The sequence below is a fragment of the Passer montanus genome, unplaced genomic scaffold (assembly GCF_014805655.1).
Source record: "Passer montanus isolate IOZ18808 unplaced genomic scaffold, ASM1480565v1 scaffold8, whole genome shotgun sequence".
NCBI classification, from domain to species: Eukaryota; Metazoa; Chordata; class Aves; order Passeriformes; family Passeridae; genus Passer; species Passer montanus.
Window position 1 is genome coordinate 278550 of NW_024373256.1, and position 141471 is coordinate 420020.

The 141471-nt window shown below is 54.4% G+C and overlaps 2 protein-coding genes across 2 annotated transcripts in view; one reads left to right on the plus strand and one right to left on the minus strand.

The window, feature by feature from the left end:
• Positions 1 to 22819: 22819 nt before the first annotated feature.
• On the minus strand, positions 22820 to 74006 carry HS3ST4 (heparan sulfate-glucosamine 3-sulfotransferase 4). The gene is given in 3 exon segments (XM_039732674.1): positions 22820 to 23979; positions 73281 to 73647; positions 73650 to 74006. Coding segments are annotated over 3 exon segments (1269 nt in total). The 5' UTR covers positions 73915 to 74006; the 3' UTR covers positions 22820 to 23342.
• A 59615-nt stretch (positions 74007 to 133621) lies between these two features.
• Positions 133622 to 141471, plus strand: part of HS3ST2 (heparan sulfate-glucosamine 3-sulfotransferase 2) — a 10328-nt gene continuing 2478 nt past the window's right edge. Inside the window, exon 1 of the mRNA XM_039732430.1 lies at positions 133622 to 134017. Within this exon, the coding sequence (XP_039588364.1) occupies positions 133656 to 134017 (362 nt within the window). The 5' untranslated portion in view covers positions 133622 to 133655. The remainder of the gene's footprint in view (positions 134018 to 141471) is intronic.

The following is a 141471-nucleotide window of genomic DNA, read 5'->3' on the forward strand; positions in this document are numbered from 1 at the left end:
AACACCTTCTGCAGGAGGTGAGGGTTTGCAGAGGGCTCCTGGCAGCAGCAGAGGGTCCCAGGGGTGGCTTCCCCACTGTCTTTCTCTGCTGAAGGATCCCTCTGCCCAGCCAGCCCTGGTGCCACATTCTGCCCTGAGCTGGGTGTGTCTCGTTTTGTGAAGGGGAGAGCAAGAGCAGGAAAGGGAAAGGGTGAGGAGGGAGGGCTCCACCAGGCATCAGGTGGTTAAAGCAAGTGGGGTCCCAGCAGTGTGACCAGGACAGTGGCTGTGAGCAGGAGGGCTCAGTGAGCCAGCTCAGCGTGGGACAGGCACGGGGTGAGCTGCACATCCCTGCCGTGCTTCTGCATCAGGATCAGCAGGGCACTCACCACCCCAACAGCTCCAATTCCTTCTCCCATTTAAAGACTTAATTATGAGATATTTTCTCGACTTTTATTTCCAGGTGTCACTATTGTGAAGCCAGACTCGTCCACTGAGTGAAGGTATTTGGCTGGGGGTCCTGGGAACAGCAGGGAGCACAAAGCAAAGGAAGCATTTCAGCTCAATGCGTGCTATAAATTTTCAATGTGTTTTTGTTTTATGCTCCAGGTAAAGGCTACAGAAGCCATCAATCCTCTTCCTGGTGGATCCTGAGCTGCTGGTGTGCAGGCAGCATCTGTCTGGGACACCCCTGATGGGGTGAAGGCGAGGAGGTGTCCTGGACCATTTTGGTTTGCCTTTAAAATTTTTCAGAAAATACAGAAAATACGAGCTACCGAGGGATATTTGGATCTTCTTGATCTGATGCCTGAGATGCCTCGCTGTCAGCCTGCAGAGAGCTCTGGCACAGGAGCCAGTGTGATGCCAGCACAGCTGCCCTCTCCTCCCCCTGCCATGTGATTCATGAGCTTTCACATCTCTGCCATTAGCCTGTTAATCCAGCACCTTGCTCCAGCCACACCACGGGGGAGGATTTATGGTTCTTACAGATCAATTTCGTTGTCCCAGGAGGAAAATCAGCATCTTGTTATGGGTAAAATGACAATAAATGAAACGACCATTAATTTACGATCTTGCCACACAGTGGCACTCAAACAGATTCCCATTAATGGCTTGTTATTATCACCTCCCATACTGAGCTAATAACAGTTCCTGGGAAAAGCCATACTGAGCACCGGGAAGGGGCTGCTGCTGGATGTGAGGGATCCCAGCCCTGTCCCACAGTGGAGGGCAGCCCCCAGCCCCGCTGCCCTGTCCTGCCCGGCCAGGGAGGAGGCAGCAGCCAGCCCTGGATTCTGGAGGGAGATGCTGCTGCTGCCCCTCCACGGGATTTGGGATTAAGAGCCTTTTGCAAAGGCACCGAGAAAAGCAAGGCTGGGCTGGTTGCATCCTCTGGGGACACAGGACCAGGGCTACATCTCTACAGGGACGTGCTGGGCACTGGGGAGCCTCATCCCCTGCTCCTCTCCATCCCCTTGCACCGAGGATGACCCCAGGAGATCAGTGGAGCTCCACCAGGCAGCAGCTTAATTTTGGATGCAGGTTGATCCCACTGATGGCAAGTGAGTTTGCGGACTGCTGCAGGGCAAGGGCAGTGTGATCCTTGCCTGGCTGGAGGCTGCAGGCTCCCCACCTGCATGGCCCTGTGTCAGGCACAGCAGCAAGCTGCAGTGCAGCTGTGCTGGGCGAGATGGGCAGATGGGATGGATGGAATGGATGGAGGGGAGGAGGAGCTGCCCGGTGGGAAAGAGCTTCCTGGGCAAGTAAAAACCTGATTTACTTCCTGGGAAGTAAAAGCCTGATTTTTCTATTTGCTTGCAGCTCAAAAAGCCCAGAAACATTAGCTTGACATTAAATGACTTTTCAAAACTTCTACAAAGCACAGAGTACCATAAAACACAGAACAAAGGGCAGCCTTTTTTATGTGGAAGTGCTTAATTTGGCCCAAAATGAAGAACTTAACATCCTTACTGGATTTGTTCTTTTTAAGAACATTAAGGGCATCAGGTGGACAAGCACCAAAAGTCCTTAAAAAGCTGTCCTTTTGAAAGCCAAATAAATTGACATACCAAAGTCACTGTCAGCAAATGTCCTTCTTTGCCACAAAATGTTCCATTTCAGTAGCTGCTCCTGGCAGCTGTCCCATGCCTGCGTGTGCCTGCCCTGAGCCTGGGTCAGTGTGTGCTGGCCTGGGCAGGGAGAGCAGCCCCGAGTGCCCCAGGGCACAGCAGCTCAGTGCCCAGCCTGGGCAGTGCCCAGCTCGGAGCTGCCACGTCTGCTGGGCACCAGCTGTGTCAGGTGCATTTTGCTCAACACGTTTTTTGCATGACAAGTAAGCATGTGAGGAGCTGATCTCACAGTTTTACAGTAATACAACAGTACAAATAAATACTCCAGCATATCTCCCAGTGTCACTTTTATTTACAGTTAAGTGACCTGTTATTACTGACCCTTCTGCCACAAAGGCCTAATTGAGAGGAGGCCACGGAGCAAGCAGGGCTGGTGTGAGAGTGCATCATGCTAAATAATTCATAACCAGCACTGTGGTTCTTGCAGTGATATATGTAAATAGGAGCTCCGCAGTTTGTAGCTTTCAGTCTGGGTTGTTTTATGAATTTTAAAAGGAGAAAGTCTTCATTCTCTGGTGCAGAGCTGAGAGGAGTTTCTGTTCCCTGAAGTCCCGTCCCCAGGAGCCAGCTTCCCAGGGCTGGCTGAGGCAGGAAGAGCCTGCCCATGGCCTCGTCCTGCAGGAGCACTTCTTCCATCTGTTTGCTCCTGAGTTTTACCTGTGGCTTCATGAGAGCCCCTGCAGGAGCAGCTGCAGGTCCAGAGGATGGAGGCTGGCACCCCAGGGTGGGAGTGCAGCACTGGCAGAGTGTCCTTCCACACTGCAGGGACCTCAGCCCGAAAACCCCAACTCTGAGTTTCTCATCAGCTCAGGGAGATGCCTCAGCTGCAGGAGGGAGCCAGTTTGCCCTCTGGACCAAAGCCACCAGCAGATCCCAGGCTTTCTCTGCATCCCAGAGCCGAAGCTTGTGAGGCAGAGCTGAGCTCCCTGGGAGAGTCTGGGACCATGCACTTGTTACAGCTCACATGAGGAAAGTGTTTACCTTTTATTCCACCTTTTAATTCAACATCATATTTCCTGTTTTATGAGAGTGGGATAAGAGGAGCTCCCAGACTGTCTCTTGAAGACCATTTATTATTTATTCATTCTGTTTCTACCTTGTTTTTTTGTCTCTCCTTACTTAAGAAATGTTCCAGTCCTTGATATTACTCCTGTCCCTCTCTAGTTCTTACCTATTCCTACAATACCCTCCAGAGATAGGGTAATCACTCCAAGAAAATTGACTTACATTCAATGGCAAAAAGCTTCATTAAAACACAGGTAAGGCTCCCAAAGGTACCTTCTGCTCCTCAGAAATATTCATCCTTCCAACAAGACGTGCTGAGGGCTTCCAGTGCTGCCCAGGCAGGGCTGTGTGGGCTCCTCTGTGCTCTCCTGAGGGTGAGGGCTAGCTCAGCCATGCAGCCCTGCCTGGGCAGCTCTCCCTCCCTCACACGGGTGTTGCTTCCCCAGAGTCCAGGGAGCTGCCTCCAAGCCTGGCACCTTTCCTCTGGGCACCCCTGGGAGCCCTTGGACCCTCCAGCAGCTCTCCAGACCATCCAGAGGGGCAGTCCCACCTTCTCCAGCAAAGCCTTGCTGACCTGGGCACGGCTCTGAGTCACAGCTTGCAGTCCTGTGTGTCACCTGCCCTGTCCCAGCAGGGCACACTGCCCTGAGCCAGCTCACCCCCGGGGCCAGGGCAGCTTCTCCAGAGAGCTGAGGGGTGCCCAGGCCACGCTGCCCTCTGTGGCTGTGCTCCTGTGGTGCCCATGCGTGTCCTGCTCAGGGGCTGTGGCCCGTGGCACCTCCTGCTCTGCTCCTGCACGCCCAAGCTGGTGTCAGCAGCAGGTTTTGTAAGCCAAAATCACTGCTCACCCTCCCTGCCCTCCCCAGCCCACCGTGCCTTTGTGAGACAGACAGAGGGATGCTGCCTCTGCTCTAGCTTTTCTTAATGGCACGTGGAGCTTCTTCTGAACCTCAGGTAATACTAAAGCAGGTCTCTGTGTGCCCTGCAAGCACAGCGTGGAGCTGTGGTGCTGGTCAGGGCATTGCTAGGTACACAAAAGCCTTAGAAGTGTCATTAATGGGAGGGCTGAGGAGCAGGGCTGCCCCAGCTGGGCTGCAGCTCTGGCCCATGGCATCTGCTGGGGGCAGCTGGGCTGGGCTGATAAAGGGGGACACGAAGGGCCAGCCCACCGTGCCTTTGTGAGACAGACAGAGGGATGCTGCCTCTGCTCTAGCTTTTCTTAATGGCACGTGGAGCTTCTTCTGAACCTCAGGTAATACTAAAGCAGGTCTCTGTGTGCCCTGCAAGCACAGCGTGGAGCTGTGGTGCTGGTCAGGGCATTGCTAGGTACACAAAAGCCTTAGAAGTGTCATTAATGGGAGGGCTGAGGAGCAGGGCTGCCCCAGCTGGGCTGCAGCTCTGGCCCATCTGCTGGGGGCAGCTGGGCTGGGCTGGGCTGATAAAGGGGGACACAAAGGGGGACACAAAGGGGGACACGAAGGGGGACACGAAGGGGGACACAAAGGGGGACGCGAAGGGGGACACAAAGGGGGACACGAGGGGAGCCCTCTCCCCGTGCTGCTGGGCTGCTCCTGGCTGGTTCTGGGCACCCACAGAGAGCTGCTGTGTGTGCTCAGAGGGATGCTGGCTGCTGCTGCTGGCACAAAACCAGAGCTGGTGGTGTGGGCTTTGCCCCTGAGGCATGCCACACCTGGACATTCCTTGAAGGGAATCCTTCAGGAAGAGTAAATGATGCTTGTGTAGTATTGTCTGGGAATGGCAAGACTGGTAAACTTGCCTAAAAATAACTTAGAAAGTCAATCTCTCCTCCTCCTGCAGCAAAGGAGTAATTACTGCTTTGTAAAGCTTTTAATTTTTTTAACATTGCATATAAATACTGCTGCTTCAGAGTTCAGAGGCAGGGATTTTAAATCTAATCCACATTTAACAAGGCTATTAAAGAAAATGTTTAAGCTGCCAGAATTTAACTGATTAAAATATTTAATAAATCTTACCCCAAAAAAGGGGGGGGGAAGGGAAAAAAGACAGTAAGGAGCCAAGATCACATGGCTTTTATATGTGCACTACTGAGAGTGCTTTAATGGGAAATGGAAACCCAAAAGATTGCAATAATCCTGCCAAAAAGACCCAAATGTATTATAAAAATGTTTAAAGCTCCATTTGAGTTTTTCTAATTAACTTGGTAATGACACTGGCATTCTCACTCGATCAGACTCCTGGAAGATCAGATGCCTCTCGATTGCTGGAGCAACCTGAGAGAGGTGGGGAAAGCAAGGGGCTTCTCTCCTCCCCAGGGAACCAGGGCATTGCTTTCCAGGCTCCCTGCCTGGGGGGGACTCGGGGGTCTGTCTTGGCTCTTCTCTCCCCCTGGGTGGTGAAAGGTGCCAGTTTCCTGGCACAGGGGAGCATCCCGTGGGATGCAGTTTGCCTCCCAGCTGGCAGTGCCTGGGAGCTGTGTGCCAGCCCTCCTGAGCCCAGTCCCTGCACAGGGTTCTCTCAGTGGGTTCTCTGTGCCTCCTGCTCTGCGGCACACCACATCAGGGAATTTTTAGTTTTGAGATTAATATCTCTTAAATCCTCTGGAAGAAGTTGGGCAAATAAAAGAGTTTGGATCCTTGCAGGTGGTGCCTGTTTCTGCAGGCACAGGGGGAGGAAGAGACACATATTTAGCTGGAGGGACACTGGTGTGAACTGGGAGCAAGTGCAGTTGAGCTGTGGGATCAGCCTCCACTGGAGCCATCTGGTGCATGGTCAGCATGCTGTCTGCAGCATCCCCGGTGGCCTGAGGTGCTGAGGGCAGCTCCTGGCCTTGTGCTGAGGCTGCTCTGCAACCTGGGCAGGCATCCTAGTGAGTCAGCAGAGATCCACACTTTTGAGGCTGTATTTTTTTGTTGGCTGATTCAAGAAATGCCCCCAAGCTGCAGAGTGTATTCTGCAGGAGATGGTCACTGTGGAAACCTAAGGTCAAGGCAGAGCCATATAATTTCATGGTTGAAGGCTCTGGCAGACACCTGGTGATGAGGTGTTCAGTGTTGATGGGGAAACGACACAGGAGTGTGGAATGCATGTGAGCAGAGGCTCAGCCCCAAGCACCAGGTGTGTGTCCTGAGCTCTGTCGTGGTGGAGCTGGACCTGCTGCCCCTCCAGGCACCCCATCTGGAGAGATGCTCATCTGGCTTGCAGCTCTCTGGTCCTGGCTGGCAGATGTGGGCTGCCCCCTCTCCTGACACTGACACCCCTGGGGTCTGCTCTGGCTCCAGGCCTGGGCTCAAAAGAGCAGACCTGAAGCAGCACTGAGTCTCCAAATGTCCACCAGAACTGACCTGAGATCATGATTTTGTCTGCTGCTGAGCTCAGCACAGCTCTTGCTTCCCTCCCATCTCACAGGCACCTGCATTTCCAGTTGCTCGCTCTGCTTTGCCTGGAGACAGCAGAAACCTTGCATCCAAAGTTGTGTTTTTCTTCCTTGCCAGCAGCCAGAGCACAGCTGGGGCAGGGCTGTGGAGGGGCAGGAATGCACACGGGGCACAGAGACCAGCTGTCCTCGCTGTGCAGGTGGCAGCAGCACATCCCTTGGGTGCACCGTGATTTCCATGTGCAAGGTGATGGATGCACCTGTAGCAGATGCAGGGCATGCCCAGTGTGTGGCCACAGCTCCCTGTACAAGTCTGCAGTGACAAGTGTTCAGACACATTCTTGTGCTGTACAAATTGTCTAACACTTGAAGCTGTCAGACATGAATCCTTTAGCCAGGTATATTTTGAAGATATAATCTCCACAACCCAGCAGTGCTGCCTGCAGTCTGACAGTGGTGACAGCAGCTCCTTGGGACTCCCTTGTGCCATCACCCTGTGCCTGCTGCCCCTCCTGGGGCTCCCTGCAGCCACAGCCCCCAGCCCAGTGCTGTGCCTAGTGATGGGGTTTGACTTCTCTATGTTCTCCTCCAGCCCAGAGAAATTTTATTTTTTTAGCCACATATCTTGGCAGTGTTAATCTGCATTATTAAAAATGAGATTTACTACTACTTAAATTTTTCACTCAGGAGCTTTTTCTCAGGCTGTAGATCTGTTTCCTTGCCATGTTTCAGCATTTCAACTCTCCAGCAGGGTGTTCCTGGCTCAGGTCTGCTGGCAGGACACTGCAGGGCCATGCACTCACATCTGAGGCAGATTTGGCCCTAATCCAGCTCTCCTTGCTGGGCTCTTGCTTCCCTGGAGAGCAGCAGTGTGGTGCTGGCTCAGCTGGGGCACTCAGGGGCTGGGCACTGGGCGTTCAGGTCAGGAAGGACATCTGTGTGAAAGGTGCTCTGGAAGAGAGTCCAGGAGAGGGCTCTGGCCGGCAGGACGTGCTGCTGTGGGCTCTGGGGCAGATGTGCAGGGCTGGCACCAAAGCTGTGGAGGATGTGCAGCCTGCTGAGCAGCAGCTGAGCTGGCCCTGGCCTCGCAGGCAGAGCAGCTCTGGCAGCGAGGGGCTGAACAGCCACCGAGGTGTCTGCCGAATGCAGCAGCTCCTCAGCTCCAGTGGAATTCATAAAATCTGCCTCAGCACATGCTCTGAATCCTTGTAGCAGGAAGCTGAACCCCCTTGGAGACCAGGAGCACAGCCCTTCCCCTCACTGTAATAATTGTGCTCCAGAGCATCTCTCCTGCTGCTGCACGGGGTCCGGCTGGGCTGGGGCACAGGCAGGAGGGCTGGGGGCACAGGCAGGAGGGCTGGGGGCACAGGCAGGAGGGCTGGGGCACAGGCAGGAGGGCTGGGGAGGTATGAAGGGCTGGGGGCATCCTGCACTCCCTCCGCGCCCCAGCTCCGCCAGGATCAGCTGGGCACTGCAGGACACATCCAGGGTTTGCTGGGGGCCAGCATGTGATGGTGTTCCCTTCCCAGGGATGAGCTGCCACTGGCCCTGCTGCCACTGCTGGGGGACAAACACCCAGCAGAAGAACCATGTGGCTCCCAGACAAGGATTTGACTTGTGCTGAAACACAAGAAAAGCCCAAAGGAGGAAAGCTTAGTGGGCAAACTGGGCAAAGAGGGATGTGGGTGATTTTGCATTTTAAAACACAAACTCTTTGAATTCTGACACCTGTCTATGGAAACGGCTGTGGAGCAGCTGGAGGAGGCCAAGGAGCTGTTTTCTTGGTCTGAATTTTGCCTTGAATAACATCAACAAATAGTGCAAGGAGACTGAAAATAATATTTCCTAAAAAGCATCATTTCCAACCGTGCTGTGCCCTGCAGTGCTGCCTCTGACCCAGGGCTGGCAGGAGCTCTGCTCCCTGGGCTCAGGTGCCAGGCTCAGGTGCCAGGCTGTGCTCAGCCGGGCTGGCAGGGAGCTGCTGCCACCTGCCCCTCATCCACGGCCTCGGCATCGCCTCCCTGGGGCTCCACACCTCCCTTGCGTGCGGTAAAGAGGTTTCACTATCAAACAGGTGTAGATTCTCTGAAAAACAAGATACTGATGCAAGTGTTAAGCCACTTTATTGGCTCGTTCACGTATTAGCAGCTGTGGCTCCCTTCCTGCTGCTTGTACTCTGAATAGATTTTTATTGCTTAATTCTCTGTAAGTGAAGTGCTAGCAAATTGTAAAATCCTATTGCTTAACATGTAGCATTAAGTATTGAACTAGCAAAAGAATCAATTACAGGTTTGGTCACTGATTAGCTTGACTTTTTATGGAATTTAACGTCAAGTCTCATTATAATTCTGCTCTTTAATTCAGGAAATAAAGCACATGTGGGGAGCTAATAGCTGAGAGCAGCTCTGCTCCAGCTCTCCTGCTGGGGGGATGCTCAGTGCTGTGCTGCAGGAGGTTTCATCTGCTCCCACCTCTCCATCAGGGCAGAGCCAGTCCCGAGGCTCCATCGGGCCCCCAAATCCTGCAGGGGATACAGCTGAGCTGAGCCTGTTCTCTGCCCTCCTTTCCTCACCCGTGGAAGTTCCAGGGGCTAGCTGGGCTTTGCCATCAGCCTTGGCCTCTGTCCTTTCTGCCAAGCCCTGCGTGCAAAGTCGGGGACATTTGGCATCTGAAATCCCGACCCCTCTCTGGGCAGGGGCAGGATGGGGAGCTGGGAGCTGCAGGAGCCCTGTGCCAGGGCCACATGCCCTCATTTGGGTCACTGGGTCCACCCAGGGGTTTAAAAACTGTCTGGCTTCTGGTAAAAATCAGTGTAATGACCTCGGGCAAACGAAATGTGAGGAGGAATCTGAGCCCAAGTTGAGCTCTAGCACAAGATGTTAAATCAGTTGTAATGGGTGTCTGGTGTCTCCTGAAACACCTGCAAGGGAGGGAGGTGCAGGGGAAGCCGTGCTGGCCCTGGGGATGGGGAGGGATGAGCCGGGATGGGGGTGCTGCTCCCTTGCTCCGTCTCCCGGGATGGAGGGTGAGGGTGGGAGAGCTCGAGCTGCCTCCCTCCTGCCTCTCTCCACTCACAGCAGCGTGTCCTGCGGGGCTGCAGGGCTGCCTGCAAGCCTGGGAGGGGCAGGGGGCTGTGCCAGGGGTTGGGGGCCCTGGGGTCCTGTGGGGCTAAGCCCTCCCAGGTCTGGTCCTCCACCCCTCACCAGTGGCTGCCTTTGCTGACGGACAACTGCAATTGGATTTCCAAATTACACCGTCTCAGATTAGATTCAAAATCCCTTTCCTCAGACCAGACAGCCCCTTAATTCCTTTTCTTTCGATTGCGTGGGGACCCTCTGTGCAGCTCAGACCCTTCAGCAGAAAATCTTTGCTGCACCAAGGCTGTCGTGTGCTATTGCAATAAACTGGAGACACAGAGCTCCAGCACAAACAGCAGGAGAGCAGCGAGTTTTCCCTTCCAGCACTGAGATTTCTGGAGGCTCCTTCTTGTCTGGCTGAGCTTATCCTCCTTCCAGCAGCAGCTCTGCTGGCATACTAATTTATGGCGTGCTTGAGCAGTCCCCCTGCATCCTGAGCGAGGAGGGTTTGGGAAATTAAAGTTTGTAGAAAATGCATCAAAAATCTGATGTCCTCAAGCAAGACAGCTGTTTTTCCAGACACCAAAAGGGAGGCTGTGCCTTACTGCAGCATCTGGAGGCCAGTGTGGGGCCGAGGACAGGCTGGGCACGGGGCAGGCTCTGGTGTCCTGGAGGAACAGGAGCCTGGTGGGTGCCCAGGTCTGTGGGCACTGGGAGCACAGTGCTGCCCAGCAGCCGTGTTCCATCTGCCCTGTGCTGGGCCGGGCACGTTCCTGGTGCTGGCAAATAATAAATAACAATAATGATTATGGAAGCGCTATGCATGTGCCCCATGGGCTCTGCAAAAAAACCTTCTACATCAAAATCCAACTGCAGCGTTTTCCCCCTTGTCTAATTCACAATATATGCCCATAAAAACAATAATTTATTTGTACATGGGCAATTCCCGAGGTATTTAGTGAAGATTGGTAGCTGCTGACTGTATCCTATCCTAGCAGAGTAGACCCAGTGGGATTTCTGGGACGTTGTGCAAGTGCAGAAGTGTCTTGGGGGTGTATATTAAAAAGTTATTAAATGACATTATATTGTCGACTTGGGATTAAGCTCTGGGCTAGGTCTGGTCCCACCCCCAGTCATGTCTCCTAACTTGCTGTCAGTGTCCCTGGGCTCTGAGCCTGGCTCATCTCCTGTTGTTCAGGACAGACGCTGAAAGCAAATGCTGCTTCCCGTTTCCAGTGTTGACTTTCATATCATGGCTCTTCAATGTACTGAAATCTGTGTGGTGTTTAAAATTCAGCTATGTTTGTCAGAATTCAATTACCCCTGAAGATTACACAAAGATTATCAAAGTTGTAAACAGCAGAATATGCTCAGAGATCAATGAAGCGCAACAAAGACCATATTTAACAGGAGAAATAAAAGTAGGAGCATGCTGGCAAACCCTGGCAGTAGAGCATAATGTCGCATCATCACACTGAAGGTTGGGAAGTAATTGAAATCTATGTTAAAGCACAATATATCCCTGTGCAGATTTGCAGGCACAGAACCCAGTTCCACTTCTGATATCCGAGCAATTCATTTGGTTTAAGCAGACCAGGCTCTGGGGGGCTCGGCAGCTGCCAGCTCAGAGCACTCTGCAGGGTCTGCACTGCTGCCCCCTGTGCCCCTGGCAGCCTGCAGGCAGCAGAAGCCCTTCAGGGAGGGGTGGGAGCATTAGGGGTCAGGAGGATTGTCCTTAACACAAGTGAAGCACCTTTTCATTGTTGTTTGGGTGGGCTTGGTGTGAAGCTGCTTTCAGCTCGGTAGCTGTGCCCCTGGGCAGCACTGGGGCAGGCCTGTGGTCAGTGGTCAGTGATTGCCCCCCTTGTGGGCATGGCTGATCCTGGTGCCAGTGCAGTGCCCTGCTCTGGGTAGTGCCCTGCCCTGGGGGTGATGCCCTGCCCTGGGGGTGATGCCCTGTCCTGGGGTGATTCCCTGTCCTGGGGTGATTCCCTGTCCTGGGGTGATGCCCTGTCCTGGGAGGGTGCCCTGCCCTGGCAGAGGAGCTGCTGTGCTGCCTGCAGAGCCTGGGATGGCTGAGGAGCAGCAGGAGTGGGGTGCTGCTGCCTGCCTGCCCGTCCCCAAGCGTGGCCATCCCTGCTGCTCTGGAGGAGTCTGTCCCACTCTGCCCACGGGACTGGGAGGCACTTCTTCCCCATAAGCACCTTCCTGGTGCCCCAGTGCCCGCAGAGCCCTGGCAGATCCCCTCCGGGCAGCTGCAGCTCCAGCGTGTTTGTGGTTTCCATTGTCATTCTGGAGGCAGCAGCCAGCTGATTTTTCTTCTCTGTAATATATTGCCACTATAATACCAAGTCTAGCAGAACAATGAACTCTAGAGGATGGAGGTACCTTCCTCCTGTTTTGCAAACTAAACATAATTTTTATTTGTGCTCAGGTTTCTGGATGGTGCAGGGAGAGTGAGGAGGGGGAGGCAGTGCTGGGCGGGAGGAACTCCACCCCCAGTCCTGCCCTGGCTCTCAGTGCTCCCACCCTCCCTGTGGCCCCGCAGCATTGGGATGCAAGGAAGGAAATCTCCTTTTGTCAAGTACTGCGAGGTTTCAGAAGAAACCCTAAAACCCAGATTAATTACTGCTATCTGGTCCCACCGGGGCTGGTCCACCTGCTGCAGCCAAAATGGGCTGAAATTCTCATTCCCTTTTTGCCTTCCTTTCTCTCTCTGTCTCTCTTTTTTTTCCCTATTTACTTCTGGTTTAATCTGCATATTATCATCAGTGCAAAGACCTCTGAAATAACATCTGACAAATGACGCCTATTAAAAAAACCCTCTGCACTGTCCTCTTTCACCGCCTTCCAATTTGGACTAGCACTATAACTATGCATCAATAGACAAGCAATATTATGTTAAGAACATGATAAAATACCAGCAGCTTCATAATGGCAGCAGCCAAATGGTAATTTCTGCTTCAGAAATTGGTCATTTATTTTGCTGGTCTGTTCTTACGTTCAAATTAGATGAAGTTTAATATACTGTAAAATTGAATGTATTCTATCCTTTTCAACAAATATGGCATGTATGAAATGATTTATGGGTCTTACAAACCTTAAAATGTTAAATAATCTCCTTTTTCCTGTGCCTTAACTCAGTGATGCCAAATAGTTTAAGTACAGAGAAGCAAAACTTTATTAGCTCCTATCCTGATCATCACTTTATTTCACTGCATTTACAGAGATAGGAACAGTATTTAACATATTAGACCAAGTTTAGAAGCAGCCATATTAATTGGTACATTAATTTTACCCTATTAACTGTAATTGGTAGGAAAGCGATTCTTCCCAATAAATGTTGTACTTTGTGTTTTAAATGTTTAATAAAGCCGTGGTGCCTAAATGAGGCTGCTCCTCCCGCTCGAGCCTCCAGCCCCGCTGGGCTCCCCCAGCCCCTCTGGGGCAGCACCCAGGGGCACCAGCCCCGGGCTGTGCCCTGGCACGTCCCTGCCTGCCCCTGCTCGTGCCAGCTCAGCCGCGCCCGATGCCGCCGTGTCCCCTCCGGGGCACTCCCCAGGGATGTCTCAGGTGTGCATCCCTGCTCTGCTGCTCCTGGGACGGTGAGTGTGCAGGCACAGCCAGCTGGGAGGGCTGCTCTCTGCTCTGTCTCTGCTCCGTGTTGGAGCTGGCAGCACAGTGTCCCCCCATCCCAAGGGGCCAGAACACCCCGGGCTGTGACCCTACACCTGAGCTGCTCTTCTTGGGACATGCAGAGTCAGGATCAGCATTCTGAATGGCTTTGCTGAAGATTACTGGCAACGTGCAAGCCCCACCTCGATTTGAAAATAGGCATTTTAACCTGTACAGTTCAAGGGTTTTATGTATCTGGTAGCAGAGGCTTGGGGTGTGTTCAGGTCCCACAAGGCTGGTGCCAGCAGCTCCTCTAAGCAGGGGGAGGTGGGTCCAATGGGGCTGCCCTCCCTTCCCCAGCTGATCACACATTGTCCCCTCTCCAAAGGTCTGGCTCCAGATCCTGGGAAACCCCTGGGGGTCTGCCTTGGCTGTGGGGCGAGGTGATGGTGACAGAGAATCAGCCAAGAAGCGGAACAGGGGTGACTTCCTCCTGGCTTGCAGTTTTTTAGTACAAATTGACTCCTTGCCCTTCGCCTTTCCTCCGTCTCCCGATCAGCAGCTTGTCCCTGAGGATAAGCCTCAGAGCAGCACAATCTCCTGCAGTCCCCTGGAGCTGCAGCCCTCTGCACCAGGATAAGTGAGAAGCCTTTTATTCTGTTTATTTGCTCTATATAATTTTTTCTGCTCTTGCTGACCCTTCTGGGAAGCGTTCCACCCTTCAGGCTCTCTGCTGGGTGCCAGAATTACTGAGCTTAGGCTATATTTGCATTTCATATCCTAGTTAAACCAACATCATCAAGGTCAGGACACTCTGCTGGGTTGGAGGAGGCTACGAGACAGCAGCCCCTGCTCGGCAGAGGGGCAGTGTGAAACCCAGCTCCCTCCTGGCCAAGGGAAGGGGCTTCTGCTGGGGCTGTGCCCTGCTTCCCTGGGGAGATTATTCTGTGTCTGTGTCCTCATGGTGAAACATTTTCCTCTTGCATCCAGACAGACTCACCCTGGGAGGGACTGGAACCTATTTCCCCTTATTTCCCCTTGGCTTTTCCGTGTGACTCCGTGTACAAAGGTGTCCTTTTGGTTATGCCCCTTTGAGGGGCACAGCCTTGATACCCCCAGGGATACTGATGGGCATCTCCATGTATGCCTGTGTTCTACAAACAGGCTGTAACAGGCAGCAGCTGCAGAGAGCTGTGCTGTAATGATTTTTACATCCGTGAACACTGTCTGGTTTTCCTTTCATTAAGGAACATTCCTTATGAAAAAGAAGCTGGATTTCTGATGTGAAAAAACAATTCTGCTCAAGACTGAGAGCTGTTTAGAATAAATGCCAGACACTGTGTGATGGAGACGTTGCATGGAGACTTAATGCTGGTCACATCCCTTCTCTGCCAGTAAGTCAAGGATGTGTCTTTGCTATTGTATTTGGTGACTCATCTTTCAAATAATCATCTCTGGAAGAATTCTGTGCCAAGATGAAAAAATGCCTGGGTCCCAGAAGCATGTGTGTGTCTTTCTGTGAGCACAGCCCAGCCGGGAGCTGTGGGGGAGCTCTGCTCATCCTCCTCTGGGGGCCAGGGCAGTGGGACACGGGCTGGCATGGTCCCCTTGATGGGGCAGCACAAGCCCTGGGCAGGGGACGGAGGTTTGGCAGGAGGCAGCACTGCCTCGTGCAGGTCCCATTTGCTGTGGTTTGGCTGGAGAACACGGTGAGCCAGGGCCCCTGGGCCACTGTCAGAGCATGGCATGGGGCAGCCACAGCACTCTGCCCCACACCTGCCTTGGGCCGAGCCCCAGGCACCTGAGCTGCTTGCCAGCACCTGGAGGTTTTCCTCACCCTTGGAGAAAAATATGTAAATTAGGTGAGTAAGTGAAGTGCTGTATGCTAATGAATTCAACAGAGCCACTGTTCCATAACATCCAACCTACACACAGAGGATGTGCTGGAAGTGGCTTCCCTGGAAAACATTTCCTCGCTGCTTAACAAAAAGTTACATGAACTCATTAAACATAAACCAAGATGGTGAATGGCAGAGAGGCTGTAGGTGCTGTGTGGACTGAGTCCCAGCAGCTGTGCCCACGGAGAGTGCCAGATCCCTGGGTGGCATGGGGAGGCTCCAGCAGCTGGTGTGTGCCTGGTGATGGTGGAAGGTGGCAACATAGATCTCAGGGGCATTAGAATATTTCTAGCATATGTCTTTGGGAGCACTGACTTGGTTTTGTTTGTTTTTTTTTCCTTTCTGAGAGTAATTCTTATACCGGAAATCTTACAAATCAACTTTTCCACATAAGTTGTTGTATCTGGAAGGAAAACACCACACTTATGACTTTATTATCAAATCTTGCTAGAAAAAAAATATTAGTGAAACTGTTTTTCTATATTACAGAGATGCAGAGATGGCCCTGGACCAAATGGATGAGCCAAGTGCTTGCTGCTGTGCCTGCTCTCCAGCCTGGGAGCTGCAGTTCTCCAGGAGCTGTGAAGCCCCTCTCAGCAGGACTCTCCTGTGCTGTGAACTTGGCAGGATGTGTGAACTGGAACATGCTCCAACTGCAGCCTCTTTGCACAGTCACTGATGGAGTGTCTGGCCAGCCTGCTCTCATGTCAGGCAGGGCTGTGCTGGTGCCAGTGCTTAGGACTAAGGAACGGCACGAGTGTCTCAGGGGATGCAGTGGTGTTTTAAGACAAAGCAAACTTCTGAGCAGTAAACCTTTGCTAGGCAGTAAATACCTGCTGGACAAACAGGCCAGCCCACAGGGCAGTCAAAACCATCAGCACTTGGGCAAAGCACCGTAAATCACTTGCCCTACTCCAAGGAGATCACTGCTGTGAGCAGCTCACATCATCCACTGGGCTGGAGACTTCTTGCTCCAGCAGCACCCACCGTGCCTCTGAAACGTGGGACAGGGGGAGCAGACAGCCACAGTGTTGAGAAATTAGATTAAATTAGCATTAATTAACTGTGATGAGACACTTCTTCACAGGTAAGTCTGGAACACTGAGGAAATGCAGCACTTCTCCATCCTCTACCACAGCACTGGACAGGGAGAGGTTTCTGACGCAGGCACAACATCCAGGCCTCCAGCTTCACACATCCTGTGAATGCCAAGTTTCCCTGGAAAAAGCTGGATTTGACAAAGGACTTGCTCTCAGCTGCTGATTCAATCAGAAAAAAATCCTTCAAGAGGTGAGTGAGGTCACCCCCATGACCTGGCTATTCCTCACTCTTTTCATTAGCTGCAATTTATCCTGCAGTAGCTTTCTTAGATCAAGGCAAAACCCTGCCATTCGCTTTCCCTAGCTGAATCAGGGCTGCAACACAGCCAGGTCTGCCTGCTCATCACTGCTGGGTGCAACAGAGGCTCCCCTGGGAGAGGGATCCACGTCAGCCCCTGGGGTGGGACACGAGCGCCTGTTGACCTGCCAGGGCTGAGCTGGCAGTGACCACAGCAGCTGGGAGAGCATGGCTCAGCTGGCACCCAGCAAGATGGTGCTGCTGCCCTGGCAGTGCTGCGAGGTGCTCTCATGGCTTCCCACGTTCTTCTGCTCCTGGAAAGTGCCTCCCTTTGCCACTGCCAGCCTTTGTTTTGCCTCTGCTGTGAGGGGCTTCAGGCCTGGTGGCTCTGCTGTCATCCCTGGTGGCTCTGCTGCCATCCCTGGTGGCTCTGCCATCCCTGGTGGCTCTGCCATCCCTGCTGCTCAGGTCCCTACCTGCAGCACCAGCCCTTGCCACACGCTGGCCCCACGGCCTCTCCACAAAAGCTTTGAAAGGATGCTTACACTATTAATGGGGTATATTTATACCTGTTTATCTCTGTCAGTTGGGTGGAAAATTGCCAGATGCACCACTTGCCTTACACAGACATCTCCTGCATCATCTGGATGAGTGTCACTGCCAGGGAAAACCTCAGTGCTCCTCCGTGGTCCTGTGTCTGTGGGATGTGCCTTGCTGACCACAGAGAGCCTGGAGGCAGGTCCCCGTGTGAGCCAGCTCTCTGCCCCACACTGCTCTGGATTTAGCCTGTGGGAGGCAAAAGGAGCAGGGGAGCTGGGAGCTGCTCACTGAGCAGCCAGGGCACCACAGCGTGGAGAGCAGTGCTGCTGCTTTGGAGGCACCAGGAGAACCCCCAGGCCCTGTTCCTGCCCTGAGGAGTGCCCAGGAGCAGCAAGGGCATCCCTGCTGGGGATGAGGAGAGGCGGCTCGGAGCCAGCAAGTATCCTTTCCAACATGGAACAAGGCAGAAAGATAAGAATGGCTTAAAAAGAAAGAAATTGCCTCCAAATGAAATGTTTTTCCTCATTTCCCATGATACAGTGAAATTTCTTCATGGGCAGATAGTCAGAGTAGAGTCCATTACACTCCACACTTTTTGCCTTGAAACATAAATAGCTGCATCTCATATAAGTGTTTGTTATGAGGAAAAGCATGTGCCTAGAAAAGTTAGACATTAAACCATTATTTCATGCAGAAAGATATGCTAAAGGGAGAGGATTACTTACTATATTAATTCTGTCTTTCAGCTACCCGTGCGTCTCTCTGCACATAATGACTTCAGTCACAAATGAGGTGCTGCAACAAACCCAGTTCCCTCCATTCCCATTTCCTTGAAGCCTGTGCACACAGTGACCCTCCCCTCTGGGCCCTGTGGGGGCAATGGGACAGCAGAGGGGAGAGCAGAAATCTGTTAGTCTGTGGGTACCTCTGTCAGCCTCTGTCCTTGCACTAAGTACTTATGGGCAAGCACTGAGATTTGTTATTAGTCCTTATATTGCAGCTAAATACTTCAAAACATCCCTGTTGGTGGCATAAAGTAACTGTGATGTGACCCTCAAGTATTTCTTCCTGTACTAGAAGTTAGAAGAGCATCTTAAAAGGCACCAAAATTTTTCTAATCATAAATTTCTCCCAGCAAGTGACTCATAGAGGGAGAGTTTCTGAGGTTAGCAAAACCAAAAAAACGCCAAGCACAGGGCTCCAGGAAATCTGGGATGTGAAGGATTGTTTAGCTCTTTCTGCCGAGGATGTCATGGCCTGTTGGCACAGGGTGCCAAAGCACTGCAGGTGCAGGGTCATGGGCATGGGCACGGTGCCAGGGAGGCACGGCCAAGGGCAGGGTGATTCCTGCTGACCAAGCTGTAACAGGTCACTGCAGGGATAAATAACCCTGCCATCGCCCTGGGCTCGGGTGCAGAGACAGAGCCCTGTCCCACGTATGACAGCTGGTGCAGGATCTCTCACCTGACACTCCGGGCCCTGGTTGCTGCTGCAGAGAATGCTCCGAGCAGCGAGCAGCAGGGCCTGATATCACCATCTGCTCAGAGCCCATCTTGGGCACAGAGAACCCAAAATGATGGTATTTGGGTTCTTGGAGGAGTAAGGAGGGACCAACAGAACTGCCTTCTTGTGTGGCCAGAGGGCAGGCTGAGCTGAGGAGCCTGGCTGACAGATTTCCTTGGGAGTCTTGAAGGGCACAGAATTCCTCCAGGGAACTACAGGCCTGTCAGTCTGGCCTTGGTGTTGAGGAAGCTTAAGGACCAGATCACCCTGAGTACCATCACACAGCACCTACAAGACAACCAAGGGATCAGGCCCAGTTTAGACTGGATATTAGGAAAAAATTTCTCCATGGAAAGGGCTTCCAGCCCTGGCACAGGCTGCCCAGCAAAGTGATGAAATCACTGTCCCTGGAGGGATTTAAAAGCCATGTAGGTGTGGCACTTGGGGATATTGCTCAGTGGTGGCCTCTGCAGTGCTGGGGGAATGGTTGGACTTAAAAGTCTTGGAGACCTTTTCCAACCTAAACAATTCCATGGTTCTGTGATGCTATGTAGTAAGTCATCCTTATTCAAAGGGCTCTGTTTGAAATCTGGCATCAGCAATACAGAACATGTTGCATCTTTGCTGGTACCTCTTCAATCTGGTTTGCAAGACATCCTGGAGGACGTGACCTTGGAGGCAGGCAGCATATCGAACCTGCATAATCCCAGCATCTCTGCATCAGTGGCAGCCTGTTGGGTACCGGGCAGTTAATAAATAATGAGGATGTCAAAGATGACAGCAGGAAAGTGGGAGCAGGTAGCAGCTTTGCAGCCAGCTCTCTGACAGCCGCTTGGCAACCTCCAATTAGGAGGCGAGCGCGGGCGCTGATCCCGGCGCGGTGTCCGGCACCGGGGGCTCGGGGCACGGCTGCGGGCACTGCGGAGAGCAGGGCCAACGAGAAATCCCTGTTTGTGATTTAATGGCAGGGCAGATCCCACCCGGGAGGCAGCGGCACGGCGGAGAGCGGCACAGGGCGCGCCGGGCTGTGAGCGGTGTGCCCAGGGGATAATCCTGCTGGGAGGGTGTGCCCAGGGGATAACCCTGCTGGGAGCAGGGATGGAGGCGTTGGCTGGGTCAGCTGAGTGTGAGAGTCACTGCCCCAGGACAGCAGGACAGCAGGACAGCAGCCCTGTGCTGCACCGGGCACTGCTGGGGCAGCTCCCAGGACATCAGCTCCTGCTCACAGCTGTTTCCTTCAAGGGTTGAATTGCATCACACCAACGCTCAAAGATGAGGAACCTGAGGTGTAATTGATCTTCTGATGGCTTTTTAAACGTCTGGTGAGAGGGGGCTGCTTTCCAAACAGCAGAACCTACACCAAAATGATCTTGATTTGAATAAGTATTCCATCCTTGTTTGGTAAATATACCCAGTGTTAATGGTGCTTAATGGTGCCTGTAATTGGTGTCTAAAGTTATTTAAAAGTAAATTTACTAGAAAATAATTAGCAATTTTATAGTTCACTACTTCCTAATTTTGTCGATAAAAGTTTTTCTGTGGTTTTTATCAGATGACACAATAGGACCATGCTGTGAAATAACCTTTTTTCAAACAAGCAGGAAATTGTGCGCACAAAATAAGATTAAAAAATTTTCCTCCAAATTTCTTACCCTGGCAGCCAGCCCTCCTTCATCCCTCTCTTTTTATTAACCACTGATTTATCCTCAATCAGCAGCAGGTGAAATCTCCCAGGTACTGCTCGGGGATTTGTTCTTTGTGACCCTGGGAGGTGCACCCCAAACTCAGAGGTGAGTGAGGAACGCTCTCCCCCACACCAGGACTTGCAGGCTGGCCCAGCTGGTTCTGGCCCTGGTCCCCTCTCTGGTCCTGGCTGCAGCAGTGCCTTGCCCAGCCCTTTTGGCTGCGGGGCCATGGCCCGTGGGCAAGTCACAGCAGCCAGCAGGGCTGGCAGGTCACGGCCAGCGCTGTCCTGTCCTGGCTCCTGCTCATGGGGTGTTGGAGCTGCTGGGGGGCCAAGAGAAACGGAGCGGAGAAACGCAGCTGCTACAATGATTTATTGTTTAGTGCTGGGGGTTCCAGGGTTCAGTTCAGGACAGTCACATCGTTCAGGTACAGAGACACTGACGGACAGAGACGCACTGGGGGGGCAGTGACAGCACAGCAAGTAAGATTCAGAACAGACCCACTCTCCATTTCCAGTCTCTGAACCAGAAAGTACCAGCTTTTCCAGAACAATGAATCACTCAGTCTGTGTATAAAATTAAATATAATTTATGCTTTGCTAATTGAAACCAAATACAAAATTCAATTTCCTGTGTATTCTAATGCTGACATTTGAATAGTTTTTCTTAAAAAAGTGCTATTAACCTGACTCTCATTTGGCAGGCCTCTCTCTGGCCAGATAGAAAATAATTCCCCCATCCAGCCCTAGCTGCAGTGGGGCATAAATGGGGCGCATTTCCAAAGAGCAAAACAAAATAACACGAGCCCCCACCGCAGTCCCCATGCCCCAGCCCAGGGTGAGTGGTGTGCCCCTGCTCCCTCCCAGCACTGCAGCGCTGGCAGCACCTCAGCTGCACCTGGGACAGGGTTGTGGGGCTGCAGTGTGCTGTCCCACCCTGCTGAGGGGCTGGAGACCATGGAGCAGGCGCTCGGGGCAGAGGAGCAGGGTCTCCCCTCCCAGTGGGCACCCATCAGCTCCTGCCGAGCTGGAGATAGCGTCTGGTATAAAAAATAAACCTCTGAATCTATGGCAGCAATGAGGGAGGGAGTGTGGGGGGCAGGCGGAGGGGCGCAGGGGGCAGTGTGTCCCCAGCCCACCCAGGAGCCCCCAGCCCCAGCTGAGCCCCTCTGCCAGGCAGCCAGAGCCAGGCCCAGCCCCCAGCCCAGCCCCATGCCACGCTGGGTGCAGTGCTCCAGAGACAGGCAGAGACTCCCAGACATCCCTCTGGAGCCCCTTGTCCTCCATTCAGCATCTTGCACCAAATTATGCAGCAGCAGGTTTCATGTAGGACCTGTTCTGATATTTCAATAACGTGTGAAACACCATAAGATTATTCTTATTATATACTTCCAATTTTCCTGTAGTAATTTGGGAGTTTGTGGGTTGGTGAAAACTGTGCTATGTCAGGAGCTGTTTTTAAATCTGACCAGGCTGATGGGAACTGACTGATGTCACCAGGGACCTCGCAGTGTCCCTCCAGCACGGGCCACGCAGCAAATGGTCCAAATGGCTTCAGCTCTTCTCATCCAGTGCAAGGCACCGCACCAGTCACGGCGTAGTGAGCCACACGACAGGCCTGGAACCCTGAGCAGGGCCAGCTTGTCACCCAGGGAATGCAACAGTGGTTTCATCTGGTTAGCTGCAGCTGGAGGGAGTTCTTTCAGCTCAACCAGAACCGAGTCCTGGTCCTCCCGCAGCAACCCCTTCCTGCACCTCTTCTGGAGACCTGCCCCACGTGAGGGGGCTCTCATGAGGATACACCTCAACTGGAGGTAGCCTTAGCCCTCATCAGAGCAAAGAGAGCTGCCAGCAGTATCTGAGTGCCCTGAGAAATCACCATGCACGGGACCATTTCAGCAGCTCTGCATTTCACCTCTGCTCCCCCTCTGCCTGGTTTCCCGCAGCAGTGGAGGTGGAACTGTGCAGTTGTGTAAGCTCTGCTCCTGTCTGCTGGGCCCAGCAAACAGCTGATGACACTGGGTGATCGACTGGGGATGTAGGTTTATTCTATAATTTCTGCCAGGATCTGCAAATGTAGGTGACCTGGTCATTCCACTAGAAAGCACAGGTTTTGTGCGCTGAGCAGTGCTTGCCCTGGGAATTAATTGCTCTTTTGTAATTCTGAAGTAAGATGAAGGCTGCTTCCCTGTTCTGCGACCCCAGCTGTCCACAGCCAGCAGCAGGGATTGCATTTTCAAGGTGCAAACGAATGGCAGTGCCAGGGGTCCTGACTGTCAGACCCCGTGCTGGGGCTGTCCCAGGCCTCCACCCTGCAGCCACCCCCTCGGTCCCCACTGGCCACACTGGCTCCAAACCTGGAGCAGGGCATGGCACAGCCTGGCCAGGAGGTGCTGTGTGGGCACGGGTGGCATCACACTGTGCCTTGGCAGCCTGGCTGGGCAGTGGGAGCCTGGCTCACTCCTGGGCAGCCTGGAGTGTTCTTTCAGCTTCCAGGAGGGTGGAGACCTGGGGAGACCCCAATTCTGATCTCACTGAGTATCTCAGCAAAGAAAGAACAACTCTCTTCCAACAGTGGAGGTGCACCCATCAGTCAGAGGAGAATTGAGACCAGGTGTCTGTGGCACTTGGTAAATTCTAGTTTTAGTGCAAGAAGTAATTGAATCGTTTGGTGCAAATGAAGTTCCTGTACATAGTTCCTTTGCAGCATAACTGGCTTTATTCCTTCCACACACAAAGACCAGTGTGCATGTGAGTGCACAAGGCCTGAATTGACCAGATCTGATGCTGCTGTTTGGGCAAAACTAAAGTGCAGGGCAGGAGAAATCAAATCTATGGGTTTGTCCCAGTGCTGGGTTTTGGGAGCCACCCTCTTGCCAGCTTGCCATGGCAGGAGGTCTGGACCTGCCTGCCTGGCTGCAAGGGGGACACCAGCAGCGAAACGCCGACACGAAGTGCCCCATCACCCTGAGGAGCCGTGCTCCCCTGCCTCCTCCTCCTCCCACCTGCCCCTGACCCCCGGCGCCGTGGTGGGGACAGCCCAAGGTGACAGGCCACTACAGTTCCAGAACTGCACATGTGGGGCGGCTTCTGCTGCAGCCCTGACAACACAAGAGCCTGTTACACACAGGGCTGAGCCTCTGGCCCCAAGAGAGTTTTGGGTCTCAAATGATGATTCACATCCCAAAAACAAAAAAAAATTTTCCTGATTTTGTGGTTCTACTTATCACTTTCTTCCTGCTCCCACTGGAAATCTTGGCCTGTCATTTGGTAAAACATGACATTGAAGGGTTTGTAAAACTTCCGCAGTCTGTGGATGACGTCTGGGTCTATTTTGGGGTGAGTTCGACCCTTGGACTTGCCCAAACACCGGGGAGCACTGCTGTCCTCTGGCTTCTTCAGACAGGGAAACCCCTTCGTTTTATTAAAATAAAAATGCTTCTCTGTCACAATCCTCTTGAGGCCTAAGAAGTCCTGGACCTTGGCCATTTCCCCAGCTGGGTCAGTGATGAGCCTCTCACCACTGACAAACAGGATCTGGGAGAGGGGGAAGTACTGGAGCCAGTTTTCCAAGTGCAGGGCATAAATCCCGATGCGGATAGCACTCCAGGAGGCATCAATCAGCCCCAGAGTCCGGTTCTTGAAGGCCAGCACCTCAAAGGTGGGGATCTCTGGCTTCTTGGAGAGGGTCTGCGTGTAGTCCGAGATGGCGCGGGTGACGGGGTTGCGCACCACCACGATCAGCTTGGTGTCCTTGGCCATGGAGTGGATGCGCCGCGGCGCCTCGTTGGTCACGAAGTAGCTGGGGGTCTTCTCCATGGTGATCTGGCCCTCCAGCGTCTTGGGCATCACGTTCCTGTGCAAAAGCAGAGGAGGGGGTTAGCGAGGGGCCGGGCAGGCTGGGCACCTTGTGCAGGTGTTGGTGGGACATGCAGGAGGGGAGATGCTGTCTGTGACCCCCAGACCCAAGTCCTTCTGGCTTTGTTTCTTCTCAGCCCCTGGCCAAGGTGGGCACCCAAAATGTCAAGTCAGCCTTGGTGACACATTATGCAGACAATTTGCCACAGGCATGTGCAGACCAAAGCTAATTGACACTAAACCTGCACAATACCTGCCTGCTCAGAAGCCATCTGCTCCCATTTGCTCAATTAAGCCTATTCACTCCAGAGCCGTGTACGGAGCGGCGCAGCTCGGATTACACAGGACCTTTTTGTTATGATGACATGCTTTTAAACGTCTCAGCTAATAAAACTTAATACAGAATAAGATCCCTTGCTTCTAGTACAATAATTAAATTTATTTACTATCTTGTGTGTGAGAAAGAATGACTTTTCTTTTATCTCTAATTCACATGCTCTGTCAATAATTAATTGCTGCTGGGTTTTGAGCTTCCCGTGCAAGCACTTTTATTAGCCAAAAGGAATTTGCCTACTGGATAAATTAGCATGTAGCAAGATTTTCCTGGATAGCATATTACCATATTGTAAAATGAAACTGCATTGAGATAGCAGTTATGTCTAAGAAAATGAAGAGGTAAATTCTTGTCCCAGTGCCACCAGTCAAGGATTATCATAGCCAGCCAGAGGGTTTTAAGTGATCACAGAATAAGCTGAATTGGAAGGGACCCACAAGATGCCCCCTGCAGGAGTGTCACAGCCTCGTTCACACCTGTTGTGCTGCCAGATGGCAGCGGGGCTGGAGGCTGTGCCACAGCCAGGGACCTGCCTGCTGCCCACGCCCAGCCCCAGTGCCTCAGTGCCAGGGACAGGAACGGGGTCGCTGCCCCGGGGAAGCACTCTCAGCACTGGGCAGGTCTCCTGTGTCAGAACGGAGGATGGCGATGCCCATGGCCTTGCAGGATTATCCCTTTGTACTGCAACTATTTTTAGTACAAACATATGGTGAGGAAATAACATGAATAGGCTTGAAATGGCTCTGTGAGAGCACCTTGGGCAGCGACAGCCACAGTAATGCTGACGTCAAACTGCTGGGCCCCAGCAAGACCCATTTCAGGAATAACACAGCTGAAGCCTGGAGCAGAAGCAGATGATAGGCACAGCCTGCTAGATGTGCCTGTCAAGTGTCACCTCATATTTGACTGCTAAAGGCATCAACTGGCTTTACGCCTCTGTAATTTGTGTATTCACTGCTGGTGCCATCCAGCCCACCAGGCTTGTTCTGCTGAGAGCAGGGGTGATGCGGGGTCTCCTGCCAAGGCAAGAGTGAGGGTGGGTTTGCTGCTGCCACAGGGCTGCCAGTGTCCTCAGCATTTTGGGTGAAGAGGCTGGCGTTCCTGGCTGCCCCTGTCCTGTTGCAGAGCCTTTCCTGTTGAGCAGTGTCTGTCTGAGTAGCAGCAATGTGGCCTGCAGGGCTGCAGGACTGACTCCCTGTCTCAGGGCCAGCCTGCTGGTGGCCAGGCTCTATGGGAAAGCCCATCCCCATGGCATCAGGTCCCACTGGAGCTGCCTTCCCAACAACAAGGTGCCTCAACCCTGTCTTTGTCCAGAGCACTCTGGTGCTTCATGCATGCCTTGCATCAGCCACGTGGGCAGCAGTGACATGAAGGGAGCAAGGATTAGTCAGAATGATGTATCTTGAGGTATTTATTCCTTTAAGAAAAATTAAGAAAAATATTAACAGGGATATGAGCACCTGGGGACTGCAGATGCTGCAGAATTACAGACCAGCTTCCCTGGGGAATCCAGTACGGGGCCTTAACAGCCCTGTGGGAAGGAAGCAGCTTTTATGGCTATGCACATGCCAGCAAGACCCACAGTACGATCAGAGATGAGCCCTTGGGTGCCCACTGCTGTACTGCGAGGGTGGGGGAGTGGAGGGGCTGCCCCAGCAGCGCTGCTCCGTGCCCACTCTCACAGCCCATGGCTGTCAGCTGGCAGGGGAGGATGGGGAGTGACCCACCTGCAGCAAGGAGTCCCACCACCAAGGTACACCACCTGCAGCAAGGACAGCAGCCACCGTGGTGTCTGCTCCCCACAGCAGCACCAGATGCCCCAGGGCATTTGCTTTGGTTTGTATAAAGCAAACACACTGGGGGTTCATAAAAGAAGCATGAATAAACATGTTAATTACAACTGCCCCTTCAGATAATGTTACCATAATAAACTGGAGCCAAGAAATTGCAGAGCTAATAATCTGGAAGTGTTGCCACATTTAAGGACTGTGTTTAACTCCGTGCACAATAAAGACAAATAGATGGATGGGCTGGCCCTGAGGAGAGAAAACAGGGAAGCAGTGATCAAGGAAAAGAGGAGGAGAAGCAGATTCAGCATTTGCTGTACAGTTTTAAGCATAAAGCTGGAAGCCACAATTTGTCCTCAGGACATCCTGGCCCTGCAGAGCCCGGAGCGACTGTGGCTCTGGGACATACATACAGAAAGGCTTTACCCCAAACTCTGCTGCGTTTCAGAATCTCCCCCCATGTGCTGCCCTGCTGGGCAGGAGCCAAGCTGCACTGTGCAGGTGAAGGAGGCTGGAGCCTGCAGCCCTGGGGCTGGTGCCCCGAGTGCAGCCGGGGGCACACGATAACTGCTGCCAGACAGAGAGCAGCACACTGCACGGCCAGCTCCTGCTGCTGGGAATAACAGGGGTGTTAAAGCTGGAGCAACCGAGCCTCTGGCACGGCAGGAATGCTCCTCAGAGCAGTTAACCTTCACAGAGCTGCTGCCATGTGCTCTGCCCTAATTGCGTGTGTGCCGACAGAATTCTAACCAGCTCTGTGTGTGCAGGCGGAGCAGCGCTCTCCTGCAGCGGCTGATGCAGAGCAGTTTGCAGCATGGGGCTAGGGCTTTGCTCCCTCTGGAACACACTTTGGCTTTCCCTGCAGTGTTTGTGTCCCTTTTGAGGCCAGTCTGGCTGCTGAAGATGCACGGCCAGGGAGCGACTGCACCTGACATGCCTCCAGAGGGAGGAGAAGTGTTGCAATGGGACACGTCTACTCATGGCTCTGCCACTGGTGTCTCCCACCTGCACCTCCTCTCTCTTCATCACTGCTCACCTGGAAAAGGGGAGCAGTGACAACAATCCACTGCAGGATCTCTGCTGACACAGCATGAGCAAACCCTGCTCCCTTACGGGACGGGCGTCATCCCCTTGTGCTTGTTGGTGCAGCACCACTGCACTGTGCAATGCCAAAACTAAACGGTCATGCTGGCCTTGGACCCAGGAATCACCTCGTCCTCCAAGCAGAAGACCCAATACGTATTACTGAGCACTTGCTTGGGCTTTGGATATTTCTCTCCTTTCCTGTTCATTCCCCAGCGCTCCTCAGAGGCTGAGGAGGGGCAGACTGCTCTGTGCACGCCTGAGCTGCACAGGGGCTGCTCTCACTGCAGGTTCCTGCTCCGTGCACGGAAGGCCCCCAGCCTCTGTGGGCAGCAGGCAGGACAGCTGGCTCCCGCCCGCCCTGGCCTGGAGCAGACGCCCTCATTGGGAAAATGTGCTGTAGTAATTGCTCTTAACTGCTGGCTTCAAACAAGCTCTTTATTTTCAAAGGATACATTTTATAAATTTGCGAATTTGCATGTTGCCAAAATCCCCTTGTGGTTTATTTAAATCCAGATTATCTTGTTTATTCCTTCAGTCACAGCTGTCATTTATCTCTGTGTAGGCAGCTTGTTCACCATGCTGCAGGTTTCCTGCAATCCCACTCAAAAGGAGTCTTTGTTAACTGTATTTTCATGTTCTCAACAAGAGAAAAAACTTCATAACAACTCCCAGGGCTTGGGGAATCACAGAGGAGGACAAGGATTTGCACAGCTGCCATGGAAAGAGGAAATGGCCAGGTGCTGCCAGTGTCACCTGCCCACAGAGCTCTTCTCTGCTGCTCCTTGGGGTGGAGCAAACAGCTGCTTTTGTCTTCTGAAAAGACAAACATGAATCCTTTTTCTTTTTATTATTAACACATTCCAGTATAATTGCTTGAGCTGTCAGCTGTGACCTGCCAGTAATTCAGCAGGCGTGGGACTTTCAAGGGGAGAGCAGCATTGCAACTGAGCCCGCAGTACGCATTAAAAGCAGAACCCATTTGCTATAAGCCCCCGAGTCAAATCTCTTGTTGAATTTGTTCAAACATAAATTTACAGCTGAATTTACATAGGTTTAATGTTTTATAATCTTTTCAGTCTGTGAATCTATATTCAAGAGTGAGTGCATTAGCTCAGAAACATTGTGCTTAACGCTGAAAATAATTTTAATCTCTCCAAAGTCCAATCCTTTGCACATCACTAAACCTCAGAAGCCAATCCCTTCTAATAAGAGACACAAAACTTGCATCTGTCGCTGCCTAATAGATTCACATTGCTCTAATTCAAACAGCTCACATATGTCTGTTAAAAAACACGGAACATAAATGATAAAGCCCTTTCAGAAAAGCAGCTGCCAGTTCAGACTGGGGGCCAAAGGAACACAAACTATCCTCAGGAGACTCACTGGAAGAGTTCAGTGGTTAGGAATCTGGTGGCTGGGAGAAGGGGGTGAACCACCCCGCTCTGTGACTTGCATTCTGCTTTTGCAGGGCTTGTAACCCCAAATTAGTGGCTGCCAGCACTGTTGCTTTCCCTCTTCCCAGAGTTTCCAAACGCATTCACTGTCCATGCAGAACACGCTTGTGGGGGGCAGTTTGGGAGTGCAAGGACATGTCCTTGCTCGGTGCCAGCCGTGTCCCTGCTGAGTTTGTCCCCAGGCAGGATGCGGGAGCCCAGGATGCTGCAGCCGGGGGGGGTGCAGCCCCGGACCCCAATGCAGCCAGGGAACAAGAGGCAGCTGGGGCTCGGGAGTGCCCCAGTGTCCCTCAGCAGGGCCAGCCCTTCTTCCAGCGCGTCCAGGGCCGCCTGGAGCCGTCCGTCCGTCCGTCCGCAGCACGGCCGGATGCAGCGCGGAGCCGGGTTGCCATACCAACGCAGGTGCTAACGCGTGTTGACTAGCTGGGAGCTGAGCTGATCAGAGAATGGCAGCTCGGAGCTGCCATGGCAACCGAGATGCCAGAGTGGAAGCCGTGTGGCTAGCGGGGTGCCCGAGCGGCGGCCGGGCACGGCGGGCCCTGCCCGCACGGGCTGCCCTGCTGCTGCAGCTGCTGCTGCCCGCACGGGCTGCCCTGCAGCTGCTGCTGCTGCTGCTGCCCGCACGGGCTGCCCTGCTGCTGCTGCTGCTGCTGCCCGCACGGGCTGCACCGCAGCTGCCGCCCGCAGCAGCTCCACAGCACGGGGCACAGCTCCTGCTCCCGCCTCCCCGCCTGCTGTCCTGGGCAGGGTCGGCGCTGCCCCTCGCAGGAGGCACGGGCTGCAGGCAGGATGCGCCCCGGAGCCCCGCTGCAGCCACACAGCACAGCCTGCGAGCACAGACCGTCCTAACGTGATTTTTCACAATATCGCCTAGTCCAGAGTCCGACAATCCCAATGAAAGGGCTTCTGTGTCTCTGCAAAATGCAAAATCTTTAACGGCTCATTGGCATGTGCTTAAGTTGGCCTGGATAAGAAGTTACTCCTGAGAACCTGATATTGATTCTGTCAAGGATTCAAAGGTTTTATAGGCATCGCTCAAGACCTCTTTAGTACTTGTACCTTCTTAATGGCTCTCATCACCCACGGAACTGGAAACATCCCCCAGCACCCTGGGAAGAGGCTGTCTGCGCCAGGGGCCGGAGCCTTGCCGCTGTCCAGGACGTGGCTGCCCTCCAGACGGCCGGGCAAGGCTCCCTGGCACCCCGAGGGACAGCCTGCAACTCCTCCGGGCTCCTTGGGCAGGTGGGGCACGTACCGGGGCTAGGGAAAGGGGCAAGGGGGCAAACTGCACCAGGAAGTCTCCTCTCCTCCTACCACTATGCAACAAAATCAGTGGGCAGGTGGCTGAGTAGCAGACAAAAATATAAATATGCTCTGATTTCACTGGGACCATCTGGCTCAGGCATGATAGGTGGGTAGGGATGCTATAATCATGGAGCAGAGTACTAAGCTGATCCATTAAAGTCTTTTAGCAGAAGCATCTATGGAACCTATATTAATCTGGCAATGCTTTGTGAACAGACATCACAAGGTTAGATCCATTCAACTGCAATTAAAACCAACCCTCACTGATCAGCCTAGCTGGGAGAGCTGCTGCAGCATTGTGCTCCCCAAGGTTCTCATGAGTATAGACTGTTGATACTTGCACAATGTAATCTGAAATTATGATCTCAATGCTAAATCTTGCTTTCTTCTGTTCTTTCCTCAAGTGGATCTCCTCTGGGACGTGGCTGCTGCCTTGTGCCCAAATCCCTTGCCTGAACAGCTCTCACACAAATTGCATAGGCTCAGGTTAGTGCTGTGGGGTTCCTGATGGGGAAGTGCTTGACATTGTTTGACCAGGGACAAGTTTGGCCCAAGATTTGTTGTTGGTCAGCAGTCAGCTATGGTTGTGAAAAAGGCAGGAAATGTGTATTTCTAACCCCTCTGCTGTCAAAGTTATTTTGATGAAGTCTCACTACCATTCCCTACAGAAGCCCATGGTCCTATTCCCTGGGAATCTCTTAGAGTTGTCTACTGGATTTAATTTCTATATTAGTCACAGTTACAGCAAAGTGCTGGAATGAGGACTCGGGCAGGCACAGGTGAAGCCTGCCTCCTCTTACTGAGGATGTGCAAGTCAAGCTAGTCTGCTCCCAGTCCCGATTTCCCTTCAACACAGGAGTTCAAGCCCACTCAGTGCCAGTTCACTCACTTTCCACTGGTTTTTCTTGCCCCACGCCGTGCTCAGCTATGGGCAGAGCTACATGCAATGCCGATGCACATGCAATCTCTGCAGGACAGAAACCTCTCTGAACATGCAATCCAGTGCACCTTGCTGGCAGCAGCCACCACACACACTCCTTCCTGCCCCCTTGGCACTCCCAGTCTGGGAGATCAATACCAACGTGCAGCAGTACCCCCAGCACCAGCCGTGTCCTTCCTGCCCCAAGCAGAGCACCAAGCCCACTCGGACCCCCGTGCAGAGTGCTCCACTCCACCCAGGAGTGCTCCCAGCCAGGAGTGCTCCCCCTCCACCCAGGAGTGCTCCCAGCCAGCCCAGCCCTGGTTGCTAAGTGATGCCTGTGGAGTTTCAAGACTCAGTAACAGAAGCTGTTGGTATTGCAGGCTGCAGTACCTGGAACAGCCAGCTGGATGTGGAAAAGCAACAACTCATGGGGAGAGCTCTGTGCACACCGTGCAGCTGACACCCAACACTGATCAGACTCAACTGCGTGGTTCAAATCACTCCAGCTTCCCAAGGATGGGATGGGCCCTTCCCAAAGAAGGCCAGGGAAATAAAATATTAAAATATAGTGCTTTGGAGCTGCATATCCTGAGGAGTCCTTTTTCATCTTCTGGAAAATTTAATTCTACAAGGGAAAAACATCCTGGCAATAATGGCTGCCTAAGTGAAAGCACCACAGCTGTATCATACTAAAAGCTTTTCAGGGAAAAGAGTAAATAAATTCTATTCTTCAGATGTATCTGGATGTTATCCTAACGCAGTGCCAGAGTAATAGGTAAGCCATCAGCAGCTAAAAGGCTGGGAATTGTTATGGAGGAGCGATACTGCCAAAGAGGGTGAAAACAGCAGTAATCGTTCACACCCTGCGCTGAGCTCCAGCACGGCCGGCAGCCGGGCATGGAGAGGGACTCCTGCCCTCCTGCCAGCGGCACCAGCGCGACAAGGCTGCACACAAAGCCACCATCAAGGCTGCCGCAGGAGCCCCGGCAGGTCAGAGGTGGTGGCCAGAGCATGACCCTCTGCACCTGCACACCTGCAGTTTCCCGTTCCTGTCCTAGCTGTCAGTGAGACGGATCCGTGCAAGCCAGCAGTGCTGCAGGCAGAGCAGCTGAAGGGGCAGCTGCGCAGGTCACGGCTCCCAGCAGCTGCTGCAGCCAGCAAAGCCAGCTCCAAATCCCTCCACAGAGACACTGAGTGGCGAGATCTTCCCAACTGCATTAGCCTCTCAACTGCCCATAGCACAACATCCCACTGTTTAATCTACAGAGGACCAGTGTCTGCATCCAGCCTCTGGAGCCCAGCAGATGCCCCAGGCAGAGCCCAGTGCTCCCCTGGCTGTTGCAGCAATGCACACCAGTGCCCCAGCCCCTTCTCTGCTCCTCCCCATGCAAGTGGAAACCACGTCAGCTCCAGCACCAGACAAGTCCTGCAGTGGCCAAGGCATCTCCCAAAACAACTGCAAGGACTACACAGATCCAAGACTCGTCCATTCCCCCCCAAGAGCTGCTCCTCTGCCCCTGGAGGGAGTGATGCTAGCCAGGCTGCTACCGAGGACACAGCTATTTATTATTTGCTTCTGTTGATTATTTTTGGGTTTAAGTTCATTTATTATGTATGCAAGAATGGTAATACACTGGCATCTGAATGTCTTTTAGGCATACAATATCCTTATTATTCAAAGTGGTTTTTCCTCCATAATTGAATGGTTTACCTTATTATTACACTATGTTAATGACCCAGCATTTCCATTTTTCTATAGGATGCTTAATTGTAAGCAAAGTGCAATCAGAATCAGAGATGCCATCTGTAATTGACAGCATCATAATAACAGCCAGAATTGCAGGAACGAAGTACCAAAATAAGTAACAGTGGGGAGAAAGCTGCCCTGAAACCCCTCAGGAAGCTGATCTGGGCTGGGACAGAGCCCGCCCACACAGGATCCTCTCCCCAAACTCTGACAGTTTGGGCATTAACAGAGATAGAGTGCTATTGATATCAGTTTGTACATTTAATCAGTTTTTTTGCAGTTTTCAGCGAGATGTGAACTATATCCCTGTCCAAGGCATTTGGTTCAAATCAGCTGAGACAGAGAATAATCAAGATTTATGATTCTCATTCTGACTCGGATCACACAGTCAGTGCAAGCGGTACCGCAGAGCTTCCTCCCTGAGCCCCAGTGACATCCCTCTGCCTGCCCTCACAAGTGATTTAACGTCCATCCCAGGGACTGTCACCACGCTGCTGCAGCTGCAGATAATGCTGACTCTGGGCTCTCTCCACTACCCCCAGGGGTGGCACCTGGGGCACTGCAGCCCAGTTTGGGGCTGGTCGGCAGAAATCAGTAAAACAGCACTTTGGAAAATAAAAGGGAATTCATCTCGCTGTGCCTCCCAGCACAGCCTAGAGCAGCCTGGAGCAGCAGCAGCCTGTGGCATGTCTGACCTCTCTTACCCAGAGCATCCTTGCTGGGGAAGCACAGCATGGGTTCTCACAGGTGAATCATACCTAGCCCTGCAAGGGTCAGGGGCAAAGTGAGCAAAGTGAGCACTGGAACTGCACAGGGAAGGGCCAGGGGCAGCTCAGGAGGCAGCTCCCAGCAGCAGCAAGGGCTGTCAGCACATCCTACAGGCAGTTCCATTTCCAGGGGCTCAGCAGCAGCCAGGGAGCCAGAGCTCTCCAAGAGCTCAGCTGGGAAGTCAATGTTTAGATAAAAATTAAATGATCCAAAACCAACTCTAATAAAACCAGCCAGGTGATGGGAACAGAGCAATGGTGAGACAATTTTCAAGCCATTTTGAAGGCAGCCGTGCTGTGTGTTGCTGGCTGGCCAGAGTGTGCTGTGGCTGGCTCCTGGATGCTCTGGTGGGCTCCTGCCCAGACATCTGCTCCCCGTACAGGGTGGGTGTGAGCCCAGGCCAGGCAGCCCAGCCACAACTGCAGAGCAGGGTCCTGGCACATCCACACTGCCCTGGGAGTTCCCCTGTCTGGAGAGCCCAGCCCCAGCATCTCAGCCCACAAGCTGTCACAGCCCTGCAGCGCTGGCCCATGGGAAGTGTTGTGACCCTGCTGCCCAGAGCTCCAGCAGGAGCAGGGCGATGGGAGCTGCGAGTGGCAGAGGGCTGGGCAGGGAGGGCAGCTCCTCTTGCCGCCTGCTCGCAGCAGCACCGAGGCAGCAGGGCTGTCCTGCTGCTCCTGCTGCCTTCTGTCTCAGCAGGGTTTGCTCAGCCACCTTTCCCACACGCTGTGTGCAGCACCACTCAGGGTTAGCCAGGGCTCTCTGTTAATTCACACATGTAGTGTAACATCCAAGTGAGTGAAAAAACAGCCTGATGCCACTCCAGTCAATAGAGTAAACAATTCCTGGTTTGGATAAACAGAATTACTAGTGTTGAAGAGCTCTGGGCAGCACTGCACAGTCTGATTAGTGTAAATGCTAAACACAAACCAATTAACACTCTCTAAGTCTGCTTATCTCATGTCACTTAGTGCTAAAATAAAGGCTAACACTAAATACACACATTGATTTAGCCATTAAATCTAGCATCACTCAAAACAGCTCATTATATCACCAAGAAACAAATAAAGTCACCTGAATTTTCAGAAGCTGCTCTATTACGAACAGTGACTCAACTGCTCCATCCTGCACTAGGGAGTCACTGCTCATACTGAGAACAGACTGATACAGCTTCACCCAAAAACCAAACCTGGGCCACAGCAGAGGTGACCGGTGACATCCCTGCAAGACCTCAGGCAGTGCTGTGGAAGCACTTGGGGCTGGCCTGGTGCTGTGCCAGCAGCTGCAGTGCCTGGGTACAAACAGCACCATCACTAACAACAGCTGCTTGGCCAGTGCCAGCCTGCATCCCCCGCATCCATCAGCTCTGCTGAGGAAGAGGAAAGACTCTCCACAGTCCCAGCAAACCCCACCAGCTGCCAGTGCACGTTTTGAGAGCAAAACCAGCACTGACAGAACATCCACCTTAGTCCCTGAAGAACCAAAGCTACTTTGGGTTTGATTTGAGCTTTATTTGGGTTTTCCTTCAACTAGAAAGTATTGAAAGCTGGTATGTGGGAAGCTGATGATAGGAATAGCCTGTCTGGGGGTATCCTGCCCTAACAAGCATGGGTAGCAGGCAGGGAAGGATGTGTGGATGTTAGCAGGCAGTGCGAGATGTTTACATTCCTAATTACAAGGGCTAATTCTTTGCTTTGGCCAGGTATCCCTTCTGCAGACAAGGTTAATGGGATGTGAGAGACCACAGCTGCCACAGCACCATGTGAGGAGGACAGGCAAGAGACAGCAGCATTAATCAGCAAGGAGCCATGCAAAAATGGTTATCTCAAGCTGTTTGGAGGCACAGAGTAAAAATAAATCTCCCTGAGTTTAATATTCTGCCAGTCAGCTCCTTTTTGTAGGTGGAATCTATTAAAAATTATCTTTCTGCTAAAATGCTAAAGTGTTTCTGACATTTAACAGCTTGCTTCGAGCAAAAAGGTGCAATAAATACATAGGAGAGCTAATTGGCACCAGAACATCCAACATCCACCCTGCACGAGCAAGCACTGCTGTGTCAGCTCCTGTCACCTCTGGCAGACCCCAGCATCTCCCCTGAGAATGGTGCCCTGCTCCTTGTGCCCTGCTCACCTGGGGAACTGGGAGGTTCCCACCACCATCCAGCAACTGCAGATGGAGTGGCTGGAGCCGAGGGTCGGGGGGACACGTGCTGCAATCTGCTCCTACCCAAGTCTCCACTTCGAGGTACTTGGTTGCTGCAAGATGCAGAAGGAGCTGCTTGGCAATGTGGTCTCAATAAAAATTAATGCTTTAACAAGAAGCCAAATAGCTACAGCTAATGTTCTTCTGAATGAGATCTAAATTTTATTCATAAGCATCAGTGTCAGGACTAAAATAACAGTTTTATGGACACTGTGAGCATAAACAGCTCTGCTGATTCAAAAACAGAAACTGCACTTCTGAATGAATCAACGTGTTCATTTGGAACAAAAGCACTGTTCCAAACACATGCCTCAAATAAAAGAGAAAGCCAGAGAGTGTTCTCCTGGTGAGTCTGCTTCCAAGGAATGCACTGCAGAGGGAACAGTGATTGGGCATGTACTCAGGAGAAGGAGCAGGGCACACAGGGACTGCCTGGGACACGGCTGGAGGTGGCGTGGGATGGTGTTTCCACCCCATCTGCGTGTGGAGAAGAATCACAGGTCAGAAAGAAGAGTGCTACACTCCTGCAGAAATCCCTGCTGAGCTCCAGCATTCAGGACTGGATGGCTCTGGCAAATGGTTGAAGTAGCCTTTGTTTATTTGAGGTCAATGCCTCAGAAAAGGGCAAGAGCCATAGGGCTAACAAGTAATTGGTAAGGGATTTTTAGAAAAATACCTTCTGGAGAGTGGGCTCAGACCAACAGAAGTCAGGTAGCCCACAGAGGGGCATGCATGTGTGGGCAGTGGCATGGCCACGCTGGCCAGACACTCCAGAGCATGGCTGAGAGGGGGCTGGAAAACACATTGTATATTCAGTGTGGAGTTTGTTGTCAGGCTGCTAGTGGAGCCTCTAGACAATTTGTTTACTTTACAAGGCAAATTAAGGGTCATGCAAGAGAGAAGCAGCAGCTCCAGCATCCCCATTCCCACACCCCTTCTGCAAATGGAACAGGACCAACAGGACCCAGCGCTTCCAGTCAGCACTGAAACACCCCAGATATCATGATCCTTGTCCAGCCCTGAGACGAGGCAAGCCCAGGCCCCTGCACTGGGCAGCCCCCACTCTCCCAACAGCCCTGTGAGCTCGGGTTCTGTGGGGAATCTCTCTCTGGGAGAGCCCGGCTTTGCTGCTGCAGTGCTTCCCATAACTGGGGCAATATATCTGTGGCCACAAATGAAAGATCAATATTTATTTAACAGACACACTACCCTTTAGAGGCCCTTAATTGTAGATTAATCATCATTAACTGGCAGTAATTGAACACGCTGGAAGCTGTGATCGCAGCCATCCCCCACAGCAGGGTTTGGCGCAGGCGCCAGCAGCGGGATGGAGGTCACGGGTGGCAGAGGGACACACAGTGGTCTCACCCTGCAGGGATGCACAGGGACTGCTGCAGCCAGAGGTGTGCTCAGCACTGGTGGGACACAGCTGTGTGGGCTGGGGACCCTCACAGAACGAGGGGTAAACCCTGGAGCAGGCAATGGCCTCTCTGCTGCAGCAGCCCCACAGCCCTCAGCAGGACACGCTCTGGAGCTCTGGCCCCAGACTCAGCTCCAGCTGGACAGGCAGCGTGCTTCAGGCCAGACAAGCCCCTGTGTCCAGCATGGAAACACAAGGGGAATGAGAGGGGTGACAGGCTCATCAAAGGGAAGACATGGCTCTGCCCTGCTGCCCGGGGAAGCACCTGTCCAGCACCTGCACAGAATCCTGGTGCTGCTCGTCTGCTCAGTGCTCGCTGCCTGCTGGAGGCACAGCTGCTGGCAGACTCCAAGCCCAGGGGATCCCTTCCCTTTGGGAGGGAGAAACTGCGGTTTGTTTCTTTCTGGATTTCACAGGAATACAGACCAGCAGTGCAAGCACCAGCTCCTCCTGCCCGGCTCTCAGAGCCATGGGGTGAGCCTGCCCACAGGCTGCTGCCAGAGGGACCAGGGGGACACACGGAGATGCACAGCCACCAGCACAAGTGTTTTGGAGAGCGCTGCTTTTCAGACACCCTTGAACACTGGAGGGCTTTGGAGACACTGGTGTGCTCTCTAGTCTGGGGCTTTGGGCAGCTCTACCCTGTTTCTGGTGTCACAGTGATTAAGAAACAAAATCTAACGTCGTCCTTGGTGTGAACACAGGCGAGTGCACCGGCCTCAGTGCCAGCAGGCTGTGTGGGGCGAGCTGGCAGAAGGAAATGCAAATTCTCTTTCTGTAAGGACGACAGTGGCACGAATGCTGACTTTATTAAAATGCAGAATTATTTCAGGGCCCTTTGTTTAGCTCAGAGCCTGGAGGTAATTTATGCATAAGGATGGAGCAGCGAGGGCTGTGCTCGGCTGCCTGGCATTGCCAGCAGTTCTTGGCTGTGCTCCTGGTGTGAAGGCTTTCCAGCTCTGGAGGGAAGGTCTGGGAGCCCACAGTCTCACTGCTTGTTCTTGCTGAAGAATTCTTCCTGTCCCCACAGCTCCTGTGTACAGCTGCTGTGGATGGAGGCTTTAACACAGAGACTAATTAAGTGCTCGCTGATCAAGTCAGCTGGTCCTCTGTCCAGAGACATTCCCTCTCTGCCTGCCCTCCTCCTGCTGCCCAGAAAGAGCCTGGCTGCGCTGGGGCCCGGGGATGGCTGTGCCCACCTGCCATCCTGAGAGCTGCTGAGGGCATCCTCCCGTGCTTCCCCACGCTCCCCCGGAACAAGGCAGGACCACTGCTCTCTGCCCCACCATGGCTGTGAGCTGCTCCTTCAGCTGTGGCCACCAAACACAAAGTCATCACCCCTGCCCTGCCCCAAGTACCCTCAGGCAGGGCAGTTCATTGACTTTGCAGCCCATGAATTCTCTTTGGATTTGGAGACTCTCAAGGCAATCTGAGCTTCTGCAAATTCTCATCAAAACTTGGGACTTAGCTGGCACTTCCACTGCTTTGGCCTCTGTATCAAAGGGATGTATGTGGGATTTGGCAGGAGAAATTCCAGAACCTGGCATAGAGACGACAATTAGTTTCTCATGAATAAATACTACAACTTGAAAGGATGAGGTTCAGAACTCCAGCATGGCTGGAGCTGTCCTGGTCCCATAAACAGCTGTGGGGTCCTGCAAAGGTACAGGGAGAGCATGAAGCAGGGCTTTCCAACAAGCAGTAGAAGGTGAACAGAAGGGAGGTCTCAAGGTCCCTGAACGGCAGCAGTGAGCTCCCTTGCTCATCACCACAGTCCTGGAGAGGGTTGTGGTGGCTCGGCTGGAGCTGGCTGAAGGCTCAGAGCACTGCATTTCAGACAGACAGGTTCAGCCAGGTGCTGGAGTGAAGCAGTACAGCCCAGGGGCACAGAGGGATGCCAGGATCTGTCCTGGCAGCAGCTGGGGACTGCTGCAGCAGCACGGGGTGCAGGGACCAACGCCAGGCCCTTCACCTCTGCCCACCCTCACTGCAAAGGCAAACAGAGGCTGCTGGAGCTTGCTGACAGGGAGGTTTACTGAAATGAAACCTTTGCAGCAGGTTACGTGCTCTTGTTTTGAGGAGTTTAAACCATGTCCAAGATCAGGCTAGATTAAATCCTTGACTTCCACTACTGCCCAGGAAGCCTCATCTAGGCTGATTCACGTTTTCATCTGCATACTAATGCTGAGCTTTAATCAGCAAGGAAACCTTCCAGCACATTGCTTCAAAGGTAAATGTCTGCAGTGGAAGGCAGCAGGGAGGAAGCCCCTGCCAGCTTCTTTCCCCCTCTCTCATGCCACGTACACCAGATTTGCAGTATCTCACTGACAGGACGTGGGGGCTCTACTGCCTAACCCCATGAGCTGCATGGCTGGCATCAGGCTGCACACTGCTGGGGCTGTGCTTGGGGAACATCAGCGTGTTTGACATAAAGTCTGGCTTCACTGAGCCAGGTTTATCACCTGGTAAAGCTGCTGTGCCCAGACATCACAGGCAGAGCCATCACAGAGGGCCTGCTATTAGCAGGGGAAGGAACTGAGGAATAAATCCATGACTTCTGCTTTTGTGCAGGTGGAGTGCAGACTTACGTTGCAGAAGATCCGTGCAGGCTGTGTGACTCCCAAATCCCAGCCCGCCCCTCACACATCGATCCCGGCAGCTGGTCACAGCCCGCAGGCTGACAGGAGGAGGGATGGAGTGCTGGGAGCGCGGAGACGGGAGCCTGGAGCCAGCCACCCTTCTGGAGGAGACACTATTCTTAGGCGGGTATTTGGAGGCAGCTCAGAGGAACCTGCCTTGTCACACTTTTAAATTCCTCTCTCTGCAGCGGCACAGTGACAGAAGCCTTTCCGTATGGCGTCGTGGGAGGGAAAGCTTCCGCCCGCCGTTGCCTGTGGCGGATGCCAAGCGGCGCTGGGCACCTGCCATCCCGGGGCTGGCACCCCGAACTGCACCGGCTGCTCAGGCAGCCACAGCCCAACCAGGGCAGCGCTGGAAGCAGGTTCCCCACACCGAGTGGGCTCCTGGCCACAGAGCATCGATTCATGGCACTCAAACACCCTGCTTCAACCCCCAAGTATCCTGCTTCAGGATAAACCTCTTCACTTCTCATTCCTCACATGGTGATCTCCTTGCTACACATGCCACCAATTACTATGCAAAATAATAATGTTAATGCCCACGTCCACTAGCAAAGAGACAATGAAATCTCTGGCACTCACCAGCAGCAGGGTCCCTCCACTGGGACCACAGGCACGACCTGCAGAGACACTGGGCTGGTGGCACTGGGACAGCGTGGCTGGGAAGGAGCTGAAGAAGCCCCAGGTTACATGGAAGGAAAATGGGCACAGCCTCAGCAGGAAACAGCTGTGTAACATGAGTGGCTCCATCCCAGCTGACAGTGGCACCATGTGCCACCAGCATGCCAGCCTGTGCCCTGTCCTGCCACAGGCAGCCACTGTGGCACAGCACATCCCAGTGCCACCGCAGGGCAGCACCACGTCACGCCTGCCCCAGCCCGAGCTCCTGCCTGTCCTGCATCCTGGCTGCAGGGACAACATCAACAGGTCCAGTTCCAACAGCAAGCACTGCATTTCCACACACCTTCCTAGAGGAAATGTTTCTCCTCTGTACTTGAAAGCTTCTTGAAAGTTTCCAGCAAACAGGTGTCACAGGTAAGCAGGGCTGGGGTCAGCCATCCTGCACCAGAGGCAGCCGTGCAGCCCCTCTGTGGCACACAGAGGTGTGAGGACATTAATCACCGCTGCTGAGCTCCTTTCCTGCCATTGTGTCACAGCTCTAATTGTGCTTGTTAAGTGGAAAGACTTCCTGGCACTAGCTCGGGGCCGCGGCTCGTTCAGGTAAGACAGACCCGGATCAATGCTGCTTGACAGGCGCTGCACTCCCAGCAAACGCTGCACGGCCTGTGCCCCTCAGAGTGCTCCCACACAACCAGCAGGGCATCCTCCCGGAGCCCAGTGGCCCCAGTGTCGCCGGGGCCCTGCGAGGAGGGGTGTCTCTGGCATGGGTGTGTGCTGCCACGCCAGCACCGCACATCTGCGCGCTCTGCCCGCACAGCTTCTGCCAGGAGGGCACCCTCCTCCCGGGAAACCTGCTCACATTGCCAGAACAATAACCCCAGCCCAGTCTCAGCTGCTGCTCCTGTGTGACCCCCGTGCCCTCCAGGGGCTCTACCACACAGGACACTTGGCAGCTCTGCCTTTCACGGTTGTGCTGAGCACAGGACAAAGCTGAAGCAGACCCAACACTCTCAGCATCGCAAGTAATCCCATCAGATGTTTCTGTGATACCTGACTGCTCATGAACACCCTGCTTTAAGGCAGACCCAGCTCCTCTGGCTCCAGCTGGTGATGCCAGTCTGAAGCTACCACGGCTGCCCACAGGCAGGTGCTCACACTGCATCCCAGCTGCACGGGCTCGAGAGCAGGGCTGAGAGCTGCAGCCAGTCTGGGCACACGTGCTGGCTGGGCCAAATCACTTTTCCCACTGTCACCTGGGACTTTTCCAGACTCTCCGTATTTGCTGTGCCTTTTGCAGCTTGAAGGGACAGGCCATGCTTCTTTGGAGGCAGCAGGACAAGTTTCCTGCCTGAGACAGAGCTCAGGGCAGCATGGTCTCAATCAGCTCTGATCACCTTAAGAGCCTCAGCCCACGTGGATGCATTTCCCACCACATGCATCTCTGGATGAGGAGTGCTTGGGGACCAGCAGTGACGGATGAAGGTTGTGGCTGCCCTGAGCAACCTCAGGCTTGTATGGAGAGACATCTCCTTCCTGTCAGGGGAGAAAAAAGCTATAATCTGCTCTAACTGATGCTGTGATTTTCTTATCCATCACAGTGGCAGCTTGTTTATACCTACCCAGGGCCCAGGGCTGCACAGGCAGCAGAGAAGTGGGGCAGCTGTGGCAAAGCAGTGCAAGAGACTGATGGGCTGGAGCTGCAGGAGCAGCAGGATGAGCCTTGCTGACCAAAGCCAAAGGCAGGTGCCCAGGGGGAGGGTGTGCAGCACTAGCCCTGTGCGCTCCCGGGGCAGCTGGAGACCCAGGTGGGTTTTGAGAGTGGAAGGCAAGATTTGGGAGTTGCCACGGCAACAGCATCAGTTATGTCAGGGTATGCCAGAGCGGCATTGTCTCTGAATCCAACACCTTCCTTCAAATTAGCTCCAGAGCATACCGTACTGCCTTTGGAAACATGTAATGTGCTCCTGTCAATCTGTAAAGCCTTGTTTGTCAAATGGTTGGTGGCTCTTCCCTGCCTGCACAGCATCCTCCAGTGCAGCCCAGCCCCCGTGTGCCACAGAGCCGCTGCACACTGGGACCCTGAGCTGGGCACAGCACCCAGCCCTGCAGGGCAGCTGTGGGGGCAAACCTCCTGCCTGCACAGGGTCTGCCCTGCCCGGCCCCGCCACTCGTCACGCCTCCTACACATCCCTCAATATTTACAGACATAAATCCTCAGCATATCACACGGAAAGGTCCAGCTTTGCCAGGCAGACTTGTAAACAACCTTGCGGTAGCCCACAGCTCTGACAGCGACATTTTAGTGTGGCACTGTCATGTGCCCAGCTATGTGTGAGTCAGCAGCTGCCAGGTGAACTGCTGTTCAAGGGCTGAGGCACAGCCACCAGCCCTGCGGGGTGGGTGCAGCTCCTGACTCCTCATCCCACTGGACAGACCCCCATAGAGCTGGGAGGTTTCAGTGCCCGGACTTGGGACTCCCAGCCAAGCCTCAGCTCAGGCAAGGTCAGCAGGAGGAAGTGAGAGAAGTTCATGGGGCTCCCTCCAGCCCAGGCAGAACAAACACTATCTTTTTAAATATCAATTAGCTTCCTGTCAATCAGCTGATGCTGAAGCAAAGTAATTACCTTGTCGCTTACAGAACTCCCACTCTCCGGGAGAAGGCAAACCTTCCTCCTGCCTGCTGGGCACCAACAAGCCCCAGACTGGTCACCTGGTGCCTGTGGCCACTGGCTGCTGGGCACAGCACCAGCACTGGGACAGGCTGCTGCTGAGCCCTGGCTTCCACACCCAGCTCCAGCTGACTCTGGGCTCTCTCCAGATGCTCCTCCAGGCCCTCCCAAGGGCTGCTGAGTCAGGAGAAGGAGGGATGTCCTGGGCACTGTCGGGTGCCAGCAGGATGCAGCACCTCATCCCAGTCAGCAGCACCACGTGAGCTCTCCTTTGGTGTTTGGTGAATGCTGCTGTTTCCAGGCTGCTCCCTGCAGCCACAGTAACAGTCCCACGTTCAGGAGCTACATCTCCAGAGACAGCAGACCCTCATGGTATGCTGCCTTGCCTTGCCTTTGACTCGCCATGTCTGTGGCCAAGCAGCATCTCACAGGTGTGCCAGAATAGGAAATCTCCATTAAAAATAAAGCAAAATAAAAAGGTTCCATTGTAATCCTATTAATGCATCTCCACACAGGTCGGTATCTCCTGAAGAACACTTCCCATTAGAGAAATCAATTTAGTATTCGGCTTTCTTCCTGTGGTGCATATTGAAGTGGGATTTGACAATGATGGAAAACAGATTTGTGTTAAATACTGCCAATAATGTCTCATAGCTCAAGGTTACAGCTTCTGGTGAGCGACAGACGCTCGTAATCCAACGCATGGAAAATACTGCACTCCACTATCAATTATCTGGAGTTATTAGGTTTTAAAATAAACTGCACATCCGGACTTCAGGCCACATGTTTATTTTACATTTCCCTTGCAGCTGCTTCAGCCTGTTTGGGACTTTCGGGTCTGTCTGAGGGCTCTGTGCACAGCTGGCTCCGGCTCCAGCTCCAGCCTGGAGTCCCAAATCCCCTCAGGGTGCAATGCTGGCATCCTTCTTGTCCAGGATCTCAGACCTGGGTAGAGCTCCAGACTCCAGAGAGGCTTGCAGCAGATAGGGATTTCTTGATCCTCTTCTTTTAACAAATTGGGGTATTCAGATTCACCAGTTTAGTGGGGAATTTTGAACAAGTGTTTTCCTTCCTCAGGTTCCTCAGGAGCCCACAGCAAAGCAGTTGCTTTGTGTCCTGAATCACCACTTTGATGCTTGACAAAAGCTTTTTTCTCTTTGATAAACAGAAATGAAGCCAAACATTAATGGATCCTTTCCTTCCACTCAAGAAGGCTGGGGAGCCTTGCAGGGGGTCAGAAGACCTTTTGGAGCCTCTTTTTACTTTGAGGCTGCCAAAGTCTCAGGCGAGGAGGGGAACCGAGCTCCTGCAAGCTGCTCCATGGAGGAGATGCCTGGGCAGCAGCAGGGAGCCACACTGATCTCCAGGCTCAGGAGATCCCTGGGCTGCACAGGGAGGTCAGCCTCCAGTGCCACTGGATAACCAGGAAATGCACATCAGGCTGGATTTCAGCCCCTGCCTGGGCATGCACAGCTTTACATGACTGCGGAGGAGGAACTGCCACGTGCTGGGAGCAAAAAGAACAGCCAGAGCTGGGGAAACAGAGAGAGAACTGACGGATTCAGAGACAGGAGGGAGTGCCAAATGCACACACACCTGGACAGGGGGGCCAAGGACACACACACCTGGACCCCCAGGCACTCACTGTTGGGCATCTTCCCTGCGGGTTTTTACCCTAATTTACAAGTCAGTAAGAACCCATACAGAAACCCTGTCCCATTTTTGATTGCATTGTGGAAGCAGCATTCCCTGGGACAAGGAGCCTGCAGAAGGGGACACAAGGGTGACCAGAAAGCTGGAGCCAGCCCAGGGGATCATCAGCTGTGACAGTCAGACCACAGGAACATCTGCTGGTCCTACAGAACCCAGGGGAACAGAGAATGTTCCTCATCCCTTCATTAAGCAATTAGACCTACAGACATCTCTCTTCTATTAAGTGTCCCCGCATCAATGGCAGTGGCCTGCAAATATTCTAGTGGCATAAACAGAGTTATTAATCAGGTGCTGTAAAGGCAAGAAATTAACATAAGGAAAACGCAGACTGAATATTGCAGAAAGTTTTCTGGAAGCAAAACATGTTAATCAGGGAATTGCCATCCCAGGGAAAGGGGGAAAACTCCACAGCGTGAGATGGATCAGAGAGCCCTGGCAAATATCCCAGAGGGAATGCACAAATACTGGCTAGTGAGATGAGCAGGATGACCCAATATGTCACTTGCTCTTCCTGACATAAATCATTGAGTGATTTCTAGTGACAATTCACTGCTCTGGGTAAAGGTGCCTTCATTCACACAGTCTGCTGCCCTGCACAGGCTGGGCTTTGCACCAGGAGAGTTACTCTTTGCAGCAGGTGATCCTCTTGTGGCAGAGCAGCTGTGGAGACTCCACTGCCCTGCACCGTGGTCCTGTGCCCCTGGGGAGCCAGAGTCCCCTGCTCCCAGGTGTGCTCTGCCATCGTGGCCGCAAGAAAAGCTCTCTCTAGCTGTGGCAAAGAAGTTAATCCAAAGGATGGGGCTGTATCCAGCTGCTCTCAGCTGCTCCCTCTCTCCAAGCTTCTGGAAGGCCATGCCCTGCCGGCTTTACGCTGGGGGCTGAACACAGTGAAAATGCTGGCTGGTTTCACAGCACATGCCAGGAACGTGGTGTAGTAACCAGTGTGACGAGCGCAGCTTGTGCAGCTGCACGGATGGCAAGGTTACCTGTACCTGCCGTCAAGGGGAGCAGCTGCTGGCAGGACGCGCCCCTGAACGCTGACAGATCATTTGCTCGCTGCATCCTGGTGCAAACAGATGTCTCCGTGCAGCAAAGCAGCCACCCGAATGCTAAAGCAGCTTGTTCTGGCTCTCCATAAAGATGTCATATTTGTTCCCAGAAGTTAATCTTTAAAGATTTCCAGAGCGATCAATAACCAGTGGCAGTGTGCAGAGCAGGCTGGGCACCAGTGCAACAAGCTCCATGCTGAGCCCCATGCCCAGCAGTGGAGACTGTGCCACACCGCTGGGGACTGGGGGCACTGAGGGCTCCAGGGACTGGCATGCTGAGCCCCACGGCACTGGGGGCTCTTGAGCCCTGGAGCCATCTGAGGGCCTGGGCAGAACTAAGCCAGGCCAGCACTGGTGGGGGCTCCCAGGACACACCAAGTCGTGCTGCCACAGACTGTGGCTGGGGGCACACAGAGCCCCAGCAGCAGCAGGGCTCCTGCCTGTCTATTCTGAGCCACAGGCTCTGGCTGCATGCAGATCAGATGGCTGCAGGGAGCAAGGGGAAGTTTAGCTTCAAGCTGGCAGGCGGATTAGCAAGGAGAGGAGTGCTCAAAGCCAAGAAAGTGGAAAGCCATTTGCAGCGGGCAAAGAGCGCGATGCTGGGCTGAGCTGCCGGTGGGGACAGCGTGTGCTGAGCCCGTTTCTGCAGAGCACAGCCTGCACCCCAGCCCCACAGCCCTGCTGGAAAACTGGTGTCTATACACAGGCACAGGTAATGCTCTCCTCACAGAGCTCCCCACACTGGTCCAGCACTGTGCTGGCTCCAAGAGCCAGGTGGATAAGAGCACTGGAGGCTGCCTCACACATCACTTCCATGTGCTCCAAGAAAGGCAGGATGGGACCGCTTCAGGAGAGCACCCCAGGTCCCAGCAAACCCCCTTCCCCCATCTGAGAAAAATTTCCATATTCATGAGCCTTATCACTCCCCTCAAGCTGCTGTGTGAATGCAGCAATTCAAAAAGCAGCACCACACAAAGACATATTTTGAGGCCGTTGGGGAATCAGCAATAGTTTCTCAGACTCTTGCTCTGCGCCTGTCCTGCTGGATTTGAGCTGTGTTCCAGCCCCGCTGGTGCCCAGGCAGTGACTCAGTCCCAGCAGGGCTGGCACAGGTCAGCAATGCCTCTCAGCGCCGTCCATCGCAGGCAGCAGCAGGGTCACTCCTGGCACTGCCCATGGAGAGGGCTGCTGCTCCCAGCTGTGCAGCGTGGGAGTGGGCCCTGGTGAGGCGTTGGAGTCAGTGAGTGCTGCTCCCTGAGGTGGAGCTGGGCAAGCCTTCAGGCTGCCAGGTCAGTGTTCTGGCCAGCTACAAGCCCCTGCACCAGCCTGTGGCTGGCTCCCAGGCTGGGGTGGCCATGCTCAGGATGGCCACGAAGCCTCTGCTGCCGCTGCTTTCAGCCCTGCCCACTGTTGTGATTGGCATTTTATTAAGGAGAGCCATTATCATTTGCAAAAACACTCCAGACTTTGTCAGTGCTTATCCTTGTCTGACTCCACAAAGCTCGTTGAGCTTTTATCTCCTGCAGACTAGATTACAGTAATGCCTCGATGCTTGCCAGGAGGGCTGATTACCAGCCCTCAGCCCCAGGGGCAGCACAGATCGTGCCCACTGTGCCCACCACCACCCCAGCCCCTTGCCTGGGCTGCTCCCAGTGGGGCTCCCTCTGGTCAGGTCTGGAAAGCAGAGTGCTCTGGGCTGCCAGCACGGCCGAGCGCTCAGCCCAGCCTGTGCCCCCGTGCCCCCACTGCCCCGGCTGCAAGGGGCTCAGCAGCCAGCACTGCTTCACCCAGGCTTTGCCCCTGGCAGAGGAGCCCCGGCTGTTCCACGGCTGCCTTCCCAACAGCCCAGCAGGTGACCTCTCCAGCAGTGTGCTGTCCCTGCTCTGCCATCACACCTGGCTGTGTGGAACAGCCTTGGCATTCGTGGGGCCCAACACACTCCCTGCATGGGGTAAAGCTGCCAGAAACCTCCTCCCTCCTCCCAGGAAAGGTCCAAAATGCCACTTGTATGTTCAGGCAGTGAGCACAGCCTGGAGCAATGCTCCCAGACCATGCTGTGGGACTGAGCCATGGGTGGCATCAGCAGGGCAGAGGGGAGCAGGGCTGCCAATGAGACTGGCACTCCTGGCTCCTCAGCACGAGTGCCACCATCTCCCCTTCCCACCACGTGCCAGCTCCTGCTGCTCTACCCGCGCCACTCTGCTGCAAGCTAAATTAATTATTTCTAATAAACCCACGTTTAAATTACCAGCCCAGGCAGGGGCCAGCTGATTTGAGAGCTTCCCACTCTGTTAGCCGTACTGCAGTCAGCACTGGGCCAGGCAAAGGCCTCACCTGCATCCCCAGGATCAGCTGGGATGGGGCCCTGCAGCCCCCCTTCCTCTGCTGGGTGAGACCTCAGCTGTGTCCCCTGCGCCCAAGGACAGCCAAAGAGACCTGCCACATGCCCAGCCACATGCCCCAGCGCTGGGAGAGAAGCAGCAAACAGCTCGTCTGAGCTGTGCCAGTGATGGAGAAGATGCCACAGGCAGCAGGGACATGGGGACAAGCCAGCTCAGGCATGCAGCTTCTGTTTTGGGGAAAGAGCAGTGATAACACACAGCAAGGACAGCAAGTGTATTTGTAGCCACAGCTGCTTCATGAGCAGGTGTCTGCAACAGGCAGGTGCAGCTCGCAGGACCTGCAGAGGCAGCTGTGGGGTGGGATTTACCCCTGGGTGTTGCAGCTTTGTCGTCCTGAGCGCAGGGAGGTGAAGCACAAACCCTCGCAGGCAGCGGGGTCATTCCAGCATGCTGCAGTCAGTGTCTGAGCCCTGAGCTCCGCTGGCTCCCCCCACAACTTAACTCTTCCCAGATGGCTTTTATCTTTAAACTACTGTACAGCAATACAAAAAGACAACAATAATTTAAGATCCTCTTTGACTGCAGGCTAATACCAATTCACTCCGCTTGCCGAGGGATGGCACTTTCCCTTTTTTATATAGCCTCTGTGATTTTTCTAGCGTATGCAGATAATCTCAAGCTCCTCATAAATGCAGCCATAAACTTCCCTCCCTCTGCCCCCTTGGAAGTGCATAAAACCAGCGGGATAACCAGCATCATCCTGGCAGGCCTCTGAGGAGGCAACAGCTAAACCAGGGCTCAGCAGCTGGGCACATCTCATGGGGAGCTCCCAGAGCTGGCACGATCACTCACCCCATGCCAGCCTGGGCAGAGAGGAAAGGGCAGGCACAGAGCAGGGAGCTGCATCTCTGCACATTAAGAGTCTCTCCACATCCACAGTGGTGCCTGGAAAGGTGTCCCTGGGCAAGGCTCCTGGCCAGGGTGTGCTGGGGACTGGGACCTGTGGGCACAAAGGGCTGCCAGTCTGAAATCAGCTCCTGGTCCCTCTCAGAGCCTGCCCAGCTCACACAAACACCTCTTGGGGCCTGTCTGGAAGGAATTCCTGCTTACAGACAAGCCAGGAATGGTTCTCTTCCCCTGAAGAGATTTTAAAATATAAAATGCTCTTCCTGTGTGGATGAAAGACCAACATCTTATCATCTTTCAGTGAATTATTTGTTGTCTATGGAAATGTAGCCTTCCAAGAATTCAGCCCTAATAGTTTTGGGGTTTTTTACATGCTAGGCCTGAAGTAATTAAGCCTTCACATTCTGACTCATTTTCCAGCCTGTTCACCAGCGCAGCTGAGAGAAGGTGTTCTGTCAACAATGGAACTTTTCCCCCAAACACTTTAAAATCCGAAGGTTCATCAAAATCAACTTTAGTTTGCAAACTGTTTAGGTTTTGACTTAGCAGCTTTTTTTTTTTTTTTTGTGGCAAAAAGAACGGTTAAGAAATGCTCCCAGGCATCTCTGCTGCAGATTCTGGGAGAGCAAAGGGGGCTGGCACGGAGCTCTGATTCTCAGCCAAGTTCTCCAGCACCAGATTATAAGCATCCTTCTTCCTCTTGCTGGAGTGCAGACAAAAACTGCATGTTCTCATGAAAGCCTGCAGCCATAAAGACAACAAAACGGTGTGGTGTTTAACGGAGCACGGCTGTGGCTCTGTGTGCCTGGGTTCTGCACGGGCAGCTCGCTGGCCCCACTGCACCCCTCGTGTGGGGCACATCCCTGGCTGAGCAGTGCAAAGGTGCCACCGTGGACATCAGGGTGCATCATCCCCAGACAGGAGTAAACCTTTCCAAGGCTTACTTGCAAAGGGGGCAAATTACTGGAAGCCCCTTTCCAGCAGACACCTCCTGCCTCTCTGCTGGCTGCTCCTTCTCAGCTCCTCGCGAGAGTGAGAATGAGCACTGGCATTTCCCCTTGGCCTCTGACAGTGAAACCACCTGGAGGAACATCTCACACAGCTGGAAAGGTGCTGCCACACCTGCTCCAAGGTGCCCAGTCAGGTTTGGTAAGGAGACTTCAGGCTTTGTAGGTTCTCTTGCTGAGGCCAGACCTGCCCATCCCTGCCCTGGGGGGGCCTGGGCTGCTGGTGCAGTGCTGAGTGTGCAGCTCCACCAACAAACCCTTCCCAGGCTGCTCCCCACCAAGAAGCAGCACCGAGTTTTTCCAGGAGTCATCTCGTTCCAGGTGCCTCCATCCTGCAGATGACAAATCACTGCCTGAACGGACAGGCTGCACAGCATGTCTCTGGTTGAGCTGAGATTTCACCCAGAACCACATCCCCAAGAGTTATTACCAGTTTCATTAGATTAATGATTGCAGAACCACCAGCAGCATCGCAGATGAGGCGTTAACGTTTGCATTCCCATACAGTAACACCAGTTGCATGGTTTTGCTTAAATCAGGACAAGAGACCAACTGGAGACTGACACAGTGAGGTGTGATTTCTTGCTGGCTCCAGCAGCAAGAAGACAGATTTATGATGCTTAAAAAGCACCAACTGGACTGGGAGACAGAAATCTTGGTCTGTGCATAATGACACACAAGACTTTAACCCCAAAGACACACAGGACTTTAACCCCCTGCATGCCGTAAACTTCCTCATCTACCCTCACATCAGCCTGGTAGTAGAACCCCCACTAATACAGTGGGGTAAGGAAAGGAAACTAGAAAACATCCATTCACTGCCTAAACTGTCATCTGTGCTGCTAATAGTCATGGGCAAAGCACATGGTGGGCCTGCTGAGATAAAAGGAAGCTAAGAGATTGTTTGTACCGTTAATACATCTCGTGATAAATGATGTGTGAAGTTTTACTGCAAGGTCTCGAGGAGGCTGTGAGCCTGGAACACCAGCTGAGGGAATGCCAGCTAGGGGGAAGGATTGAGAGGCAAATTTGGGGAGGCTGGGGAAGGGTCAGGAGCAGCCTGAGCCACCTCTTCCAGCTCCATGTGATAGCCCAAAGGTAGATGCAGGGTACTGAGATTCCAGATCTAATGGAGGCTGGATGAGGGAGACTGGGGCATCACATCCACACCAAGAAGCTGGAATTGAAGATGCCTGTGAAACACTGAGGCAGCCATGTCCAATCCTGGTGGCTAAATATGCTCCTAGGGGGACTTCTTGCTTTACTTCTTTTAATATTTTCCTATGCTGTGACCCAGTGCTACATACAATAAAACAATTTTTCAGCCTGAAAATGATGCTTTGTCCTCAGCTCGAGGCTGCTGAGAACTGTGCCCTGGTGCCCAGTGAGCTGGAGTGAGCCAGGCTCTGTGCCTCTGGCCACAGTCCACGTTTGATCCTCTCAACACCACTCCTGGAACAAATCCCCGGGTCCCTGGGAAGCTGTCACCCACCCACATCTGCTCTCCCTGCCCCATCCGCCAGTTCCAAACCCTGCTATGTGGATCCTGATGCCAGGAGCAGATCTGTGACTGGGGGCACTCCAAACCACTCTTCCCCACCAGGGCTTTGAGATTCCTGAAGCAGAGAATTGATGCCATGACTATCTCAGAAATGACACACAAACATTAAAATTGAGCAAATGATAAAATGTAGATGAATTTTCAGGAGCAGAGATACTGAATAAGAAAAAACATGGCATCAAACTACACAGTTTATTCACAGGAAAGATATATCTTGACAAGAACTAATATTTTATGTGGCGCAAATAATTCAGCAGTAACAGATCTGCACATTTAAAAATGTGGTATTAGGAACAAAGTCCTGATTTCCCCTACTTCTCATCCGAGTCCCTGACATACACAATCTCCTCTTCCCTGCCCTTCTCCCTCCTCCCCACAGGAGCTGCCATGCTGGAATGGGCCTGGGGCTCCAGCCCTGCAATGTGGAGAGGGAGCACCTGCTCCCAAAGTCTGATGGGCAATGCTGTGGGTGGACTTTGGATGCAGAAGAGCCCACCCCATACACCCCAATCCCCCGTCACACCAGGGGCTGCCCCGAGCCCCAGTCCCTGTGCCAGGGCTGTTCTCTCGGCACAGGATGCTCCTCAGCCTTAGTGATTCACACTCCTGTGGCTGCTGCTCATGGAGACAGTTTGAGACCACCCCAGGGGAAGATGACATGCTGAGGGAGTGTGCAAACAGTGGCCACGATGGTGGGTCCAGCCCCAGAGGGATGGGGAGCTGGGAGCCCCAGGTCACCCCGGACTCTGCCACAAGGCCACCAGGATGTCTTTGAGCCAGGGCGCCTCGGCAGCTCCCTGTGCTGCCTGTGCCAGACCATCTGTCAGCACTCCCCATCTCTCCCTGCCACAGCCACAGATTTGCACAATCGAGCCCATTTAACTGATGCTGGAATCTTCCTACCTGGTGTGAGGCTCTAAGCCTTATCTGCATTTAGGAATTGTGCTAAGCCAGCAGATCTCCTGCGTATTTGCTCTTTGAAAGCCCACTCTGAGGAGTTCTGGCAGGAGGGCCACATAAAGGGAAAGCCCCACAGCTCCAGCCCACAGATAAAGCTCTGCACCATACAAGACATTTTGATATTTTATGCCAGCATTTGGCACTGCTCCAGAAGAGCTCTGAGTTATCTTAAGCTTCATAAATGCAGAGCTAAAGCATTAGCAAGGGAATCGCTCCTAAGTCAAGGGTTAGAGGCGCACAGCAAAATGGGTTCTTAGGGGGTGCTGTCCCCCTGGCTTTGGGGGATAAGTCTGTATTTACCACCCCCCCACACCCCCCCAACCCTGGGCAAACTGTGATGCTTCCCAATGCTAAGCTGAAGGGTTTTACTGAAACACTCCAGCAAAACGATTCCTCCTGGCTCCTAAGTACATAAAAGCATCAAAAAGTAAAAATGTATTCTACACTATGGTGATTAATTAGGATGATGGATGAGGACAAAAATCTGGTTCCACTGCCTCCTTTGCACAGATACAGGAACTGGTGTGAGTGGAGGAACCCGGGGAGGTCAGAACACAGGGGTCACACTCGTGCACTGCAAAGAATGGCAGGACACGACCGTGGCCACCAAAAACGTGCCAGAGGCTCTTTGCCCACGCTGGCATGGGCAAGGCAATCACATCTACATCCGTGCCCACCCTGGGCTGCCCATTTTGCAGGAGAGGATGGTGGGAGCTGAGGAGCTAAAATAGATGGTCTTGAAATAATCTTGAAGGAGAGAATGAAGGCAGCTGCTCAAAGGCTTGTGCCAGCCTGGAGCTGAATCTCGCTCCAGGAAAGGTGCTGCAGCAAAGGGGACCCTGCGTCTGATCAGGCAGCTCAGTCAAGAGCTGCAGCATTGAAACAGACACAGCAAAGGAACTGGGAAACAGAAAACAGGAAAGAGGAAATGGCTTCTGAACAGTGGAAATGTTCCGCTATGGAGGAGGATGGGGCCTGGAGAGGGAGGATTAGCCAGCTATAAATACAAGCAGTGCTGAGTTAAAAGGCTAATTAGAATAGCAAAAAGAAATACAGCACTACATTTCAGAGATGATTCTGACTAACAAAGAGTTTTTCAAATCTGTTTGCAGAAGTGAATATGAAAGAGAAAATTGGATTCCTATGAAATTATTTCAAAAATTGGAGGAGGAAAAAGGTAATGGCAGATCTCTTCAACAGCCAGTCAGGCTCCTGACATCTTCATCTGCTGCGAAGGCAAAGAGAAAGGCGACAGGTCTCCGTTTTCATGTCTTGGGAGGAAAAAAAAGAGCTGGTGACAAAGAATGGTTTGTGCAGAGATGGGGCACAAAAGTTGATGTCAGACATTCTCCTTGTGGCAGCCTGGAAAGAAGTGACCAGTCTAACTTCTGAACTCTGAGGCTGCAGCTCTCCCCTCCCTGAGAGCTGGGAACTGTGTGGCCCTGTGACAAACACATGGAGGGGACAGTGCCACCCACCACAGCCCCCACTGCCCATGGCCAGGGAGGCTGATGGGGCCCAAGGCCACCCTGGCTCAGATGGGGTGTGGAGCCAGCCCCTGGGGTTCGCAGAGCAAACCCACTGTGTGGCAGCAAACCGCTGAGCCCTCCGTGATTAATCACCTACAGCCTCAGCATATGCCAGAAATGGCTTTAGCCTCCCCCAAAAGCTGGAACAGATGGTCCTCAAGTTCTTAACCCAATAAATGTATACAGACACACAGAGACACACGTACATACATAGAGATGTATAAAAATACACACTCTACCCCACCTCATCCTGCAGACATGCAAGGCTGGGCTGAGCCACGCCTGCCCCAGCCATGCTCACCCTGTTCTCCTCCCGTGACAGAAGGATTTAATGGAAAAAAATGCTCTGCTTTTTCCAAGTCTCTGGGACACAGCAACATTCCAACACTAAAAGAGCTTGGACCTAGCCTGAGAGAGAGCTTGTCCCACACATCTGCTGGCCACAAGCAGCACGCAAAAAGGAGACCAGAGCACAGGCGAGTTTGGATTCACATCCTCTATCTGGGGTAGTTTGGGCTGCAGTGCAGGGGTGTCACCAGAGACCTTCGTAGCTGGAGGAGAAGGACTGACATCACCAGAGCTCATGGTGAGGTAAACAGCAGAGGATAAATGGGATGACTTTTATTCTTCATCTGTTCACAACAGCACTGGTGGCTGCTGTGACCAGAGCCACAGGTCACGATGACATCAGGCCATTAACAGGACAAAGAGTGACAGCTGGGATCATGCAAGAAGCAGGGATGGGGCAAAGGGGAAGGGGTGCTCAGGAGGAGCAGACAAAGAGTGCTGCTGTCTCCTCCCTGGCAGACAGCACAAGCTGGCTCTCTGTGAACCTGTCTGTGGCAGTGGGCAAACAGGGACAGCACAGTGGCTGTGGAAAGGGCTGGCTGGCTGATAACTCTCTGAAATTAAACTAATTGCATTGCCTAGTAAATCCTAACAGCAGCTACAATACCTTTGCTCTTCTCCAAAGATGCTGAGTGGCTTTATGAGCATTAATTAACTCCGACTTACACAACAAGCCTGTGAGGCAGGTGCAATTAGGTCCATGGAGAGGGAAGTCCATAGCCCCAGGTCCCACAGCCTGGCAGTGTGTGGGGAGTCCCTACAGGACCAGCTCCCTCCCCAGGGTGCAATTACAGCCCAGGAGATCCCACTCCCAGGACTCCACTCTAATTAACCATCCCATCTCCCTGTGCACTCACATCCATATTTATCATGATTTCCTAGAACAGACAAAAGGCAAAACCATGAGAAGCTTTGCTAATAAACAGCCACCAGCAGCAGCCCTTCATGCTGGCCAGACCCAGAAGAGTCCCTCTGTCCTCATCCCGTGTCCCTCCGTGTCTCTGCTCCCACCAAGGCGCCCAGCCCGTGGGGCTCTGCAGCTCCCTGTCAGTCTGCTCCCACACCTGGCTGTGTGGGCATGGGGCAGCCCTGGAGGCATGGGCCATGGCACGTGGCTTCCAGACACTCCATGGGCTTGGCTCTGGGTCCCTGTCCTCTCCCTGCTGAGATCTACCAGACCCCATTCAGTACAGTGCCTGCACTCCAGAGACTGCTCCCTGGGGTCTGGAGCAAGGAGAGGGGAAGCAGAAAAATTCACAGACACACACCTAAATAAAATATTTTAAAGTGAATTTCCCATGAGGTGTCAGCAGCTCTTTAATATTGTGCTGCTTTTCCTGGCCAATCATGTTGTCACTCCAGCTGGTGGGAGAGTGATTGCCAGCTGCCTATGGGAAAAGGATGACAGGAATGTCTCCTCCTGCCTGGGAGACCTGCACTGCCTCATCCTCCTGCACCACTCTTGACTCCACAAACAAACGGCTCCTTGCAGCAGGAGCAGAGAGGCAGCACGAGGGTCAGCAGACACACGTGCCACCACGGATCCCTGCCCTGTCCCCAGAGGGGAATGGAGTGGCAGGTCCCAGCACGAGGCACACAGCATTCTTCTCAGGAATGAGGAGCTGGTCTCACAGGTGTGGAACAGAACGGAGCCTTTTTTATCCACTCAGCCCTGACCCACTGGCCAGCTGGGCCACTGCCCTCGTCCTGATCTTGCTGTCCCTCCAGCAGCCAGTGGGATGCAAAGCCACACAGCTTTACCCTTTGCCAGTCCCCAGTGGGTGCCTGGCTGGCCTCTGTCCTGCTCCTCGGGCTGAGGACATTTGAGACTGGAGAAATACTGTAGGAATTAGGGAGCAATACTGTCCCTGATCTGTGGTGCCTGTGGGAAGGCATGACCCTGGACCGCCAGCCCAGAGGCAGAGGCTGCGGTATGGAGTGGGGACAGCTGCTGTGAATGTCCCTGTAACAGCAGGTGTCACCTCCGCTGGGCACAAGAGCTCTGTGCCCCGTGGCAAAGCCAATGCAGCTGAGCTGCACAAACTCAGCAGGTCGAAGCTGCCCAGCTGCAACTTGCAACTTCTGTGAATGGGGAAGAAATAGTTATTTCCCCTAATTACAACTTAAATGCCAAATAAATGCCTGTCGGCTACGGTAATTGCAATGTCACTGGGTGATTAGTGCCTGCTCTGCACTCCGAGAAGCGGCAGCACATCTGCCAGCCACAGTAACCCACACCCTGAGTGCCCCAGCTCCAGACAGCCATTCTGGGCCAGAGCTCGGCTGCGGTGGGCCCGGGCTGACAGAGCTGCTCTGCACCCTTGCCAGGAGCCGTGGCCGTGCCCAGCTCCCAGCCCAGCCCCGGAGCAGCTCCGTGTGCCCAGGGTGTGCAGGGCCTGGGCCTGGCCGGTCCCAGAGGCTCCCTGAGGCTGCTCTGCCCAGCCAAGGGACCCACCACAGCGCTGCTCAGTGCCAGGTCACCACCAACACCGCTCTCCTGCTGCTCCCAGGGCCAGTGCCACGCTGCTCCCGGGCCTTCCAGGGGACTTGCCAGAGTTACTGGTACCCAGGACACAGCGTGGGAGGGGGCTGGCCCCAACCCACCCACCCACCCACCCTCCAGGCAGCCAGGGCTGAGCTGCACATCTCGGCTGCTGCCACTCCTGAGGGGCAGCCACTGGGGAGAGGGACAGGCTTTTAGGTGCAGCTTTATATCTGCAGGAGGGTCTCAAGCAGTGACACTTGCTAACTACAGTTTAGAAAACAACAAAAGGAAATTCTATAAAAAAACTCAGCATTTAGTCTCACCCCCACCCCCATTTTTTTCCTCATTCAAAAGAAATAATCTTTTAAGCATTAAAAAACTCCCCAGTGCTGCTGATACAAAATGCATTGTAACCTTGAATTATATGTAGCAGGGCTGGCTTTCATTATTTATTAGCAAGATCAATTAGAATATTCTGTTTGCAGAAGAATATAATCCAATATGTACTTCAAGCACTAACAGCTAAATATATGCTTATTTAAAAATCAATCTAAAAGTCAAGGTTTCCTTTGTAAATCCTTACTACAGATTAAAAAAAAAAGCTTTGAGTGTTACCACCTGCTGAATGCTGTAGTCTCAAGGAGACAGTTACACATTTTAAAACATCTCAGATGGGAATTGATTGTGCCAGGCAAACAATTGCTGAACCCCCAGCATGGAGGGCTCATAGGTTGTGTGACGGCTGAGTAACTCCCACGGGCAAGCACCCTGGGACCACAGCCCAGCCACTCCACAGGGCAGGGGGAACAAGCCCCCGACCCGGGCAGAGACAGCCAGCACGCCCCTGCCAGCCAGGAAGGGCACCGGGAGTGTGCCAGCCGCGCTGAGTGACTCACTCCGACTCCCAGCATCCCAGCACAGACTTGTTTTTCACTGACTTCCCCAGGCTGACATGGAGCCAAGGCACCCGCCTGCCAGCCCGGCTCAGGATCCGCAGTGTCCTCGCCTTTCTCCCCCGAATCGCAGGTTTCTAAGATTAATTGTCATGTATAATTTATTGACCTCAGCCACGACCTTGGCCCAGCGCGGTTTCCTTTCTCTGCGCTGGGGCGATGGCAGCCGCAGGCTCTGGCAGGGCAGGGTGGGCAGTTCTCCTGGTGCCAGGCGTGCCAAGGGGCTGCCCCACAGCCCTGGAGATGCCCCAGCCCCTCTGCTCCCACTCCGTCCCCACCCTGCAGAGCCCTTTTCCCTGCTTTAATCTCCCCCCTGCTGCCAGCCCAGCGCGGGCTGCTCAGCCAGCTTCCCGCTTCTCCTTCTTCCTTAAGCCCTTTCTCTTTCGTCTTCCATTTTTAAATCTTATCTCCAGGTAAAGAGGGTATTTGATGGGATCAAAAAGTGACCTTTAACAAGGGTAGCAGAGCTTCAAACAATATCCCTGCAAGTTCATGCACACTCAAGTGTTAAAGGGAACAGTTCTCTGATCTCCTGTTCCTCAGTGGAAAAGTCGTTTCACAAAGATTTCTGCCAAAAGCTGGTGCAGCAGACTGAGGAAACTTTCTTAAAACCCAGCACCTAGAATTTGGCACAGGCTGTCCTTAGCTTCTGATAAACCAATCCTTCAAAATCTTTTGGTCTCAGTCTGTGCCAGCAAGTGCTCCAGCCACACCACCCTGCACCTGGGTGGAAGGAGGGCTGGAACGGGATGATCTTCAACCTGCTTTCCAACCCAAATCATCCTGTGAATCTCCGGAGCGTTTGTTTCTCTGCTCAAGTTCCCTATCTCTTGCCAGTTTCCTGGGTCTGACAGATTCCCAAGTATCCCCCATCTTTCATTCAGCTGAATAAAATCCCTGAAATGCCTTTTAGGTAAAGCATTCCAGCCATGGAGGGAAGTCAGACAGAAGCAATCAGAGGGATCAGACAGTGATTAGTGGGCTGAGAATACAGCCAGAGCACAGTGGACAGACACCCAGAGGCTTCCCAAGGCCTCCTCAACAGCACAGTGTCCTGCTCCAGGCTGAGGCCTCCCAGCCATGCTGCGAGAGATGCAGGGAGGGACCAGCAGCATGAGCTGGTGGCTGCCATATCCCCTCCTGAGAAAACCAGGCTGCTTGATCTACGATCCAGGGGTCACTCCAGTTTTGCTTGAGACAAGACCTACAGACCTCCCCATAGCACCTTGTGGATAAATTCCAAGTGGGAAAAGAACAGCCAGAGCTAAAGGACGAGGTGGGCACATAACAGTTTGCCTCCTGAGCTTCCACTGTGCCATGAGGCCAATGGGTTGCAGTGCCATGTTCCCCCAGGACCCTGGCAGACCAGAAGGGAGCAGTGGGGGCCTGAGGCCATGTTATGTCAGATCAGGACAGTCCCACCCTCTCCAGCAGCAGCGCAGAGCCAGCGCTGGCAGTGACGTGACCCCCATGCCACCAGGAGGGCAAGGGGACACGTGTGGGGTCCCCCATCTGCAGCGGAGCTTGCTGGTGCCTCCACAAGTGGCAGGGTGCCCGGAGTGGACAGACGGGAGCGGTGGGTGGGTGGCAGTGACAGCAGCGTTAATCATTTCCGTGGCACCGCGCACGAAGGCGGCGGCACAGCCCGTGGCAGGCACAGCCCGTGCCAGGGGCTGCACACAGGAACGGGCCATGGTGACCCTGCCCAGCACAGCCAGGGGCTGCACACAGGAACGGGTCATGGTGACCCTGCCCAGCACAGCCAGGGGCTGCACACAGGAACGGGCCACGCTGACCCTGCTCAGCACAGCCAAGGGCTGCCCATGGGAACAGGCCACGCTGACCCTGCTCAGCACAGCACAGCCAAGGGCTGCACACGGGAACGGGCCACGCTGACCCTGCCTGCTCAGCACCGCCAACGCCGCGGCCTTGCTGGCCCACAGCGGGTCCCCTCCCTGTCCCCTGTTTCCCCCCGTGCCCTCTGGGGCGAGGGGCGAGAGGCAGCAGCTCTGGGTGCTCCTGGATGGGACAGACAGAGCTGCGCTCCCACCTCCAGCTGCCCACACACACATCCCTACAGCTCCTCGCCACGGGGATGGCGACCCACCCGCAGGCCGGCAGCCAAGGGGTTAAAGTGCCTTGTTACTGCTTCTGTAGCTGGGCTTCACTTATTTGCAGCCGGAATTCCCCAGGAGCCTGGGCTTTTACTAGTGGCTCTGCTGTAGAACCATGTCATTATAGATTGCAAGTTCCTTAAAGGTCAGATAACACAACACAATTGAATCATATTAGTGAGCATAGCGAGCTGATATTTTCCTAGGAAAACCCATAAAGCAGATTGTTTGCTGCAGAGAAACACACTGTTGTATAGCAAAGCCGGTGTAATCGTCTGCACAAACAAACAAGTGGTTTATGAGAAAAACCTCCCATGCTGCAGATCCTTGGGGCAGGAGCCAGCAGGACCAAGCACTGGGCACCTCAGGCAGGTTGGATTTCAGCTTGGGTCACAGGACTGAAATACATCGCAAAAAACAAGCAGGGAAATAAACAATTTCAAAGTGTATGGTTGAGAGACAAAAACTCGATATTTCATTTAATATCTGGATGCAGGTAGCGGTTAATCCAAGACAGTGCTATTAAAGAAATGCAGAATTGATTGTGAGGATGATTGAAGATTTCTGAAAAGTACCATTTCCATGGCCATGATGACCCCACCTTTTTTTTTTTTTCCTAATTTGCCTGTAATCTATTTGGACAAATCCTTTTATCACATTTATTTTCTTTCCAAGTTTCAACAGTGTGATTAATTACAGAACTTTGCAGTCCTACTTATCCTACTGCATGCTCTAATTTTGCTTCCTTTTAAAATGGTTTTCCATCCCTAATAGACACCTTTCCTTGTTCAGCTCCTTTACTTTGTCCCTCTGAAATCTGCTGTCACTAACCCGTCACGCTGGCAGCCACCCATCCTGCCTGAATCCTCATTTCCACCTGGAGGCAGCCAGCACCAGTGGCACTCACTTTCCAGAAGGGCGTGGGCCTTTCTGTGGGGAGAGAAAGGCACAAACCTCTTTTTCCAAAAATCTGGGTGCTTGTCAGACCCTAGGGTCTGCAGCCCCTCCACCAGCCTGGAAATTCTCATTTGGTTCTAGATTTAACTACAGAATGAAAAAGCAACTGGAATCAGCACAACTGCTTTAACCTTCCCCAGTCATAGAAAGAGGAGGAAAAGTAATTAAAAAATAATTTTGAATACACAAAGCCACATCTCCTCTCACTGACCTTCAGCACCGGCATCAGCTGCCTGGGGCAGCAGAGCAGGAACACCACGGCTCCCACTCCCACCTGTGTGGCTCTCCTCTGCTGCGTTTCATCATGTCCCAGCCAAACAGTGGTGAAACACCGGCAGAAAAACAATTAGATTTAAATCTTGTTTCCTCTTTCTATCTTGCCTTTTTCTTCTCTCTACTTAGATGCTCCTCAGTGCACTAATAGGATTTGTGTTTAGCACAGTGCGAGACGAATGATTTATGGGGCTGTCGGCACTACACACTCCCAAAGCCACTGCAGCCCCCTGGAAGGGCACTCCAGGAGTAGCCAGACGAGAGTGCTCTGGCTCTGTGTGTAATTCTTTGTACACACTGCCCACACAATCCCTGCTATCCTGGCTCTCACAGCGCCTCTGTGCTTTCCTCACACTGCACTTGGCTCTGCTGAGGGAGGAAATGGGACCAAGAGCCTTGACCAGCCCCTGCTGCCACGCACCAGCCACGGTGCTTCCACAAACCCATCTGCTGGTTTAACTGATGCTGCAGCTCACATTGACTTGTGCCTCATCTAAGCCAAACGGCTCAGTCCCTGCATTTCAGTACCAACACGTAATGCAAAGGCCGTGTGAGAACTGACCAGACCCAACAACTGCAGCATGGCCAGGAGCACAGTGAAGACTGCAGTGACTCAGGTGCCAAAGTCCTACCGAAAGTCTCTGGGACTGGTCAGATTCTGCTGGTGGCTCTGAATGTGGCTCTGTCAGTGCAGCTCCTGCGGCTCTGCACCAGCAATGCCCTTCATTAATTCCTAATGCTGCCCCAAGTACATCTCATGTCCTCCAGGGCTTGGCAGCCCCTGTGAGCTGGGGCACAGAGCACAGCTCCCTACCTTCCTTCCACATACAACAAGAAGCCAAATGAAATAATGAAAGAAACTCATTTTAATGCCGCAGAGGGAATTGTTTTATTGCTAAAGTAGCAAATAGAACTAATTGAATCCACTGGAAAAAAAAGGCGCAAAGGAATGGAAAGGGTAGGTGTGGAACACAGACAAAAAGGGCGAGCTGGAGCCTGAATATTCATGGACCTAGAAACCGCAAACCCTTGAATGCAAAATATCTTCATAACTGATCATATGCCAATGGCAGTGCATGCACAGCTCGGAGACAGGCTTGGAATGTTTGCATTTACAAGATTTTTTAAAGTAATATTATGGACCAAATTCTCTGGTTCATTAAGCTGCTTTGCACCTCCCTGGTAAAAGAGAACATCCTGGGAGTGAGCACCAGGACTGGCACAGGTTCCCAGCAAGGCTGAGCGCAGGGCAGGCGGCAGCGCACAGCCCTGGCACAGCTGTGGTGTCCCCAGTGCCAGGCAGCTGCCTGCCTGCTGTGGGGCTGTCGAGGCAGCTCTGACCTCAGCCCCTGCCATGGGCTAGCACGGCTCTGCATGGCTGGGCTGCTGAGCTGGGGCACCCCAAATCACCTCCCCTTTCACACGCCGCCAGCTACACCTGCCACAAGCTTTCAAACTCAGTTTGCAGTGAATTTCAATTTTCAGTGCCAACATATATATTAACATGGGGGTTACATTTTAATTAAGGCAGCACTCATGTTCTTCATTACAATACTAAGTCATCCAGCAAGGAACACCAAGGATATAAATCCCATTAATGAAGAAGGAGATACGTAACCTGCACTGCATGCTGCAGCACAGAGGCACCAGTACAAGATGACTCTCATATGAAGTGCAAGGTGAGAAAGCTGGATTAGAAATGCAGATTATACTCCCAAAGGCCATACAATGTACATCTGGCACCACAGGCCCTCAATCTGCCCCCTGAAGGTACCCAAAACACCAGTCCTACCTCGATCTATTTTCCCACCCCGAGAGAGAGCCCAAGGCATGACACAGCTGCTGGGTGTGCTGGTGGGGCATACAGTGCCTGGGTCCCTCCAGCCACATGCAGGAGGGGAAGGGCTGCAGCTGAGACCCTCCCCAGCAACAGCAGCACTGCTACAGGGTGAGGGTGTCTCCCCAGCCTTGGGGTAACTGGGGGCTCAGCTCTCCCAGGCTCACTGGAAGACAGAGGCACTGGTGAAATCCACCTCTGCAAAGCCCTCCCTCTGTCCCTACACCAGCATCCCAAATCCTCACTCTCTGGGCACAGCAAAGAGCTTCAGGCTCACCTCTGCCTGCAACACACTCCAAGCATTAGAAAAAGTTAATAGGGGTCACAGGGAAGGCTGCACTGGGCAAAGCCATGCCAGGGCACTCGGGGAAGGACCCTGAACTGGGCAGCAGGACAGACCCACCACGGTGCCACAGGGCCCTCACCAGTCGGAGCCCCCCGATCCATCACCCCGCTGACAGCCAGCAGCTCTGAACTTACACACTAATGAACAAGCTCCTTACACGGCCTGGCCCTGGGAAAGCACTTCTTCACCACTGCCTACTCCAAAAAAATGGCTGGGGAGTTCCTGATAAGGTTTTCCAAAGGAACCCATCTGCAGCAGAGCCGTGGATCGCCTCCCACTGAGACACCGCATCCCAAGACAAGAGTGCTTCAGAGTATTATGTGGGAACAGAGTAACAATAAAACACCTTGCTGTAACTTTAGCAGCAGTGGCTCTAGCAGAAAAGCCTGTAATGATCTAATAACACATTTCCCTTGCTGCCACTCCAGCCTTGTGAAATCCAGGGTAGTTTAAGCCATAAATCCATCCCAGCTCTTCCTTTGTCATTAATTGTTAGGCTATTTGTATCACACATTTCACATACCAAATAGACTCCAATTTCATGGTGGGCTAGACTGCTTCTTTTAAGCTTCTTTTAATCTTTTTTAATTTTAAAGTGGTACCAAACTTAAATATTTTCTAATGGAGTGTATGTTTTACTCACATCTAATAGTATCACTACAATTTAGAAACAGTAAAAGTCAAGCTCCCGTCTGTACAATAAGCTTGCAGCTCTATTTCCAAAGTTCAATCAGTTAACCTAGGAGAGCAATAACTTCCCTACAATGAGTAACAGCGCGGAATAATATTTAGATAGAGATAAACCCTTTTTGCATAGGAAATTGCATTATGATTTGCTGGGTCTATGAAATTCTCAGCAAGATGCTTTAGTTTACCAATGAAGTTGTTGCCTCAGGCATTTTTCCAGCGTTTCGATTTTTTGGGGAGGGTCTAGATGATTTTGAGCTGAGTAAGGAGCCCGTATCTTTCCAGATCCCAGCGTGTGCAGCACACCCAGCAACAGAGCTGCTGCAGCCTCTTCCCACACTGGCAGCGCAGGATGAGCAGCACAAACAGCAGCTGCCCCATCTCAGGGGCTGTGCAGCCCTCGAGTCTGTGGCCTGCACACTGCACCAGCCCCTTGGGGTTTGCCCTGCCAGACCCAGCTCCTGGGGTCAGCACTTGCAGCAGGTGCCCGGGTGCCCTGGATTGTGCCCATGTGGCAGGATACCCATTTCTCTGGGGGAGCCATTAACAAAGAGCAAGAGCAGGAACGCTGCTGAGTGCCATCCATTCGTGGCCAGGCTCCTGGCAGATGTAACACCCTCTTTTCTGCGGCACAGCTCAGCTCCAGCACCGCCCATGGCTCCAACATCCTCCCTGATGCTGCGGAATCACCATCCCCACCCCACGGCCTGGTGCCCCAGAGCCCCTCTAGATCACGCCTGACTGTGGCTCTGCCTTTCCATGCAGGGTGAACAGCTCATGCAGAGGAGGCACAGCCCTTTCCTAGGGTACCCAGAGCCCTTTCCTGACATACCAGTGTCCCTCGGTGCACCCTCTGGCTCTGCAAGCTCCAGTGCCACAGAGCATCAAGCAGAGGTGGCGACTGGTAATTCAGGAATTAAAAGGGTACAAATAAAGAGCCCTAAAATGAGCTTGAAGGTTGTGAGTGCTGACAGTGCAGGGGAGGGGCACTGTGGGATCGATGCTGGTGCTCCCCAGGGAACAGACCAAGGAGGGATGAACCAACAGCCAGTTAAAGACCTCCAGCAGCAATGACTTTAGGATCCATAGGTCTGCCACCAGCATTTCCTGAGTCAGCACTTTGGATGGAAAACGGTCAGTTTGCTGTTGAACAAGCAGGACCAGAGCTGAGTAACTGACAGTTTGTCACCTGCACAGGTGATGCAGCACCTTCCACCCAGGGCTGAGTTGGGAGGTGACCCCTCCCCACATGTCTGGGGCTCAGGGGTGGGCAGCAGCTGAGCCTCCCCGGGCACAGAAGCACCTGGAGGAGCCTCAAAGCCTCTGGGGCTGGTGCACGGCCCCATGTTGGCTCCACAGAGGCTGGGTGGGTTTGTTCACCCTGGCTGGATGGTGGCAGCTCCTGCTGGGGCTGTGCAATCCAGCCGTGGTTGAACGCCCAGGCCTGATGCTGATGTTGGCTTCCCACGAGCGTGCTCACGGCTCGGCTTAATTATATCAGTGTCCATCAAGAACAAATACAGAGAGGGCAGAGCTGGGGCTGAAATAAAGTTATTTGCAGATGTGGATGAACGCTAATACTAAATATATTACTGTACCCATCTCAATGCAAGATGAAAGGAAATGCACTCTAAAACAAAGGAGAACCGCAGATCTGGGCTATCACTGCTCTGCTCGGATCCAAAATAATTACTGCTAATAAAGGAGGGGGCCAAGTCCAGTCCAGCCTGGCTCTGAAGGGAATGGAAATCAGATTTTGGCTTCAAATGTGTTATAGCAATCTCTGAAATACAAAATAAAGTCTGGCAGATGGAGTTATTTTTATCCAAAGCTAGTTCTGTTTAGTAGGTCGGTGGCTATAACTGATGTCCCTTTGCTATTTCCTCTTCCCCCAGGTCCCCCTGCCTCAGTTTCTCCAGCCACTGACAAGATTGGAGCAGACAGCTCCAGTATATTTTGGGAGGATCCTGCTTAGCTGTAAAAATCAATTGTGAATTTTGCATCCACCCCCAGCATTTGGCCTGTTTATATTGCCAAATATATTCTGTAAAGAAGTACCGTACTTCACAGGAGAGCTTGTCAAGGTAAATACCTTAATTTACATAAAATGTGACTAGCAATTGAAATGTTAAAGCCATAAAGAGCAAGTTTATGATCCATCCTTGATGCCTGGATGTATAATATGACAAGGGGGGAAATACTGTGCCTTGCAACATTTACTAAATTGGTGTGTTGACACTGGGGAGGGAAATGGGAGACTTTGAAAAAAAAAGGTTGGAGGGTTTTTCTGAGGGCTGTCTTTTGGCTTTTTTCTTCTCCCTTTTCATAAGTATGAATTTTTCCCCAGCCTTCTACAGTCAGGTTTCAACACTCTCCTTCAGCTTGGAAAGTGCAGCTCCCTAAATAACAAATGGGGGGAGCAGTGCCCATGTGCCACCATGGAGCAGAGTCTGGGCAACAGCTTGGCCATGCCCAGGGAGAGGAGCTGCTCTTGGCAGGGTCAGGGTCCAGTCCTGTCCAGCCACTCCCTCATGCCCCTGACAGACACCTTTAATCTAAACAGGAATTTATCACTGTGATTGAACAGACTCTTGTAATTCTGGGGTTTCCTTTAAACTTTTTCAAATACAGAGGAAGCCAATTAAAACCTCATACAACCCTAAATAATACTTATTTCATAGTGGATTAAAAGCCTAAAATGAACTGCTGCTCACATGTACACAGCAGTGAAATGACAATATCCACACTGGATGCTCTGGAAAGTTTGATCATGCAGGTTCCTCACCTGGACTCCATACAAATGTTTCAGCCATTCATTCATGCTCATACCCTCATACCCTTCGCAATTCATTGAAACCACTTCAAGCAAAAATCATTTGAAAGAAATTACCTCTGTGTATCACACTCTGAGCAGTGAGACATGTCCCACATGAACCAGCCCAGCCCCCAAAGCAATAAAATTTCTGCTGAAGTGCATGAAATAATGACTCAGAGAAAAGGAGTCCTCATGAAAAGAAGAGGTAAAAGAAACCCATGAAAATAAAAAGACTCTGACCTTTGTCGATACAAAATGTCACAAATTTGTGTTGGAATTTTGACTTTGAAAATCTAAAGCCTTTGCCCATAACTTTCTTTGAGAAGCTGTTGTTCCTTCTCTGCCAGTCCGGGCTTGGGGCAGAGCTTTGCTAGCCAGGGAGCAAGCAGGGGTCAGGTGCACCATTTAAACCCGAGAACACGACCACCCAACACTTCCCCTTTTGCTGCTCCAAGGGGCTATTTTTCCCCAGGCCTGTTTTTGAGTTTTCTGTAACTCTACATGCACAAGCAGTGCTGCACTCACAAAGAGAGCAAAGCTCACAAACTTTGACATGCCAGACAACACTTAAACCCTTAGCAGCAAAGCACCAGCGTGTTTACACGTTATTCAGCAAAATCCTAGAGAAAGGATGGTCTTGAGACTACAGTGCAACAGTGCAATGATCTCAGGACTGGTGACATGTGCCAGTTTCCTACATGCTCCAAGGGAAATTCCAACAGTCATTGGAAGAGGCATCCCCAACATGTGTGGCTGTGTGCTGAGCCCTGTGTCCATAACCCTCCCAGGAGAGCTGTGTGGCTGCTCCCGTTCCCAGGCTCCTCACACACACCGGATCAGAGTGGGAGCAGGGCAGAACCCCAGCTGGGCGTGGTGGTGGGACATCCCCTGGGCACTCCAGCCCACCCATGTGAGGGACAGGGCTGGACACGTCCCTGCCAAGGCAGAGGGGGCCGGTGCCTGGGGCTGCCAAGGGCCACAGAGAGCACCCTGCTGCCTCCCCTCTTGCCTCCACCTTTCCCTCAGCACTTCGTGCTCACGGTCAACCACAAGTACGCTCCACATGGAGGCAGAAGCAGTGACAAGCCCTGCAGGACCTGGTGCTCCAGAGCCCTCCTGCCAGTGTGTCGGCCCAGCACTTCTCTCACTCTCTTTGCAGGAAGAGCCAGAGCAGCTCATAGGGGCTGCAGGTGCTGAGAGCAGCTGCCATTCCCATGGCTACAACTGAGCAGCATGTGGATAACCACCATCAGGTGATAAAACACTGCAAACAGACTCAATTCATTCCTTCATCCCATTCCTTGAGCTAAAACACAGCACAAAGGAGGGAGACAGCTGCTGCCCAGGAAGGGTGCAGGGTGGGCTCCCCTGGCCCAGCACACAAGGCAGGGGCAGAGCTCTGGCACACAGCAGATTCACTGCAGTAGCTGCAGGACGCAGAAGAAAATCCATGCCTGCTGCTGGAATGGCTCCTCGTCAGTCCCCAGATGGGCGAAACATGGGGGCCAACCAGCACAAAGCCTGACCCCTGCTCGCAGTGCCCAGCCCAGAGCTGAGCCAGGGGTCAGCAAAGTCCAATACACTGGATCCACAGAGGAGAGAGGCAGCTGAGTCACTACATTTCAGCAAAACCAACTCACAGCAGGGCCCAGAAACAAAATCAATATGCTTTCCCTAAGTTACCAGAAGTGCAGTGGGTACAACACTCTGGGAAGGCCTTTTGCAGAGAAACACAGCGGTTCCCAGGCTCTGCAGCTGTGCCTGTGGGCAAAAGCAGACCCCAATCCATCCTTCCATGGTAGGTGTTCCCACAGTGCCGTCAGCACAGGCTCACAGTGCTGATGGAAAGGGTTTGATTTCCTGAATGCCCTGAGCTGATCAGAACAGCACAGGCATTAGCCAGCAACACAATTACAGCTCACAGCGAGGCACAGCTCACAGCGAGGTGACACTGTGTGGGATGAGGCTGAAATGGCCCCAAGCTATTGCTGCCCAACAGCTGTTGGGGACGCTGAAGAAAGGTCCCTGCACACATCCCTGGACACAATTCCTGCCAGCAGCCCAGGCAGCAAAAGCCGGGTGCTCCAAGGCTGGATCGTCCCTGGGCACGCAGGGCTGCCCTCTGCCCCAGCCACCAGGTCAGCACAGGAAGGAAGAGATGGCCCCGTGGGGAGCAGAAATAACACACAGCAGCCACCTCCCCCAGGCAGATGAACTCGGTGTCCACAGGGAGTGCCAGCTCCGGAGCCACAGCCACAGCTCCACGGAACCGCTCACCCGTGAGCACGTGTTTATTGCTGAGAGAAGAGCTCCCTGTCACGGCATTATTCATTATTTGTATGAGGCCAGCAGCTCACCAAATAACACGCAGGCCTGACTGCTCGGGAGAACACTCCAAAAAACCCAGACAAGCAGTGCAAATAGCATTAGACATGCAAGCCACTCCACTGCCTGCCATGGTGACTGCTCCTGCAGCGGGGCCACTCCACACACACAGCTACACCCAAGCACTCAGCACTGGAGGCCCACGGCAGAGAGGGGAATGTGATCTAATCACAGATACTGCTGCAGCCTCTCCATGAGGGTTCCAGGGAGGAGGAAGCAAGGAGTAAAGCAATGTGCATGTACACACAGAATTTAACTCTTCCAATCAGCAAACCTTAAAACTCAATTTCAACTCACCACTACTAGGTGTTCTTTTTGTGTTATGGAAATCGTATTTGTGTTAAAACCGCAAGTGTGTTTTCAAAATATTGTTACAAATCCCCAGTTTTTCTGCTAAAGGCAGGATGTCAAAATAGCCTTGAAAGTGTAATATGACAGAACTTAACCCTCTCACCGTGCTGAGCCTGCAGGCAGCTGGGGATGGTAGCTGGGAGCACTGGGCTGTTCCATTCAGCTCAGGAAACCTCAAGGGTACCCAAGTGATGAGGCCTCCCGTGCTGGTCATTTGCACCAGCAGAAAGACACAACTAAAGCCCCCCCATTCTGGGGCTTGGAGCTCCCACTCCTTCACACAGCCACCTGCAGCATTTCTCTTCCGAAGTCCCCAGAGCAGGCACCAGCAGCATCTGAGCATCCCGAGGTACTGGCACTGGCACAGGGGAGCACCTGCACCACCCACAGCGGCGCAGGGCGGCACAGCCACGGCGCAGTGCCCAACACCATCACCTCCCCTCCTCCTCCAGCCACACGGAGCCATGCGACCACACCGACTCCAGGGCTCCCTGCACACCCTGCCCACCTCCCCGGGCTCTCTCCACTCTGACACCGAGCCAAGGCCCTAGCACCACAAGGACACAAACCTGTCCAGGTGCTGGACACTGCAGGCAGTTGGCAGTTCCCATTGCATCCCTACACAATTGTGTGCCCTTGATCCATGCCCAGGCAGGGAACTCAGACATGTCCCAAGTGCTGTGCCTGTGCTTGTAGTGAGCATTTATGGATGTAATCTCCATTCCCTGGCCTCAGAGGCCTCTCTGTCATTCTGCCATCCTTTTTGTGCTCTGAGAAAGGCTGCCAGTGCTTTTCCAAATGCAGGATAGCTCAGGGCAGAGCTCACGGCATGGGACATGCCCACTGAGGCATGAGCATCACACCGGAGAGAGCAAATGCCTGCAGTCCAGCCTGGCCACGGGGGCCATCAGAGATCACTGTGCCTGGGCACATGAGAGGGCAGGGGGACACTTGGACACTGGCTAAAAATCAGCAGCAGCTCCTGCAGGAAAGCTGGCATATCCTCAGGAAGGAAGGAGAAAGTTAAAGACAACAGCTTACAAAGGAACAGCAGAGGAAGACTGGATGTCGTTTAAAGGAAGCTGTACCATGGAACTTGTCCTTCAGACAGCCCAGCATTAGGACGGACAGAGTCATAAACTGCAACCACACAAACAATCCTGGCAACATAATAGAAACTAACCAAAGCTAATCTTGGTCCAGTTTGCACCAGTTCATGTGTGGAAAGACCTCTGTTTGCAATTGACAGGAGCACATGAAATGAGCGGAAGAGATCAGCGACAGCATACAAACCTTCAGCTTTCCCTACAGGTTCCCAGGAAAAAACAGAGCAGGCAGTGTGGAACTGCCATCCTGACATGCCACCCTGTCCCAGCAGCACAGAGCTGGCACCCCCTGGCCCGTGCTAGCATCAACTCCAGCCACTGACGGAGATCCTGGACCAGACACCCAGAACATTTAGGGCTTTTCAATCTCAAGGCAACAAAGACACAGGTAATGCAGCATGGAGTACACACAAAGAAATGGCAATGCCCTGGTGCCATCTCCATTTTACAGGAGCAACCAAGGTGGAGAAGGCATTTCCCTTTCCTCCAGCTCCTTGAGACTGGGAGATAATTTTGTGAGTGAACAACTAAGCAAGGAACCCTGAAGGTCTGCCATTCCCTTATTTCACTATGTAAGAAGAAACCTGACGGTGTTAAAAGCTCACAGTGTGTAATGCGGAAGTCACCATAAGGAGATGACTTCAATAGTTGCTTCTTTGCTAAAAAAACACTGACATTTCTGTGGACAGGAGAAAAATCTCCAATTACTCTACCTGGGACACAGCTATGAGCTGTCAGCCTCCCTGGCACACTCAATCAGGTAATCTCAGAGAAGGTCAGGAAGAAGCAGCTGCTGGGATGGACGGTGAGCTTTCCCCATTCTGCTTTTTGGTTTGTGTTTGTAGGGCACTAAAAGGCAGTCCATGACGACAGCCCGGCACCAGTACAGCACCAGGGAAGCTGTGGCTGCTGCTGAGGCACAGACCACCAGCCATGTCCTGCCCCTGCAAGGCTGAACGCTCCTGAAGGAGGGGGGAGAAGCACGTGTTTGGGTTGGGCAGGTGTGAAGGTAACTGCAGGTCGGGCAGCCAGGGCTGCAGTGGCACAGAGCAGCAGTTATTACCATCCCACAGCCTGCTCTGCCCAGACCCTCACACACCAAGGGTGCCCCAGCCTGTTCTGCCACCTCTCCTGCCCGAGCAGCAGAGCTCCAAGGCTTGAAAGGAGCAGCACACACCAGAGAGCTGCTGCAGGCATGGAAATGCCAAACTGCATTCTGCAAATGAAAACCTGTGTGTGCCTCTTACACCCACTCACTAGCCCTCTTCTAGTAGCATAACTCTAAAGATGAAAAAGCAGCTGCTCATCATATTCAGTGCTTGATCTTCTTCTGCTTGTTTTGAATAAAACCAAACTTTTTTTTTTTTATGTGCCACTTTCTAGCCTCTTCTAGCCAGCTTTCTAAACTTGTTTTTCAAGGTAAGCCTCTCCTCCAAGAAAATTCAGTGCAATAAAATACTATGTCTGAAATTGTATCTATAAACACAAAAACCATAGCCAGTCCTTTAGTTCCTCCCCCATCAGAGCAGCACACTGAAAACACTCTCAGGGACAACCTCACTAAGTTCTGATGTCCACTTCCTTGAAATCCCCCCAGAAAATCCCACAGCATTTCACCAGAGCCAAGCCATGCCACACCAAGTGTTACGAAGACTTTCCTTCCACAATCCCCATAGAAGACTGCCTGGAGTTTCGCACCTTTAAATACCCCTGATATGCAGACCATGTACTTAGTTTAATAACGAGGGACCGGATAATCCAGGCAGTAACTTGCCTGCTGCCTCTCATTTTTAGCTTCATTTGCAGAGCAACTAGGCAGCTGCCATACTAACCACAACAAGAACTTCACCAGCTCAGCCACAGACCACTTTTTACCAAGAACCAGTACAGTTTGCTTTGAACCATGAACACAGAGCTACTGGGAGTTTTTAAGTTCCACTGATGTGCTGCATTCTGCTCAGAAATTTTTAACGAGACAGAAAAACACTGAGCCATCACAATCCATTGATTTCCTAAACCTGTCGAGACATTTAACACTTCCATACTGCAGTCCAGTGTTTTCTAATAACCAGGACTTTTAGCACAAAATTCCTTTAAAATGTTACCCAGCGTCACCCAACAGTATTTAGAGACTTCTTCACGAACAGAATTAGATCTTGTCAATGGAAAAAAACTTCCTAACGTGGAACTTGTTGAATAAAGAGTAAACCTTATTTGTGAGGCAAAGCCTGTGCTCGCATGAAGGCAGCATCCTTCAGCCCTAGCAGCACCTGGAATAACTTGCGATCTTGTTTATTTCAGTAATTATTAATTACCGACCTATTTAGGCGTATTTTACACCAACTGCAGCTGAACTGCTACGGTATGCTCACACACCGCGAGCAACCGAGAGGGATGCTAACAGAGATTTCCTGCTTTCCCACCGGAGCAGCGCGTTTTCCACCGCCGCTGCTGCCAGGCGCGGCCCCGGCGGCCCGCCTGCCCCGGCCCCGCGGCTCCCGCGGCCCGCGCCTTCGCCGCGGCTCCCGCCGGGGGCAACGGGAGACCCCCGGACCCCGCCGGGGCCGCCCCGGCCCGCACGGACACGCATCGCTCGCCGCCCCGCAGCCCCCCGCCCTCACCTGTACCACTCCAGCCCCTTCTCGTAGTTCCTGTCGAAGAAGTGGGGCTCGGTGCCCACGGCCCGCACGTCGGGGTGCGCCCGGATGGCCTCCAGCAGCGCCCGCGTCCCCCCCTTCTTCACCCCGATGATGAGGGCTTGCGGCAGCCGCTTCTCCCCGTAGTCCGGCGTGGTGCTGCTGCTGCCGCCGCGGCTGCCCGGGCTGCCGGCCCGGCTCAGCTCCTCGTCCGTGGTGCTCGACTCCTGCGGGTCCCTCTCGAAGGCTCCGCTCTGCGCCGCGATCACCTCCCCGGGGGCCAGCTGCGTCCGCAGCCAGGTGCCCGCCGCCCCTTCCCGGCTGCCGTTGGAGGCCCGCGGCGGAGCGGCCGAGGGGGCCGGGGCGCCGGGGCTGCCCGGGGGGCTGGCGGAGGGGCCGCCGTGACGGGGAAGGCGGTGGGGGAGCGCGGGGCCCCAGGGGCCGCCGAGCCGGGCAGCGCGGCGGGGGAGCGCAGGGCGGCCGGGCCGGTGCCCCCCATCAGGCTGTAGCACAGGTAGGTGAGGCACAGGGAGAGGCTGCACATGCAGAGGAGCTTCCGCGCCGGGGGCCCCTTAGAGCCGCGCCCGCCCGGCACCCCCGGCTGGGCGGGGGGGGACATGGCTGCTCCCCGCTCCTCGCCCCGGGCACCGGGCGCACATGGTGTCAGCCGCCGCCCGGCCGCCCCAGCCGCATGGGGCGCCGCTGCCCGCCCGCCCCGCCCCCGGAGGGCCCGGCTGCCGCAGTCCCGCCCGCCCGGCTCGGCCCGCAGCCCGCCTGCCCTGACCCACCCGCCGTGCCGCAGCCGCTCGGGTCAGCGCCCGGCCCCCAAACAGGGCCGGTGCCAGCTGTACCCTACAAATCCTCCTCCTTCCCCTGCAGAAATCACCGCGCCGCAGCTCCTTGGCCCCTTGTTGTGGCCTGCTCCCCTCCACTCCCCGAAGTGTGTTGTGCCCCGGCCCACGGCTCGGCTCAGCCTGCAGATCCTGTGGGACAGCCCTGGCAGCAGGGCACAGGCCCCTTGGTTCTGGCCTTACGGGCATCCGGGACGGTTTCTTAGGGCAGCCTGCTTTCTCCTGGGATCCTGAGGAGAGGTGGCAGACCGTGGGCAGGGGCAGGCAGGAACTTGATTTGGAGCATGGAGGGTTCATGGTTTAGGTGCCAGGAGCTGCACTAGTAGATGAGGCCAATTACACCCTTGCACGATGCTCTTCCAGGAACTCTGTCCCCAGCCTTGGTGGAGCAGGTTGGGGCTGACAGCCTCCCTCCTCACAGTTTTCTGGAGCAGCCATCACCTCTTTCCAGCTCCACGTTTTGTCACTTCCCACCTCCAGTTCTCAGGTTTGGCATTAAGGATGCATTTTGTGAGGGGAAGGAATGCATTATTGTCTCTCAGATCTCTCCAATACCTCGTCTGGGGTCTCCAGGAGTCTCTCCATCATGAGTGTTGCCCTGGGATATTGGGGCGTGTCACAGCCCTTGGCATCCTGCCCCACAGCAGAAGAATGCTGGCAGTGCCACGTACAGAGAGGAACTGAGGAACACGGCCATGTGCTAAAACCCTCACAGGTGAACAGCTACACAGGTTTTACAGGGGAAACCCATGTCCAAACCTTGCTGTTGCATGGGCAACATGGAATCATGGAATGTTTTGAATTGTAAGAGATTCTTCAAGGTCATAGAGTCCAACCCTTGCCATGGCCAGGGACATCTTCCACCATCCCAGGCTGCTCCAAGCCCCATCCAGCCTAGCCTGGAACACTTCCAGGGATCCAGGGGCAGCCACAGCTGCTCTAGGCACTCTGTGCCAGGGCCTGCCCACCCTCACAGGGAAGAATTTCTTCCCAATATCCAATCTAACCTTGTCCTCTGTAAGTGTAAATCCATTTCCCCTTGTCCTGTCGCTGCTTTCTTTGACCTCCCTTTTCAGCTGACATACCTGTAGAAGCTCTTCTTGTTATTCTGTATGTCCCTTGCCAAGCTCAGCGCCAGCCTTGGCCTTCCTGCTTCCATCCCTACACAACCAGGCAGTTTCCCTATGCTTTTCCCATGACACCTCTGCCTGTTTCCACTGCCTGTGCATTTCCTTCCTCCCCTCGAGTCTGACCAGCGGGTCCCACCTCAGCCATGTCAGACTTCTTCATTGCCCGCTTTTTTGTGCCTGGGGATCACGAGCTCTTGTGCTCTGTGGAAAGGGCCCTTAAAGATCTTCCAGCTCTGCTCTGCTCCTTGTCCCTGAGGGCAGTTTCCCAGGGGTCTGATTGACTAACTCCTTGAAGAGCTGGCAGTTTGCTTTCCTAAAATTCAGAGCCCTGACTTTACTCTTTGCCTGACCTAAATCCCACAGGACTGCCAGCTCCACAGAGCAATGCACCTTTGGGATCCCAGCTACGCTTGGTCTCATTGCAAAAGCAACATTTGGAAACAAAAATTAACTGCCAGTGTTAGGTAGCTACCCAGAGCTGAGAAATGTACTCACAGAAAAAGAGGAAAAGCACCAGTGTTTCCCATAATGAACAAAAGCTCAATGCTGCTCTCAGCTGGACATGTGTTCTCCCTGTGCAGCTCCAGTTCCAATGGAGATAATTCCTTCATAATATATTTTTTATGGCACACATGAGACCTCTGAAATGCAGTGTCTTGTGTCCTGTAAATCATTTTCTGTGACTTGTGGATTCCTTTTCAGCTGCGTTACAGTAATGTGCCTGTTTGGGGACTGGCTCGGGCTGGCAGGGGCCAGCCTGGCATCCCCGCTCGCGGTGCTGCCTGTGGCCTGTCACAGCGTGGCAGGGGTGGCACAGCTGCCCCGGGCAGCAGCGCTGGGCCCCGGGCAAGCCCCAGGCTCTGACTGGGAACACGGCTCCTGGCCTGTGCTCCGAGCCCTCAGCAACGCTGCTGCCAGGTTGGAAATCAGGCTTGAACCTTACGTGGGAACGGCAGCAGGGCGGCGTGGGTCACTCAGCAGGGCTGGGGACAGACGGACGCTCCCAGGAGGCAGAGCAGGTTCACTTGGCTGCTCTGCTCAGCACGTACACGTGGCCTCTCCTGTAATTGTTCTGGTATGTAGGGATTTGCCTTGAGAGAAACAAATCCTTCTCGTACATGAAGATACGTTTATTCCAAACTGGAGAAGCTGCTGGCAGCCACAAGCCTGCTCCTGAGTTTCCCAATATTAAAAAACCCTAACCTAACCCAAGCCAAAACCCAAATAGTTTTCAGTTTCAAAAATAAGATAAACCTCAAACTAGACTCTGTTTAATGAAGTCACAGTGCTTTGGTCTTTCTGACGCTGAGAACAAACCCAAACTGCAGTGCTTAGCAGAATGCCCCAGCTTGACATCCCTGGTGCTCTGGCTGCTGTGCTGCACAGGAGACTAACAGGATTTACAGCAAACCACACAGAACGGAGAGACAATTTCTTCTTGGGCACCAGCTTCCAGCCCAGAGGAAATTTTATAACCGGAATGTGAAGCCCTCTAAAACAAATGGTTCATCCTTAAATGCCTGCTGCTGTGCTCTGCCTCCTGATTCATCACAGAGTGTGTATTTCTCCTGCGTGGATGTCAAACGCATCCATGAGCAGATCTGAGTGTTATCCAATGCTGGCTAGTGCTGTTCAGCCATGGATGCAATAGGAGCTGATGGAGTGTAACACTTTATTTGACAGTTCTGCTCTTAAAGGCTTCTGTATTTACCCTGCATACCTGCCTCTCCAAGGCACATCAATTAGCAATGGGAGCCCTTCCAGGCAGGCAGGCAGCAGTGGCCAATCTAGCAAGGCCAACTGGGAATTGCCTGGGTTGGGTAGATCACCTAGTTCATGCCCCACATTTTGGCAGGGATCAAGATCAGTTGATTTGTACAAAGGGAAAGGAATCTGGGCGACCATGGAGCAGCCACTCCTTGCATGCAGTTTTTTCTAAGTTCCCATCACTTGGAGGGACTTTTGGCTGCCCCACCTGGGCAATATGCCTGTGATGCTCTCATCTCCACAGGGGCAGCAGTGCCCCTGAATCTTGGGGACATGTGACAATAAGTCATGGTTGTCAGCCGAGAGCCCTTCCCTGCACCCCTGCCAGGGTCTGACTGCACATGCTGATGAGCAGGCCCCAGTTAGAGCCACGTTTGACACATTCTAGGCTGGGAAGCCCTTTCAGAGGTGCTGCTGCCCCAGCTGGAGCTGTGCAAAGGCTGGTGGCCTGGCTCATGGGGAGAGGCAGAACTCCACTCCAAGGCTGAGAGGACTGAGTGCTGGCACACTCACTGCTTAGACATGGGATTATCTACTCCAGTATTCTCACACCTCTGCTCCAGAACAGAAACTGGGAGAGGAGCAGAGTCAGGCTCTGAGGACATCTTCAGACTGCAGAGCCCGTCTGAGGGGGGCCTGGGTATATCTGGCCAAGTGAGAAGGCAGCTGGAGAGCATGTCCCTGCTCTCTAAACACACAAGCAGATGAGCACCAAGAAAGGAGGAAAATGGCCTCAGATAATAGTCTGTGCTGGCACAAAACCAAAGAGGTATGAGTTGGCACAAATAACTTTTGGCTGGAAATCAGATGGTTTCTAACAGTGGGAGAAATGTTGTTCTGGAACAGATTCCTGAGAGGAGCGTTGGGGGCAAGGTATGCAATTAGTTTTAAGATTGAGTTTGAAATGGACTTTATAACATCATTGCCAGCAATTGCAGGGAAATGGGATTTGATGGCCCAAGCTGTCGCTTCTAGTTCCATGCTCCTGTTGTCATTCACAAGCACCGATCAGAGCAGGAGCCCTCTAACAGGAAAGGGCTCTCTAATCTATCAAAGGCTTAACAAGATCCATTGAAGAGAATCTGGAATTAGACTCATTTGAGTGCAGTGAAAAGGGTGTATTTTAACAGGGACAGTAATTTCCTTTTGTAATAATTTGTGAAGGAATATCACAGCACACTTCTCTTGGAAGGCTTTACACTGCTACTGGAATTCTTTGTAAAGAACTGGGCCCAGCTGGGAGCTAGGATGTGGTCCCTGCAGGAGAGTCTGTGGCCTGAGAATCTCTACATCCAGTACCCCAATTATTGCTTCTTCTAAGGACTAAATTCCAGAGATTATCACCTCAATTTCACGACTTTTACAAACACTAGGAATATATTTTTCAGAAAACTTCATAGGCTAACCTCCCATAATTCTTCCTCATTATTTACTTGTCAACAGAAGCAATGAAACACCTTGAAAAGAAGTGGATTAATGCACACAGTGCTCTACATCCTTCAGGAAATGAATAAAGTTTGTAAATATACACTGAATAGCAAAAAAAACCCAGTAAAACTGCAATGACATTTAAACTCCAGTCAAAGAAAGCACTCAAGATGTTTCGCAGTGGCATTCCACTCTGTCAAGCCATTTTCCCATTCATAGAAACAGCTTCAGGTTTAGAATCATTGTTAATTCTGATGGTGGTTAGGAGCAGCTCCAGTGATCTAAACAGCCCAATCTGGCACCTACATTCATTTCCTTGACCTAAAATTACAAAGGTGGAAGAAGACAGCACTGGGCAAGCTGCTCAGGCACCAAGCCCACTGTTTCACTGATATGCTGTTCACAGTTGGTATAAAAAAAGGAACAGCTCTTGGACTTAGAAAAATGCATGTACCACAAATATGCTGTGGAACGTGGTCTACCCAGTGTGTGGTCCTGAAAGTGGAGCCAGAGGGAAAGGCAGTCAGCCTGAGAGGTGTGTGTAGCAGAGGTGAGAGAGGGGCAGTAGGGGCACTCCCAGTGACACAGAGGGTCCCTCAGGGTCCCACCAGCTCCTGAAGTCTGCCTTTGCACACTCAAAGGTGCCAAACACCCCTGGCTCCCACTGCTCCAGAATCAGAGCAGCTACGGCAAACACAGGCAATGCTGGAGCTTCAGGACCTTTGGTTTCTTCTGTCACTGTTGGGACAAACAGGCCTTAGGAAAGTCAAGAAAATATTTGAAACTAGGAGATTTTCCATCTATTGTTGAACAACTGAATTACAGATCTGTTCCCTCTAAACCTCCCCGTGCGGTTCTGGGGCTCCCCCTGACTTTTCCTTCAGTCAGCCCTCTGTGGTGCTGGGAGAGCCAGCCTTGCCTGTCCTTGGGGAGAGGAGATGGAGGCACCCCGGGCTGTGCCACCCTGCCCACCCGAGCCCGCCTGGCACAGCCAGCCCCGGGACACGGGCAGGGTCCGGCTGCGGGGCTGCAGCCCTCCCGAGCAGCCTGTGCCCTGCCAGCCCAGCCCCTGCCGTGCCCCCCGGTGCCCTCGGTCCCAGCACGGCCCGTGGGAAGGGCACTGCAGCCCCCATGTGTCAGGGGCTCCGTGAGTGGCTCTATCTGCACGGGGTCAGGAGATAATCCCCCTCTAATCTCGGCTCTTACAGCACGAGGAGCAGGGCTGGCGCAGGCAGCCCTTCGCTGGCTGCAGGGCAGGGTGACATGCGAGTCTGTGCTGAGCACGGTGTTAGGTGGCTGTCTCCATCCTGGGCTGAACAGCGGTGACAGCCAGAGAGGGGAACGCAGCATCCACAGAGAAGCTGTCTCAGATGTGCCAAGTATCTGAGGGTACCACTGCTTGGCAGCTGGGAGGGAAACTGAGGCAGGGAGGGAGGCAGAGGCCACCTGTGTCACAGAGTGACTTTGACAGAGGCTGGTAGAGGGCGGCAGAGGCTGCAGAGGGGGTGTCACACTTACACCAGCCCCAGCTGTGTGGCTTCAGCTTCACAGCCAGGGCTGCCTCCGGGGCAGCTGTGACTGGAGCACAGCCCCGTCCTGCTGCTGCCAGGGACTGCACGCTGTGGCTGCAGGGAGCTCGTTCTGAGCCATCAGGACACCTGCAGCCAGCCAGCCAAGGACAAACAGTAACAGGACAGCCAGGAGACCACCTGGCCTCTGTGACTCCCACGGTTAGTGCCCTGCTCGCTCAGTGCTGGGAGAGTCCCCAAAGCACTGGGGGAAATCCTGAAATGGGAAGAAGTGGGACACACCTACCAAACAGTGCAGAGCTGAGGACCTCGGACCCAGCTCATCTGCTGCATGGCCTGCTGCCACATTAGTATCAGGAGGCTGGCTTAGAAATGTTTCATCAACATATTCTGTGCTTTCTAAAATGCCCTTCACCAGCTGCGTGGGCCACTCCAAACTCCCAGGCTGGGCAGCTTGGCTGCCCACGGAGATGGGCCAGGTGCTGCAGGCTGGCACAGTCCATCCCCTGCTGCAGGACAGCTCCTGTGCTTCCTCACAGGCCAGTGTGTGACCAGATGGCACTGCAGGCTGCAGCTCCAGCCCCAGCTCACAGCTGGGGCTCTGAGGGGCTCAGCATGCCCTGCCGTAGCCTTCAGAGAGGGCACGGCCAGTGCAGGCTCTGCAGCCATGTGTTCAAGGGGATTCAGCTCCCCCTGAGCACCAGACAAGCTGCTTTTCTTGTCCCTTTCCTTCTCCCTCCATGGCCTTCTTGGGGCATGGAGCAAAGACAGTCACTACTGCCCTTTGCTGGAAACAGCAATGCCCAGTGTGAGTCCCTGTAAATCATCTGTTCTCTCTCATCCCGCCCCTTCCCTGTATGGTTCCTTCTCCCTCCTCGCCTGCCATTCAGCCAAGCCCTGCTGATTTCAGTAATGTAATCCCTGCTTATTAGATAGATCCTCCACCTACCTCATAATTTCTGTATCTCTTCTGTGAGCTGCCTAATTTATCACTCTGCATGGTAACAAGGTACCCAGTGTGCTACCACTAAGATTTATTCTTCAGAAACACCCATGCCACCTCCTTGGCAGGGCTCTGCTCCCTTGGCTCCTGAGGGACCCTTTCTTTCAGGATTTTGAATTATTTAACTTGGGATTGAATCTGAAAGCATTCCCTGGAGGTGATATTTCCCATCCCATAGTTGCCAGAGATGGAACAGTCCTGCTCTGGAGGACAGAACATTGAGGGATGTTGAGAAGGACCAGGAAACAAAATGGGTGTTTGCCACGTGTAGTCCTCTCTGATGAATCCTGCAACCTGAGTTATCCCCTGCTGTGAGAACACAGCAAATGTATTCAGTTTGTGATCCAGTCCAGCTGCAGGAGCGAGTTCCGGGTAGAACCGACTCATGTAAAAAACATTTGGCTTCATTTGGGAGCAGAAAACTCCTGCTGTGTGTCGAGGGACTGACTGGGCAAGCTGGTGTCAGTGGTGTCAGGCCAGGGTGTTACCTGCAGTTCCAGCCCACAGGTCTCAGGGATGCCCCGTGTCCTCACAGCACTCCTCTCAGGGCTGTCAGGGCACAGCCAGGCTGCCCTTGCCCCCCCTGCCCTGCTTGCTTCCCTGTGCCTTCCTCTGGTCCCGCTGCCTGGGAGCAGCAGGGCTTGGCCTCGCTGGCAGCAGGACCAGACAGCAGCCCCCAGCCCTCAACACCCCCTGCCTCTGGTCCCTCTTCCAACAACTCTAGCAGGTTGTTCTGCACGGGCCAGGTTTGTCCTTGCTGTGGCACTCAGCTCCCGGGACCTCTCCAATGCCCAGCACAGATTTTGAGGAGCTCCTGGACTGGCTCCAAGCTGGAGCAGTGACCCACAAGGAAAGGCAGATGTGTCTGCCCAGAGTTCAGGACAGGGCAGGGAAAGAACACTGTGATGGAGGTGGAAATACCTGTGCAGGGATCACTGGGCCCTCTCCCACCTGCTGTCCTTGTCCCTGTCCCATGAAGGGCCAGCACTGTGCTGGGAACATCCCCTGCCCCTTCCTTGTTTGCCCCTTTCCAGCCGTGCCACTTCCTTCTGCAGCTGAGCAATGCAACCACTCTTGGCCAGGTGAGGGTTTTCTTCCATGATATGAGAAGTGATAGCCCATGAACTTGAGAGTCTTGGGAATGTTTACGGAAAGGAAAAGCTAAAAGCCCTCAGGATGCCAAAGCAGGGGGCTCAGGGCTTGCACTCGGGCACTGTGTGACTCGGAACCCACCGTGCAGGGGGCTGGAGGCAGAGGGGATCCTGACACTCCTGAAACAAACTTCAGCTTCACCTGAGCAGAGCTTCTAAAAACTCTGCCAGAAAGGTCAAACAGTCCTTCCCAGACCATGAGCCTTTCTTAGAGAAGAATCAACTATAGCTCTCATTATGGAAAACAGTCAAAATAATACAGCAATGCTCCCTCTGAGGGAAAATAGATAGTGCGAGTTATTCCATCTTCCCATTCAGCGATATCAGTTTAGAAAAGCGAGGCTATTTACAGAGAGCATTTTGCTTCCAGTACTTCTGAAGTAAGTGAATTCTGAATTAGTTTAAGTGCAGGATAAATCAGCGAAATAGGAACATCTTTACACTCCAATAAGATGCTATTACTCATAAGCATATTGCACTCCAGCTTGTGGGCTAAAACTACCAGTGCATGACAGGACACCAAGGGCATGAAATGCAGGGGATCCATGAAAATTAGCACAGCACCTTTGGTGTGAAGAGGTAATTTGGGATATTGATTGGTGATGATGGCAGCCCAGTGCTGAGATGCTCTGACCTGATCCTGTAATCCCAGATGCTCCAGACAGCCTTGAAAATCCCAAAACCCCTTCCAAAAGCAATCTGTATTTCTTCAGATTTCAGATCAGAGGCTGAAGCAGGAACATGGAATTAAATGTTGTGCAGCTGTTCAGGACACCGAGGCCCCATGACTCATTTGCCACATCCATCAAGCACGGAAAGACCCCAGGCTGGAGCAGAGGGGTCAGGTGGCCCAGCCAGACACACAGACACATGGCAGGGGACAGGGGGTGTGCAGTGAGTGTGACCCAGGCTGGAGCACAGTGCACAGGGTGGCAACTGCACAGAGGTGAAAAGAAAGGGAGGAGCTGAGGCTGCTGCAGAGGAAGATGGAGCATCACCACAGGATGTTTGAAGAAATATTTATTTCTTTCTAATGTCTGTGATGTCCCTGGCTGGGGGACACCCACAAGTGGGCACAAGGACAAGGGCACAGGTAGCCCCGTGCCCTGTTCCCCACTGCATGGGTTGTTTGGCCTGAGGCCCACTCCTGGCAGCACAGCATGGAGCTCTGGTGTGCCCAGTGCCATTGTGGGGGATACAAATAGGATATGCACTCAGAAAGACAAACCTGGAGGGCTCCAGGGATGACTGCACATGATGGATTGTGCTTTGTGGGTGAGATCAGCTGCTGAGCAAGACCTTCAGCACAGGCAGTCCCTTCCAGCCCTCGGGATGTCTCCAGGGAAGGAACCTCCTTGGGCTGCAAGTTCAGGCTGGTCAGAGGAACGATGCTGAGTCTTCATCATCCATGTCCCAGCTGGCTTCAAGCATGACAATAAGAGGAAGAAGAGCAGAAAGGGCTTTGCAATTTTCACCATTTCCCTCCCTCCTCCCCTTGCAATGGGGAAGCAGACTGAAGTTCCTGAGCAGTTCCAAGCACTGGGTCAGTGACCCAGGCAGGTCATCACAGCACCACGTGCTGAGGTACATTGTGCTGAGATCTGCCATGGGAGCCCAGCTGCTTTCCCACTGCCAGCTGACCTTCCCATGGGCTGGTGTCTGGGTCCTGTACCTCCAGCTCTGCAGCAGAGGTGTCAGAATCCTTTCTGGGAAATGGAAAGCAGCCACGCGCTGGATGCAGAGAGGCACTGAGAGTCTCTCCCTGATCCCTTGACATCTTTCACCCTACTTCTCACAAGCTGCTTGGATTCTGTGTCAAGAGGGTGATTCTGCAAATTACATCGGTTCTTGTCTCCTCTTGGTTGGCATGGCAACCTGGGAGGATGGATGGCACAGCCCTGCTGTAGCTCAGGGATGCAGACGCATCCCGGCTCCTCCGTGGCCGTGCTCCCGCTGATCAAGGCAGACGGTGCCCCAGTCCCAAACAGAGCAGCTCTGTGGCAAACACAGGTCCAGCTCCCAGGGTGCTCCTGGGCTCTGAGTCCCACTGGTGGAAGGGCCGGGATGGGCTCAGGTGAGGCAGCAACAAACCCAAGTGCAGGGCATGGGTGCCCAGGCCAGCAGCACTCCAGACCCACTTGCCAGCACGGCCACATCCCAGCTCTTGGACCTCATAGTCCTGGGCAGGGATCCACTATTCCTGCTCTCTCAATAAATAAATTTAAGCATTTTCCAGCTCAGCAACCAGAGCCATTGCTGGGCTTGCATTTGTGTCTGATTAATGAGACAGTTGGTCATTTACACATCTCTTGGGGTCTCTTGTCTTTCCTGGGTAATTCTGAAGTTATGGCTGTTTACACAGAAGAGAATCACATCACCTTGCCAAGAGCACAGCTGGAGTGATCCACGTGGAAATTGATCTTCAAGGACCTAAGGCAATGGCACCCCCATGGAGTTTCAGTGAGTGCTCATCCTTTCCTGGAAAACAGCTTCTGCAGGTTGAAAGTTGCCCACGTAAATCTTGGGGAGACTGGGGCCATTCTTGCTCAAAGGATCTGAAGTGCCTGAGACTGTTTGACTTCACCTTCCTTGGGAGAGGCACCAAGAGAGAGCCAGGGGGAATGGGACTGGCCATCACAAAAGCCCTGAATTGTGGATTCTTCCCAGCTGGGGATGGGAGGGGTGATTTCCAGGAGCAGACTGGCTGTCAGACCATTTGTGATAAATCTGTTTGCAAAATTATTATGTTAAAAGGTTTTAATTATTAGGGACATGTTAGGAAGACAGCTGGGTAATACAAATACAGCCTTCTGTTGTTCCCATCAGGCCTGATCAGTCCTTGGTTTTCTCACATCCCAGCATAAATCTGGAATAATCCTCCAGGTCAGAGGAATCAGGCTGCTGTCATGGCAAAACGCAGCCTGGGAAGAGTGTGCTGACATGGATGATTTGGGGGATGTTTTTACAAACCAGGACTTGTTCCTGAGTCTCAGACCTGGGATTAGTGCTGGCACTAAGTCCTGAAGATCCCTCTGTGTGTGACCTTGGAGCTGCTCTGCCTTTGAGAAGCAAAGGCTGGAGCCCAGCATCGCTGGCAGCACCCCGCTCCAGCTGGGGCTCCGGGAGCAGCTTGGAGCCAGTGCAGATCCCCGGTCCTGGCAGTCAAGAGCTGCTGTCCCACCTTGCTGCCATCCATCCGGGCCTTTCCCAGGGCTGCAGGACTGTGCTGGGTGATCCTGAGCAGGCGATTTCCTGGGGCAGCTCCCTGTGCCCCTGGAGCTCGGGGAGCCCGGTGAGCGCAGCAGCACAGGGTGTGATAACAGTGGCACAGCATTCCTGTGTGAAGAGGTGGCTAGGAGGTGCCCCACAGGTAATTTACCACAAGATTCTACTGGAGCACCCCACTCCAACAGTACTGTTATCCCCCAACAGCCCCCAGGGAAGTGGCTGAGCAAGGGCTGGGCAGACTTCTCTCTTGCTTTCCCTGCTTGGGTGGACCTGACACCAAACTTTGCCAGCAATGCGGGTTTGATGCCTCCCTGCTCTCTAGCCCAGCTCTCACGTGGACCTCTGAAAAATAATTTGAATTTAATAAGTTCAGTTAACTGACAATTAATCAAAACCAATTTTGTACAGGTTCCTTTTTCATTATAAAAACATTCTGATTTGTCTTTTCATTTCTCAAAACTGTCTTTCTGTGGTCATTTTCCTGAAACACCTCTCCTCTCCTGCTGGTGATACAATCACCTTTCCTTACCTGGGCTGTCGGGGAGAGCAAAAGCCTCAGAAACTCCTGAACCCCTGCACCTTCCCATGCAGAGGCACGGGGAAGCCCTCCCTGTGCACAGGTGTGTCCTCAGGGGGGACACTGAAAATTCCTGCCAAGGCACCAAGGTGGTGTTTGGCACAGAGCAGCATCTCCCTGGCACGGAGAGCCCTGTGTGGGACCAGAGCTGGCAGCAGCTGGCAGTGCCCCGGGCTGTGCCCCCCGTGCCCGCAGGCTCTGAGCTGAGCCTCGCTGTGCTCACCGCTGGGTTCCTGCCCCCACGGGCGCCTGCAGCCCCTCAGCCTCTCCCGAGGCTGGTGCTGAGCTCGAGGGCAGGCGGGGCTGGGCAGCCCACCTGGCACCGTGGCACGGCTGTGTGCCCCCAGGGCCAGCCCAGAGCGTGTGCCCACAGTGCTCCTGAGTGCCAGGCTGTCCCCTCGGCACGAGGAAATCCATCTCGCTGCTTATCGCTGTGCTGCTCAGGCTGATTTACTGTTATTGGCACTCAGCAACCTTTGCCATTTATATTCGGTGCCAAGCCTCAATTTACAGTATACTTTCTGCTTCAGCTCACCCCAGCCTCTATCTCCACCTTCCACATTAATGCAGGATATGTGTGGAATTCATCTTGGAATTTATTTAAAAGCCATCAGCCATCCTGGCTTTAATACCTTCCCTCATCAAGGCAGCACAAAGCTCGATTTAAATGAAAATTGGGGAATTATGGATTGTCACCCAAGCCAGCACCTCCTGCTGTACTGGCACAACCACAGGCAGGCACGCAGGGAGCCACAGCCACTGATTGGGATAAAAGTAACATGCCTGGGAAAGTAAAATCGGTAACATGAGCTGCACCAAGTTTCCTCAGGACTTCAGGAAGAGTCTCCAGTGTCACAGTCGGCAAAGCCAGCACCTCCTGGTGCACAGTTCCTGCCCTGGAGCTGCGAAGACACTGCCCTGCTTTGGCCTCAAGCCAGTAGCAGCAATCGGTGGTGGCTGCTGCTTTCCTTGAAAGAGTGTGGAAAATGGGTTTACAGCTAAAAAAGGAATTAAAATACTCAAGCAATAGGCCAGCAGTGAACAGCACATAATCCCTGCAGAATAAGCAGAGCTAAAGAGCTGAAAGCAAAAAAGAGCATAAATAGAAAATCTGCAATTGTTGTGCAGCTTTCCGTGCTGGGAGCTGTTCCAGCACCTGCACAGAGACCCTGGCTGGGGGCCAGATCCTGCACCCAGAACCCCGGGCACAGGGGCTCTGCCCATGCCTCTCAGGGATGCTGGGTGATGAGGAGCTCTGGGCGGCCTCAGAAGGTGCCACAGGGGAGTTTGTGTGCAGAGAAATGATCCACAGGGCAGGAGAGGGTCCTGCAGAGGCCCCCAGGAGAGCCAGAGGCATGGCTGGGCTGGGACAGCGTGGTGGCTCTGACCCCAGTGACAGATCTGGCTGTTTCCCTGCAGTTAAACAAACCACAGGCTCGGTGGTGCAATGTGTGCCCGGTGCCAGAGCCAGCAGGGTGGCTGCGGGTGCTGTGGCACTGTGACAGCCACTGCTCCACCGGGGGCCCGGGCATGAGACCCCCGAGTGGCTGAGTGCGTGAGTGTGAGTGCGTGAGTGAGTGAGTGAGTGAGTGGTGAGGGAGTGAGTGAGTGAGTGAGTGAGTGGTGAGGGAGTGAGTGAGTGAGTGAGTGAGTGGTGAGGGAGTGAGTGAGTGAGTGAGTGAGTGGTGAGGGAGTGAGTGAGTGAGTGAGTGAGTGGTGAGGGAGTGAGTGAGTGAGTGAGTGAGTGGTGAGGGAGTGAGTGAGTGAGTGAGTGAGTGGTGAGGGAGTGAGTGAGTGAGTGAGTGAGTGGTGAGGGAGTGAGTGAGTGAGTGAGTGAGTGGTGAGGGAGTGAGTGAGTGAGTGAGTGAGTGGTGAGGGAGTGAGTGAGTGAGTGAGTGAGTGGTGAGGGAGTGAGTGAGTGAGTGAGTGAGTGGTGAGGGAGTGAGTGAGTGAGTGAGTGAGTGGTGAGGGAGTGAGTGAGTGAGTGAGTGAGTGGTGAGGGAGTGAGTGAGTGAGTGAGTGAGTGGTGAGGGAGTGAGTGAGTGAGTGAGTGAGTGGTGAGGGAGTGAGTGAGTGAGTGAGTGAGTGAATGAGTGAGTGAGTGGTGCTCTCAGTGAGAGAGCAGTGAGTGCTGAGCTCTGGGCCTGGGGCAGCTCCGTGAGGGGCTCTGGCTGGAAGCTCAACTCGATGGGGATGAGGGGTTCCAGAAGGCAGCTCCAGACACTGCCCACAGCCAGGGAAAGGCTGGAGCCACGTGTGCTCACTGCTGCAGGGAGGGGGCTTCTGCACAAAGTCAGGAACCAATGACAGATATGGCAGAAAACCCCTGTTTCCCACATTTGGCATCAACTCATATTCTTTTGGAGAGCCAACCATTGCTCCTTTGAGGAAGGGACAAAAGAAATATCATTGATAAGTTTTTCAGCTTCATTACAATATTCTGTAAAACAAATGTGTATCAGAAAATACAGATGTTGCAGCTGTCATTTGGGATAACCTGATTATCCTTTTATTTCTAGCTTTGTTCAAAATAAATTAGCTGTGGTAGTCTGTTCAGACAGATAATGAGGGGCAGGCCAAACACCGGAATGTAGGGAGCATTCTCCAGATCAGAGCTGCACCAGGCTGCAGAGCCAGCCTTGTGCTCACCACGCTGTGCCCAGGCCTTTGCTCCCTTCCTAGAGCCTCTGAGACGATGGGAAATGCTGCTGTGTGCTGCTGGAGGGCTGCCAGGAGCGGGCTCCGCCTGCGGGCACATCCCAAAGCCTCTGCGGGGTGCTCCTGGCAGCCCTGCCGCAGACCAGGGCTCCGAGGGAAGGTTTTCCCAGCCCTGGGGCCGGCTCAGAGCGGGACGTGGCTGCTGTGCTGCAGGTGCTGCCCCGGGGTGCGGCAGGGCTGGCCAGGGCTCTGACCTGCACCCCGCTCCGGCTGAACATTTGGACCCAGAGCTGCTTTGCTTCTGGGCTCTGATCTCAGTCTAATTAACAACTGGATCCAGCACAGTCTGTGCAGAGATTCAATGCCCCCATCCCCATTATTAACTCCACTCACTTTTTAACAATAGAAAGTGAAGACATTTTCTTTGTAAGTCTGATGTTGTTTTGGCAGCTGCTGAACATGTCAATCTCTGCAGAAGCTAATTCTTCTGAATCAGGCCATAGTCAAATTCTTTTTTCTAACTGTAGATATTTAAAGCCCAAATGATTAGATAATCCTGAATACAAATTAATAAAGCCCAAGAAGAAGGAAAAGGGGAAAACGAGCCGCTTTAGTGAGGTCCCATCCCATATGCTCTGACAAAAATACTGCAGATAAAGGCAGGTGTAGGTGTGCGGCAGGACTGGAGCGTGACTCTGCAGGCTGGGTTCAGGGGCTGGGTCTGCCCGTGCTCTGTGCCATGTTTTTGGAGGGTCCCCTCGCGCCCCCACGGCAGTTTCTGTGCTACAACAGAACCTTTCTGGAGGCTCCAGAAGCAGCTGCGGGTGGCGGATGGAGGAGCCGCTGTGGGCAGTCACCTCTCGCCTCTGTCGGAGCCCCCGCGCGGGTTCCCAAGGGCTGACAGGGACCGGTGGAATTCCACCCCCGCTCCCGGTGGAACTACAAGTTTGCCGTTTTACTGATCAGGAGTAAATGCAGTCCCGGGAGGCGGCTGAGGGCCCGGCAGAGCAGAGCGGCTCTGCCAGCAGCGCCCGGAGCAGCGCCGGGGGCCCCGGACCTGCCCTCGCTCCTGCAGGGATGCTCCCAGCCTGGAAAGGAGAGGCACCCGCTCTGCAGCAGCCCTGAAAGGAGCTCGAGTGTCCCGGGGGCTCACTGGGAGCCGGAGGGGCAGAGCAGCACCGCAGAGCAGGTGCTGAGCCAGGCTGGGCTGGACACTGCTCACCCAGCAGGGCTGGCTGCCCACACGCTCATAAATATTCTCCATGCAGGCAAGACTGGCTGGGTTTTGATGGTGGTTTTGCTAGAGAGCTTTTGCAGGGATCTTTATCATTCAGTGTCTGTGTAAAACACTTTCCAGAGTCTAAATTCTGCTATAGAAAAACTATATATCAAATGCCCCCCTCTGCTGATACACTGGGCAGGAGTTGCCAGCCTGTGCTGACAGCCAGCTCCAGGCAATATGATAGATATGTGGCTAATAATCAATCGATACTTTTGTTTAGGCCTCTGTCTATCAGTCTGGCATTGTGTGAACTAATTAGATGATAAAATGTGATGAATGTGTATTAAAGTCAGCTTCCTCCTGTTAGTACTCCAGGGACCCTTTCCATTTTCTAGCTGACCTTTTAGATCTCAGCTTTATTGTACGTGAACGCAATTAAATCAATTTGTCAGATATTTGCATTGCTCCTGCTAGTTCAGAATTCAATTAGTCAGTGTCACTTTACCGTCCTTGTCAGCCTCTGCACCAGCTTGGGAGAAAAAACAACAAAAAAACCCACCCTAAAAGCCTGTTCAAACCAAACCAAATCCTACCAAAACTCGGCTCCTCTCCCTGTGGCTCATTCCTCCATGGCTCACACTATTTCCTGCTGCTGCCCCGTGCCAGGGCTGCATCCCAGCTGGTGCGTGGGGCTGTGACACCCGAGGGTCCCCTGTGCCAGGGTGCAGGGGACCTGACTGCAGCAGGCAGACCACTTGGGGCTGCTGGGGCAATTAGCAGGCACCCCTTGTTACCACTGCTCTGTGCTGAGTGAAATCTTGTCTGGCAAAATTATTCCCAGAAGCAGAATGAACCTGCAGCAGCCATCGCCACGCTACAAGGGTTTTAACAATATTCAAATGAGAGCCAACCTTGGCAATTATTTTTCTTCCTGCTGCTCTGAAGTGATGGCTCCTTTATCCATATTTTATCAGCCAGCAAGGAGCTCTGATAGTTAAGATTCTGCTGCTTGCTTAGATCCATGAGAGCACATCCTGCAAGTCTGTTTGAAATTAGCACACAGGAATGGGGCTGTGAGCCAGGGCTCGGTCTTTGCCCTCCCCACTGCAATGTGGAGTTACTCTTAACGGTAGAGCTGGCAGGGGTGGGAGCTGGCCCAATGGTCCCCAAGCACTCGGGGGGCATTGGCTCCTTGGCACCGTCTCCAGCCCCTTCCCCAGCGCTGCCTCCACCCTCACCCACAGCTGGTGTGTGCCAGGACGGCCACATGCATCCTCCACCTCTTGGAGCGAAAAGCTCACATGGGGAGTGCAGCTCCAGGCACTGCCAGGGCACTGTGCCATGTTCCTGCTCTGTCTGAGCCGGGCTCAGCCTCATCAGTCCCCAAGGTCCGACCCAGACCTTCTGCTGCACTACAGGACCCACCCTGTTCAAAGCCACCTGGGATGGGCTTCGAGCAAAGTTGTGTCTGGGAAACGCTTGCAGAGAGCCCTGCAGGTACTTCCAGTGAGAAGCTGTTCCTGGGGCTCACAAAGTGGAGAAATGCCACGAGGGAGAGCCCCAGCGAGGGGCTGCAGCTGGGGACGGGAGCTGCTGCCCTCCTGCTTTGAGCAACACCCAAGAGAGGCTCAAAGGGTCTAATGTTTGGATGAGAGGAGCTTTGCTTGCACAAGCTCACCTTCCTCCTCTGAGTTCTGGCTGGGATATGAATATCTGCACCATGGCAGGTATAATTAACAGATGGAACTGGCTAATTATGTCCTTCGCATGTGCGCAGAAGACGCAACTGTTAATTGCTGTTTGCACATTTATTATTCTGAGCACCAAGGCCGCTGGCATTTACTGTGACATGTGCCCTGCTCAAAAACAAACACACTGTGCTCCTGTCTGCGCTCTGGTAGGATTTAAGGCCTAATGAATCTCAGCTGCTCCGCTGCCCTGTGCTTTGTGAGGAGGGTGCCAGGGGCAGCCCCCAGACCCCACGGCAGCAGTGATGGAGCTGGGGCCTGGCTGCACACTGGGGACAGCACGCCAGGCTGTGCAGGGGAACAGGTGCACAGGGAGCCAGCCATAGCCCCCCTGCCAGCATCACGGGGCTGGGAGTGCCCTGCACTGAGCTCCAGAGGCTGTGGAACATCACACAGCTCTTCTGTGGATGGCTCAGAAGCCAGCACAGGAACCCTGGACATTTATGGGACTATCCTCAGGTGCCACTCAGTGTCTGCCAGCTGGAAGAGCTGAGACCAACTGCAGGTCACAAGTTGCTTCCAAAATCCCCACCATGAGTTGGAGCATCCACCATGCCGAAGCCTTTTCACTTCTGAGCAGGTCCCAGCCCCACGTCGTCCCCAGCTCTGCTCTGAAATCAGCAGCAGGAGCAAAACTCCTCATCTGGACCCTCTCTCAGCTTCAGGCAAGGGCTGTCCCACCCAGTGAGGAGTGAGCCCACACGCTGGTGGTGGATCTGGGGGCTGCAGGGGCTGAGGAGGGTACATCAGCACAGCCCTGCTCCTGCTGGGCACAGGATGAGCCCTGTTGGAGCACAACCCACAGTGAAGCTAGGTATGGGCCAGAAAAGCCACCCTGCCTCTCTCTGCCTCTCTCAAGTATAACAAGGAAAACAACAATTATGCTTTCAAAAGCAATGGTGAAATCTTGAGTATTGAATGAGTATTTGTTTGAGATCAGTGCTTGGAGCTCAGCAGTTTGTTATATAAACATTGGAGATGTTTAGAGGAATTTCCACCTTTTCTGTTAAAGAGGTGAGGTGTATTTCAACGAGCACACTTTCCTCAAGGGGTCTGAGCTAACAATCTCCAGGTGAATGCGTTCCTTTATGATCACAGAAAGCTGTCTCTGGCATTCCCAGAGAAGCAGGACATGCTGCATAACCCTCTGCTCCTCGACTTGCCAGAGGTGAGACACCAGCCATCTCTTCAATGTGACCACAGCAGTGAAATTATGGACTGGAAATTTCAAAATCTTGGAAATGCAGAAGTCAAGTTTCTAATGCTGATGTTAACTCAGGCCCAATTGAATTTAACTTGTCCATTTTATGTAATATGCCTTGATACACACTTTGTCATGGAACTCAAAATAGAAAGTATTTACTTGTTACAAAGATGATGAATTTGTGTTCTTGTTACAAATACATATTTTACACGCCTTTGACTGATGACTTTCAGAGCCCAGTGTAGCGTTGTGATGTGGGTTTATATTTTCAGAGCGCAGAAAGGGAGAGGCAACATGGGCAAGAAGGAATAAAACCCAAAAAAGAGCTTGGCATTAAACTTCCTCAGGGCCTGTATTCCTGCCTGTCTGGGGCAGGTCCCTGTGCTTGGTTGGCAGCTCACCAAAGCCCCGGCCCAGGGCATGGAAGCTGCTGGGGTTTGTTGGACTCCACTGCACTGATTTTGGGGGGATTGGAGGGAGATCCCTGGCTTGGGGCTGATCAGACCCAAAGTTGGGCTCCTGAAGAAAGGGAGAGGATTGGAGCAGGGACCAATGAGTTCCAAGCCACAGGCTGCAACATTCAGGCAGGAAATGTTTAGGCTCTTTTCAAGGAATGTAATTAAAATATCAAGAAAGCAGCAAATGCTGTAACTGTTTCTTAACTTGCTTTTGGTTTGTTTTTTTTTTTAATTTCTTAATTTAAACACTCCAAAGCTCGTCCTGGGTACTTATAAGCTCCAGTGTCAACCTGATGACTTGGATAAAATAATCACAGACCAAAGTGGGATCGTGTGCCCTCAGAAGGCCCCAGAGGTGTGGGATCTGTGGGGAGGATTTGGGAGGTTGATGGGAGGCGGCTAAAGGAGAATGAGGAAACTCCTGTATGGAGATGGCCTCCCTCCAACACTGCTCTCCATCCCAGGGGGTCATGAGAGCTGCTCATGGGCTCCAGCAGCACCTCCCTGTACTGTGCAGGGACTGTCCACAGCTTTCATCTCCTGCCCGTCCCGTATGTGCATGGGACAGGCAGGGAGCTGTTCATTATTCCTGCTGGCCCCCCGTGATAAATGTTTTCCAGAGATCAGTTCTAAATGTCCTTTTGCAGAGCCTGCTCCGATCCGTCCCTCCCGCACCATGGGCAGAGCTCTTTGCTGTGCCAGAAGAATTACAATTCTGCACCACAGAAGGAGGAAACAGAGCCATTAATTTCCTAGCAAGTCTGCAGGGCACTTCCAGGACGGATGCTGCCTTCAGTGAATGCTGCTCAGTTCTGGATGGAAGGGGAGTGCTTGCACCAGTCAGATCCCCAGCACCACCCTGCAGCACACCCATGAGGGACCTCATGGGGGGCCACACAGTATGCCCAGGCAGGCGAGGGGACAAGAGGGAGAGCTGAATCCCTCAGGGGGCTGTCCCCATCCGAGCAGGCTGCTGCTGCAGCTGTTGGCATGAGGCTGGTCCCCTCTTGCTGGGGACAGGGCAAGGCAGAGCTGCAGCTCGGCATGGCCCTGTGCAGCCAGATGTGGTGGGCAGGGTCCTCTGAACCCTCTCAGCCCCTCCCCTCTCTCACGGGCTCTGGACTGGCCCTTGCTGGGAAGGAGGTGGTGATGGGCTGCTGGAGCCCAGCCCGTACCAGTACCCTGTGCCTCCGGCTGCCAGTTGAGGAGGCATTTCCACCACTGGCTGCTGCTGTGGCAGCTGGGCTGGCTGCTCCCACAGCTGCTGCCCTCTGGCCCTGCTGACAGTGATCCCAGCTCTGCATCCATCTCATTACTGTTGTGTGGTGGGAGCAGAATGATGTGCGGGGCATTAGTCCTGCCATCAGTCATGCCTGCAAGAAATATGTTCACAACTTTCCCTCCAGCACTGCCCCTTTAGCCCACACACTGGCAGCAGCTCTGTGATTGCCTTGGATGGTGGAATGAAGAGAGCTGGCCACCATCTGGTGTGGGCTAGCTGCAGTAGGCACATGCATCTGCCTTGGGGATCAGAGAGCACCAATGGCACCAGGCAGGGCACGCACACGGACCTGGCAACGAGTGGCTGCTAGTGCCACCAGGACAGGGCCACACTGCTGCTGCTCAGAGCCAGGAACCAAATGCCAGTGGCAGGGATGTGGCCCAGCACATTGCAGCTGCTCTTCCAGGACAGGTCAGTGGGGTTGGCTCTGGGGTGCCCAGTAAGTACCCAGTGAGTCCCTGTCCCTCATCCAATGGTGCCCTGTCCCAAACCTTTGCTCCCACACAACCACATGAGGCTGTCTGCCAAGCAAGTCAATACAAATCAATCAATGTTTGCGCCCTCTCAATAACTCTATTACACCCTCAAGGACAGATCTAAACCACCCAAATGGGCCCGAAGCAGCTGCTGCGCTGCCAGCAGAGCAAGCGCGCCAGAGACTGTAAATCACGCAACATTAATATTGTCACTGACAATGAAAATCTCTGTATTGCCACGTCTGCCCGCCAGCGGTGGCCTTCAGATGTGCTTCACAAGCACCCACGCTGCTGCATCCACAGCGGAGGGTGGGTGAGGGACAGGGGCAGGCGGGGCCGCGGTGCCTTTGCCAGGCAGCAGGTCAGGGCTGTGCAGGTGCCCGTGGGCACGGCTTGGGGGGCTCACCAGCACTGCCCACCCCGCACTGCCAGAGACCTGAGGACGTGCCTCCCACAGCATGATGCAAACACAGCCTTCTCTGACAAACCTGGGAGGGCAGAAGCCTTTATACCCATCACATGTCCTCCAGCCCCAGCTCTGCTTCGGGCTCCCAGCCCTGCCCACAACACAGGGAGGGCTCTGCTTAGCCAAAATTCAGAGCAGGGCAGGAGCACAATTCAGAGCAGGGAGGAGGGCACAATGGCTGCAGAGAACTGAAAGGGACTTGCGCTCCTGGCTCCAGTGAGTTGAACTGGGCTGATGGCCACAGCACTGAGGCACTGCCAGCTGGAGATGGAGCAGAGAGTGCAGGAGAGGCCCCAGAGCAGCAGGGCCTCTGCTTTCCTCAGATGTTATGCAAAGTGTCGAGCTGGGAGATCGATGGGACATTCAGGGACCTGCCGATGGAGGTGGCTGAGGCTGGGTTTGGAGGACGCAGAGGGAGATAAAGCACTTTGCAGCATGGCAGAGAGGAGGAGCTGCCCATCAGGGAGGCTGCCTGGCCGGGAGCCCTCCCTGCCCAGCGGCGCAGAGCCAGAGGCCTGAGCCCGCCCTGCCAGCACTGCTGCCTCTGGCTGCTCCTCTCAGCCGGAGCAAACACGGCCTCCCGTGGCCACAGCAGCCTCATGCTGCCAGGATTCAGGCCAGGACAGCATCGCTTTTGGCATTCTTTGGATGTACAAGACACTGTTAGAGCCAGAGATTCAGAGTCAGCCCAGCAGGACAGAAAGGTCAGAAGACATTCTGTCACTTGTAAATAAATAATAATAAATTACCATGTTTGAGCACACTCAGCAATGCCTCTGCGTGCAGAAACATCAGGCTGGATTAGTGCACAGCAGTGACATGGGGACAGGAGGGTGCTGCCACTGCTGCCTCTCCGCCTGCGGTGAAGGGCACGTCCTGCCACTCCGGCAGCTCTGCAGCTGGGGTGTCACTGTCACCTGATGGGCAGCACCACAGAGCCCTGCTCCTCCCTAATGTGTCCAAGACAGACACCACCTCGTTCAGGAGCATCCCAGCCCAAGGGAGCAGAGATGGCTGCAGCAGGACCTGCTCACAGGGACAAGGCTGAAGGCAGTGCTCCCAAAAGGCTGCAGAGGAGATGAGGAGCTCCTCCAGCTGCACCTCCCAGGAGATGAGCCCTCCACTCCTGCAAGTTTCAGAGCAAACTAGAGCTCATTCTCCCCACCAGCCCACAGCTCCTCAGCCCCGGCAGCTGCTCCATCCATCGAGTGCCTGCTTGAGGTCTATACGAGCATTCATATGGAAAAGATCTACTCCTTTGAGTCATTTTTCATTAGTTGCAATACTACTGAGCAAAGCAGGGCTGGTTTTGTAAATTAAAATGGGTTGCAGTTCAATACAGAATACTTCATTTGCAGCCAAGTTAAATAAGAGAATCGACATAAATATAATGCAATTACTTTTGCTACTTTCATAATGCCTTTATGAGGCAGATAACCATCCCCATGAATACATTATCCCTCAGTATCTCTGCATCATTTCTGGACTTAAATCTTTTGAGTAGTATCAGAAGAATGGATACATTTAATTAAGTATCTTATTTTAGAAGTCAATTTCACAATGATCAGGACGCAGTATCTTTAATTTTCAGTCATAGAAGAGGCTTTCTTTCTGCTTCCAGACTGTTGTAATTTTAAGAATCCAGACTTGAACAGAGCCACTACATGTGTGTGTGTTGGTGCACATGTAGTGCAGAGAAGCTGCAGAGCCTGGGTGTCCCTCTGCCAGCCGCAGGCAGGGGAGGGCTCCTGGGTCCCCACGGTGCTGGCTGTGGCTCTGGGTGCAGAGGCTGCTCTGCCCAGTCTGAGGTGACCCCAGGCAATGGCCAGCGATGGAGCAGCGTGTCCCTGTGGGTGGGGACACTGGGCTGAGACCGGGCTGCTGTGCCTGGAGCTGCCAGGCAGCAGAGCCCTTTGCTGAGCTGGGTGTAACATCCTCCCTTGTCTGGAGTGCTCAGTGCCCGGCAGTGAGTCCTGACAAACTGAGGGGCTGGGATGCACAGCAAGACTGGAGGGCAGCACAGGAGCTGGCACTCTGCTTTGATCATGCATGACACTTACCACACGTTTTTACATTTTTGCTGCATTTACAATTAATTTTCATTGCTCCAACATGACTATTACCTGCTGTGTCCCAGCCCACCTTCACCAGCTCCCTTCATTAGCAGGGTCTTCTAATCAGCACAGAGCTAATTGCAGGTTTCCTGGGAGAAAGGCAAGCTTGATAAGGGGATCATTGTATTCATGTTCCTCTCAGCAGACGTTTCATGTAGGGACCAGGAGAGATGTCACAGGGCAGGGAGGTGGGATAGCAACGTGGGGAAACAAAGGACAGGGAGCAGAAGGATCCCTCAAGCTGTGCCTTGGTGTAGGCAAGGAGGGGACAGGTGGGTGCTGGCCCCAGCCCCAGCTGCTCTGGGCCCTCCCAGCTCCTCCACGTCCCCTTCTGCACAGAGACAGCACCAAGGGGTGACAGCCTGGGCACTGTCTCAGGAGCCTGGCTCCACCACAAGGGAAACCACGGAGCTGTTCTGGCTGGGAACACCATTCCAGGGGCAGGTGTTCAGTGGTGAAAAGTATTTTATTTTTTTAAAACGTTGAAAAGCATAAATCTTCATTGAATTAGGAACATGTAGGTCTTGCTTAAAAGTGCCAAAGGCAGGAAGCCCCAAGAAGGTCCCTGGCCACCCAGAGGGACCCACTGCAGACATAGCTGGGGCTGCTCCGGGCTCCAAGAGGAGGGGGATGCTGTGTGCTTGCTAAAATCTGCTCACGTCACCCTGTTTCACTTCAGTCTTAAAATACAGAGTGCAGAGAGAGAACCAAATTGCCGAAACCGGACTAAAACTCCTTTGAAATGTGCTTGGTACCAGAGCAGATGGAATCTGTCTCCTCCAGGAGGGGCCTCTGCAGGCACATTCCCTATATTTGCTTTTACATCACTAGCTATTTTAGACTTGCAGTGCCACTTCTCCATGAGCAGCCAGTAAAAATATCCTGTGGAAAGCACTGGTATTCCTACCTCTGCACTTGGAGCAAAGCTGCTCATCTGGAGTGCAAAGCGCCAGCAGCTCTTCGTGGTAAGGAGCATCTCCTACAGCCACGGGACAAGCCCCCGGTGCTGAGGACACGCGTGGCACCCCGCAGACCCTGCCCAGCCGCGCTGAGCGCTGTGCCAGGGGACACCCCCAGGTGACACCCCCAGCCCCCAGGGGACACCCCCAGCCCCCAGGGGACACCCCCAGCCCCCCGGCGCAGGGCACAAACCGGGACAGAGCCCCGCGGGTCGGGACGTGTCCTGCGGGAGGGGCTCGGCTGGGCCGGGCTGGGCTGGGCACGGCTGGGCCGGGCTAGGCTAGGCTGGGTTTGGCTGGGCTGGGCACGGCTGGGCACGGCTGGGTTGGGCTGGGTTTGGGCTGGGCTGGGCTGGCTCGGCTCGGCTCGGCTCAGCCCAGCAGCAGCCAGCCACGTGCCCATCTCCTGCAGTGGGAATCGGCAGGCTCCCGGCACCTGCAGCTGCCCTCTGTGGCATTTGAATGACACAGCTTTTCATCTCCAGGCTGAGTAGCTACATTTTTAAATATGGAATATTAGGGGTTTATGACAAAATCAAACAACACTTGCTGGAGAATTGATTCTGCCTCTTGTTTCCCTCCTAGCTGCTGCCACGGTATTGCTCCTCGGCGAGCGATATATAAGCCCTGCAGCAGCACAGGGCTGGTTTTCGGGACACTCTTATGGCTGCCTTTTCAGCATGAGGAATAGCAACCCAGCTGCAGACGAGAGGATAAAAAGTCCCTCTAAAATTCCTCCAGCAGATCCATACTCCATTTCTGGTGGTGCAAAAACAACCGCACAATTGATTGGCTCTTAAGCCCAAATTTGTGAGTTGCAGAAAGTTGCTGGCTCCAAAGTCACTTAAATTCCCAGCATGTCCCAGAGGAGCTGTTAGTTCTCGAGCAGCTGAAATCATTGAGCTGAACCCCTCTCCTGCTCCCCCACCAGCCTGGAAATCACCTCACCCTCACAGAGCTCATGCAATCCGGCTGCAGAAATGGGTCTTGCTCCACAAGTGACAGCTCCTGTTTCGTTATGCAGGATGAGATGAAGAATCCCAATCTTCCCCTTAGTTATTCCTTCCCTACTTTCTTCCTGATTGCTCAATACAAAAGCTTCGAGCCATCTTTAAACCAAATTGCTTCACAAATGACAAATAACAAGAAAATAGGCTTCATAACCAGGAATAATGAAAGAAATCATTCACTTTGATATCAGGAGCTGGTCGGTGCTAAAGGGGCCCTTCAGCCTGAATAGCAGAGAAGCACATTGCAATTTTCATGTACTTACTGGGATAAAACATGTGACTCCATGGATGCTGCAGCTGTCATCTCGCACTGGTCTTTACACTTTGATGCTGAATTGCACAGGTTATCTTGACACTTGCTGATAAATTTTAAATCACCTCTTTTGCTGTATGCGAGAAGGGGCAGGGAGAGCACATCTGAATACAAATGTTAATGATATTTTTTAGACCTTGCCAGAGAGTGGGAATAGTGGTGGGGATGGTGTTCAGCGCTGTGCCCGCAGCTCTGACCACAGCAGGGCTCCAGAGCACAGCTGCCAGCCCCAGCTCTGCCAGCTCTGCCTGGGAGGGGGCCCTGCTGCCCTTCCCACCCCCAGCTCCTCACCTACACACTGCTGACCAACACAATACTCTTGGCGCAATTAAGCAAATTCCTGAGCAAAACTGACTAATTTTCCAAAGCTTTTATCTTGGCAGCTACAATAATGGCTATAAGAAGATAATGGCTACAAATATGTGTGCCCACACCAACTGGCAATTAGAAAATCATAATTTTGATTCCATCGTGGTTTTGTCCACAGAGAGCACTGCTGAGATCTAGATTATGATACGGCAAACTTTCTATTCAAAGTATGTATAAAAAGTGAGGACACTCAGAAAAAGCCAGAAGCAGGCCCTGCAGAGCTGCCTGGTCAGATGTGCCACAGTGAGAGGAGGCTGGTGCTGCTGGTGTTCAGCGTGGGGTTTGGGAATGTGGGGCACAGAGCTGGCACCCAGCTGCAGGGCTCGCAGCAACCCTGGGGAGCACCCAGCTTTCCAAAACCCCTTCCCCACTCTGATCTGACTGAGGCAGCCACAGCATCAGGGCCTTTTTTCCACCTCGACAATGCCTTTGCCCTTCTCCCCTTTTTTCCCCAACTAAGACAGAATACTCAGGGTTCAGAGAGGAGTTTGCCCCACGGATGTTCAAGCATTAGGAAAATCTCCAGTGCAAACAGATTAATTAATCTAATCAGACGCATCTCTCTAGAGGAATTGGATTAGTCTTTTTGGATAAGGATGGCATTAAGCTGATAAGTAACACATGCAATGAGATGTTGATTTATTGCAAAGGGAGGATTTGAAAATTCTCACAGGTTCCTGATCTCATCCTAAGGCTCCAGGTTACTCCTGAGCAAATAAAACAGCCACATGCTCCAAAGTTCCCTTGGACACTGCAGGAGCCACTGAGCCCTGCATGGCCAGGGAGTCACTTCTGCCCTGGCACCTGCTGGCACCCACTGGCCACTGGCCTGGTCACCTCCATCCCCATGCTGCTGGGAAACAGCCCTTTGGCACATGCTCCCAGCATGTTCAGCTCGGGGTAGGCAGGGGCAGAGTGAGCACTGGGCACACTCCTACCCTGCAGGCTCTCGGGATACCCCTGGGGGGGCCCAGGGGGTACTTGGAGGGGAATGCGAAACATTTAACTACTCCATGACATCAAATGCTCTTTCTTCTCACTTGCAGCTCTGTTCCATGGGGGCAAGGGCTGATGAAGCAGGAAGGACAGCCAAGGTTTGATTTTTGAAAGCTTTTTGCCAGAACATGAGCATATTCAGGGGAAGATTTTATCTGAAGATAGAGAATTCTGCTCTTTGCCTAGCTCACACTTGAAGTGCCAGAACAGACTTCTCTGCTCTCATCTTGTGTGAATACAAAGCACCATCTGTTTCCTCTTGTCCCACAAGTCTTGGCATACAAAGAGTTAGCAGGTGCTGCTCTGTCTGTCTTCACCGAGATGGAAAAGTCCCCAAGACAATCAGGGCAGCACATCCTTTACAGTCTGTCCATTTAATGACTGTCCACAAGACACCAGACATCCATCCCCATTTAATCAGGTGTCAGTGGTAGTTCTACCCACATCCGGCATGCTTAAAAGCACAAGTGCAGCTCTGTGTCCCAGGGATCCACTGCCATTCCAGTGGCTCCCTCTATGCCAGCTGATGGCACCAGGACTTGCTCTGGCAGTTTGGGGATGGATGGGAATGTTTCCCAGGTCCTTGTTCCCCAGGCATGGATGCACTGTGGCAGAAGGAGCTGGCTGCACAGCGTACCTGGGCACAGCATGGTCCTGGCTGTTACAGGGAGGAGCAGTGCATCCATGGAGATGCATCTGGTGACTGGTGTAGGGAAGGCACTGGGCCAGAAGGTCAGCTTGGCAAGTAGGGCGTGAAATGGGCAAGAGCCCATCAGCAGGGCCAGGTGCCCAAGCCTAGTGCCAGCTTTCATTAGGTGCTCAGAAAGCTGTGCCACAATGGCTTTGTCACAGCTGTTTTCCCCGCCTCCGGATTTCCCTACAAAGCTGTTGTTTTCCTTGCTGCAGTTTCCTCAACATCACCTCAGGAGCCTGAGTGTCTCTACGCAGCTACACTCGTCCTTTGCTCGTCTCTGTGCTGCCAGCACAGCAAAAATGCAGGGGAACTGCAGAGAGCAGCAGCTGCCTGGGGCCATGCTGTCGGTCACGGTTACAGGTGCTCAGCGGAGTGGAATGAAGTGGCAGGCGCTGCTTCCAGAGTCCCATCTATGGCGAGGAGGGCAGGGGAGTGCTGATGCTCCTGCCCTGCTCCCTGCCGTGCTGTGGGTGCAGCTCTCCAGGCCTGGCTCCCCACGGGCTCCTGCAGCTGCTCCGACCTGCTGAACAGGCCCCTTGGCAACCGCTCCCTTCTGTCTTCTCCAGACACCTGAACAAAGCCAGGCACTGGGGAGGGCTGGATGCACACATCTCCTCCTCCTGATCCCGGTCTGGTCTTGTTTGTGCCCACACGAGGATCTTCCACCCAGAGGCAGCCTGGCTATCCCACAGGGAATGCAGCAAATCCTCCTCTTCCAAGCCCCCAAGTTCCCTCCACTGCCATTCCCAGGGTGACTGTGCAGTCTGATACAAGTCTGAGGAGCCTCCAGCACCATTAAGAGCAGAGTGTATCCCCAAAATCACCGCACTGCCGACCTTGCGTGACAGGCGTGGGCTGGAGTTTGCAGGGTAATTCAGCTGGGAAAGCTCTTCATGAGCAGGCAGCAGACACAGCCGCTCACCACCGCCCACCTCACCCACAGTGGCCTCTCCTGCCTCAGGAAAACAGGATAAAAACTTCACAGAGTGAATTTCTCAGCTGGAAGAAAAGCAGAAACAAACACAACTTACTTGAACTCTCACAGCAGGTGAAGTGTTGCCTGCTGCTCAGGAATCCAGCAGGCAAGTGGCTGATCCTAAACACAGGCAGCTGCTCCCTAGCAGCCAACTGGGGCACCCCAGAGAGGGGGAGCTGCCTCTGACCCAGGACCAGCCTTTGCTTCTCCCCCTTGAGCACACACAGGACAGGAGCCTCAGGAGCCCAGCAGACAGAAAGTTCAGTCAGCCCTTGGACAGAAGCATTGCCCAGGCAAAGCCCCCTCCTGAGCAAGCAGATCCAGCTGCAGTGCTCCTGCTGCTGCTCAGAACAGCCATGGTGGGAACTGGAACCCAGCTGAGCGGGGCTGTTCAGCTGCACAGCAGCTCCCTCCCGTTGTTTGGCACTGCTGCTACCCCGCTTGGGGCTTCTACAGCACCTTCCCCTTGGCAGTGAAGCGCCACACAAAATTGAAGAGCCCAGAACAGAAAGTTGCCTTTCTTTGTGTTCCTTCAGGCAGAAGAGGTAAAAGGAGAGATTGTTGCCACCCAGCCTTGCCCCACAGGAGCACATTGTGCCCATGCACCAGGCAGCTGGACGGCACCGCGCTCAATCACGGCAGCAGCACGGGCAGCCGAGGGAATGGCGCCAGCTCCCACCCAGCAAGTGTGTCAAGGTAGTTTCTGCTCGTATGGGACTGTGCAGCATGTCGCTTTCTGCTCGTATGGGACTGTGCAGCATGTCGCTTTCCTCGGGGACAGGCAGCTCCTGCCTGGGGAGAGGCTGTGACACTGCCGCGGCTGCACCAGGCTCCCCCATGCCACCAAGCCTCCAGCCGGAGGCCACTTGGTAGGACAGCACAGGGGCCAGCACAGGACAGAGGGCACACAGCCACAACAACGGGCAGCACCTCTGGGGTCTCAGGGCCGCTTGGGCCCAGAATGGCTCAGAGGTTTGCACAGCCGGCCCTGGGCCGGGCAGGACCAGTGGTGACCTCTGTCCTGTGCGGCAGATGGGGGCACGAGGCAGCAGCTGCCCACACCTGGCCTCAGCTGGTGCCAGCACGTTCAGGGCCGTCAGTCTCTTCTCACAGGTAACAAGCAATAGGATCAGAAGCAGCCGGAATGGGGTTTAGATGGAATATTTTGGGAAATTCCTCCCAGGGCGGGTCAGTGCCGCTCCTGCCTGAGGGAGGAGCGGCTCAGCCCGGGCAGACAGCGCCCCCTGCTGAGGCACCGCGGCACGGCACCGCGCGAGGGGCTCCGGCCCGCCACCACCACAGCCCGCTGCCATCCCCACTGTCATCCTCGTTATCCCCGCTGTCATCCTCGTTATCCCCGCTGTTATCCTCGTTATCCCCGTCGCTATCCCCGTGGCTGTCCCCGCCGCTGTCCCCGTTATCCCCGCCGCTGTCGCCGCTCCCGGTGCTCCGCGCCCGCCAGGGGTCGCTGCCGGCCGCGGAGCCGTGAGGCGCCGGGCAGCGCCGCCTCCCCGGCACAAAATGGCGGCCTGAGGGGCGCGGCAGGGCGGGCCGAAGGCTTCGGGCGGCGCCTCCAATTTCGGGTTCATTGATACGTCACTCTGGTGTCTTGTGCAATAAACAAGGTTCAGGACAGAGGTTGGAGGAGCTGCACGGGCTTGTTCCTGGTGTTTAACGGAGAGGTGGGATGGCGGACACAACCCAGCAACGACGGATCCCGAGGAGCAATGGCAGCTGCTGCCAGCCTGCAACTGGCTCTGGCTTCAGCTTCCCCAGAGCTACACAGCCGGAGGGAGTGTTAAAACACATCCCTGAAGGTTCAGACACAGACACCCCACTGCGATCCGAGTCTCAGAATCCCAGAATAATTTAATTTGGAAAAGACTTCCAAGAGTATTGAGTCCATCTCTTGCCTGATCATCACTTTGTCAACCAAACCAAAGCCCTGAGTTCCATGTCCAGTCGATTCCTGGACAGAATTTCCTCCAGGGATGGAAACTCCATCCCCTCCCTGGGCAGCCGTTCAGTGCCTGACACCTTTCCATGAAGTTCTCCGTGATGTCCCACCAGAGCCAGGGATGGAAACTCCATCCCCTCCCTGGGCAGCCGTTCAGTGCCTGACACCCTTTCAATAAAGTTCTCCATGATGTCCCACCAGAACCTCCCCTGGCACAGCTAGAGGCCGTTTCCACTTACCGTGTCCGTGGTTGCGTGGGAGCAGAGCCTGACCTGCTAGAGGTTGCTACAGCCTCCTGTCAGGAGCTGTAAGGAGCTCCTGCCTCACCCCTGTCCTGCGTGCTGGGGCTCCCATCCTTCCCAGCACTGGCCCTGAGCCCTGGCAGGTGCCCGGCAGCGGGCTTGCCTCCCTGCAGGGACCTGGTGGCCCTGGCCCCGCTGGCCGCGCTCTCCTATGGCTGAACCCCAAGCTGCCACTGAGGAGACTGGGTGAAACTGCAAAAACAAATGGTTTTCCTCTTGCATTTCTTGAAGGCCCCAGCACAGTGATCTCAGTGGCATTGTTTAGCCAATTACTAATTTACTAGGAATTTAGTTTAATGCATTAATAAATGTTGTCATTTTCATGACAAATTATCATAATAACACATTTTAATGGGCTGCAAGGGTTGGGAGAATAGTGGGAAATAAATATATTTTAGTATTATTCACTACATTTGTACCTAATTATATTTGTGGAATAATTACAGTGGCACTGCTTCCCCACACTGAGTTTGTGTTGGCAGCACGGGGGTGGTAAATCCCTGGCAGCAGTGCCAGCTCCCTGCCGTGGCGATCACAGCCCTCCCTCGCGGCAGGGCAGCCCCAGGTGACACTGTCCAGCCAGACCCACTGCAGCTGCTCTGATTTACCTGCCTCTGCTCAGGGGAGCCTGTCTGGGAGATGGATCGCTGCAAGGACCCTCTATGCCGGCGTGAATCACGCTGCAGTCACAGCCTCCCTGGGCTGAAGAGTGCAGAGCCAAGGCTGCACCAGGCCAGGAGCCCGGCTGATTGCAGTGCAGTGGTGAGTTGAGGGACCCCTGCACCCCGCCACTTGGCAGCCCCCGAGCGTCCCCCTGGATGGCAGGGCTCTGGGAAGAGGGGATGGTGGGACAGGGTGACAGGGCTGGGTGTGCAGGCAGCTGTGGCAGTGCCTGGCACACGGGACCTGCTGCCAGCCAAGGGATGGGCGATGGGCTGTGTGAAGGGTGTAGAGCAGAGACCAAGCATGCTGGGCCTGGCAGCCTGAGAGCTGCTGCTGGGTGCTGTGTCTCCCCGTGGTGTCACCCATCACCCTGTGGGTGCTGTGTCACCCCACAGGGCAGGGACAGGGTGCAACAGACCAGCAGGGCTGGGTGTAGGGCACTGGCAGGGAGAACCCGGGAGCACTGGTGCAGTGACAGAGCTTCCAAAGATGCGGGAGGACAGGAGAACAGCAGGACACACAGCAGAACATGAGGGCAGCCCTGACATACTCTCATAAAGGTCAGCACATGGGCTGGTGGTGGCACCGCTCCATCCTGCCACTTTGTGTGGGCTCTGAAGGGTCCTGGGCAGCAGCAATGAGCCACAATTATGCAAGACCTTTTGATCATAACAGATTTATTCAAAACTCATACATAAATATTAATGTCCCTGAAGATTTTGAACAACTATTTGGCATAAGCAGAGCAAATATTTAAATCAAACCTGACTGCTGTGCATTGCAAACAGACAGGGCAGCTCTGCACACGCTGGCACCTCTGGCAAAGCCTGTCTGTGCACTGGCATTTCTGGGAGCCCCACGGGCTGCTGTGGCATGCACGGCACGTGAGCCTGCCCCCTCAGCTGCCCTCCTGTGCCCTGCTGTCAAGGGCAGCCATGTGGGGGGCACCTGGGCAGAGGGGAGTCCCTGTGCCCAGCCTGGACCTGGGCTGGGGTCTGGGGCAGCCCCCAGCCTGTGATCACCTTCCCACAGCTGGCAGCACAGGCCAGCAGCCACTGGTGCTCAGGGGGTCAGCAGGGACTGGCCACGAGCTGGAGCTCTCCGGGATGGCTTTGGGCAGCGGGCAGCCCAGGGCTGCCTCCCGAGGGAGGCTGGAGGGCAGCTGAGCCCAGCGCTGTGCTCACAGGGGCAGGACCTGCCTCTGCCCCTGCCCCAGGCACCAGCCCTGCTCCCTCGTGCCCTCCTGGTTCTCTGCTGGCATCAGCAAATGCAGGAGCAGCAAATACCTTGGGCATGATTGGTGCTTATGCAGAACTGGAACAAGATAAAAATGTCCCAAGAGGTGCCTGAAGTGTGTGATTTCACAGAATCATAGAATTCCTTGTGAGGTTTAGAGAACAGCCCTAGTTCTGTCCCTTTGAACAACAAACATCCTCTTATATGGGGGAAACTGGCAAATTGCAGCAATTTTCTGTGAAATGGGCTGTTTTGAGGCTACAGATGTTGGCACCAGTCTGTCTAAAATAAAAATAATTGCCGACCATTACAATAAAGTAATCTTTTCAGATGAGAAACAATTATGTTTTTCAAAGCAAGCACACGTCTTTACACCTCATAATTATCAATTACAGAGATACCTTCTCTGTTATCTCAACAGCATCTCCAGTTGGCTTCTCAGGGCTAATTGCAGGGGATTTAATTCAGAACTCAAACACTAATGATTTTGACCTTTATGCCTATTCCTGAGGTGTGATAACACTTTAAAGGCTGTGCAAAACTGATCTGCCTGTGGTTTGCATTGCAGTTGCCCACCTTTTAGCATGGAGAATCTCTCTTTGCCCTTCCTGATACCCCTGGCCTCGGTGGGGGCTGGACAGCAGGGGACAGGCCCTAGCCACAGTCACAGCTCCAGACCCAGACCCCCAGGAATGCTCCTGCCGGGGCTCCAGAGCAGTATCAGGCAGGCAGAGCCCAGCAAGGAGCAAATTCAGGCACAGAGTAACTGCAAAGCAGCCAAATCGCAGGGACAAGTGTGCCAGAAGTCCCAGCGGTGGACAGGCTTCCATCACACTCCTAACGGTGTCATCAGCATTGCATGTTTTCTGTGGAAATGAGCTTGGAAAGCCTAGCCTCCAATACAAATTGTCCTTTTTGCTTGCAGAAGGTGGGAACCTGATCTCACAGGGCCTTTGGGGCTGGCACAGGCCCCCTCCCCTCTCCTGCTCTATGTTACATTTGTGAGTTTTAATATTTAATTGGTGTTTTTTTGCTATTTTGGTCTCCTGGCCCTTTGCCGCAGTTGAGAGCTGGAGGTCAGCAGTGAGGGGAGGCTGTGTATTAGTTCATCAGGTTTTTATGATTTATTTGTTATGGATGCGTCACGAGGCCTTTCCCAGAACTCTTGGCTTCTTCCCTTACCTGTTATTTATAGGCTTGTCTTTCCCTCCCCTCCCCAGTAGCCTGGGCTTTGGCAGGCTCACTGATGGAACCCACCTCAGGGGGCTGGGACCCACAAACCTCCCGAGCAGATGCTGAGGTGAGGAGAGGGGAGAGCCAGGGCGAGATGGAGGCTAGAGAATGTGGGGGAAGACCTGGGAGCAAGAGTGATGCAGGGCTTTAAGAACCCCCCGGTGACACCTTAGTGCCCGGGGGCTGCACCCCTGCAGCTGGAGGCACCCTGGTCAGCCAGCAGCCCTGGTGGTGGGACTGTGCTGTGGCCAGGGGCTGAGCAGGGCGCTGGGGGCGATGCGGGGGCACGGGCAGTGACTCACCTCCCTCTCCTCAGCTCCAGTCTGCTCCGGGGCTGAGCTCCTTGCGCCAGCTGGCATTGTGCCTCTGTTGTCTAGGCAAAGGTTTCCATGACACTAAATAAAGTGAAATATAGTTTTGCACAGCTGGATTCTGTCTTAGATGCAGGTTAGGGACAAGAAATGCACATCCAGCAGAGAGCTGTGGGTAGCAAATTATAAGGGCTGTGATCCGTGATGGCAACAAGCAGAAAAATAACAATTTTTAGGAGTTATTCAGCTGACTCCCAACCAGATGTTTACTTCCAAAGCTGTGTCTTGTTTGTTGGTCTTGCATAATCAGCTCATGGCTTGAGGACGCAAAGTGTTCAAGCCGTGCCATAGAATAAATGAGTAGCTGGAGGGGATGTTTATCTGGGCCTGGGCTCCCACACAGGGAGCTCACATCGTGCCTGGGATCAGCCAGCAGCCTTGGCCATGTGCTGAGCCACTGGCCCAGTTTGGTGCCAGTGGCACCTGCAGATGCTGCTGCTGGGCAGGTGCACCCACCACAGAGGGCTTCAACACTGCGGCTGGTGCAAGGGTTTATTTAAATACCTTTGAGGTGCAGCATTTGTTGGGATCATCTCTGTGAAGAGAGAAGCTTTACATGTCTTACTTTAGGAAATTTAATAGAATGTTATGGGATGTCAAGTATACTGTGTTAATTGGTGTTAATTGAGAAGTTGTCTGAGTTCTGGGGACTTAATCAGAAGGAATTAAAATCCATTCTCATTTATTTATGCATACAAAATACATACTGCCTTTCTACTCCTCTCTTCCCATGAGAAGACAACAGCATGTCCAGGCCCAGGGTGCACCCCACTTTCTGGGAGAAATAGGTGAACATAGCCAGAGTGGGAAGGGAAATCAGAATAAAGATGCATTAGAGCCTTAGGGAGGTATCTGGAAAAGAGCCTTCTGTGTCACAACTCAACTGAACTGCAGCAAATCAGGAATTAAGAGCAGCTCCAGGTGCCTGCCAGGAAGGGATGGGCTGAGCCAGAGGCGAGGGGAGGAAGAGAAAACCGTGCAGGACACCTGGCAGGGGACAGGCAGGGCTGTGACCGTGGGACAGCAGGAGCAGGATGCTTGCCTGTCTAGGAGCAGGTGGATTGCAGGTGAGGAGGGCTCTTAACCCCCCCTTCCCACATATCGTGTAGACAAACACCCAGAGCTTGCAGAATGATAATGTAAAAGTAAATAAATAAGTATATACTGGGAGGAGGCGAGGAGTGGGAATGCCTGGCCAAGCAACTGCTGGCCCCTGCCTGCCCAGCACTCACAGTGGCTCTACAAATTAGCCAGGAAATGGGATATGATGGGAGCTTTGAAACAGGGAGTTTAGGGAGAGTTTGTAAAGTGTTTAAAAGGCAGAAGCAACACAAAGCCTCGATTTTAATTATTGCCGTTTTAATCAGTGGAATAGTTTATTATGCCCTGAATAGTGAAGTAATTGGAAATGAGAACGGAGCTTGCTTGTGGTGTAAATTACAAAGTCAGGAGAGGAGCAGCAGAGCTCAAAGAGGCTCCAGGCTCTGGGGAGGGAGGGGGATGCAGGAGAGAGAAGGCTGGGGTGCAGTGGGGACAGTGCCCTGGTGCTGGCCAGCTGCTGGGGTGGCAGGTGGACATTGGGCCCCCACCTCCTCTTCAGGGAGGTCTGCCAGCCCTGCTCTTGGCATGGGCAGCTCTGCCTGCTGCTGTCCCTGGAAGCTGGTGGCATGTGCACCTCTCCCGTGGGTGGTGGGTGCTGGCAGGGCTGCAGGACACTGCGCCCATTCCTGTGCAATAGGAATGCACTGCAGGCCCCGCTGTCCCTGAGCTGCCACGAGGGTGCCCTGGATGGGCACTGGCTGCACAAGGGTGGGTCACATTCCCCCAGGACTGATGGGGCATGTGCCCCCGGGCAGGCAGGTCACATCCCCTCTGAGACAGGTGATTGCATCCCCCTGAGGCAGGTGGATCTCATCCCTCTGGGGTAGACCCGCTGCCTTTCCCAGGCAGTGCTGAGCTGTGCCACAGGGTCCCAGCTGGCAGGGGGGCAGCCAGGGGCTGGGAGTGCCTGTGCCCAGGGCCAGGGTGCAGGAACAGGGCTGACAGGGTGAGCTCTGCCTGCAGCAGGGGAGAGCAGCCTGCTGCCATGAGTAATGTGGAAGTCATTTGATAGCGAGGAAGGGATATTCCTGCTCTCAGTCATGTTTAGGTAATTGGAAGTAAATAACTCCTTTCATCCTAAAACCAGATGACTTCATACACGAGGTAAATGGAAGAAACAAAATCCCGATTTTCGTTCGTGTTCCACGCACGTAGTAAAAATGAACTTTCGTCTGCAGCAATTCTGAGCTAATGAAAAACGAATGAGGTTTTAAATCAAGCCCAAACGCAGAGCTCTGCTGCCAGAGCCACGCGGGGCTGCTGTAGGACAGCCTCCATTTCCAAGGCTTCTCACAGAATCCTGAATAATTTTATTGGATTTTGAGCAAGGCTATTGCCAAAACATTCATTATTGCACCCAACAAACAGCGGGAAACCGGGAGACACAGGGGTGTCTGTAGGGCTGATACCATAGGCAAATCCTGGCTTTCTCTTCTCTCCCTGAAGTTCCAGAGGGCTGAGGTTTATTTAGTGGTGTCTGTACATCACTCAGATGATGCAGAGTGACCGGCCCTGCCTGATCACTTCTTCTGGAAGGGTCCCTCCTGCACAGCCTTAAATCATGTCTGAACACGTTATAATTCTCCCATGTGCCTGGTGACTTCTGTGTATTTGATCAGTTCAGATTCCATAAAAATGTAAATAATCAAAGCCCTTCTGCTGTTATTTATAATGCCTCACTCTGGGCTGTAATTTATGAATTAATTTCAGCTGCAAGTTTCTGGAGGGAGGGGGAAAAAAGATGAATAATCGGATGTGTGGCTGCCAGTAAAAGCCATGACTGCCGGAGTCTCCTCCACCGTACATCCCCCAAACCCTGCAGACCTGACTGCGGCTCCCGGGGAAGCAGGGGCTGGTCCCTGCCCTGGCATCTGCCTTTGGGGTGGCCACAGGGGGTGCCACGGGTGCTGGGAGGGTCCAGGGCAAACTGCTGGGACGCCGCGCTCAGCCCCAGCTATCACCAGGCGCTGTCCCAGCCGTGGGTGCTCCTGTGCTGGGAGCCCGAGGGAGCCGGCAGGACCCTCCAGGCATCAGCACAGCACAGCACGGCACAGCACATCACGGCACAGCACAGCACGGCACAGCACAGCACGGCACGGCACGGCACGGCGTGGGTTTGTGGCAGAGAACCCACTCCTTGGCACTCATACCTGGTGTGTCACACATCCTGCCAGCTCATGCTCGACACTTATGATGGTCTGTAGAGCCAATGGTCCACCCGGCAGAGGCTGGCAGAGGCAGCTGCAGTGGAACCTGGCCCCTGTGGCCAAGGTAGGGACACAAGCCCCAGGAGCCAGCACAGGCTCTGCCCAGCTACAGCTGGCAGGGAGCTGCAGGCTGGCCTGGCCACGCCGGCCGTGCCCCATAGCCCACTGTTGCCTCTCTGTTAAGCATCGTATCTGATCCAGACACAGCATTATATGCATTTCTCTGTGAATAAGCTCTGCTTGACACAGTCTGTGATTGCTTTTTTAAAACCATGTGGGGAGGATCAGTTCTTTCATCCACTGATAAGGTATCAGGTGACAGAGGGATCAGCATCCACCACATAAATCTGCAACTAATCCTTTGGAATCAATATTTTTCATTAAGAACCTGTGAGAGTTGGGCCATTATAGGGAAAAATCTGTTTAGGTTGACACCTTGATGAAGTTATTCAGTTCAGGGGCTTAAGTCATTGGAAGGTAATAAAGAGCAAAGAGCACAGAAAGATCGAGGTGCCGGTTATGAGAGTTCACGACGGGAATAGGGGCTTTATTGCAGAGAGAAATTATCATACTGATTTATTGTGGAATTATGGGAACTTTAAAAGGCTGGCAGCCCTGCCCCGATGTCACTGCTGGCTGGGGACACTGCACGGGTGTTCCTTCTGATGCCGGGGGCTCGCCCCTCCCATGCTGTGCCATGGGATCACTTTGCCCTCCCACAGCACTGTGTGCCAGCCTAGAGACCATCTGTGACGCCCAAACTGCTGCTGCCAGCATGGGCGTTGCTGGGGCTGGGGGAGCTGCTGCTCCGTGGCTGGGCACAGGCACTCCTGGGCACTCAGGGGCTCTGGGTGATCCCCAGGGCCACCAGTGTCACAGAAAGCTGGAGGCCAAGAGCAAAGCTTTTCTTCCACCACCCTGGGCGTCTTCCTCGCTGTGCCCTGTGTCCTTGATGCTCTTCAGCTGTCCACACACTGTATCTTTGATGTTCCTTAGCTGAGCCTTAAGTCTTTGATGGTTCTCATGTGTCTGTGCCCTGTGTTGCAGGTGTTCTCCAGGAGAGGAGGCGTCACTGCCTTCCCACACTGCTGCTTCCTCCATGAAGCACTTCCAGCCACAGCAGCAATGTCTGCTGGGGCTCCCAGCTGCATTTACTCCTCCTGCATTTACAGCTCCCTTCCTGGCCCCAACAGGGGCAGCAGCCCCATGGCTGCAGGAGGGACGTGGGGGGCACAGGGATCTGCAGGGTCATGGGGAGCCATGGAGCTGGGGCCCTGTGGGGAGCAGCAAGGGGCAGGAGAACAAAGGCTTAATCCCTAAATCAACTGTAAGAGAAGGAGTGTAGACAAGCTTGTATACATTGAGGCTGCTTCGAATGTGCAGGATGCTGCTGGATCCTCTGCGCAGAGCCAGCAGGGCACTGCACCTGCTGCCACTCTGCAAACCCAGCTTTAACAACCAAAGAAGTCAAACTTATCCAGAAGTTTCCTTTATAGGTTAACCGAGGTTAATTGTGCGAGCTGCAAATGAAAATATCTTGCTCATAAATCCCCAAACCTCATTAAAGAGGATTAAATGATATGACTACTTTGTAAATCCTAACATTTCACACAAACCTCTCATAAACAAACACGAGGCCCCTGATATGCTCAGTGTCTGCCGGTGCAGGTGCTTTTTCCAGGAGCAAGGAGAATCCAAGCAGCCACCTTCGTGCAGCCATGAGGGTGGGAGCTGCTGGCAGTGGTAGGGGGCCTGTGGCTGCATGGGCAGTGCTGCATGGGCAGCGCTGCATGGGCAGTGCTGCATGGGCAGTGTCCACATCCTGCACCCAGCCAGCGGCCGCAGCACAGTGCCCACAGCTCACCCAGGCAGGGCAGGTGTGAGAGCACAGCCAGAGAGCCCTGCCAGGCTCAGAGCCGTGCCAGCTGCCAGCACTGGGCATCCTGCTCCACCTGAGCCAGCAAACACAGGCATATCATAATCCTTTGGAACTGGGGAATGCCTGGGAAATTCTGCAATAACCACCTTGGCTCTGAGCCATCACTGATGTTTTTTTCTTCCAGAAAGATTTTGTTGTGCAGCTCCTACAACAATAATTTGTTTCTACCCTCACTGACTATCTCCAGCCAGCACTAAATACAGCAGGGGTGGGGAGGTACAGAGAACAGCCCCAGAACCAGAGAGCAGCACCCAAACAGGAGGGCAGCACCCGAGGCAGGCTCAGGGGGCAGGCACTGCCAGGAGCAGAAGTGCTGCTCCCAGGAGGAACGGGGTCCACTGGAGTTCTGGCCAGCATCCTCATGGCCCTGCAGGGATGCTGCTCCTCTGCCACGCAGAAAAGGCATAAACCACCCAAATCTTAATGAGCAATTAAAAGCTAATCAGAGGCAAATCTGTCAGATAAGGGTTGCTGAGTGTGTTTTTACTTGGCTTTGCATCTATTTGTGGAACAAAACATATTGTCAGTGAGATTTGTAGCACTGAGATTTTCATTGTGGTTCCTGGATCTAATTCAGCTTTGTATCGATGGGTTGGGAAGGATGGGACTCTTCTGGTAACAGCAACCTTTAGTTTAGATTTAAGCTAACTTCTACGTGCTCTGTAAATTCCTGCATGTGCCAGGCACATTTCCTTAATTTATGATGATGCTGTAAACTGCTGTCACTCCCTCTGCTCTCTCCCAAAATTCCCTTCCATCTGGCCACTGGAGCAGGGGCGTCAGTGACCCCAAAGCTGGCTCAGCCCTGGCCGTGGATGGGGCACTGTCCCCCCACCCCACTGCCATGTTACACAGGGACCTGACTGCCCCTTACACTGGGGCTCAGTTCAGTGTCTGCTGGGGTTTTAGCTTTGATCGGCTAAAAAAAAATCTAAATTTTTTTTAAAGAAGGCCAAAAGGCCTGCATCCAGTGTGATGCAGTGGTGACCCCTTGCCAGGCCTGCTGTGTTATGTACAGTGGAAGGCTTGGCAGTTCTGCCCGCTCCCCTGTGCTCCAGTCACCACCAGTAAAGTACCCGACATTCCCAGTTCAGAAGATGTGTATCCACAGTGTTTTGCTGAGCAAATGCTGCTCTCTGAGATCTGAATAGGAACAGGTTGTTCAGAGTATCTTCCACATTCCTGATCTATTGATTAACCCAGGAGTGGGAATCTATCTAGAAAACGCTCTCCCAATTCACTCAGTCTACATCATTTCAGCTTCTTAACTAAATCCCTTCCAAATCCTTGCAAAAATCTGACGGAGAGCTGGTGCCTCTGGGTGGAGGAGCTGCAGCCTTACTCAGCCAGTAAATGGCGTGTGAATGTGAGAGAGCCTATTGTTGCCCAACATGGTCCCATCAATAATAGATTCACAAACCTCCGAGGGAGCTAAAAATTTCTCCTTTAGGTATGAATTATGGATGCAGTTTAGTGTAATGTAGACATATCTCAGAGGTTTTTCCCAGTTTATATGCTAGTAAAAGCCAGCAATTTGCTTGTGTTCCATCTATAGGTTTCGTAAAATAAAGAAATCCTCTCTTCTGCAATAAACTCTGGTATTAATGAAGGTGAAGACAAATCTTTAACATGCATTTTATGCCCAGGATGAGTGTGTCCAGGTGGGAGGTGTGCAGGGCTGCCCGTGGGGGTGTGGTGCCAGCAGTGCTGCAGCAGCAGCCAGCCATGTGCTACAGGCAGTGGGGGCGAGGTGTGCCCGGGGCCAGAGCAGCCCCAGCCCCACAGGGCCCCTCTGCTCCTCCCTGGGCAGGTGGGCTGACAGGGTCTCTGCCCCAAGCAGGTTTTGGATGTGGTGGGGCAGGGGAATGGAGTGACACCGAAGGGGCTGCCAGGAGCAGGGTGTCCTGCTCCCCACAGAGGGCAGGGGGCTGCCAGCAGGGATGGCCCTCAGCACAGAGGGTCAGCAAGTGGTGCCAGTGCCCAGAGGTTCCCACTGGCCAGCACCTGCCCCTGATGCCTTAAGGCATCATCCCCATCCTGGTGAGCAGCCCCTGGCCCCATAGATCTGTGGGAGACACTTGACAAGCCCAGAGCATCCCCAGGGGTCAGAGGACTAATGCTTTTTTTAATACCCTCTAATAATTAATACTCTATCTCTACAATGAAAAATCATTATAAAAAGATTGGTTATAACTAAGTAGCTCCTTCTCAAGCACAGAATGAGCAGCAATCCCGAGGGCTCAGCTTCTGTCAAAAAAAATCCATAGCTGCAGATTCATGTCAGCATTTCCTGCAGCTCCAACAACCACGAAACAACCAGTGGGAATGAACCAAAGCTGGCAGCTGCTGGGCAGGAGCAGCACAGCAGGATCCCTCCAGGCCCCTTTGGGCAGCAGGCAGGGCTGCAGGGTGATGAGGGGTGCTGCTGGGTGCCATGCAAACCCCAGCAGCAGCACTGTCTTGGTTCTCATTCCATCCCTGGTGGGAATCCCGGCTGTCCTTTGTGAGTGGCTGAAGGGATTCCTTATGGATCCAGGGCATTTCAAGATCCACTGTGGTGCCAGTGCCAGCGGCTGGCTGTCCCCACGGTGCTGGCATTGACATGAAATAGGGACACCAGTAGTTTTGCAGCCTCTCCAGCCCTGCTGGAGTGAGCAGCAGTAGTCCTGTAGCTTGGGGGTAACCCCAACAGAGCCCTGCCACCCAGATAGGGGCAGGGCATGCTCTCCTCTGTGGGCTGAAGTTCACAGTAACTGCAGCATTTCCACAATCTGGGGCCAGAACTGTCAGGGAAATTCCTAGTTTTCCAAAGGCATTGGCTTGAAACACAGTTTATACACAAATTTTTTGTCATTTCCTATCAGCCATAAAGAGGGTCTTTAAGCACATCTCTTTCAGACATAATGTTTCAATTTGCAAGTTTAATTTTTTTCCATTTTTTTTGAGAGAGGCATTGTCAAATATGTATTTATTTTTTAAAGAAAGAACAAACTTTTATAGACCTTCTGCAAAACCTTGTAAAAATATAATCTCTCCTTGTGCCAGACAACTGGTGCCTGCTGACTCAATTGCTTTTATATATGACAAGGCTTGAAAAAAATGATTGCTACTGCCGAACTCTGAGCAGATTGGAGTGAAGTGCGGGACTCATCCATCAGAGGTGCCATGTTGGGTACGTGGAGTGCGGAGCCCTGGGGCCGGGAGCATCATGATGGTTTTCTCCTAAATCTTCCCTTCAGGCATCGCACCGAGGGGCTGAGCGCTCCTGGTGCTGCCGGGCGGCCGGAGCAGCACCACGGCAGGGAAATGCCCCAGTGCCGTGAGTCAGACACTGCTTCCAGCCCTGCCGGCTGCTTGTCAGGCAGAGTAATCGCAGGCATAAACCGTCTTCAATTTAATAAATATGCAAAACAGTGTTTAACAGCCCTGAAATAAACTGTTGAGCGACGTGGCCCATGGAGCTAATGTCATCCTCACCCCCAGCACTGCAGCTGGGTGCATGCGTGTTTGAGGGTGTCACACGTGCTGCACCCACTGCTGCACCCCTGCCCCCCGGTCCTGCTCCACTCCACCACCCCAGGCTCAGTGTCAGTGGGCTCCTGTCCCCGGGGTTAGGACAAAGTGGGCTTGGGGCAGCATCCCGCTCCCACAGGAGACAGAGGGTCTCTGCTGGAGCAGGAAGAGCCAGACTGGAGGTGGGTGTGATGGGAGTCTTGTTTGTTAATAAATTGAGGAAGTGAGAGCCCAGTGCTGTGTTGAAGTGTCGGGGTGGTATTTCTTGGAAGTTTTGTGGTGCGTGTACTTAGGCAGGAGCATCGATCTCAGCCCAGCACAGGAGCCAATCGATAGGTGCGTTATTAACGGGCTGCGCTCATACCTGCTGATGGCTCATGAATAAGTGGCCTTGCCTGGGGCCAGAGGTCAGACTGCTCTGCCATGATGGATGCCTTTTGAAATTGCTGGATTTGAGTTGTCAGTGTTTCATTCCAGTGAGCCCTGTGGGTTACCTGTCCTTTGCTTCCCACGTGTCCACCCCCTTGTCTTGGCAAATCCAGTGGGCAGAGCCACACCACTGCTGCTGCTGCTGCTGCTTTCGTATTGCCCTTCCCTTAGAGCAAAGTTGTGTCCCAGGAAAGTCCCCATGTGCCCTCCAGCCACCCCTCTCTGCTGATGGGGCCCTGGCTCTCACGCTGTCCTCAAGAGCTAGGCAGCTCTGTTGGGGGGGTCAGTGCAGGTCAGTGTGGGTTGCTGTGAGTCACTTGGGGGATGGAGCCCAGCCCCAGGCTGCAGCCTGCCACAGGGACTGGGGCACCTTGCAGGGACTTGGTTTGGTGCTGAAGCAGTGGCCCCTGTCACTGCAACAGAACCCTGGTGTCACCAAGCACTCCAGTGCCAGTGGTGCCTGCTCTTGCTGCTCTGGGGCCAGAGACAGGTAAGGGGTGGGAGGGGGCAAGTGGGACCTCTCAGTCCATCTTTGCCACTCTCTGAGGGGGGAAGAAATTCCCCTGGAAAAGCTGCTCTCTGCTCCTGTTGCCTGTGTCCGAAATTCAGTGCTTGAGAGATGTCCCCGTGCCTCAGAGTGGTGTCGGGGCCAGCCTGCAGTGCGGGGTCTGGGCGAGGTGCCTCCATCCCATCAGCTGCCCGAGCCTTTGGCTCAATCCCGCAGCAAGGACAGCATGTCCCCTTCCTAGAGTGCCCATGGGGACCCACAGCATGAGAGGGCTCGAGTTACAGCCAGGCTGAGCTGGGGAGTGTTTAACTGATTAATTAAGCACGGACCTTGCATGTGGGGACTTCCTGAACAGGGAGATGCCAGGGGGACATTTCTGACTGCTGCTCTACTGCTGAAAATTAATTCTTTGAGATGTTGTGTGGATTAAAAGGCAGAGCCAGGCTGGAGCTGGTAATTAGCAGCTCTGGGATCGGGCAGTCCCAGCTAACGGAGCAGCTACTCCGGGGTGGAGACCTGCCTGGACAGGAGCTCTGTGCTGGCCAGAGGGCAGCAGGTATGCTGGGGACACCAAGGACACTGGGCTCACGTCTCCACCACGGATGTCAGTGCCCATGGTAACCAACACCCATGATCAGAACTGGGCAGACAAAGCATAACCCTGTCCCTGGAGCCCCACTCGGGGGGCTCGGATCCCCAGAACCAGGGACAGGAGCTGCCAGGCCCTGTGGTGGGAGCGGGCAGGAGGCAGCCCCCTCTCCCTGGAGTGCAGCTGCCCTGGAGATGGGTGAGACCCTCATGGCCAAACAACTCCCACCACCCATGCTGATGCTGAGATGTTCTGAGGGAAAGTGTCAGCACTGATGAAACTCTCAGGGAAAATACTGGCAATGATTTGAGGTATAAATGCCAGCTTTCATTACAGCTCTCCTGGCTGTTTTGTTACAGCTTCCCTGTAGCATTTTCTATGAGACAAGATCACATTCACATTATCACTAAAACATTCCTTCCTCAGCCTCTGAGCTCACTTTCTCCTCAACTGCCCCACCGACAAGCTACATGAGAATTTGACTTTGTCCTGGTTTGTGATGACCAACAGTCAAGGAAGACCTTTGCCCAGGAAGGTGTGAGTGTGAGGGGACCTGTGAGCCCACAAAGCAGGAATCTGCAAAGCTCTGGTAGGAAACGAGCCCTGAGCCTGCAGAGCTGAAGGACCGAGCAGGAGGGGAAGGTGTTGTACAGCAGAGATGAGGGGATCCTCTGACCCCTCCAGGGAACGTGGAGGCTGCTGAGCCGCTGCATGATGAATGAGAAATCCAGAGATTACAATAATTTTGTTAAAGGGTTCTTAGCTCTACTCTGCTCTTTTGATTAATGGGATTTTATGAAGAGTGCAGGGAAAGGTCATCTGACACGTGTTCAACAGCTGATGACATTATCCAGCTCAGCCGGGGAATTGCTGCTCCCAAACACCTGCAGACGTGCTTCACTGGCAGCTGCGAGTCCTGCAGCATCTCTCCAGCTGCACCGGGCATCCCAGCACCTCCACAGGGATGAGTAATGCCTCCAGACAAGCCTTGCTACCCGAGTCTGCAGGGCGAGGTGGCACAGCCACCCTCACTGCCCTCACTACGCTCTGTGTTAAATAACTGTCTCTGTGCTTCCCATGGCAGCAGATGTGTGTACACCACATATGTTGTATACTTTACATCCAGTACACTGCACAGAGCCAGTAGCTGCCCACCAGGCCTGTGCCTGCCTGCTCCCTGGCTGCAGCTGCCTGCAGGGCTCAGTGGCTCAGTTCCCTGGCACTCATTGGTTTGGGACCTCAGCCCTGCACAGCCCAGCCCAGCTGGGATTCCCCGAGGTCACTCAGCCTCATCCCAGTGCTGCTGTGCCCAGCCCAAGCTGAGTTGCTGCCAGCTCCTGGCCCTTTCCCTCCAATGCATGGAGCACCCTCTGGAGCACATCCCAAAGCACCCTCTGGAGCACATCCCAAAAGCGTGAGGAGATGAGGCAGTGATCACCAGCCCCGTGTGTAAATCTCAGCCTCAGGAGCCCTCAGTGATGGCTCCCAGCCGCGCTGGCCCAGGCTGCTGACATCCCTGCTTACGCTCTGTTAAGCACTGCTCCCTGCTGCCTCTCCAGCTACTGCTCAGCCCCAGATTTACGGGCTGTACCAGCAGGAAGCACAGTACCACGGGGAAGCACGCTGCCCCTGGAGTTGTGCCTCAGTGCCGCTCCTTGCCCAGGCTTGCACCCAGAGCAGACGCTGTTCAGGGGTGCCCCACACCCTGCATGCCCTCTGTGGGGACAGGGGCACAGGCGTGCTGTGGGGACAGGCATGTCTCAGCCCTGCCCTTGCAGGGAGCCTGCTGCAGCTCAGGTGCTCCTCGTGGTGCATCGGGCAGAGGCTGGCACACTGCCACACTGGGCTCACATGCACCAGCAGTGGTGCTGAGGCTGAGCGTGTTTGATGGCAGTGCCAGCTAGGGCTGGTGCTCCTTTTAATTGTAGGTTGTTTCCCCAGGGGTGCTGCATTCTCTGCAGGAATCGATGTCTGTCCTGAAACCAATTAGATATCACAATAGCTCTCAAAACCAGTGCATATTCAGTGTCTGGGAGCCCCTCTTCCTCCAGGTGAGGATGCTCCTGGTGGCTGGGGCACACAGGTCAGTCATCGGCAGGATCTGTGCACAGTCCTGTCTGTGGGCACTGGCACAGCCTGGTGTCCTGGCAGGCTGATGGCACAGGTGTCATTCCTCCTTTCCTGTGCTGTGTCTCTGATGAGTCCTGTCCCCATCCCAAAGGCTCAGCACCAGTGTGGAGAAGCAGGAGTGCCCCTTCCCCACTCCGCATGCTCTGCAGCTTCCACTGTTCCTCCAGTAACAAAACTTCTGGATTGTGATATGATAATCTGCTGGGTGTAAATGGCTTGTCCAGCCAGCCCTGCAAATCACCTCTTATCATCACACTCAATGGGCTGTGTCAACCCAATTTCACAGACAAACGCTTCTCTCCCTGACCATGGGCACTGACATGGATAACTCTGATTTACAAAGCCAATAAAAATAAAATCACTAAGAATTACTAAGAACCACTGACTTAATATAGGAGATTAGAATCTCCAAATTTAGGGTGACTGAAAGCCATTTGATACATGAACAGTGGAAATGGGTTATAGAAACGTCGGCCATGCCAGGGTCAGGTGCCAGAGTGTGATGATTTATTGGTGAGAGAAGGGCTAATTGGTGAGTTACCTTTGATGCTTTCCACAGAGGCCAGGTTATTTATATCAGAGTTTGTTTGTCGTCTTCTACTTTTGGGATCAACCAAAATTTTTTATGGTAAAAAACCCCTCAGTATCCTGTTCATTAAAGTAGCAAGGTCAGGCCAAAGGGTGGAATTGAGCTGGAAATAATCAGGTTGGTGTGATTAACTGCAGCCTCACTGCCACTCAGAGTGAGCCTCTGGCACAGCCAACCTTCAGGGGACAAAGCTCCGGCCACCAACCACAGGCAGAGGCAACTCCAAAAACCACCCATCAATAGGCAGAGGAGGGGATGTACAGCAAGCAGAGGGAGTGAGTGCCTGTGTTTCTTACCCTGTCTTTGTCCCTCACTGGCTGCTGCTCCTGCCTGGGAGGGTCCCAGGGTCTCCTGTGTGCCCTGCAGGGGTGAGAGGGCACCCAGGCAGCTGCAGGAAAACCCCAGGAGCTTCCTCTGGGATCCCCCTGCCTGGGGAGCGCAGCCTCTCCCCACCTCTTTGCATGATTTTTACTCTTAAAGATCTCCTGTTGTGTCCCTTGTCCTGCACCCTGTTTGCAGATGTTGTTTGCTGTCACAGCAGAGTCTCCAGGCTGAAGGCCTGTCCTTCAGAGCAGGTGATCAGGGGGCTGCACCCTCCACGGGAACAGGCACAGCCAGAAAAGGGGATCCATGAGCCAGATGGCAGCACAGTTCCCAGGTGCTGGTTAGGAGGGATGGGAAATTGCAAATGAAAGGCTTGTGTAGACTTTAAACTTCACTCTGCCTTCATAAAGGTGTCAGCTGGAATTATTTTGGGCATTTACTTGCGTGGTCTAGTGCATCACTAGCTAAAACAGTTTTTTTTAAATAATGGAATTTGCTGCTTGGCTCATGCATAAAAAATAGCAGGAATGCGACCCAGTTGCATAATTTTTTTAGTAATAAATAGAGTCAAAAGTGTTGAGCTCAGCTGCTGGCACAGTGAGACACCCTGAGTGGGGGCAGAGGGCAGGGCACCCTGGGGGCAGCCCCCCATGACATTTTGGGGGCACATCCTCAGGCACCATGGACTGCAGACCCTGGGACGTGTGGCACCTCAGTGGCCAAAGTGTCCTGTGCCACAGGGGACCCTTCCCCATGGGGCTGCCCCAGCTTCATGCCACTCCTGCCTCCACACATCATGCACAGCTCAGTCCTACATGGCAGGCTCCTCTTCCCCCTCCAACTGCTCCAGCTCCAGCAGAGCCACTCTCCTCCTGGAGGAATGTAGAGCATGAACCATTTCATCCCTGCACTGTTAAGCTATTGGTGCATGAAGCACGTTTCAAAGGAACACCCACAGACATTCTCTGGACACAGCCCAGCGTGAACAGGGCAGTCACTGAGCCTGCCAGGAGGGCGAGGTGTGGCTGGAAGGACGTGGCAGGAATGACAAGGCCAAGGCCAAGGCCAAGGCCAAGGCCAAGGACAAGGACAAGGACAAGGACAAGGCCAGCCCTTTGGCCCCACCGGTGTCAGGAATCTCCTGTGCCTCGATGCTGTTGCTGGGCTCTGACTGTCAGACTGGGCTCAGCTGGGCCCTGCTGCTGTCAGCATCACCAGGGGTCTCTGGAGCTCTGGGTGACACAGGACCCACATTCCAGCCTCCTGCTGACTGGACACCATCTCCTGCCCCAGCACACCAGGACATGTGCTGCCCTTGGACTGCTGACCATCACACAGGAATGCAGCAGCTCCTGTGACTGTGATGAACCTGGAGAGAGCCACGGGGGCTGGTTATGGCCCCCAAGAAGCCCAAGTTCCTCTTGCCCAGAGCAGGCCTGGGGGCTGGGAAGGGCACAGACAGACCCCCCGTGACACTGCCACCGTACCCAGGGCAGGAGCCTGGGGCATGGCACAGGCTGGTCCTGGCCCTGCTCCCCTGGGCCGTGGGGTGCTCGGGAGCCCAGGGACTGCCCGAGGCAGAGCAGAGCCCTGAGCACAGGGCCAGCAGCCCCTCCTCCTGCACTGAGGCCGTTGTATAAGAGTGGCATTTTGATTGATGCCATTTGACATATGGAGAATTCCCCACAGCAGGCAGTCACTCACCCAGCTGATTACAGACTCTGACTTCTTTCTCTAATTAAAATTCTCCCTCCCATTTTAATTCCTTTGCCCCAAACTCCCTGTTCTGGATCATCTCATAATGTGACACTAACTGCCTGAGACAGGCACCAGGGATGTCCCACACCCAGCCAGCCAGTTCTGGTGCCATCGAGCACAGAGCCCAGCCCAGCACCATGGGCTTGGCTGTGAGGGGACACCCTGGCACCCCTGTTCCCCTACAGGCTCCTGCAATCCAGCCAGCAGGGCCCCTGCCCTGGCCAGGTGTGACCCAGCCCCACCAGATGGGCCCCTGCCCCTGCTCCAGCAAAGGCATGTCCCACTCACATGTCCCACTCTGCATGTCCCCCGACTGTCCAGTGCCCATGGGGACACAGCCCACAGCCCAGTCCTTGCAAGCCCAAGGTCTGGATTTTTGGCTGGCATCAACTTGCAATGGCCTGACCAGGAGTGCTCCTGCACAGCTTCCCCTGCAGCAAGAAGTCACATTTCAATGACTAACTTGCAACAATTTCCCTCTGCCCCCAAATCCCACACTGGATAGGAGCCATTCCAGTCAAATCCCTTCCCTCAAAACCATCCCACCTCCCTGCAGGCAGGGCAGACAGGGTGGGCAGCAGGCTCAGCTGCAGACCACATTTCAGCTTCCTCTGATGAGAGCTCACCGAGGCAGGGTGAGCAAACCAGGGTAAAACAGGCTTTCTGAAGGAAGGCAACACTCCTCCCCGGGGCTGCCGAACCCGACAGGTCCCACGTGGACTTTTGGCCTGCTCACACTCAGTTTTACTGTAACTAAGAGAAAAACTGTGTTTGAACATGGGATTTAACCCTCTGACAGGAGCTTCATTCTAGCTGAGAGTAAATCCCCAGGCAGAGAGTAAATCTGCCCGGGGCAGAGGGCACACAGCCCCGTGCAGAAGCCAGGGGCAGAACCAGGGCTGGCAATGCCAGCAGGGCACGGTGCTGCCAGGCCAGAGCCCACCTGCAGAGCTTTTCAGGGACCATGGCCACCTTCCCCCCTTCCTGCTCAGCTCTGCACAGCCTTCCCAGTGTGTCCCTCCTGTGTGCTTTCTGCAGGGGGGTTGTTGTTCCAGCACATCTGTACTCAGCCCCAGCACCCACCGGATTGAGGCTGTTTGCCACAAAAACATGTGCTGTTGTTTCACATAAACAAGTTGCCAAGCTGGAGTTGGACTGCAGCGGTAAATACTGGGTCAGACCCCTTCTCAGCAATGTCTGTCCCACCGTAATTAATATTGATTTTGTGCAGCTGAAATATGGCTACACAATTTAATTTTGCTGCTAAGATTTTTGACATCGCTGTTCTTAGAGATTAATGTGGGATTTAATGAAGGATTTGGGCTCTCATCTGTGATGTTCCCTCATCCCGTTGTGCGCTGTGGACCCGCTGCTGAGTGCTTTGCCAGGGCTCCCAGCTGCTGGCCCCGTGGGCAGCGCGTGGCCCCGTGCCCGCTGCCCTGTGGGCTGGGGGCCCAGCCAGGCACGCGTGCCCCGTGTCACTGCAATGCTTCAGGGCACAACCAGGGAGCAGGACACGAGCACACTGCAGCACGGAGCCCACGGGGTGCTTCAGAGCACTGCCACTGCAGCACGGGCAGCCAGTGACCCTGCCCACCCCGTGGGACAGTGACACCCTGGGCAGCAGGACTGGGGACAGGGAGGGCTCCTCTCCTGGAGCCCTGAGGTGCATGGCGGCTCCCAGCCTCAAACAGAAGTGTAAATTGTCTTGTCTCAGCTCCAGGTCCAGAAAGAGCAAGGTGTGGCATGTGGACCCGTTCAGGGCTGGGAGCAGGGACAGCACAGCACAGCCCAGCGTGGCGTGGCACAGCTGGCAGGGCCCAGAACGCCCTGCCACAGAAAGGGCCGTGCAGGTCTGGCCCTCGGGCTCATGGTGGCACTGTCCTTGCTGGTGTCTCTGTGGGGACACAGCGCATGGAACAGCGACCATGTGGCCAAAGCAGATTTTTTGCTTATCAAATCAAGGAGCAGCTGGATTAGAAGATTAGAAACCAAATTAATTACTAATGACTTCCTGGGGCCTGGGTGGCTCTGGCAGGAGTCTCCAGGCAGCGGCAGTGCCGGTGGCGCCAGGCAGGCACAGGGGGACCGTTCAGCAGCAGGCAGTGGGACAAATGTGTGGAGCCAGAGGCCACCTGGTCCCCGCTGGGGGCTGTGTGCCACACGGCCGTGCCACTGCAGGCCTGGCAGAGCTGGGGCTGGGGAGCCGTGCAGCCCCCAAATCCAGCTCCTGCTTATCCATATTGAGACGTGGCCCCCAGCCCAGGAGGCAGGGGGCTCGCTGTGGCTGGACCCTCCAGCCTGGGATGAGCGGGCACTGCCCCCATTTCCCTGAGGGATTTTGCTCCTGGGGCAGCGTGTGCCCCCGCCTGTCTGTGCTGGCAGTGCCCAGCTCTGTGGCATGGCCCAGCCTGCCGGGTGCTGCTGGAGGGGAGAGCAGCGTGGGGGTGGGCGAGGGCTGGTGCTGCTGGCACAGTTACTGGAGCTCAGCAAGCTGGGGAACAGCCGCTCCTGTCCCCGCTTGCCAGGACAGCCGGGCTACTCGCCATCTGCTTCCTGACCTGCATATTAAACTGCAGCAGATGAGGAAATATGTCAACGGGAAGAAGGTTTTCTTCTGCCTGCCAGAGCCTTCTCCTCAAGTGAGCAAGGGCCAGGTGAAAGAACAGAAGGAAGCCAGAAGGATGGAAGGAGAGAAGGACAGAAGGACATCGTGGAGAAGAGTGAGCCAGGTGACGGGCTGACCTCTGGGTGGAGGCTGGGCTGTTTTTAATCAGTTACCTCACAGCCTACAGAGGAGCTTCCCAGGGACCTGGAACCCCCTGAGGTCCCTGGGGAGAGCATGGGGCGTCCCACTCAGGGCAGGTCACTGCAGCCCCTGCCATCACTGCACTTGAGGGCCAGCCCACCCTGACCAGCCGTCATCTCCCGAGGATGTGGGACACAAAGCGTGTGCACAGCTCTGCACAGATGGCACTGACTGGCAGGGCCCCGTGCGAGGCTGCCGGAGCACCCCTGCCCCTGGGCAGCCCCCAGCTCCTTAACTTGTTACACTGGGCTAATTGGTTTAACAGAGATTGCTGGGTCACTAATTACGGAGCCTATTGAACAGCATATCTCAGCTTAGGGATACAATTAAAAGTTCACCCTAATTAATCAGAGGTAATTAACAGACCTTGCATTTCTCTGACATTAATTAATCAAGGAATCCCGACAAATCGATGTAGGCAGAGGGGAGTCGGGGGACAGAGGGAGGGGGTGTTGCAGAGGTGATGTGCTCCCTGACCCACTTTTCTGGGCTGGGAGCAGAGTTGGGGTCTCCACAGCAGCCCAACAGCATATCTGTGTCACCCCCTGCCCCCTGCCAGGGCTGGACCCCGCTCTGCTCCCTGCTCAGCACGGAGTCGCTGTGGCCACAGTGACACAGGGCTTGGGTCCCGCTGCGGGTCTGGCCAGTGGCAGAACTGCAGCATTGCCACCAGCCCTGCAGAGGGTCCTGCAGGGACCCAGCCCGCTGGGTTCAGCCCAGCAGAGTGTTCCTGCCCTGCTGCTCCTGCCCTCGCCACGCTCACACGGGCAGCAGTGCCCTGCAGGCTGCGTGCCCAGAGGACACAGAGTGGCCAGAGCCCCGCGGTGCCCCGGGCTGGGGCTGCTGCAGCCGAGGCTTGGCTGCACCTGCCTCAGCTCCATCTCCCCGAGGAGATGTGTATCGAGATAATCCAGACAAATGATAGATGGACCTCGGTGTCTTGCGTATGGATCTGGCTGGGGGTCTGCAATATTTTGCTGCTAAGGAAGCCCTCATTTGTGGCATGATCGAGGACCCCATGCCAAATCAAGGAAATTGATGTGCTTGTAGTAGGAAACTTAATCACCAGAGGGGAAATGCCCACCTCGTTTTTCTCATGAAAGAGGAATGCAGCGCTTTGATTTTTGGCTCTAGTATAAACAGGCTGTGATTAAATATTGTTTCCCCACTCTTTCTTGTCATTAATCAGGATATAGCTGCAAGCACTGGGCGTGACGTAGGGACACTTGCTTTGATTCCTCAAGTTCTTAAACGGTTTTGTTCTCTTCTCAATCCCATTAAAAATAGCAGGCGGGGTGTTCAAAGTGCTGCTGCTGGAGAGAACTTCAGATCGGAAGGATGCGCTCAGGGGGACGCGCCCTCGGCAGGGAGCGCACCGCCCGCGGCTCCGCCCGCACCGGCGTGAGCGGCCGAGCCGGGCCGAGCCGAGCCGGGCCGGGCAGCCTCGGGCTGCGCTGCGGGAGGAGAACCCCTCAGCAAGGGGGTCAGTGCCCGTGGTGGCCAGCACAGACACCCGACACGGGAGTTGCAGGGCAGCCGTGCCCGGCACCCTCCGTTATCCCCTGGCACGGCACAGCCCGAGCATCACTGCAGAGCCTTCATCCACCGAGCCCCGGGACTGTGACCGGGACGGGAGCTGCAGGACCGCCCTGGGACGGGCCGGCGCCGAGCTGGGAGCCTCTCGCAGCCGGGCTCCCTTGCTCTGCTGCCTGCCCCAGCTTCGGCAAAGCCGGAGGTTGCTGCGCTGCCAGAGTGGCTGTTCCAGGCTGTTTCCAGCAGGCGCAGAGCAGCGCCAAAGCCGGCAGGGAGCAGAGGGCAGGCTCAGGGCAAGCTGCTGGGAGGCGTCACACTGGTCAGGGGGGGTCCTGCAGGGCACCCAGACGGGGAGCACGGCACTGCTTCACTCCCACCTGTGCCCTTCCCTCGCTGAGAGCTCCGGAGCCCGTGGAAAGGCACCAGAAACTGCTGTGAAATGAGTTAATTTTAGTGCAAAGCTGCCACAGAGCTTCTGCTGCTCTGCCTGCCACAAGCTCTCGTGCCTGGTCCAGCCGGGTAGCCGTCCCTCCCTCGGGAGTCAGCCATGCTCCTGCCCAGCATCCCAGGGCGAGCCCTTGCAGGGGCAGGTGCCCTCTGGGCCCCGAGCCCAGGTGAGTCACTCAGGGCTGTTGGGGAGGCTTTGAAAGCCTCCAGCAGTGCAGGGCTGGCAGCACAGGGGTTGGCATTGCCTGCCCCTTCTGCGGGTGCTGGCTCTGTGGAGTTCAGGTGCGTCCCCCGTGCTGTGCCCAGCTCCCCTGCACCAGAGCCGTGTGGTTGCTCCCCCAGAGGGGACAAGAGGAGGGAACCACTGCCCAGCAGTCCCCGAAGATGGGTTGGTGTTGGCTTTCAGGGGCCCCTCCTGGGAGAGGCGCTGCTGCCCCACAGCCTCCCTGCAGCCCAAGACCTCTGCCAGCACTTCCTGCTCTGCTGGTCTTTCGTGGCTTTTTAGCCAGCCCAGAGCTTTCACGATGGGCAGTGACACCTCCTGGCATGTGGAGGGGCACCCTCAGTGAAGTGAGGAAGAGGAGGGCAGGCATTCCTCCAGCCAGCGATGGTGCCAGAGGAGGCAGCAGTGCAGGGAACAAGAGCGAGTTACCCAGTCCTGTCCCTTCAGTGGGAACGGGGCAGCTCACTTCTGATTTTCTGCCTTTGAGTTTACGTAAGGCAAGGATGGGGTTACAGAGCTGTGGAAGAGCTGGGCTGAACATGAGGTGACACTGAAAACAAGCTTCAAAAAAAAATTTACCAGCTTGTGTTTGAGTACAGACTCCTCATTTGCAGTTAAATATAATTGTGAAGGTCTGTGAGCCAGAGAGATATTTCTAGTTATTGGAGAGCTAGCTCCTGCCCCTGTGATCCCCGAGGAATGATAATGAGATTTACCCTAAGCAGGCGCTGCGGAGAGCCGGGAGAGCTCCGTGCAGTGCTGCCGTGTGATGAGGCAGAGATGGTTACAGGGTCCTGATGAACCCTGCCTCTGCATCATTCTCTGTGCTGCTCACGCCGTGCCAGACCCGGCCCTACCCGGCACCAGCGAGGGGGCTCGGGCTCCTTTCGGGCAGGAGGATGCTCAGGGAAAGGGAGGATCCAGCCGCCCTGGGAACCAGGACACAGGGAGCCTGTGTCAGCCTCGCCCGGCCTCACTGCCTCCTCCCAAAGCCCTGCCCTCCTGTTCTCCAGGTGCATTCCAGCCCAGCACAGCCAGCAGGTGCCCAGTGCCACGGACAAGACCCAGCCCGCGGTGCCACAGCTGCTGCCCTCCCTGCCCAGGTGGTCACGGCTGGGACAGAGGGCCAGCCCGAGCTGCCATCCTCATCGTCAGCAGGCAGCGCCGGGGCAGTGCCTGCGGAGCTCATCCCGGTGGGAGCAGCCGGGGCACGGCGTGGTGGGCAGCAGAGCCGTAACACGGCCTCCCCTCGAGGGCAGGAGCTGCGAGGGGGTGGCACACCCGTGCCCACCTCGGTTATGGTCTTTGCAGCGTCAGTGACAGATATGTAAGGATTAAATTGCAGTAATCTCTGTAATCTACTCAGTGAGATTAAAACCTCCCCCCCGCCCCCAGACTTTATCCCTTTCATTCCAGGACTCTTAGCAGTGATTACAGCCGGGGGAAGCCATTTAGCTTTTAAGCACCACTCCATCCTGCTTAAAAATGCATTTCAGAATCAAATGAGTTTGTGCAGCACAGCCAGGGCTGGCTGCTCCGGCTGGGCAGGAGGCTCAGAATTAGGACCAAAGTAGCTTGAGTCAGAGTCAAAATTAAATTTATTGTTTCTGACCTTATTGAGAATACAGTGCATTTACAACTGATTAATGAGGCTTAACAGGAGTTCAGACCTAACTCAGGCAGCTCCACAGCCTGCACTTCCATCCTGCTGTCTGACGGGCACTTTGAGGCCCCACTGCCCTTAGGAGACCCCAAAGTGCAGAGCTGGGAGCTGTGCCAGCCAGCGCTGGGTGGGGTGTGCATGAGCCGAGGGGGATGCAGTCCCAGTGTGCTTGCAGTGCTTGGGAATGGCTGAGTCCTGCTGCCCTGTGCCCCCCACAGGGTCCACAGAATCCTGGGGATGTGCAGCAAGTCTCCGAGCACCATCAGCTCCTGTCCCCATCCTTGCATCCTCCTGGCCCCTCACAGCTGCCCATGGATCCGGCTCAGCTGCATCCCTCTGCTCCACTGCCCAACTCCAAAATGCCAGAATGTCCTTTCAGCAGCTCCAGTCTCCTGCCAGGGCAAGGAGACAGCCTGGCAGCTGTCTGTGCTTGGGATGAGCCCTGGGCCAGGTCCTCCCCAGAAAACACAGGGAGCCCCCAGCAGTGGTTCCTGCTGCTGTCAGTTCATGCTATGGTGAGATCAGTCTCTCTGAGAGGAAACGTGGCAAAAGGGCTGGCCTGAGGCCTGAAGGCAGCTCCAAATCCCTTCTGTGGTGTCTGTCAGGAGCACTGCTCAGCCACAGCCCCACGGTCCCATGAGCCAAGTGCTGCTCTGAGCAGGGGGGAGCGGGAGAGGCTGCCCTGGAGAAACTACCCTGGAGAAACTATCCTGGAGAAACTACCCTGGAGAAACTACCCTGGAGAAACTATCCTGGAGAAACTACCCTGGAGAAACTGCCCTGGAGAAACTGCCCTGGAGAAACTACCCTGGAGAAACCACCCTGGGCAAACCAGCATTGAGGAGCTGCAAGTGGCCCGGCAGGGACAGGATGCTGGGGGTCCTTCAGGGTTAATGTCAGACAAGGCAGTGGTTCCTAGCTGCTTTGCTAAATCCAGAGATTGGAGAGCTTGGGAGTGATGAAGGAGGCAAGATGGGAAAGATCTGCTTGGGAGCAGAGCCAGGGACCCAAGAGAGATGGGGAGGAGAGGGAGCACTGGTGGGACGCTGAAAAGTGGCTAAGGGAGGTGGGGAAGGGGAGATGAAGGAGAGGATGGTATCAGGCTGGGAGCAGGATGCAGCACCAGCTCCACAGAGGAAAAGGTGAGGGGGCAGAAGGAGGCAGGATGTTTTCCAGAGCTCAAAGTTCTTCCTACAGCCCCCATGCTGCAAGGCACTGGCTGAGGAGAGGAAATCTTCTGCAGTGATCCAGTGGGCTCTTTCCTCCTGCAATGCCCGTGCCTGGCACCCCACTCTGGGGATCCCACTGGGGGCTGGCTCCTGGGGCTCTGTTAGCACAGGCAGCAGGGCCAGGAGCGTGCTGATGGCACCAGAAAGCTGTTGTTTATGTGGAGTGGGGTGTAAACAGCAAACATGTCATGGAAAAGACATGCCCTGCACAGATACAAAGACTGGAAGCAAAATTGTCAGCTTTACAAAACATTCCTCCCTTGCAAGTAGAGAAACCTGGAGGTGTTGAGGCATCCGCAGCAGCTTTATTTATCCAGACACCTCTAATGTTCATGCTTAGGCAATGTGTCTGCTGCTGAGGCTGGATCACCACATGGAGGTGGTGATCTAAAATGGAAAAAGCAACTTTTCCACAGATTTGGCAGTTTGTCATGGAGAGGAACTAAGTGATGGATACTTTCCACCGTAGAAGGCAGAACCTGCCAGTGCCTGGCCCCCAGGTACCTCCCCCCTTGCTGCTGTTCCCGGGCAGGGCAGTGGCCCTCGGAGAGGAGGCTGAAGTCCTGTGGGCTCTGCCAGTGCCAGGGCTGTGCCCGGCACTGTGCTGGCTCTGGTGCAGCATGTGAGTGGGGAGAACCAGCCCCGGGTGTGCTCACATCAGTCAGGGATCCCGGTGCTGTGCCCTGGCTGGTGCTGTGCCCGTGGCTCCATCCCTGCTGTGACCCACAGTGGGGCCGGGGCTCAGCCCTGCCTGCACACAGACCAGTGCACACGGTCCCCAATGTCCCAAAAAGAAAAACCCGTGGGTCACTGAGGATGATGAGGTTTGTCTCCACAAGGACTCAGCCCATCCTCTAGATCCAGAGCTCTCCTGAGGCAACAGGATATGTCTGCCTGGAAACTCCATTCCTGCTCCCAGGGAGGAGCAGTGCCATGCTCCCGCCCTAGCCAGGTGAGAGGCTGCAGGCAGCACTGCTTTGCTTTTTTTTTCCCATTGTTTCTTATGTCTGCACCGAGTTCTGGGTGTTGCACAGGAGGGAACCTGGTCCCCGCCCTGGACCGGCTGCCGGGAGCCTGCGGCATCCCCGTTTGTGTCGGGCTGGCACTTCTTGTCTCTCCCTGTCATCATCCTTCTTCCCAAGGAACAAGACAAGTAGTTTTCTGCAGCCAACCAAGCTTCTAGTGCTGAGAAAGCAGGAGCGATGGCTGCTAATGTCTAAGCAGTGCCGCACGCAGCCCCTTGGCTCAGCAGGAGCAGCCAAGCGGAAGCCTGGGATGTCGGGGTGCCAGAGGAAGAAAAGGAAAGAAAAGGGGAGCCGGAGATGGGGATGGAGCAGTCCGCATTCAGACTCTGCCACAGCCGGGGGCTTCCCGGGTCAGCCTGCAAGTGGGGCATCAGACCCGGGACAGGCGGGGCTGGCAGCCCCAGCCCGGCAGTGAAATTTAATTCATGCGTCACTTGAAAGCTTTTCCCTCCTACTTACCGGCGGCACCGCGGCGGCCGATGGCTGCTCCTCCTGCCCGGCCGAGGACAGAAGCGACTGCTGCCGTGGGGCGGCCCCGCCGCGCTCCCCTCTCGGCTGATGGCTCGGGCACCGGGCTGGGCATCCCGGGGACCGCCCGTGACCCTCGCACCCGAGCCGCGGCTGCCGCTCCCGGGCTGCTCGCACCGTTCTGTGCCGCTCCCGGTCCGGGTCCCGGGCTGCTCGCACCGTTCTGTGCCGGTCCCCGCTCCCGGGCTGCTCGCACCGTTCTGTGCCGGGCGGAGGGTGCGCGGCTGCGGGTGCCCCCGGCTGCACACCGCTGCTTCGAGCGCCTCAGGGCCAGCTGTGGGGGCAGAGCCGGGCAGGACAGCGCGACCGGGGACGGGACGAGCGCCCCGGCACCGGGGCCGGGCCGGGCCGGGCTCGGCGGGCAGCGGCAGCGCTGCCGGGAGGAAGGGCCGTGCCCGGCGGCACCCGGGGCCCGCCGTGCCCGGCGGCGCGGCCCCATGGAGCCATGGCGCGTAGGGCGCCGAGCGGGCGGGCCCCGGCCGTGGCTCCGGCTCCGTCCCGGCGGCTGGCGGGGAGGGTCCTCGTGCTCTTCACGCTGTCGCTGTCCTGCTCGTACCTGTGCTACAGCCTGCTGTGCTGCTGCGGCGGCCCCGCCGCGCCCCGCGCCCGCTGCCCGCCCGCCGGCAGCGCCCCCGGCCCGGCCCGCCCGGGCACCAAGCGCCTGCCGCGGGCCATCGTGGTGGGCGTCAAGAAGGGCGGCACCCGCGCCGTACTGGAGTTCATCCGGGTGCACCCCGAGGTGCGCGCGCTGGGCACCGAGCCCCACTTCTTCGACAGGAACTACCACCGCGGGCTGGAGTGGTACAGGTGAGGGCGGGGGGCTGCGGGGCCGGCCCCGCCCGCCCCCCTTGTCCCCGGCCGTCCCGGAGCGTCCCCGTCCCTCCGTGCCCGCCCGCGTCCCCTCCTGTCCCGGCGCCCCCGCTGTCGGGGCGGACGCGGCTCCGCGTTCCTCGAGGGGTCAGTCGGTGGAGCCGGCGGGGCGGGAGCTGTCGGAGTTTTCCTTCATCTCCTCTTGCTGCAGCCGAGCGGGTCGCGCTCGGTCCTGCCCGTCCGCCGGGGCTCTCGGCTGTAGCACCCCCGAGCCCTGCCGGTGGGCACACAGCAGCCGGGGCGATGCCAGGGCGTCCCTTCCATCCCGGCTGAGGAAGCATTTCCCTGGGTGAACGCTTCTGCAAACGCGTGAGTGCCCGACGGGACTGCTGTCCTCCCCAGCCCTGCTCGTGCCCCGGCACGCTTCTGCTGCCGGCTCTGACCGCTGGTCCTGCAGGGACAGCCCTTGTCCGCTCTGAACTCGAGTGACTGTGGATCTGTGTGGAATCTCTAATCGTTTGAGAGCTCAGCGAGTGTCTCCAGCAGGATTTTAATTTCCGTAAGGGCTTTTGTGGGGTGCTGCGGGCGCTCTGCAGGCAGCAGGTGCTGCTGTGAAGCAGGTCACAGCACCCAAGCAGGATTTTAATTTCCGTAAGGGCTTTTGTGGGGTGCTGCTGTGAAGCAGGTCACAGCACCTGTGGGCTCGGCAGTGCTGCCAGCAGTGCCCTGCTCCCCGTGGCTCCCACCCGGCATGCCGGCAGTGCTTGCTGTGCTCTTGGGGAGCTCTGGGTGTGTTCTGGCAGGGCCCTGGGGCTCCTGCTGGGCTTCTGCTCCCTCGGGAGGCACAGGGGGCTCGGCCTGGCCCCACTGCCTGTAGCTCCCAGCAGGGCAAAGGACTGTCACTGCCAGCGTGTCAGCATCGTGGTGGGCAGAGGAGGCTCTCCTGCCCTCCATCTTCACAGCGTCTTCCTGGCAGAGATGTCCCCAGGTGCAGAGCAGGTCAGTGCTCAGTGGCAGGCAGGTGGGGAGTCAGTGTGACACCGTGCTCACTCCCAGCTCTGTCGGGTCCTGGCAGCTGGGGCTTGTGCCTTGAGAGGCAGCGCAGGCACTGCGTGGAGAGACCTGTGCTGCTCCCTGAGTTCAGATCCTCCGGTGCCAGTGCTGGTGGCAGGTGACAGGAGAGCCACGACAGGCACAGGTGAAGCTCACCGAAGCTCTTTCCCCCACTTGAGGGTGTCCTGCAGCATGCCCTGTTCCTGCTGCTCTTCACAGAGTAGCTACAGCAATACCCTTCATCTGCTCTTGCCTCTTGGCAGGTCTGTGCCATTCCCCACCCTCCCCCCAACACCAGGCACTGTCACCATCCTGCATCCCCTGAAAGCCTGCAGCTGTGAGCAGCCCTGCAGCACAGGCCTGTGGGGACAGTGCATGTGAGGAGAGACACCCAGAGTGGCAGGACTGGTGATGGAGCAGAATATGGGTCCTTGCTCAGAGGGGAACTGCATGGGCTCAGCAGCACCTGGCTGGGAAGCAATCCCCCAAATCCTGAGCTGGGATCCTTCCCTGCATGCCTGTGTCTGTCACTGATGTGGGCTGTGTGGTGTCAGTGTGGGAAATGTGGGGCTGGGAGCCTCATGGGCAGTGCAGGACTGCACCTGTGGCACTGCTCCCTCACGAGGTTTGGGACACAGCCTGCCTGGGGCATGTGGACAGCAGAGTGGTGCTGCCCCGGGATGCAGGGGCTGTGCCCTGTCCCCCACGCTGGCAGAGGGGCTGCAGCCAAGCCCCCTGCGCCCTTGTTCAGCCTGGGATTCTCCATGTGAAGGGCCCTGTCCATGGCCAGGAGGGATGCAGCCTGTGGCCGTGGCAGGGCGGTTTTGCAGCGAGCTGGGAGCAGCAGTGGGAGCGTGGCCAGGTGAGCAGCGCCCTGCCCCAGGCCCAGCTCTGTCTGGATCAATAGAGAGATCACGCCGGAGCAGCGGGGCCTCCAAATTAGTTCAGCTAAAACAATTAAATGACACTTCCTTGGTTTTATTACCTTATTTTTTTTAACTGACAAATGTGCCAAAACTTAAGCACAGAGGCTGCTAAAGTATAAAACGTGGAATTGATTTTCCTGCTTGCAACTGGAGCAATTAATGTGGAGCAGGTCTAACCCACAGTGGGATGAGCTCCTGTCGCTCTGCCAAGGGCCTGGGAGCAGGAGAGCAGAGTGCTGCCAGTGGCCGTGGCCCGGGAAGGACAGAGCAGAGGCTGGGGGCTGCAGCTGGGGGGGATTGCAGGGGGCTGCCTGCCAGGACCCGGATGGGGGCTGCGCCTGGCCGGCTAGGGAGAGCAGGTGCTGCTTGTGGAGAGTGCTGTCTGCAGGCTGCCCCCAGCACTGCCCCTTGGAAAGGCAAAGGTAAAGGCATTCCCTGATGCGAGGAGAGACCTTGCCTGCAGGAGCCCCTGGCTGCTAAGTGCCAGGTCAGCGATGTCTTTGGTGCCCCAGAGGGGACCAAGGTGGAGAGACCAAGCTGGTGTTTGGTGCAGTTGCAGGTAGCATGAGAACTGAGCCCCTTTGATGCTCCAGAAACGTTGGTGATCATTTTCTCACATTGGTTATCATTTTGTCTTGTTTTCCCCTGCCCTGGCATTTGTCTGACGCAGAGATGGCAGAGCTGGCGGGAGGGGACACCTCCTCATGCGCCTGTCCTTGCCTCTCCAAATGTCAGGCTTGTTCCCACTGCTCTGGTGGTGCCTCCAGCCCCAGCTGCTGCCGTGGCCCGGGGCAGCCCCAGCTCCCCTGGGCAGGGGGTGCACGCTGGGCAGAGCCAGAGCCGGGGTCCCCCCTGTGGCACCACTGCCCGGGGCTGCCCACTCAGTGCTCCAGACCCCGAGCCCCCGAGCTGCTTCCAGTTCCCATCAGGCCCTAATCCACCTCATTAGCTACAGATACACTACAGGAAAGATATTTTTAGCAAGGTCTGTTTTAAGACAACTGAAACCAAACAGCAGCTACTGGGGAATATCGATTCATTACCAATCCTGCACTAAATGTTCAATATTGAGCTTTTTCCTGCTGCACGTAGTGTGGGCCAATAACCTTCAATATTTTCCAGAACACAGGGAAGACGGTGTGATTTAAATTGCTGTTAACTTTGAGCAGTGCCTCTAATTGCAGCATCTCAGGGTGCAGTTTTCCTCCTTAGGATTCCTGGGTGATCCTGTCAGATGCTGCAGGGTTGTTTTCACAGAGAGGGGCTTTTCCTTGTGGCTGCAGCAGCAGCTGAGCCTGGCTCACACCCATGCTGCTGGCACGGGCAGAGCCCCTCTGCTTCTGCACGGACCCGCCTGCCTCCGTGCCCTGTGCCCAGGGTGGCACCTGGGCCGAGCTCGGCTTCCCTGGACCGTGCCACAGGTCCTGGAGCGCCAGCCCTGCTGGGTTCTGCCCCATCCCTGCCTTGCCCCGGTTCTGGGGCTGCAGCTGCCCAGGGAAGGTGGGGAGCACCGTGCAGCCCTGCCAGCAGGACATGGCTTGTCCCCGTGCCCCTGGGCCCGTGGCAGGGCAAGCAAGGAGCCGGCAGACGCTAATTGCTCCCGGCCATCGCTAATTGCTGCCGGCTAATGGCCGGGCTGGCACACGCACAAATGGGAGCCCATTAGGCTTTGCCCGTTTGTGGGCTTTACTGACAGTGCATTCGGGTAAAGTTAATTAGTGAGAAGAGAGGCAGGCAGCAGCTTCAAGGATGCTTTGAAATTTCCTTGACTTCAGAGAGTGCCCTGGCTCTGGGGAACGGGCCTGGCACCCGTGGCAGAGGCTGCTGCATGTGCTGTGCCCAGGCAGTGCTCCTGGGCACTGCCAGACCCGTGCTGCCCATGCACAGCACTGCTGCTGTCCTGCCCTGGACAGCACTGCTGCTGTCCTGCCCAAGCACAGCACTGCTGCTGTCCTGCCCTGGGCACACTGCTGCTGTCCTGCCCTGGACACACTGCTGCTGTCCTGCCCTGGGCACACTGCTGCTGTCCTGCCCTGGACACACTGCTGCTGTCCTGCCCGTGCACAGCACTGCTGCTGTCCTGCCCTGGGCACACTGCTGCTGTCCTGCCCGTGCACAGCACTGCTGCTGTCCTGCCCGTGCACAGCACTGCTGCTGTCCTGCCCTGGACACACTGCTGCTGTCCTGCCCATGCACAGCACTGCTGCTGTCCTGCCAGGTGCTGCTGGGACCCTCACTGGGGCCAGGAGAGCTTCCCGGTGTGAGGAGCTGGGGGAGATGCTGGAGATGAGCTCATGGGGTGCCTCACCATTAAAGATGTGTATCCTCGCTCTGTTCCTTCACCCTGCTGGCAGTGCTGCAGTTTGTTCTCACCTTGCTTTGGAAGCACCAGATGCAGCTGGTGACCCGGCACAGCGTGGGCTGGCTGCCCTGGCAGGCTGGCCAGGAAGGACAGAGGTCCCGGTGAGGCTGGGTGCCCATGGTGGGGCCAGGCTGTGCCCACGGTGTGTGCCCGGGGATGAGCACACGGGGAGCAAGGGCAGAGCTGGCTCACAGGGCCTCTGAGTGCCAGGCAGCCCCCAGGACCCGTGACTGGGCTGCTGGGCTTTGTGCTGGGTTGTGCTGTCCATCTGCACTCCCTGGCACAGGGAGGTCCCCCTGTGGCTCTGGCATGGGCACCAGCTTGGGAATGCTGCAGCAGCTGGGGCACAGGCAGGGTGTATTCAGTTTGGAGTATTCCGTTTTGGAGTTTCACCTGTGAGAGGAGTTGCCTTGGAAATGGAAAGGGGGAGACTCCAGCCAGTGTCGGTGAGCAGAGAGCAGTCCCCAGCAGGGCATGGAGCTGGGCTCGGTGCAAGCTGTGCAGGAAACCCTAACTCCTGCTCCTTGCCAGCTCCACTGCCCTCAGAGCTGACCTTGGCCTTTGCCAGACCCTCCGTCAGTGCTGAGCGATTGCCAGGGAAGGTGAGAGTCACACATAGCTGTTTGTGTGAAGGGCAATCGCAGTGTGCCCTTTGGAAAAGAATCTCTTGACTTAAAGGACACTGCAAATCTCTGGAGCATTTAAATGATTAAAAATGAATCAGCAACAAAGTTAATTACTGTGTTCGCTCTGCTTTTATGCATGGAAATGTCCCTCATTAGCTGTCTGCAAGCACTGGTGTAAATTCTTTGAACACAAACATTTATTAAAGGGAGCTGCTCCATCATTAAACGCTGGCTGCTGCAGTGTGGGGTGGTGGCAGCGGGGCCATGGGGCCTGGCCAGCTGCTGCCAGGGCCACGGGCCCTTGGCTGGTGTTTGCAGCTGGGGACACGCTGCTGTCTGCAGGCTGGGGGCAGCCAGTGTGTCCTGCTGGGCACGGCAGTGCCCTGCCCTGGGCCAGCTGGTGCCAGCCGTGCAGCGTGGCAGCGAGGGGCTGCAGGGCTGCTGGGGCTCCCTCTGTCCCCTCAGCCCTCGCAGTCCTTGGCAGGGTGGTGCAGCCTCAGCCAGGGCACTGCTGTGTCCCCCACGACCCCCGTGATATCTCTCAGTTCTTTATTTCTGTCACACCTCGGGTTCTCACACGTTTAACCAGTTTTGTTTAAACTTCCCGAAGCCACCTGAAGAGGCTTTGCTGGAGCCTTCATCCACCCCTGCCACTGGCTGTCCTGCTGAGCAGAGGTGCCAGGCAAGAGCTGAGGGTGCTGTCAGCTGTGTGTGCACCCGTGGCACGGCATGGCATGGCACAGCATGGCACAGCACGGCATGGCACAGTCCTGCCAGGAGCAGTGCCCGCTCCTTCTTCCCATGCTCAGCTCCCAGCACATCAGGCTGCAGCTGGAGACGCGCTCCCAGCCCACCCTGCTCTGCTGCTGGCAGAGGGGAGGCGCAGAGCCCTCACCACAGGCGCTGGCACTGGGGATTCTTTGCCAAATTAAACAGTTTGTTTCCATGCCGCGGAGCAGATGGAGCCGGATCGCACACGCCAACCCCTGCACACAGCAGGGACTGACCAGAGCTGCTCCGGGCAGGGCTGTGACGGGATTAGCGGTGGGCGCTGCCCTCCCCGCTCTTATCTGCAATATCTCAATTGTTTGATGAGATTTTGTACAAATTCCTCCCTGGGAGAGTGTTTCACGCATGTTCGACATCAAAGCGGCGCAGCCAGTGAGGGAGCGCATGTTTCTTTAATGTGGGAGTGTTGTAGGGGCCGCAGGGTGCCCAAAGGCAGATTAGAACAAAATTAATAATTCAGGCTGGGGAAGGTGCTGCTGAGGAGTTAACCCCTTCAGGGCGGGCCGCTGCCTCCGTGCTGCCACAGCCAGGTCGGGCTCTGCTGCTGCTGCCCAGCGCCGCTGGGTGCCCCGTGGGCATCCTCTAAACCTGGGCTGAAGGCAGTGTTAGTGCCCACATCGAGGGGCAAAAAGGGCTTTGGGAACCGGGCAACTCCAGTGAAAGAGATGTCTAACTCGGGAGGAATGAATGCTGTCCCTGCAGCCAGAGCAGTGTGCTGAGGGCCCCAGCCCGTGTCACTGTCCCCATGCTGGCAGCTGGCTCAGCACATGCCAGGAGCCAGTGCCAAGGCCAGCTGGGGACAGCAGCACAGCCAGGACGTGCCCATGGAGCAGCAGCTCCTGGCTGAGCCCTGGCCACGCAGCTTGGCACTGTGGGCCAGCCCCAAGAACCTTCACACCTGCCCCTGTGCCGGGGCCTGAAAGCTGTGTGACATGCTATTTGTATGCAAATAACCCTGCCAATGCACAAGTCCAAAAATATTATTTTAAAGTCTGGTGTAATTAAGTTTGCCATGCATTTCCCTGCTCCTGCAGCCCTGGGGATCCTGCTGTTAGCGGGAAAATGAATGCCTGGATGACATCTCTCCCCCTTGCATGGCTTCACTGGTGATTTATTTATCTGCCCGTGCTGTGTTTTGTTGTCTCAGCAGTCTCTGTTGTTCATGAGCAGCAAACACTGGGAGTCCATTTAAAAAAAAACAACTCTTGTCTCATTTCAGTAATTTACTATGCAGAGGTTTTGTGTTTTTCATAATGCATTAGAACCTGTAATTTTGTATTTTGAATGCATGGACCTAATAACTCACGTAATGAAAATCTAACAGGCTTGAGGATGAGCCATTAATGAAACAGCAGTTTTATGATCCTCCACAATGTATTGTAATAGTGAATCACTTACAGAGCTGTCCTGTGCTGATTTATGATGAAACTTGTTTGTGATGTGCCGATAGAACCATGTGCCTGCGCTTCCTGACAGTCATTAACCAATGGGAGTCGTGGTCGGGATTTATGGGGTTTGAAGCAGAGCAGTGGGAAAGGCCAATTAAGCACCATCCATGCTCAGGTACCTCAGTTCCAGCCCTGCTAATTTATGCTGACTAATTAGTTTGCTTCCTCTCAAATTAGGTCACAGGTGCATGAGGGTGTGTGGGATGGTGCCCTGGGTCTTCCATCTCTGTCCTCTGGTCACACAGCT